This window comes from Syngnathoides biaculeatus, chromosome 2 (genome assembly GCF_019802595.1).
Source record: "Syngnathoides biaculeatus isolate LvHL_M chromosome 2, ASM1980259v1, whole genome shotgun sequence".
In the NCBI taxonomy this organism is placed as follows: domain Eukaryota; kingdom Metazoa; phylum Chordata; class Actinopteri; order Syngnathiformes; family Syngnathidae; genus Syngnathoides; species Syngnathoides biaculeatus.
Window position 1 is genome coordinate 36,100,185 of NC_084641.1, and position 144,179 is coordinate 36,244,363.

Here is a 144,179-nt window from a genome sequence, read left to right on the forward strand (position 1 = left end):
GCACCAGAACTCACGGCGGGGCAGCGAGTGTGGCTCTCCACTAAGGATCTCCCACTGCAGATGGAATCCCGCAAACTTGCTCCCAGGTTGGCTGGTCCGTTCCCGATCACAAAATCATTAACCCAGTCGCCGTATCACTTAGACTACCCAGGTCGATGAGGGTGCACCCTACCTTCCTCGTCGGCAGACTACCCCCGGATCGTCCTTCGCCGCTGGCTCCTCCGGCCAATACCCCCCACCCACACCCCTGCGTGGTGGACGGCGGGCCGGTGTACACAGGGCACCAGTTGCTGTCTACCTGCCGCAGAGGTTGGGGGTTCCAGTACCTGGTGGATTGGGAGGGATACGGACCGTTGATCTCTCTTTGATCCCCTCGCGCTTCATTGTGGACCCCTCCCTCATCTCTGTTTCGGCTGATTCCACCAGATACTTATAGGACACAGGGGACAACTGGTCCTCCACAGATCGTTGATTCTCATGCCTCGTTCCCGCACTCCCGTATACCTGACCTACTGTGTACCGACCCTCGCCTGTTCCCTGACCATCCTAGTAAGCCTCCCTCTTCTGATACTGCTGCTTTTCCTGACTGACTCATTGATCATTGACCACGGACCGAATAAAGGCTTTCTGTACACTACCTGCTTGCCTCTGGAGTCGTGCATTTGGGTCCACCCTCGAGCCTCGTTCGTGACACCCACCACATTTCAGTTGTATTGCCGTGGTCATGATCCTTGTCTTGCATACTTCTGTTGTTGTCCTGTCCTATCTTGTTGTGTCCTCCCTCCAGCACAACACCCACTTTGCATTTTAATAACAATTCCCTATTAATGTATGTTTTTGGGATGTGGGAGGAAACCAGAGCGGTTGGAGAAAACCCACACAGGCACGGGGACAACAGACAAATTCCACACTGGCAGGGCCGGGATTTGGCCAACGATCTAACCAAATGCGGCACCGTGCCACCCGAAAAACAGAAAAGTGATTTTCATAATAATGCATTCAATGGATTGATTTCTACAGTGATTAAGAGGGGTTGATGCCCACTGTTGAAATAAATCAGCCACTACACGTGTCCAAGGAGCTTGTGTGTCTGTCTGCCTGCTTGTACACCGATCAGACTTGGACATGGTACAAGCAGGAATAAGTTTAGACTTTCGGACACCAAAATGTCACTTCAGCAAGCGCATCTAGAACGGCGCATCTGCAGATCCAGATCGGCGGTGTCAGTGCAAAGAGGCCTGTGCTTGTATGAAAGTCAATACATGGCATTGAAAATATTGCCCTTTGACACCAAAGGACAAACCTCGTTACGTCAGTATATAGCCAGCTTGGCGTGGTCTAGTCCACAGAATTGGCAAACGCAATGAGAGCCTTACGCTGGCACGAAAATTAAGATGCACCACCATTTGCGGTCCAGTGCATATTTTGCAGTCTACAACCTTAGAGCTCAGAGTCTTACAATAATAATTCAGAAATATTGTTGGAAACACATTTTTGCTTTGTTTGATGCTTCTTCAGGGACTCCACACTCAAACATCAAAACACACATTTTGAGACCCTTGTCTTTCCTCCTCTCTTTATCAGTGAAGCAGGAACAAGAATGCATAGACACAGTGATGTACTGTAACAGCGTTATGTGGCATACTGATAATGCCTCAGTTTGCATCAGCTGGAGAAGAAACAACCTCCATAATTGGAAAAAGCTGTTTCCACCGTGTAAGTCTCCCCACCCCGCCAGGTTAAAGATCCTCTCACCAATTGCATCACACTCTAATGCATCATCATATCAATATGGCATAATGCACGAACGTGTCTGAAGGAAGTGTACGCACTGTGTGAGGGAGTGTCTAGAGAAGCGCTACTTAGCCTCTAGCATGTCCCCTGCGGGTCAGCCCAGTAAAAAGGAGTCGTGAACTTTCTACATCTACATCTTGGAGACAGTGAAAGACAGTGATGACCATTACTGGAATAATCCATGACAACCACATAGCACAAGGCCATGATCGCCAAAAGGCAGCTGTAATTCTATGTAGCTATATACTGTGGTATTGTGATGGTAATGAGCTCCTTTTCATACATATCATCTCTCGGAGAGTCTTTTCTCGTGAACACTTGAGATCAAAAGATAATTTTATACAGGTCAATCCGATAATTTTGGCAAGGGTTAAAATGGTGTTTTGATGCTACATTGTCACATTGCTCTGAAGGAAGAATGAGAGTGAGGAATGAATCTTTGCCGTCATTAAATCTGCCATCGCATGAAAAAATCCATCCATCCAGCCATCAATTTTCTGAGCTACTTATCCTCACAAGTGTCTGGAGCCTATCCCAGCTGTCAATGGGCAGGAGGTGTGGTACACCCTGAACTGGTTGCCAGCCAATCGCAGGGCACATAGAGACAAACTGCCACACTTATAATCACATCTACGGGTAATTTAGAGTGTCCAATTAATGTTGCATGTTTTTGGGATGTGAGAAGAAACTGGATGCAGCGGAGAAGACCCTCGCAGGCACGGGGAGAACATGCAAACCGTACACAGGGTGGGCTGGGATTGAACCTGGGTCCTCAGAACTGTGAGTCCAAAGATTTCCAGTTGCCCCACCGTGCCGCCGCATTAAAAAAGTAATCATCCAAATTGTAGGGATTGTGGCCATTACACCTAAAGAAAAAATACCTCTAAATGAACAGTTGCTTGGCCCCAACCTTTGCAGTTAAAACAATATTTCCTTTTCTTGTCTTTTACTGGAATTTTTTTTTCTAGCAGATTTGGGAGTCTCTTTGGTTCTTTTGGTCAATTATTCGATAATAATTTTGGTAAAGTTGAAGTCCACTGATGTTGAATGGATGTGCCAAGATCACCTCTGTTTTTGTTAAGGTGTTTAATGGGGTTGAGTTCAGGGCTTTCAAGTTCCACATTCATATTCATCCAAGCATATTTTTGTTGGCCTTGCTTTGTGCACTCGCACACGGTCATGATGGAACACAAACTGCCCTCCTCCAAATGGTCCCACAGAGTGGAATGCATGGCATTATTCAAAATCTCTTGGGAACACAAATAAGATACAGTGAGAAGAAATGGCGAGGAGATGTATTTGAATGCAACATGACTCGGAATTTTCCTGGTGAGAATCAGTGGGCTTTCCTGGTGGTTTGTTGGCTTTTTCAGAATACTATTGGTTCATTGTGATTCAGAATGCTAAATTTTGAACATGGTTTTCATGAACTCCGGTAGCCCACAAACGTTCCATTGCTATCTTAAGGTGCGTTAACTCGTGCCTTCACATCGCATTGACTCTGTGTGAATAACATGTTGATCAAAACTGCAGGCCTCTCTTAGCCACACAATTCTCACATTATTATTTTTTTTTAACCACAATTGAGGATCAACAGTTTGAAGAACATTTTTGAGGAAGTCACACATCCTCCAGCTGGCTGAACTTATTTTGCCAGTGGGTCACAAGTTGCTTCCAAATTACATGGATGAGATGTATTCAGAGGCACAGTAAATAAACTGTAAAGTCTTTTTCTCAGCTCTAATATATCACAACCTCATTTTTTAAAATCAATTTTAGAAATATCAACGAAATACAGGTCCATGACTTCAACTCAGGTCATCTGATTTATGTAAATTGTTTGAATTATTATGTGTTGTGAATATTTGAAGTGTTTTTTAACCATCCTTTCTCCATGCAGAACATCCGTGGGGTCACTAAAACCCATTGTGGCGGGTTAGTTGAAATCTGTCTCCACTAACTGTGTGATGAAGTGGCATCAGTTAATTTTAAAGTTAGGGCATGAATTAGTGTTGTATGGTACAAAAAGAATAACGGAATGGCAATAAGGAAGCCCAAAGAAGCTTTTGCTTGTACTAAACTGATTATCACGATTGTCAGAGATAATCACGTTGTATTGTTTTAACTATCAATATATATATTGATTCCCTTTTCACAGAAATAACAAGGGTTGAGTGTTAGTCTAAGACTTCTTTTGAAAACTGTTCTTGTGGATTTGCAGCACTCCCAGAATGATTCACCTTTATTAATATGTGTTTATCTTATCAGGGTCTTTACTCTCTCTCTCAAACATTTTATTGCTTCATGTCACTGTAATCATAACAATTTACGACTGGTACAACTTACGGAGGCTCAGTGTTGTAGTTAACAACCATTATTTATTCCAACAAACAAATAATAAAAACACTGACAAACAAAATAACCCCGAAAATAGTTACGAGAACAAAAAGGATATTACAGTGAAGAAAATAAGTATTTGAACGCCCTGCGACATTGCAAGTTCTCCCACTGGGAAATCATGGAGGGGTCTGAAATTTTCATCTTAGGTGCATGTCCACTGTGAGAGAGATAATCTAAAAAGAAAATCCAGAAATCACAATCTATCTCCACCTTTTTCATTCACGCACATATATTTTGTTTTACTTTGGCTAATCTTCATTCCTCTCCTTTCCAGTGGATGACTCCATCTTTCTAATTGTTCCTCTGCATGCTCCCTGCTTTCACTGCAAATCACAATCTGCGAACATGTTGGTTCAAGGGGATTCCAGTCTAACCTCATCTGTCAGCCTATCCATTACCGCTGCAAACAGGAAGGGGCTCAGAGCTGATCCCTGATGCAGTCCCACCTCCACCTTAAATTCTTCTCTCACACCTAAGGCATATCTCACCATTGTTCGGCTGGCATCATACATGCCCTGTACAATTTTAACATACTCTGCCACACCAGACTTACGCATGCAGTACCACAGTTCCTCTTTTGGTACTCTGTCATAGGCTTTCTCTAGATCCACAAAGACACAATGTAGCTCCTTCTGACTTTCTCTGTACTTTTCCACTAACACCCTCAAGGCAAATAATGCATCTGTGGTACTATTTCTAGGCATGAAACCATACTGTTGCTCGCAGATACTTACTTCTGTCCTGAGTCTAGCCTCCACATTGTGTGGCTCATCAACTTTATTCCTCTATAATTCTCACAGCTCTGAACATCGCCTTTGTTCTTAAAAATGGGAACTAGAACACTTTTCCTCCATTCTTTAGGCAGCTTTTCGCCCACTAATATTCTGTTGAATAAGTTGGTCAAAAACTCCACAGCCATCTCTCCAAATTGCTTCCATACCTCCACCGGTATGTCATCAGGACCAACTGCCTTTCCATTTTTCATCATTTGTAGTGCCTTTCTGACTTCCTCCTGACTGATCATTGCCACTTCTTGGTCCTTCACACTTGCGTCTTCAACTCTTCCTTCTCTCTCATTTTTTTTCATTCAACAACTTCTCAAACTATTCTTTCCATCTATTTAGCACACAACTGGCACCAGTCAACACATTTCCATCACTATCCCAAATCCTCCTTACCTGCTTCCCATCTCTATCCCTCTGTCTGGCCAACCTGTAGAGATCCTTTTCTCCTTCTTTTGTGTCCAACCTGGTGTACATGTCTTCATATGCCTCTTGTTTAGCATTTGCCACCTCTACCTTTTCCCTACATCACATCTTGATGTACTCCTTTCGCCTCTCCTCAGTCCTCTCAGTGTCCCACTTCTTCTTCGCTAATCTCTTTTTCTTTGGATGACTCCCTGTACTTTGGGGTTCCACCACTAAGTCTTTCTCCCCTTTCCTACCAGAAGACACACCAAGTACTCTCCTGCCTATCTCTCTGATTACCTATGCTGTCGTAGTCCAGTCTTCCGGGAGCTTCTGCTGTCGATCGAGAGCCTGTCTCACCTCTTTCCAAAAGGCCGCACAACATTCTTCCTTTCTCAGCTTCCACCACATGGTTCTCTCCTCTTCCTTTATCTTCTTAACCTCTGTCACGACCCATCTGAACGGGAGTAGGACCCAAATGCAGGACTCGGGCGATGCCAGGTTGTTCGGGGATAAACGTTTATTATTTCGTGGTCGGGGAGCAGGCAGGCAGTCAGGTGCAGCAGCGGTAGTTGGGACGTCGGGCGAAGAGAGCAGGTGAGCGGGCAGGCACGAGTCGGTACACGATCAACCCAGGCAGAAGTGTCAAAGGACTCAGGCTTACGGGGTTGGTCGGAGAACAGGCGAAGGTCAGTACACACGGGTTGTCGATCAGGGATACGGGACATCAAGCTCAACGATCTGCTGGAGGACAAGTCGTCCCCCGGGTCCTATATATACTGGGAGGCATCAGCCGGGACAAGGTGCAGGTGTGCGCAGATTAATTGGCTGGCCACGACCACCCTGGGCAGGAAGCCAGGAGCTTGACAATCTTCCTACCCACCGACAGAGTCATCCTGCGCACCACCATCCTATGCTGTCGAGCTACACTCTCCACTACCACTACTCATTAATCTCCTTCAGACTACATCGTCTACACAAAATAAAATCCACCTGTGTACTTCTACCTCCGCTCTTGTAGGTCACTATATGTTCTTCCCTCTTGTGGAAATAAATGTTCACTACAGCCATCTCCATCCTTTTTGCAAAGTCCACCACCATCTGTCCCTCAAAGTTCCTTTCCTGGATGCCATATTTACCTATCACTTCTTCATCGCCCCTGTTTCCTTTCCCAATATGTCCATTACAATCTGCACCAATCACAACTATCTCGCTGTCTGGGATGCTCAGAACTACTTCATCTAGTTCCTTCCAGAATTTCTCTTTCAACTCTAGGTCACATCCTTCCTGCGGGGCATAGCCTCTAACCACATTATACCGGGGCAATATTACACTATTGTTTCAAGCCCTCAGGGCAATATTACACTATTGTTTCGAGCCATATTCAGATGATATGTGATCACGGCCAAACCGCATCCCCGTCTGATCCACTTCCACGGCGGAGATGAGCCATCGCGGCTCATCACAGCAGGCCGGTGTGGCTTATGACAGAGCCGAGGGGTGCTGCTTCAGGGGGTGCTCACAGACGCCACAGTACTCAATGAACACAGTCGAGCCGGGGCGCTTTATGCGCGCACGCGACTGAGTAATGCATTCTCGGCTGGGTTCTTCAGAGCCGCCCCCGTTCCAAAGTCCGAGGCGCAGCCTTCGCTGAAGCTGTGACCGCTGAACGCACCCCCCCCCCTGAACCCCAGACTGGTGGCCATCCAGGCCACCAAACACGAGGCGTCTGGGTGGACAGGTCAGGAGGACGACCCGGACGCCAAGCACCAGGGTCCCCACGGGGCAATTCGGGCGGACGACCTCTGTGAGGAACCAAACGGCGAAGCAGGAACCAGAACGAGGCAGGCCACTGCTCCGGACGAGAACCTCCCACGCCGTCGTTGCAAGACGACCAACGAGCCCCGGTCATGAAGGGGCTGGGAGCCATCTGGAGCGAATAGGATGATGGAGAGATGGAGAGCAATGACCACCAACATCCCGTAGTCTCTCCAGCTCCACGGTGGCTCCACAGAACTCCCCAGCTACTCCTGGACAGGAACGTGAGAAGGCGGCGACCCAATCGCCCCCTCCTGGACAGGATCGTGAGAAGGCGGCGACCCCATCGCGCCCTCCTGGACAGGAACGTGAGAAGGCGGCGACGCCATCGCCCCCTCCTGGACAGCAACGTGAGAAGGCGGCGGCGCCAATACCGCCCCCTCCTGGACAGCAACGTGAGAAGGCGGCGCCAGTACCGCCCCCTCCTGGACAGCAACGTGAGGCGGCATCGGGTCGGTCCCCACTGCCACGTGAGCTTGCAGTGCATCCGTTGAAACAGCAACGTGGGCGTGGCGCGGTGGCGAATCCGTTTCCAGGGCAACGTGAACTTGAGTTGGCGGAGAGTCAGTCGAAACTGACATGTGGGCGTGTCTCGGGAGCGGGTCAGTTCCAACTGCCGCATGAGCTCTGCTCGGAACCGCCAAAACCTCGACGTGGGAATGGCGAAGAGGCGGGTCAGTCTCCACAGCTACGTGCACTTGGCGAGGTGGCGAGTCTGTTCCCACTGCAGCGTGCACTCGGCAAGGGGGCGGGTCGGTTTCCACGGCAACGTGAACCTGCGACAGCAGCGAGTCCGTCGCCGTTGCGACGTCAGCGTAGCTCGGCTGGTTCGCCAATCCTTGCCGGACCTGGGCCGTTAGAGCCGCCAATTCGGCGCTCTGCCGCTCTATCTCCGCCCGCATTTCGCGGCGGAACGCCTCGTGATTTGGCGACTCCTCCTCCCTCTGTGCTGGAAGCTTCGCCACCAGCTGCGGGTCTGCGGGTTTTGCCGTTGCCGGCGAGGAGTGGGAGGACCCTGTCTTAGTTGCCGCGCAGCGGGAGGCACAAGGGAGCGCCCGGCCGGGGCATCTCCTCTGACCGCCACGCGGAGGTCCCGGGTAGATGGCCAAGCGGGTTCCCTCGTACAGATTGGTGTACTTGGACCTACAGGGCGAAGTCGCTCGGGTGCTGGAAACGCGTGGAGGTGAAACAAACTGACTGGGATGAAAAGCCGGGCAAAGAGATTCAAAATCAAAGTCGTCGGAGTCGTACTCAGGTAGCCGGTCATACAAATCGCGGTCCTCCTCATATTCCGAAAAGTCAGAGTCCAGAAGAATATGAGGAGCCGGACGGGTCGTGTTCGGGACGAGTTCATACCTCGCTGGCGGAGCGTAAGACACGGAAGCGGATGACGTCAGGGAGCCTACCCGGCTTGGACAGTCTTGGTCCTCCGGCAGACGGTCTACCTTGCGTCGGTCCCGGCGACGCCGGGTCTTTCCTGCTGGGTCCTGTATTGGCCAGTTCGTTCTGTCACGTCCCATCGGAACGAGAGTAGGACCCAAATGCAGGACTCAGAAGATGCAAGGTAGTTCAAGGAGACACGTTTATTATATGCAGAGGTCGGGGATCGAGCAGGCAGTCCGGTGCAGCAGCGGTAGTTGGGACGACGGGCGAAGAGAGTATATGAGCGGACAGGCAGGAGTCGGTACACGGGAGACCAATCAACGCAGGCAGAAGTATCAAAGGAGTCAGGCTTACAAGGTTGGTCGGAGAACGGACGAAGGTCGGTACACACAGGTTCGATCAGGGATACCGGAGCACACGAATGGGACATGAAGATCATTACGAACTGGCGCTGGCCAGTTGTCATCACGGTCATATAAATCCATAGCATGATCAGGCTGCATGAGGCGCAGGTGTACACCTTCCAATCAGCGCACCTGCGCGGACACCCGCACAGCTCGTGCTGAAGCGGCAGGATCATGACAATTAGACTGTCACCGGCTTTTGTTCTTGCCTGTTTTCAAGGACTTGGTTCAGTGGATGATGAACTTTTGATGATGTAATTTTCCCAAAGTGAGCGAGCATCACTTGAAAAAGCTATTCAAGGCAACATTGATGACAATGTAATGGAAGACCTTTTAGAAATCTTTTCAAGAATGGGTTCACACTGCCTGTCCTCTCCAGATAACATACGAGCTGCCACTCTAAAAATTGCACATAAAGCACTTCTTCAAGAACCAAAGTACATAACTGACTCTTTCTATTCCAGTACAGACAAACCTGTGACAACATTGCTAACCAAAGAAAACATAATGAACCTTTCGGAATCCAAGAGGCCAACAAACAAGAAAGTGGCCTAGATGATAAAACCATCAATTGAAACCCTAAATCCACGAGAGCAGACAGCTCTTAACCATTTGCTACACTATGTGAGAAGCATCGACCAACGAAAACTTGAAATTTTCTTGCGCTTTTGCACAGGAGCCACTGTGCTATGCAAGGGAAAAATTTAAAGCACATTTAATAGACTGTATGGTTGAAGTCGAAGATCTGTAGCACACACCTGTGGATCAGTACTTGAATTACCTTGCACCTACAACTCATACCCTGAGTTTCGCCAAGAGTTTGACAATGTCCTGTCTGGTGATTGCTACACGATGGATATTTTGTAATGAATGCCACGGATCCATATCATATGAAGTTGTTATGGTTGTTACTCGAAGCACTTTGTTCATTTATATGTGACAACGGTTTTTGTTTTCAAACTGTTTACATTGTTAACTACGCATGTTGTTGTGTTCCTACACGATAGATATTTTGTAATGAATGCAAGAGATACATATCAAGAAGTTCTTATGGTTGTTACTCAAAGCACTTTGTTCATTCATATGGGACAACGGTTTTTGTTTTCAAATTGTTTACATTAACTTTGTTACAACAGAGTACTGTAATTGACGATTTGCTCAGGTTCAAAAGAAGGTGAAAGGCTTTCAAAAAGTGATGTTAACTTCTTTCAAGCACCATTTGCACATTTAGCATGTTTTTATTCCTCATTTTATTCAATTGTTCACTTGGTTTAAAGGCAGTAAAAATAAATGTTTGATACATGTACAATGGCAGCTTTTTTTTTTTTTCAAAAATGCTATTGATAGCTGTTTTTTTTTGTTACTCTCACAGATGCTCGCCGAATGGAATACTGGCTTGGGTCATTAGATGTTTAGAAAATCAGAAGAACCCAGTTGTTTCAATGAAACATTTCGTGGGTTATCCTGACTGGATGCACGAGAATCTACATAGACATGAAGCAAAAACAATTGTTGGGCTAGTATATATATTTTAAAATAGGTATAATAGATTACTGGGGATTCACAATGAAAATGGTGTTTTGAGAAGAAACTACAACCACAGTGTGGCCTGCAACAACAACAAAAAAAGTTTACACCCCTGCAATAAACCATAGTGGATTGTGTATACCTGTTCAAACAAATGTTCAGTTAAGGAGTCCAAAGGTATTTAGGTCTCAAATTAGAGGGCAGTTATCATCTCATGCCTCAAATGGAGGTATAGATCCAATGCCTGATAGGGATCAGCTGTAAGATGCATCTATGACTCCACCATCAGAATATTGCAGATGTTGTAGATGTCTGTGTCACATGGGACTGCTGTACGAAATTCTCTAGTCACTCCAACACAACTCTACATCTGTTTTGTCAACTGGGGATATGCAGTCACAAGTTGAGTAGAGTTCTGGGAACGTGTACATGATTTGGGGACGGCCACCGGGTACCCTGGGATTCTTCGACGGTTTGATTATGTGTGCATCCCACACACGGATGGTCTCATCTAATTAATCGTGGGGAAGGGTATTGATACAGCATTATAGATAGTAAGAGAACAGTTTACTATTCATGTTATGCATTTTGGTGAATAATAATTTTAAAAGTTGCTGATTTATTAAGCAAATAGAGGGGGGGGGGGGATAACATGAAATAAAATGTCCAAGAGCAGAGAAATAGATGCATAGCTTTAGATGTGTCACTACCGTGTAGCGCTCTGGACCTGATGTTAAAACAACTATTGGGGCAAAAATATTGCTGGCCAAAAGTCACTAAACCCTTTAGTTAGGTAATACAGAAGGTCATAATCATTGAATCAATTGTAAGTGCATCAGATTTACTACTCTACTTTAAATGAATATATCCACTCATAGTTAAATACAAGAGCAACTACTTTGTTCATGTAACTTTCTGCTGTGGATCCGGGATGAATGGGTAAGCATTTTCATTGTTTGAAAATTGAACATTAAATTACACACCTTACCTGAATTATTCCCAGGGAGCAGAACTGAATGAGATTTCTGTCCAAGTATGTCCCATCCAACAAACCACGGTCTTTCAGGTCAGTAAAGAGAGAGATGTAGAATTCAATTGATTCCCTTCTGAGGAAGCCCCACCAACTCTCTGCGCTGATTAGCTGTGCTTGCGCCTTCGATGTAACTATCAATACTGGTGCCATCGTGAATGTTGCGACAGAGATATCGCTGAAAGTGTCTGACTTTCACGTTCTCTGTGCCGCGGTCGCCTCTTGCAATCCTTGGAGTGCCACCTAATCTGTGGACTGCCTCCATGTAGTAACCTCCAACGATTTTTGGGTCACTGCTGGTTGTGAACGCATTCATCCAGATGATTTTCCGGGAAAACCCATCAATGCAGCCTTTAATAAATATCCCAAATGGTTTCAGTTTATCGTATGAGTCAAAATGCCAAATGTAATTGGGACCTTTTGGATGATGGAGTCTCCTCCATCTGAGTTCAACATTTCTTGGATCAAGTTCTTTTAAAATTAAGCGCACCTGTTCTTTCTTGACATGTAATCCATCATCCTTGCATTTTGTGTACATCCACCTGTACCGACAGAGCTGACCAGAAGTTTGTAAACGTTCTTGGATAAAATGAACTACACGATCCAAAGTGGTGTATTCTTTGCACCGAACCAGACTAAAAGACTTCAAAATTCTTTTTTAGTGTCTCTCAGACACAACATAATGGTGACGACTTACAAGTAAAGTAGCAAAGTCTTTATAATAAAGTCCTAGATGAAAATACTACTGAACTAACTCCTCTATTGTCATTGTTGCCTAGAAACGTAAACTGAAGTGAAAAAGTGTCTTTTATACATGCACACATGCAATGGACCAGTTACTCATTGTAATGAGTAAGTTACTGAATGAGAAACGTACTCATTGCAATTAGTAGGTTACTCATTACAATGAGAAAACCAAAAACGTACTCATTACAATGAGAAAAACAAAAACTTAATCATTACAATGAGAAACTTACTCATTGTAATGAGTAACTTACTCATTGTTACTTATTGTAATGAGTAAGTTACTCATCACAATGAGGAAAACAGTAAGTTTTTTATTTCAATATTTTTTTTTTTTCAAGGTCCCTTTAGAGGCTCCGTACACACTGGACATGCACCTATGATGAAAATTTTAGACCCCTCCATGATTTCTAAGTGGGAGAACTTGCAATATAGCAAGGTGTTTAAATACTTATTTACTTCACTCCATAAAAAAAGGAATAAAACAAAGTTAAAGCCACAGTACTCGGTGAAAAAGGGCTTGACGACAAAAAAGAGAAGGCAAGGAAAAACAGTACATTGCTAACAGCCATTGAAAAGCGGAGTAAGGACGCCAGGCACAACCTGAATCAAAAAGACAGGGGCCACATTTCATTTCTCTACTGGCATCCTAGTCAGTCCTCGAGCCTTGTTCCTTTTTTTTCATATTAGCCTCTTCACCAGAGATCTCATGAAGGAGACAAAGAAAACAATAGAGAAGTGATGAGGTAGGAAGGACATATATTTAGAGAAATGAGATGGTTCCTAGATGGTATCCTTTCATGGGGACTGCAGTTAAAGATTGCAACCAGGCCTTGGCGCATCACAAATCATTCCTGTCACCACGTTAGGCTTTGTTTCATTGAGATTACATTAAAGTAAAAAATGATCAACACCGTTACTCTTCACAACTCGACACATGCAGAGGTAATCATAAGGGGGCTTTCACAACGACTCCTGTTGATGTGTTTATTTTGTACTTTGTGGAATGCTAAAACAGTGAAGAAATATCAAAACAAAATTACATCCAGTGCCAATCCGTAGGAACAGTGACTCTGTGGAACTAAATAATTTTAGTATTAAATATTGACTAAAACAGAATAGAAAGTCATCAAAATTTGTTTTTTTTTTTCAACGTAATGAAGGAATGGCAAAAAGAGAAGAGCAACTATTTACTTTGAAGTCCTGCTCTGTTTACGATGCAGCTTGTACTGGCCTATTTTTACATCACTGTTGAGGAACTAAAAGAATTCGTATTTGGTTGATCAGAGCTACTTGAACCTCTTTGATGCCCGATCCTTACGTCTTGAAACACATTAAAAAGAATAGACATATCCCTGCCCATGGTGGTGTTAGAATGACTTCCTTCCTTTCCAAGTGTCAAGGAACGACGAACTACAAAAATTCAAATGAGATTCAGCAAAGGTGTTAAACAGAAAGTTAAATTGCAATAGAGTGGTGGTGGTGGTGGTGGGGGGGGGGCAGATGCGGGCAGGATGCAGAGTAGCAAACATCAGTATTAAAAGGAACGCTGTGGCAATCTTGTAGTGTATTGGTGAATGGTATTCACACTCTCAGTTTGTAGAGGGAGGGTGAACAGCATTAACGTGTGCCTCGTTGTTCCACTCTCCACTGGCAACAATGCCACCAAGAGGACACAAAAACACAGGGAACAGAGAAAAAAACCCCTCAAGTTTAACATGACTATCACAGTTTGAATTAGTGTTTTTCTGAGGTGAAGCATTTTTAAAGAAATGATTCACGTTTCGCCTGCGTTTATCCCTGAAGAACATGTCACCTTGCAAACTTTGCCACCTGCATTTTATCTTTTGAAAAATTGTCAAAAACTAATTAAAATGCTAATTGGCAGGGGTGTACTGGAATACGATGGGCGATATGAAAATGACTGTCCTCTTTTCAAAAAGGGCAGCCATGCTGAGAATAAAACCATTTAAAAGTTGATATAACTTGAAAATAACATTTTAGAGATGGCTCCCCACTTAGCTGGTATTCACTGCTGCATTTTTATTTCTTTCATTCTTTCTATTTTTTTTAAATTACTAATTCATATCAATGTGCACAAATTGACCCTTAGCTGTGCTCTAGCACTTGGCCTGGAGCCCTTTTTTTCCACTTCATTCATCATTATTTAAAAGGAAAAAAAAATCTGTCAATAACTCCCGTACCCAAAAATTTCAGAAACTAATGGCCATTTGAGCTCTCATGGGGTACTGAGTACCAGACACCAGGTCAAACAGGTCTCAACATCACAGATGGGTAATGACAGTGTCTGAGCAATCCCTTGCATTGATAGGTGGAAATATTAACCACAATATTTAACATTATAGCACTGCTGAAAATATTATTCGGCTTCTGGCCCAGCATTAAAAAAGAAAAAAGAAATAAAACATGTCTGTGTGTGTGCCTGAGAGAGAGAGAGGAAGAGAGAGCAAGAGAGAGAGGGAGAGAGAGTGTGTGAGAGAGTGTGTGTGAGAGAGAGAGAGAAGGACAGAGAGAGAGAGAGAGAGAGAGAGAGAAACACTTGCTTTTTTATTCAAAATAGCCAAAACAGCATCAATGTATGATGCATAGCCTACAACTTTTGCCCTGATACAGTCGGCATTATGTCTTTTTGAGCCGGTGTCAATCCATCCATTTTCTTAGCCGCTTATCCTGTAATAGGCGGGAGGAGGAACCTGAACTGGTTGCCAGCCAATCGCAGGGCACACAGAGACAGACAACAACCCCACTCACGATCACACCTAGGGGCAATTTTGAGTGTCCAATTAATGTAGTATGTTTTGGGAATGTGGGAGGAAACCACAGTGCCCAGAGAAAACCCATGCAGGCACGGGGAGAACATGCAAACTCCACACAGGCGGGTTCGGGATCAAACCCGGGTCCTCAGAACAGTGAGGCCAGCACTTTACCAACTGATCCACTATGCCGCCTGGGTAATAGTGTATTCATCTTAAATAAAGAGTGAAATGGAGAGAGATACACACCAATAACTTTTAAACTTTTACTGTATTACAAATTTTTCAAATACACTTTTTTTAAATTTCATGTGAAATCTTATTTTGATGGGGAACCCTCCATAAAAAGAGCATTATCAAATATTTAGCTTTAGGATGTCAAGCTGCTCTCACGATATAGTAGTGGAAATAGAAATATCTATCAATCCATCCATTTTCTGAGGCGCTTAATTCTCACAAGGGTTGCGGTCACGCTGGAGCCTATCCCAGCTGATTCTGGGTGCGAGGTGGGATACACCCTGAGCTAGTCACTAGGCAATCACAGAACACATAGGAGCAGACAACCATTCACACTCCCATACTAAATGTATTTTGGAGTCTTCAATCAACCTCCTACACATTTATGCCATGTGGAAAGAGTTCCCAAAGAAAACCCATGCAGTCACAAGGAGAACATGCAAAAGCCACACAGACAGGGCCATGATTTGAATACCAGTTCTCAAATCTGTGTGGCATATGTTCTAGCCAGTCATCCAGCGTTTCTGATGAAATAGAACCAAAGTACTTGTTCTACCTTTATAATAATTTTTGAGCCTCCTGGCCAAAACGGTGCGTGCTCTGACAGTGGGTAATCATCACCTGACCTGGGATGTTATTGTTACACATTGGCGCATTGGATATTAAGTCTTTTTTAAAATAAGTCTACTTCTTCAAAATATCCAGGGATACCTGCCATGGGGTTGTTATATCAAACTGTAGCGCCAAATAAAAGGAGTCGGAGGGTTGAACACAGGAGCAAACCTCGTTTTGAATACAGACATCAACAGAGTGAACCCATTACAGCGGGAACTCTTGAACAAACTAACACCGGAAGTGCCACAACCCAACTCGAGGTCCCGCAGGTGAATTATGTAAACACCACACAAGCTCCCCCAGAATTCACCCATAGTCCGTGGAGGGACGACAACCCAACCCTGGCGGGTGTGCACTGCAGGGGCCGAGGGGAGCAGGGCCGCACTGTCCATTGAGTCAAGCGACAAGCGCCCTGGCGCGATTGAGGGCACCCCGGCAGGTGCAAGGGCACAGGGCAAAGGGGGACGACCCCGGGGCAGTGGTAGGGCCAACCCCAAAGGCTGGGTAATGTCCCGGTGAGCGGGTTTGACCGTGTCCACGGAAACAGTCTCAGGTCTACCGCCAATGTCCATGAGCAGGCTTTTATCCCCGCACTCCAGGACCCTGAACGGCCCGTCCTATGGGGGGTGCAGGGGTCCACGGTGGGTGTCATGTTGAATGAACACAAAATCCGCCAAGCGCAGGCAACGGGGCAGCCGGGGTGCCATGTTGCTATGTGGGAACCGGCGCGAACCCTTTGGCAGCCTCCACCAGGGAGGACCGTTGCCTGGTTGCAGACCAGGGCGCCGTGGCGTCCGGGATGAATTCTCCAGGGACCGCAGCGGCTGGCCGTAGATGAGCTCGGCGAATGAGGACATCAAGTCCTCCTTGGGGACGCACCTGAGGCCAAGCATGACCCACAGGAGCTTATCCACCCAGTTGCCGTCCGTCAAGCCGGCACGCAGGGCTGCTGTCATGGAGTGGTGGAACCGCTCGCAGAGACCGTTTGCCTGGGGGTGCCGCAGACGTCTCTCAAAACTCCGGCAATTTGAGGATGGCGGTTGCCATGTTCGGTTCAGTCTCGGAAACGCCGGGACTGACGTCTGGGTCACCAGTGTAGCGCCAAACAAAAGGAGTCGGAGGAAGAGTGTTGAACACAGGAGCAAACCTTGTTTTTAATCCAGACATCAACAGAGTGAACCCATTACGGCGGGAACTCTCTAACACGCTAACACCGAACTGTCACAACAAAAACAGTCCGTGTGTAACCCCACAACCCAACTCGAGGTCCCGCAGATGAATTATGTAAACACCACAACACCACTTAAAAATACCATTGCTGATTATAAACATAAGACAATGTTGTTCAAAGGCAATTTAAAAAAAACTGCTGTAAATACCCTCTGAGTGACACATGGCACATTGAAATTTTAATTTCATACTTTGGCACTCAACCATGGCGCTTGTAATTGTGAATTACATCGCAGCTGTGGGTAATCCGTTGTATTGTATTGAGTGGAGGAAACTTGCCAATACAATAACTCCTCAAATACACATGACAGCTGACATTGTTATGCTGTGGTAGCTATGTTTTGGTTGTTGAAGAATGAATAGGTGTCACCTTAAGAAGCTCCCTTTGGGATCATGAAAATCTCCTCTTGGTGTAGTATGCATAACCTTGCAGTGCCTTATTAGGATACCAAATTTATCATACATGACGTCACACGATAGACATGAGTTCTCATACAGCAGTGAGCATGACAGACATCCTTGCCAATGTATATGTATGCTATATACAGTACTGAAGACTATTTTACTTGTATTGCACTTTCATTATTTTCTTAAATATGACCTTATACATTTACTCAACAGATAAAGCGTTGTCCATTTGCTAATCAGATAAGGATGTGTTGTGGAGGCGGTGGTTGTCCTTGATCTTTGTACGCAGAAAACCGGCTGGTGCCATACTTCTCTCCCAGGCGTTGCCATGGAGATGAACGACACCAGATAAGGAGCGGAAAGTTACCATCCCGGCCCAGGATCTGACTGCGGGGGCAGCCACTTCTACCATGGACCCATACATATAAAAACCTCGTGTTACTGGGCAGCTTTTGTCTTCTTCTTTGGCTATCCTGTACGGCAGATACCTAGATAAGACCCGGACATGTGTACTACACATTCCTTTGTAATAAATTCATTTGCTGTTAACTTTTTCTAATCATTGGTCATATCTTCCGCGACTCATGAACACGCGTAGGGTCCAAACTCGCAAATCCCTACAGTACTTAAAATATATGCAAAATGTATGGAATACGTAGTTTAGCATGCCTTTGTTTACTTCCTTTTTTAAAGAATTCTGGGTCAAGCTCATGACAGTTATAAAGTACATCCTAGGCACTCCTCCTGTTACAATGTCCTCGACCTACAACATTTTGTCCGCCATTTTTTCCCCAGCACAATCGTGTTTCCGCTTAGCAAGTTCATTTTACTTATCTGTGTTTGTGCGCTGGGAGTATTTTTGCTTTTTTCGGCCACCTTTTTACACATAATGGCCCAAAAGAAGAAAGAGGTTTCATTTTTAGCAATGCAGTTACAGCGAACAGAAAAGCAATTACAATGGAAACAGGCTTAACATCATAAAAAATCTGACAAAGGAGTAACACCGATGAACATCAGTAAAGACTTGGGCTTCAGGTGGTCGATTGTGGCGATTATTTTTAAGGAACAAGCCCATATTTTAGCGCATGTGAAGGGTTTTGCGCCACTTAGGCATACAGTGATCACAAAGCAACTTTTTACGTAAAGAAAAAACGAGGCAATGTTCTTTGATCGTTGCCGAGATGGAAAGGTTGCTTCCTGTAGGGAATGAAGATCATAGTCAATTTACAGTGCGTTGTGAAAGTATTCAGCCCCCTTGAACTTTTCAACCTCTTGCCACATTTCAGGCTTCAAACATAAAGATATAATTTTTTTTTTTTGTCAAGAAACAACAAGTGGGACACAATTGTGAACTGCAACGAAATGTATTTGATATTTACAAACAAATAAAAACCTGTAAAGTGGGGTGTGCAAAATAATTCGGCCCTATGGCATTAATACTTTGTAGCGCCACCTTTTGCTGCAATTATAGTTGCAAGTATTTGGGGTGTGTCTGTATCAGTTTTGCACATCGAGAGACTGAAATTCTTGCCCATTCTTCCTTGCAAAACAACCGGAGCTCAGTAAGGTTGAATGGAGAGCGTTTGTGAACAGCAGTCTCCAGCTCTGCTCAAAGATTCTCAGTACTCTCCCACCTCAGCTGTAGATCTCTGCAGTTCATTAGAAGTGATCACGAGCCTCTTGGCTGCATCTCTGATCAGTCTTCTCCTTGTTCAAGGTGAAAGTTTAGAGGGATGGCCGGGTCTTGTTAGATTTGTCGTGGTCTCATACTCCTTCCATTTCAATATGATTGCTTGCACAGTGCTCTTTGAGATGTTTAAAGCTTGGGAAATCTTTTTGAATGCAAATCCAGCTTTAAACTTCTCAACAACAGTATCTCGGACCTGCCTGGTGTATTCCTTGGTCTTCATGATGCTCTCTGCACTTTTAACAGAACCCTGAGACTATCACAGAGCAGGTGCATTTATATGGAGGCTTAATTACACACAGGTGGATTCTATTTATCATCATCAGTTAACATTGGATAATTTAGAGATCCTCACTGAACTACTGGAGTGAGTTTGCTGCACTAAAAGTAAAGTGGCCGAATAATATTGCACGCCCCACTTTTCAGTTTTTTATTGGTTAAAAAACTATAAAATATCCAATAAATTTCGTTAGACTTCACGATTGTGTCCCACTTGTTTTTGACAAAAAAATTAATTTTATATTTTTATGTTTGAAGCCTGAAATGTGGCAAAAGGTTGAAAAGTTCAAGGGGGCTGAATACTTACAAGGCACTGTAGGCTTAATATCATCCTAATGTTCATTAAATGAAAAAGCATGCTTTATTTTACTAACTTTGAAACAGCAGAAAGTCAAGGACGCTGAGGAGGAATTTACCGCTAGCAACGGCTACCTGCAAAAGCTTCCTTAACAATAGCTAAGCACAGCGTCCCCTCCTTCTTCACCATCCACCTCTCGCAGTAATGGTAAGTACAACTTTTTTTTTTTATTTTAATGTATTTTAGTTTTTCATTCAGTATTTTGATGTAAATTTTTACTTTAACGGTGAGAATCTACTTACAAAGAAATTTGGGTTATATTGCCAGCATAGGAATGGATGCTGTTCGTAAATCAAGGACTCCCTGCACATAAATCGAATGACATCTTTGAATATGACAATCAGTCATCTTAAGCAAACCGCAGTGGGAGATCTTCGTTTCTGTGACACAAACAACGTGAGACAACACACACACTTTAACACCATTGAAGTGAAGTTAATTAACCTGTCCAGTGAGCTTAAACACTGGTGCTAACAACATAAATCATGTCTTGGCTGATCCACTTATAGCCTATAATAGATGAAACCAGATGACTGAGACAAGGACACAAATTTATCAGCTTACATTGCAAAGCGCGCAATTGTCACAAGCATGAAATATGGAGTAGGACCCAAATGCAGGACTCCTAAGGCAGTGACATGGTTTTCAATGGAGGTTTCATACCAGGCTCAGGGCATACACAGTTAAGCAGTCCACATCGATAAAGGAGCAAAAACTTGTGGCAGATAGAAAGATCTAAAAAAGAGATCAGATAACTACAAGGCAAAAAACTTGGAACTTGGAGCGGTTACTAGTAAGCCGCAGAAACAAGCGCAAGAGGCAGTGGGGGCTCTAAGTCGTGCGCTGCTGCCAAGACCAGGGCGCCGGCCATAGGTTTGGCATGGCTGAAGCCTGACCAGGACACAGCCACAGGTTGAACGCTGCTGCTGGAGAGTATAAGCGAAGGCTACTCGGGTCCCAACGAAACAGCAACGAGAGGTGAATACCACAGGCTAACCATCACCGGAACAAAAACAAGAGGCCGCGACCAGTCGATCAGTTTCGTTTCTATGAGGGAGCACCATGGGGACCACAAACCGGGAGGCTCAGGTTGCCTGCTGCACTCGAAGGTGGAGACGCAAGAGGCTAGCACACAGCCTTTGAATGACTTCCTTCTCCAAGCCAAAGTCCGCAGGGTCCATCTCTTGCAAGTTCGTTCTTCACGAGCACAGGACATGGGGTCGGACCCAAATGCAGGGCTCTGGGGCGTGGACATGGTTTTTAAGGCTGGTTCAATTGCAGGCAGAGGTCATACACAGTTAAGCAGTCCAAACAATCAAAAGCACAAAAACGTGTGGTAAAAAGGCATGGTCCAAAAATCATGAAATGAGCTTGGATAACTAAAAGGCAAAAACTTGGAACATGAACAAAAGAAGACTTGACTTGACTATGGTGGCACAGGCCAAATGGGACGTGGTAACAAGGCAAATCACTCACAAGAAGTCTGTAAAATCATGCAACGAACTGGCCACTAGTGACACCAAACATGAGGCTTATAAACGTGGCATAATTAGCACCAATGAGCCGCAGGTGAGGGGTTGCTTCCAGGACCAGCCTCTGACAACAATAAAGATTAAAATTGTGAAGCAGGTACTTTGAAGTCTAATTTTTACATATAGTATTTGTGTTCTGCCCCAAGTGTTTAATATGTTAAGAAGATCGATTTTATTAGAAAAAGATCTGTTTGTGTTGTTAATTTTGAGAGTGCATTGCTGAGCTTTCATTTTGAAACTGTAGAATACAGGAAGTAGGAAGCGCTGAGCAAAACGGTAAAAAAGCATGTCAACTGTTGAAAGATGTAGCACGTTGAAATCAGCTTATTCCTGTGCATGAATTCGTCAGAAAGCAATGGCTGTGAGTAATTTCCTCCAGAAGTGACCTCCAGGTGCACCAAGGTCTGCGGCGAAGGTCTCCCACCAAGGTCCTGCGCCAAGATATGTTTAGTCCGGGTTTTTCCCCAAGGACAGCGAGAATGCTCAATCAAGATGTATGCCATCCTCGACGACCAGAGCAACAGATCACTGGCCAGGTCTGAGTTTTTTAAGCTGTTAGACATCCAAGGGGACCATACACCTTACCTGATGAGGACCTGTGCTGGAACCACGGAAATGACTGGGAGAAAGGCTGTTGGTTTTCAGATCGAAGCATTGAATGGTGAAGTGTGTTTGGACTTGCCTCCGCTCATTGAATGTAATGAAGTTACGAGCGACAGATCGGAAATCCCTTCTCCAGAGATCGCTCACTCCAATGCTCACTTGAGATCCATGGCACCTCACATCCCAAAGATCGATCCTAAAGCACAGATCTTAATCCTACTGGGGAGAGACCTCATACAAGTTCACAAGGTGAGAGATCAAATCAATGGACCCCACAACGCTCCCTTTGCCCAGCGTATGGATTTAGGATGGGTTAAAGTAGGGGAGGTTTGCATCGATAACACATACAAGTCCACTGTATCAGTTCTTAAAACCCATGTCTTACAGAATGGCCCTGCGTCACGGCTCACAGACACTATGTGGTTTACAGGGCCAGAATTCCTTCACAAACCACACCAACCAGAAACACCCAGATCCTTTGAGCTGGTGGATCCTGAGGAAGACGTGGATGTGAGGCCTCAGCTGACCACTCTCGCTACTTCGCTCAGAGAAAGTGAACTCACCTCAGAACGATTCCAACGGTTCTCGACCTGGGAGTCTTTGCTGAGAGCAGTTTCCTTCTTGATCCATCAGATTCACTCACACAGGACAAACTCAACAGTTACATGTAAAGGATGGCATCAGTGCAACCAACCTCGCACTCCAGAAGAGTTAGAAGCGGCAAAGATCGTCATAATCAAAGCTGCCCAGAGAGATGCTTATCCAGAAGAGTGTGTCGCACTACTAGAGAACAGGGCCATACCAAAATCCAGCACGATTCTGAATCTCGACCCTTTCGTGTGTGATGGTCTCCTGCGAATAGGAGGACGTCTGAGACATGCTTCAGTCAATCCTGAGGTCAAAAACCCAATAATTCTCCCGAAACAAAGTCACGTCACAAGATTGCTTGTGAGTCATCACCATGCGAAGGTGAAACACCAAGGACGGCAGTTCACAGAGGGAGCAATCAGGGCTGCTGGTCTGTGGATTGTTGCTGGCAAAAGATTAATAGGCTCAGTTCTTCATCGCTGTGTCACATGCTGCAAGCTCAGAGGAAAACTTGAGACACAAAAGATGGCTGACCTCCCTTCAGAACGTCTGAGCTCATCTCCACTATTCACGTATGTAGGGTTAGATGTTTTTGGACCCTGGAATGTGATCAGTCGATGCACAAGAGGCGGAATGGCTCAAAGTAAGCGATGGGCTATACTTTTTACATGTATGAGCACCAGGGCTGTACATGTGGAAGTTATAGAGTCCATGGATACTGCCAGTTGTATCAATGCCCTGCGAAGGTTCTTCGCCTTAAGAGGGCCAGCTAAGCAGCTGAGATCGGACAGAGGCACGAACTTTGTGGGAGCCAGCTCTGAGCTGTGTATGGAACGAGCTGATCCAGGTCAAGCCTCCACTCTTAAGTTCCTCCACAAGAATGGTTGTACCTGGGAATTCAATCCCCCACACGCATCCCACATGGGAGGAGTCTGGGAGCGCATGATCGGCATAACCCGAAGAATTCTTGACTCCATGTTGCTGCAAACCAGACATACTCACCTGACCCATGAAGTGCTTTGCACCCTCTTGGTAGAGGTATCTGCTATCATCAACGCAAGGCCTTTGATCCCAGTCTCTTCTGATCCCACTTCTCCAATGATGTTGACCCCTGCTATGCTCTTGACCCAAAAACCGGGGATACCTGCTCCACCTGGAGGCTTCAATGAAAAAGATCTCTTCAAGTGTCAGTGGAAACAAGTGCAAGCATTGGCAAACGAATTCTGGTCTCGATGGAGGGATGAATATCTCCACACCCTTCAGCCAAGACGCAAATGGCACACACCACGTCGTAACCAGCAGGTTGGAGACATAGTGCTGCTGAAGCAGAGCCAGACATATCGCAACGAGTGGCCGATGGGGCTTGTCGTCTCCACCTTCCCAAGCAGTGATGGACAGGTCCGCAAAATTGAAGTCAGGATGTCGCAATATAAAATAAAGACTTTCTTGAGGCCTATCTCTGATGTTGTCTTGCTCCTGGCAAAAGAAAATCAACGCAAAGTACAGATGCTTTAGTGGCATTAGTGGCAGACGGGGAGTGTTCTGCCCCAAGTGTTTAATATGTTAAGAAGATCGATTTTATTAGAAAAAGATCTGTTTGTGTTGTTAATTTGTGTTGTTAATTTTGAGAGTGCATTGCTGAGCTTTTATTTTGAAACTGTAGAATACAGGAAGTAGGAAGCGCTGAGCAAAACTGTAAAACGCATGTCAAGCACGTTGAAATCAGCTTATTCTTGTGCATGAATCCGTCAGAAAGCAATGACTGTGAGCAATTTATGTTCTTTACATGTTTCAGAAGTATTGTTAGTAACTTTAACAGTATCTTCGTGCATATTTGTGAGCTGCACTGATTTAGTAACTTTACATGTTGTGTTCATTCTCATGAGATAGCTAGCCAGCTGCTACTCACTTCACTAGAATGCTGTTGCTGGTTGTGCTTAGACTTACTGAATGTGAATGTTTAATTCATATAACTAATGGAAGATGTTTATACTCCATACTAATTTGACATTGCAGTCTATTTAGTATGTTTTGTATTTCTTTTTCTAGTTTCACTCCATTTTCATTGTGTCACCCGACTTGACCTGTTAAGAAGTCATTAAAGGAGCAAGCACGCTCACTTCCTGGCTCTTGAAAAGGAGTTTGGCTGGCTGTTTATTCATGTTAGCACTTTGGGAGTAAAACACATGAAGAGAACAGTACAATTTGAGTTATTCCTTTGCAACGATATATGTTCAGCTTTTTCGGACAGAAAACGGGATCCTCAAGATCAAATAACAGTGAGTGGAAAGCATCATGTGCCAATTCTTCTGCTCGCTATTGACCTCAGGTGATAAAGTCCGAGTTGTCTCACATTCCAGAGTGTCTAACTGCAATGATGAGACTGACTTCAGAGAAAACATCCCCCGAGGTTTTTGCAGTATGCAAGCTACAACTGATTGACAGCAACTGTCTACGAGGACATCGTTTCAATGCCAGACTGATTCAAATGTCTTAAAGTGAGGAAAAAGCTTGCAGCAAATAAACGTTGGATGTGTGCAATCGTATTCGTGATCCCTCCAGGAGGGTTTGGGGACCAGCTCTGTTCCATAATCTCTGACGTTTCAAAGAGATTCGATCTGTAGAGATTTAGTTCCCTCTTCTAACTTTCTGAGGGTGATGCATGACTCATAATAAGTTTCCAATAAAGTTTGAGGAGGCTCAGGCTCTGTTCTCAAGTACTGGCTAAAAATAGCTTGGAGGGGAATGGACCAGAAAGGAACGTGCTGCATGTGAAAAGGCTTGGAAGTGAAAGAACACTGGACTTATAGTAATGTGTTACTGCATTATTTTTTTTGAGTGTAAAATGATGCAGCATATACATTTAGAATGCAATGGAACACAATGAAATGGATAAGATACACACATGGACAAGATTGGTGCCCTTCCATTAAAGAAAAAACTCGTCATTCGAATGACTTCATCCAGAACTTCTGGTTCAACAGTGCTTGTTTCAAAATAAAAGAATGAGTTCCAGAATATAGGGAAATTTAGTTTGGATGGATTATTGTGTCCATAAGCAACAACACTCTTATAATGCAGAAGTGGACTGTCCATTTTTTCCATTATGAGCGGCAAACCATTGGTCCATATTCAATATTCAAAGTGGATTGAACAAATCTGAATATTTTATGAAATCAGCCCAACCTCTATAAAATCTAAAATAGGAGCCTCATGGCCCATATTTTACAAAGATATTGTGCTGAACCAATCCAGATACTGTATTGGACAAAAGTGGCTCCAACCCTTTCCTATGAGGTCTGGTTATCGCCCAAGCAAGTTGACACAATCTCATTGTTTCATCTGAAATGTACAGCTAAGAGTGTACTGCAATTTAGTAAAACTAAAAGAAGTCGTGGTGAAATGGGAGCTGAGTCAAAAAGAGAAGTTCTCAAATTACTGGTCCATCTATGGTCCGTTGTGGTTGGAGCAGGTGAAACTCTAATGGGAGGCTCGCAGCCTCGTTTTACCATCCTGACAGCAGGCTCAAAGCTCCTGCCAAAACCATGAACAATTAAGTCCCGTTCTGTCCTTGGACACGTCATAAAATAAACCCCAGTTGAAAAAAAGAGCCTAAAAGGGCTTTGTGCATGATTCACCAAGTCAGAAGCAGTTCTGTGTTTTGTCCACAATGTTGGACAAGATCTGATTACAACGTGCACATACATACACGAGTGGTCGAAACTGTGGAGACTTCCATTCATTGCAGCTGACAATGAATATTATTGCAACAACTAACAGCAAACAATATGCTAATGAGGTGACCTGATTCACAACGAGGCCGGCCAATGTGTGTAAGTGCAGGTGCGCGGGAAGTTTTCATCAGGCACAAATTAGTATTGCTTTTGAGATATGGTGGGTGGTTAGAAAATGCACATGATGGCCTCTGTGAGGGAGTGGCATGCGCTTTCACAGAGCTACGATGCAGATAAGAGCACAAAACTGCGGGCGTTGTGGGCGTCACATTTATGTCATCATTCCTTTACAGGCCAAGACTTGCTTAAATGTGCAACTGTAAGACATGCATGAAGTTTCAGGTGAGCAATGCCATCAGAAATAGAAATGATTTTTATTTCTCCCCAGAAGTGCCATCCAACCTATTCTTGATGCACAATGAATCCCTTAGAGTTTTCAAAATGAGTAGGAAGTAAACAGGGTGCATGCTGTTGTAAAACAAACTATCCAAAACGAACAGCTTGTGTAGTACAAGTGTTGCTTGAGTTTAACAGTTGACTTGGGTTTACTTTTATGTATTTTTTGAGTGGGTATAAATTTTTAATATGTCCCAGATTCCCCCCTGTTCCCCCCAAAAAACTGCCAGATATGTGGAAGTACCTCTACACAAATTCCGATTTCTGTGTGTCAGTTCATGCTTGTTCGGCTCCACACAGTACAGGCCTATGGGTGAAGAATGACTTAATTGTTTTGACTTGTAACATCAAGAGTACAAAATCAGAAATGTACAAGGCCCAGAGCAAAGACTCATATGAATCTTTTGTGTGAATGTCAAATTTCATTTATATGTATACCCCAATTTAAAATATTGCATTCAAAAACTTCCAAAAAATAAGGAATGGAGGTACAGTAGTTTTTCTTTCTGATCATTATCCATCCATTTTCCATACCGCTTATCCTCACTAGGGTCGTGGGCGTGTTCAAATCTATCCGAGCTATTATCGGCAAGAGGCGGGGGTACACCGTAAACTGGTTGCCAGTCAATACCTGGGGACATAAAACAAACGAGCCTTTGCGTTCCCATTTACACCTACACCTAATTTAGAGTCTTCAATTAACCTACCATGCATGGTTTTGGGATATGGGAGGAAACCGGAGTACTTGGTGGAGACCCACGCAGGCACGGGGAGAACATGCAAACTCCACACAGATGAGGCCCGATTTAAACCTGGGTTCTCAGAACTTTGAGGCAGATGTGTTAAGCAGTCGGCCACTGTAGATTATGATTCATTCAAGGAAAAATCAAAAAGAAGAAAGACCACCCTTGTTTTAATAGATTCCATACCCCCCGTCCCTTAAATCTGTTTTCTTTTTCTCTGAGACCAATCTGCTTCTCCATAATCCCTAAGATTAAGCACTAGCCATAATTCCATTTAAGCGATTTCTGAATTTAGTGATTCCACCAAAGGAGGCCCCTAAACCCAAAACCCACGCTGTGAGTGGATCTCTAAGACTGAGAGAACTCTAGACATGTGGGACGTGACCTGTGAGTCACATCTGTTAGGTCATGTGCAAACCTGGACATCTGTTGCTGTTTGCCACACCAAGCAGAAAATGCAGAAACTAGTAGATTATGTCCCGTTCTGCAAATTAACATTTTTTATCTATTTAACCTTTGCGTATACTAGTAGGGCCATTGAGAAGATTCTTCTTTAGAATAGGGCAACATGCCTGGAGAAGAAAAAAAAAACCTCCATACTGTACCAAAAGAGCATTTTCCAGAGATGTGCACATGACATTGTTGAGCGCTCTCTCCAGTTAGTGGGTTCTTCATGCTATCTGTGACAGTTGTGGCACAACCCAGAAATACATCCCAGTCTCTACCTTTTGATTTCGCCAGGATACAACAGGAACAATTTTTGAACTGAGAGAAACAGTGGCTTAAGTGAGATTTGAGCACTATTTTTGGATACCATTTTCTGTCCATTTCATCTCTAAAATTGAAAATCCATTGCACATAATGTTTGTACTTTTAAAAATGAAATGGAAGATTGCTAGTTTCACTTTTAACTTTTGAGTTGCAAAAGCTCCTCCATGAATGTGCAGCTACTGTAGTTTGAATGTTTCTTCTTAACACTCTAAGTCACTTTGTCTTTGCTTGATTGCCATCGGTGTTGTCAGCTTGCACACAGAATTTATGTCAGAACAATCGCAACACATCATGCAAGCGCATGCTAGTGTAGCAACTGTTTGATTTCAGTTCCTGTACGGCTTCCGTCCTTGTCATCATTTTATATTGTGCTACAGGCCAATGTCGCTATTTTGTCAATGTGTTTCTTCTGTGTCCAGAAGGCGTAAATGTGCAGTTTGTGAGACGACATCAGTAAAGAAAATTAGAGCACTGTCACCCGTGGCCCTTGAGAACTATTGTCATAAAGAACATGTCACTTCTGACACGTAATTTCAACACACATTTACTGTGCCCTAGTCCAAACTCCATTTTATTTGGGGATTTTAAAAATGGGGTTTTATGACTGTAGCTTTACAACTATGTGACTGTAACTTTGTTGTGTTGGCTGGGGTTTGAAATAAATTATCTTGAGGCTTTTTAATGATTTGTGCAAGATAAATATGGCAAATATTGGAATGCAGCTGTGTGTATTTTAATCTCAAACAATCTGTCATGGTAGCCATTTTTTATCATCTTCCCAGTGGATTTATAGCATTCCTTTTGATCACTGACAATCACTTTTACAATCGTGCTACAGAACAAAGTAGACTTGAGTTTATTGAAGCCACCCTCTACACTGAGATTCACAGATTTTTTTGAAGCAAAAAAAAAAAAAAGCAGCTTCTTCAGTTTACTGCAATAACTGATCTGACTCAGCTCTACTTTTAGAATGACAGGAGAAAGTATAAGACAAAGATACAGTTTGGAAGAAGGCAGGACTACAGAAGAAGCAAGGCTTTGTGTGTTTCAAAGACATATCTTTGAATGAAATTGGCACACTAGAAGTGAGTACGGAGTGCAGCTGTCTAATTTATGTTGCCACAGAATTAAAATTTGTAATAATGCTATCTTCCAGTGCTGGAATGAGTGGTGGCTTACACTGTTGCCTTGTGTCATTTAAAAACCATAAAAGACCATCAGTAACCATACTCAATGGTCCTAGGGGGCCAAACTGTATTAAACTAAAACGGGTCATTGTCTTGTAATATTTATAGAAATACTTAAAAAAAAAAATTCGACAGTACAAATATAAAATATTTGTTTCGATGTCGATAGTGAAAGCAGCTTTCGGAAGCCTCTCATTTCACTGCCATTGAAGAGCGTATCTCCAAACTGTTCCCAGAAACTTGGAAAAGTCCAAAATACTGTATTAGGCCCTGACAGTGAAAGAATTTTGGATAGCCAAACAGTTTGGGGATTATTCTTTGCTGTTTGGGTTAAATTGGAGTTCACATTGGACCAGGTCTTTTTGTCCAATATCATTGTGACCTCACAAATATCCTCCTGAATGAAAGGGTAAAAATTCCCATAAATTCACTCCTAATCCTTGTTGAAAACCTTTCTGCAAAAGTTGAAGCTGTTGCAGCTGCAAAGTATAGAAAAACATCCTATAAAAAACTCTCAAAACTCTCTCAAATCAGTTGGATTAAGTGGCACTGTTGAGGGCACAGCAATTTTAGGACATTTATGGCAGTCTTTTTGAACGCACTCGTGAGCTCACTTGCATGTACCCGTAGGCAAACACCCCAAGGTTTCTTTCACTGGGTGTGGAGCTACTCACCTATTGCAACAAATACCTCATATATACATGAAGTACTTATGTATCACCCCACTTATATTTTCATTCTATAGAATTCTCATAGTCAGTCCTACCATATTCAATTTGTATAGCCTGTTCAGAATTGTTGTCTAACATGCTTATCCTCCTGTCCTTGTCCAGTCCTTTCTTGTCCTGCTCTTCCTTCACAGGGTGTTGCCCACAGCCTCATGCAACATCCATATTTAATGCTTCTTTGTTGTAGATATGGAATAATTTGCATTTCTGGTTCTGTTAACAGTTAGGGCTTCGCCTTTGTCTTTTTTCTTTCACCCCTCAAGAAATTACGTAATGTTCAACTGATCAACTCTGATCCTCTCTGCTGCTCTTCTCTCTCTACCCACACTACTGCAGCTAAACACACCCGGCTGTCAAACTCCTCAAGTTTGCAGACGACACCACAGTCATCAGCCTCATCTAAGATGGTGGTGAGCCTGCAGATCGACAGGAAGTGGAGGAGTTGGAGCTGTGGTGCAGCCAACACAACCTAGAGCTGAGTTCACTCCAGATTGTGGAGATTATCGTGGAGGATGCAGGAGGCATCTCTTCCGAAGGCATCTTTTGCCACAGCTGCCCATTACGCTGTTGCACTGTTCTGTGTCAACCATTGAGACCTTTAAGTTTCTAGGAATTATATTCCCTCAGGACCTTAACTGGGATATCAACATTAACTCCATCCTCAAAGAGGGTCAGCAGAGCTTGCTGCAGCTCCTGAGGAAGCACGGCATGCCACAGGTCACTACGTCTTCCAGCTCCTCCCTCAGATAGAATAGAATACAATAGAAACTAAAACAGGCAGATATTCTATTAGCTTCATTCCTCTTGCCTTTAACATCTTAAACACTTAACTTACAATTAGATTACAACAATTTTTGACAATTTTTGTCTTGAGATTTTTGTCATATCTCTTCCGGCAATTCATACATTACTCGTGCACTCACTGTAGCAGTCCCACCACTTTGCACTATCTGCATCTGTCATCTAGCAATGTAGCCACTCGTGCTTAAGTAACATCTGCACCACTTGCACAATCAACCGTTTAGTATCTTCACAATTTGCACAATTGACATTGTCTGTGATTTTCACACTACTAAGTACTTTAAATTCCATACATTTCCTGAAGTCTCTGCCCTTTCCACAATGGTCATTGCACTGGACTATTGTTCTATTCGTCACGTCAAACTGCTGTAATTGAGAAAGAGGACTCTCCATCTTTTAGCACAGCTGTAAAAAAAAAAACAAGCAAACAAACGGTAATCCTACCACCATATTACTGTCAACATGTTATTTCCGAGTGACTGTTTTGTTCAATGTCTTTACGTCTCAAAAGTATTCTCTGTCATTCGACTGCCAGATGTCGCACTAGACCAGCTCCAACTACTGGAGACAAATTCATTGTGTGTTTTTGAAATACTTGGCAAATAAAGATGATTTTTATTCTGATACTGAAAATTTTATTCGCCTGTATGCTTCTACTTCCACTGCTGTAGGTCTGTCGATGTTCATGCCTCTTCTGGAAGAAAGTATTCACTTGAAGTCATTTCCATTCTTTAAGTAAAAATCTACCACCATCTGTCCCTCCAAGTTGGTTTTCTGGATTCCAAATTTACCCATCACTTCTTTATAACCCCTGTTTCCTTCACCTACATGTCCATAACAATCTCCACCACTCACAACAGTCTCTCAGTCCGGGATGCTCAGAACTACAGTATTTCGTCTTTCTCCTTCCAGAATTTCTCTTTCATCACTTAGGCAAATCCTATCTGTGGCGAATAGCCACTGATTACATTAAACATCTATCCATGCATTTTCTTAGCTGCTTATCCTCACAAGGGTCCCGGGAGTCCTGGAGCCTATCCAGCCTATCCTATGCACGGAATACACGGAATCCATAATGAAAACTCTTGTCAAATACCATCCATCCATCCATCCATCCATCCATTTTTCTCAGCCGCTTATCTTCACAAGGGTCGTGGAAGTGCTGGAGTCTACCCAAGCAATCAACGGGCAGGAGGCGGGGTACACCCTAAACTGGTTACCAGTCAATCACAGGGCACATAGAGACAAACAGCCACAATAGCACTTAGGGGCAATTTAGAGTGTCCAATTATTGTTGCATGTTTTTGGGATGTGGGAGGAAACCGGAGAGACCCACGCAGGCACAGGGAAAACAAACCCCACACAGGGAGGGCTGAGATTGAGCCCAGGTCCTCAGAATTGTGAGGCCATCACTTTTCCAACTGTGCCACTGTGCCGACAGCAACGGTAACTCTCCCTTTAAAATAAACCCTACTCCATTTTTCTTCCCATCTACACAATGGTAAAAATATTGAATCCTGCCCCTGATCGTCTAGACCTTCCCTTCTGCTCTCTTGGATGAATAATATATTGAAAACCCTGGCTTTTCCCGTCATTGACAGAATATGGAGAGCCCACATACTTGGTTTTATTTGGTAGTGGAGTAATCCAAATGTAAATGCAAGTAATCAAGTCACATTATTTTAATCTTTCGGTACTTTATTGATATTACTGACTATAGATTTTAACAAATATCCAATTACTTTATCAGAATAAATCTTTAATGTAATCCTACCACCTGTGGGAACAACTCAATACATAAGACAGGTACACAACAGTAAATTGGGAAGGAAATAGATGGAAGCAATGAAAAAATAACCTGCAATACTCGGGCTCTGTTCTTCTGCAACAGCAGTGCTTCTATCCCAGCTGTGTTGCCTGAAACTCTGCCCACCAACATAAGATGTAAAGAGTGAGGAAACAGACAGAAAGAGAACCAGGAAAGTGACAGCATGGTGAATAATGTTATCTTTGCTCTCAACAAAAAGAGCCTGAATATTCAAAATTAATTCACAGAATGGACTTTTTGGTTATATCTGTTATTATCCATTCATGGCTTCTTTCATTACAAAAAATTATACTGTATAGTACATCCCATGAATGAACATTTTTGATGTCGTGAGGCAAACTGGGTCACCAGGTTGATGTCCCAACTGCTTTCCAAGCAAACAACAGTATAGGGGTGCATTTTGTGAGCTACTATAGCAAGCTGCGAAGACTGGCAAACCAACCATCAAGAGATGGCAGAGGAAGAAGGGGCGTATGTGAAGCGGCACCAAATTGCAAAAAATAAATTGACACAATCAATTTCAAATATGAAAAGTGGAAGAGTAAATATTCCATTCTAGGCACATTCAATGATTAAAAAAATATCTTTTTCAACTTTGGAGTACTTTGCAATGCTGACTTGAACTATGTTTTTTTTTTATGGAACAACAACAACATGAATGTCATGTACAATAAGCATCTCTTGTATTTCTCCCTGCATTCAACAATATGTTGCACAAGTGGTGAAACATTCAATTAGGCAATCTATACTTCTGGTGCTTGAGGGCAAATGTATATACGAAAATAAGTATTTGAATATCCTGCCAAGTTCTCTGAAGTTCTGAACCCGGGTCCTTAGAACTGTGAGGCCACCGCTTTCCAGGTGCTCCACCGTGCCGCCCTGTCAAATACCAGTATTTTTAATTACTTTTAGACAAAAATGACTACTACTCTACTAAGCATTTATGTTTTCTGTTATCCTGTATCCTGTCATGTCGCAATATATATTCCAATGTAAATTTTCTAATATCCCACAGCCCGATAAGTGTGTTATACTTATAATTTCAGTTGAATGTTATTGTTGTTTTTTTTGTGTAGGACTTAGTCACCTAAAGCTATGTTTAAATGTGAATGAACTTGACTTACACATACCACCATGATGATGTAAATGTAATGAATATGCTTCACATTTGAAGTTGTGAAATCAGGCTCAACACTGCACTGTATGAGTAAGTATTAAAGCAGGACGGACTGCATTCAGACATGTTTATTTCAAAGTCATTTTTGGGGTAATTGGACATTTTTTAGTTTATTTGTACCAGTATTTCCACAACATTTTCTTCACTATTTATCATTTATTGTTCTGAAAACTTAGCTCCTGTCATGACCAAGGCTAGACCACGGCCAAGAGGGGCGTGGCCTGGTCACCACTGCGAGCGGTTTCATGTCTGACAGCTGTCGCCGGTCACAGCTGTGTCACATGAGGCCCTGTGTATTTAAGTTGGAGTTTTCTCACTGGAATTCGCCAGTTTGTTGAGTATGCTTTCCTGCATCCAGAGTTACTCCGCCACTGTGCCATTACAGCCCAGTCACGCTTTTGGTTATGCTCTTCAGTTGACTCATAGCTATTGGACATTGTTTCTTATGTTTTGGATCCTGCCTTCTTGGACTGTGTTGTAGTGCACAACTTTCATTTTTAATAAAACCCACTGAACATCATGTCCTCGTCTAGGAGTCCTGCATTTGGGTCCGCCTGCACACCGTTGGTTTGTGACCATTCCCTTTTAAAAAACACAACATATAAAATATATACATTTGGCAGATATTGTCTAGCATATATTTGTATGTTTATGTATGGGTCCATGGCCTATTGTAAATGTATTTGACCTCAACATTTTTTAAATTATAATTTTATTACTTCAACAGCTCTGTTAATGTTCATGCAGCAACATATCTGCACACTTTTCAGCACTGCCTATTTGAAAAAAAAAGGACAAAAACTGAAAATATACTTTAACCAATCCTTTGATGATTAAAATCCTCCCATGCGCTATACAGAACATTATATGTGAGAAGAGCCAATAAGATATATTGGATGCATCATTCAATTTCAATAGATGCATTATGATATTGATTGATATGAAACTTCAGAAACTACACTACAGTCAGCCTTGAAAGAAAGGTACTACTTTTCTTGGGTAATATTTCTCACCTCTTTACTTCAATGATATTAAAAATATATATTTTTCATACAGCACCATTAAAAACATCTTCACAAAGTGCTTTGATGGAAAGAGAAAAATACATCAATGTTAAAACTTAAAATACCATGAATGCCAGTCTATAAAAGTACCTTTTAACTGATTTTAAAAAATACAACATATTTTGCATGCGTCTACTCCTCAGGCAAAGTATTCCAAAGCTGAGCCGCTCTCATAGAGAACATTAGATCACCTTTACCTTTGAGCTTCAACAATCAGTAGACCCTCACTTGAGGAATGTGAGTTTCCACATTTTCAAGTAACACGCTGAAACCCGTCAAATGTGGAACACTGAGCCACTGGAGACTGAGAGAGTCATCTGATGATGATATTGTCTATAGCATCTGCATGGAAATCTTCAGTAACCTAAAGCCAAAAGAAGCCTGCATGATAAAGTGCTTCTATAGGCCTATTCAGATCGCACTTCAGGAATCACCAGCGTCAGTCTTTGACCAAAAATCACATAAAATGGTAGGGCACATACAATCCTCCCAACACACACACATACACACACGCGCACACACACACGCACACCCACAAACTCCGACACCTTCTGCAGAGACCCAAAAAATTTGAATACCATGAAAAAGTTGATTTATTTTCATAATTCCATGAAAAAAAGTTAATCTATAGATTCAGGGCGCACAATTTATAGTAAATAATCATGCATTTTAATCAGGAATTTAAAAATTCAAATACTATGAAAAAAAAATCACAATTTACTTCTCAGTTTTTGCACTGATGGTGTAGTGGTACACACGCCTGACTTTGGTACAGGCAGCGTGGGATTGTTTCCCGCCCAATGATGGTATTGATACTTGATGGATATTATATTATTATAATGATAATAGTAGTAGTGGAGGCTAAACTCAGGACAGAAGTAAGTATCTGCGAGCAACAGTATGGTTTCATGCCTTGAAAAAGAGTACCACAGATGCATTATTTGCCCTGAGGATGCTCGTGGAAAAGTACAGAGAAGGTCAGAAGGAGTTACATTGTGTCTTTGTAGACTTAGAGAAAGTCTATGACAAAGTACCAAGAGAGGAACTGTGGTACTGCATCCGCAAGTCTGGTGTGGGGGAGAAATATGTTAGAATAGTACAGGACATGTAGGTATCACGACCCATCGAGACGGAGGGAGGACCCAAATGCAGGACTCAGGAGACGCAGAGGTAATTCGGGAAAAACATTTCTTGTTCCAAGGTCGGGGATCAGGCAGACAGTCAGGTGCAGCAGCGGTAGTCAGGATGTCGGGTGTAGAGAGCAGATCTGCAGGCAGGCAGGGGTCGGTACACGGGAGATCGATCAAAGATAACAGGAATGTCAAAAGCGTCAGGCTTACGGGGTCGGTCGGAGAACAGGCGGAGGTCGGTACACACGGGTTCACAATCAGAGATACGGGAGTGCAGGAATGGGGCATGAATTGCAATGATCTGGCGAAGGACCAGTCGTCCCCAGGGTCCTATATATACCGGGTTCAATCAGTCATGATGAGGCGCAGGTGTGCGCCTCCTGATTAGCTGGCCACTCCCAGCCCGGGCTGGAAGGCAGGGGCATGACCGTAGGGGGCAGCAGAACAGCGGTGAGGTGTGCCATTGTTGTGTCAGAAGAATTTAAGGTTGATGTAGGACTGCATCAGGGATCAGCGCTGAACCCCTTCCTGTTTGTGGTACTAATCGATAGGCTGACAGATGAGGTTAGACTGGAATCCCCTTGGACTATGATGTTCGCAGATAATAGTGTGATCTGCAGTGAAAGCAGGGAGCAGGCGGAGGAACAAACAAGAGTTAGCAGACTTAGATGGTTTGGACATTTTCAGAGACGAGAGAGTGAGTATATTCGTAGAAGGGTGCTGAGTAGGGATCGCAAAAAAACACTTACTTTCATAATCGGTTTTAACCGAACACCTGTAGCAAAAAAAAGATTAACCGGTTTTAAAATTGGTACCATTGGGTGTTTACATAATTCACCCGCGGGACGTCGAGTTGGGGTGCGGGGTTCCGCACGGACTGTTTTTGTTGTTGCTCTTCCGGTGTGACGAGTTCACAGAGTTCCCGCCGTTATGCGAGTAGTGTTTTGATGTTTGCCAATAAAACAAGTTTTGTTCCTGTGTCTGACGCCTCCGACTCCTTTTCTCCAGCGCTACACTATCGATGTTCTTTTGAGTTCAACTTTATTCGAACAGCAAAACTTGAAAAAAGTGGAAATGATATTGAAAAAATAGCGCAATGTGGAATACTGGAACCAGAAGAAATTATTGGAAATTTTAACCGATTTCGAAAGTCCCATTACGGTTTCAGTTTTAAACAATCGAAAACCGGTTATAACCGATTAATTGTAACCGTTTGCGATCCCTAGTAGTGAGGATGGAGCTGCCAGGCAAAAGAGGAAGACCAAAGCAAAGGTTGATGGATGTTGTGAGGGAGGACATGAGGACAGTGGGTGTTAGAGAAGAAGATACACAAGGTAGGCTTAAATGGAAAAAGATGACACGCTGTGGCGACCCCTAACGAGACAAGCTAAAAGGAAAAGAAGAAGATTGATACTGTGACTGACTGGCAACCAGTTCAGGGTATACCCTGCCTCCTGCCTGTTGATAGCTGGGTTGGTTCCAGCTTTCCCATGACCCCCTTCTGTAGAAAAATGAAAAAAATCAATCAAATGAAAATATTCATCAATACTTGGGAATTCCTTTTCTTTAATCACTGCTTTGATGTGCCGTGGTGTTGAAGTAATCGGGCTGTAACATTTCCTTGGAGTTATGGAAGACCAGATTTCCTTGATGTCTACTGTTAGTTCTTCTTTGTTTTTGGGTCTGGTGACCCTCATTTTCCTATTGGTAATACCTCTTTGATTTCCAGTGGGCTTCAGATCTAGTGAGTTAGCTGGCTAGTCAACTATTGTGATGGCATAGGCATCAAACCAGGTTTTGGTACTGGATGATGAAATCTGCATTTGTAAAAATCTGCATCTGCAGAAGAATTTATGAAGTCCGCTAACATTTTGGCAGACTGTTGCAGTGACCTTGGATTTAAGAAAGCAGAGTTTACCAACACCTGCACTGGACATTGCAACCCAAATCATTACTATCTGTGGATAGTTCACAAAGAACCTCAAGCAATTTGGGTTCTGTTCTTCACCCATCTTCCCCCAAACCCTTGCCTGAAAGGTACACTTTACCTTTCTCGGAAAATAGGACCTTGGCCAACAGTCCAGTCCTTCTTCTCCTTGGCCCAGTTGAGACACTTCTTACGTTGGCTCAAACTCAGATTTGACTTCACTCAAGGAACCTGACAGTTCTTGTAGCCCATCTCTAAGTTGTGTCTCTTATGTGGTGGTTTTTGAAGCAGTGACTCCCGCCTCATTCTACTCAGTCCAGATTTCTGCTAGATTCTTAAATCTTCTGTTTGATAATCTACTGAAGGCCACGGCCATCCTTTTTAGTTGTGCATCTTTTCCTGTCATATATATATATGATATATATTGTCATCCTTCTGCTGGACTTTCCAATGATCTGCTGGACACACGACTCTGTGAACAGCCAGCCTCCTGAGGTATGAGTTTTCTTGTCTTTTCCATCCAATGGAGGCTATCAATGATGGTCTCCTGGTCAGACATCAATTCTGCATTCTTCCCCATATCCATCCAAACATTTTCTGAGCCACTTATCCTCACAAGGCTCGCTGGAGTGACAGATCCAATCCCAGCTGTCATTGAGTAGGAAGGTTTTACACCCTGAACTGGTTGCGAGTCAGTCGCAGGGCAAAAGAGACAGACAACAGTGAGATGGGGAATTTAGAGACTCCAGTTTTTGCATTTGTTTGGGATGTGGGAGGAAACTAGAAAATGTATGGATGGATGATTATTTGCTGAAAACAATAAAGTTCATCAGTATGAATATTAAATATCTCGTCTTTGTCATGTATTCAATTAAATATAGGATCTTGCATGCAGCCAAAACCACCTCCCCACCCAATCTGCCTCCGCAGCAGCGACTGACGTCGCCCCCCCAACTATTATTTTTTAATAGCTCTATACACACTTACCTGTCATTTAGAACCCACAAAGCTCTCGTTCTTTGCACCTGTCGTGTCATCACCATACAAATTAGATATTATAATGAAAAGTACATATAACATTATTCAGTTCAATGTCTATACGAAAAAATAAATATGAGCATCATCCATGCGCAAAGTTGAGGAAGTTTTATTTGACATCCAAGTGGTCGGCATATTGGCTGCATCTTCTGTCCGTGAGGTCACACTGGGACATTCGGCATTGAAAACATGCTGTGCCACCTACTATGGGAAACGAACGCCCCTTCTCCTTTCAAAGAAGAGAACATCTCACAATCGATTGAAGTGACCGGGGCAATATTACTCTATTGTTTCGAACCATATTTAGATGATATGCATGGGGCCAAACCACCTCCGTGCCCGATCCACGTCCGCGCGGCAGTGATAAAAACAATGCCACCCGCGAGTGATGACAATGCCACCGCCAAATCGCCTCCCAGTCTGATCCAACATCCATGCGGCGATGATAAAAACGCCGCCCGCGAGCAACGACGACTCGCGGCCAAACCGCCTCCGCGTCCGATCCACCTCTGCAGCCCAGTGCCGCGATGAGCCACCCCAGCGGCGCAGCATCCACCGATCACGGCTTGGACCAGGGTGGCACATCGACACATATTAGCACCCCTGATTTACGGATTACTTCCCTCCCAACTATTATTTTTTTTTAGAAGCTGTATACACACCTACCTGTCATTTGGAACCCACGAAGCTCTCGTCCTTTGCACGAGTGTAATCCATTTTTCATGATGAAGCAGGTCTTTTGGAAAAGACTGAAGAGCGAATCTATCCTCCTGAGTGTTCAAGCAATATCCAGCAATACAACGAGCCGGCATTTTGGTTAACACGAAGGAACAACGAGCTACCTTCTAACATGTAAAACTAGTGTAAACAGACGAAACCGCTTGAGTGCACTGCCCGGTACGTCACTTCCTGCTTCTTCTTGAAAACAAATCCCTCGAGAGGATTTTCATGGCGGGAGTTGCAAAAAGCAATATACGTCAAAATCATGTTTTGGGGGAAAAACAGATGGGTCCATACTGGCTTCCATTTATTTATTTTTATTAATAACATACTAAAAATCATGCATTTCATGACAGTGACTTGACATGACTTCAAAGTGATTTGGTTAATTATGAACAGAGCCACTATCACCAGTTAGGTTACTCACAGTTGTGTTAGCACATTAGCTTATTTTTCTCACCTCCCCTTTTGAAAAGAATATGTAAGTATTTTTTGTGTTGTTTAAGTGGTGGAATGGTGGGTGACTGGTTAGCACATATGCCTTACAGTTGTGAGGACCTGGGTTCTAATCCCAGCACCACCTGTGTGGAGGTGGCACATTCTCTCCATACCTGTGTGGGCTTACTCCGGCTAGTCCAGTTTTCTCCCACATTCCAGAAAGATGTGGTAGGTTGATTGAAGATGAAATTGCCTGTACTTGTGAACGTTACTGGGAATGGTTGTTTGGCTGGAGACCAGTTCAGGCTTTATTCCGCTTCTCGCCCGGAGATAGTTGGTATAGGCTCCAGCATGGCCGGGATCCCAGTCAGGATAAGCAATACAGAAAATGGATTGATGGAACAAAACTTGGAACAAGGGTGTGCAGACTTATCAAATTCACTCTAATTTCCCTATGAAGAGTAGCCTAGTAGTTTTTTAAAGTCCCAGATAATTTCCATCAATTCCATTACATTCCCCTTTTATTCTCAGTAATTTTGCAAATTATTGTGAATGTCCAATGAAACTTCCACACTTTTCAATTCCCAGAATTTTGCTAGCCTTGAGGCTAATTCTACTTCAGCACACAGGATGCGGTTTAGCTGTGATGGAAAACAAACACAGACAAATGGCAACAGCATGTGACTAATATGTTGTCCTTGCTCACTAGTTTGTAACACGTCAGAAAAAAAAAAAACGATCCCGTGCACTTATTGTATTCTTTTTCTAAGTTAGCTCCAGCAATGCTAAAGAACTTGAAAAATAAATATTTTCCACATAAAGTCACTGCATGTAATTACCATGCAATCATTACGTATAGGTGCTGCCTTGACATGTTGCCTGTATCAGCACGAGCTTTCCATCAAGTAAGCTTAAAAGCAATAGTTAGCTCTGATGGACCACCATTTTTTTTTAATTCTGCACTCTTCTTCGGTGTGGGGGCCAACAAATTAACAGGCTACTTTTGCTCAATCTAAAAAAAAAAGTAATAAAAAAATAGATTTATTTTCTCTAAGTATTTCAAGATGAGGGGGAAGTTATCATGTACAATATGTCAATATAATTTAACATTGACAAAAAACATCAACAAACAGCATGTCCTTTTTTTTATACCTTTGTAGAAAGTAAAATGAAATCCTACACTTGCACCAGCAAAGGACTTTTCCAGCAATATTTACATGGGCCAAGTTGGACTACCAATTGGATTCATTCCTATAATTTCTCCCTTATAAATGATTTAGTCCACCCCAAAATGGAAAGCAATGCATTAATAGCCATTTTTTCTATGTCCTTCATGCATATTGTCTAATATCTTAGCATCTGTGGCACTGTATTGGATCCTCCTTGATGCTTGAGCTGTATACGTACGTCGTTTTCATCCACCAGCCCCCCACCCCATGTGAGGTTGCATGCTCTGCTCCCACAAGGAGCTTCTGCAGCATCAATTGTTATGAAAACTGTGCTGGCGAGCTACAACCCCCCACAGCCATTGTTGTGTCATTAAGGACTAGATTTGAGCCTTTACGCAGTACGCAAGGGTAGAACAGCAGGGAGATAAGCAAATTAGTATTTGCACAAATATGAGCCTGGAAAGAAGGAAGCTGATTGGCAGGGAATAAGAAGGGGGGATCAAGAAAGCAAAGAATGAGATTTCCATTCTCAATACTTAAACACACATTAACACGTCCATATTTATGTTTTATTCTTTATTTTTCTATTCATTAGTCACAACTTCTTTTTATGGTCTGTACAGCATGGAAGGCGCACAGAACCAAAATATAGAATGCAACATGACTATTTACAAGTTGTACAGAATAAATAATTAAATCAAGTAAAGTAAAAAAGCTACAGAGTGTGTGCTTATATGGAATCCTGAATAATGTCCAAGTTTAGAATGTCAGTCACTGACTGTCTTTTGCTTGTAAGAGTCAGAAAAGGGAAACTCATTCTTTTGCAACATTCCAGTCCAGTTTGCAACATTGGTTCAAATTAGGCAAATTGTGACTGGATTTTTTTTTGGAGCAGATGAAGAACAAATTAAAATAAAACAAAATCAGAAGGATTCAGTTGATTGTCATGCACTATCTTGTGGCATCTGATTAGTGCAATGTTTTTTTTTTTTTTTTTAACAATAGTACTGTATAACAGATTGTATTTCCAAGTGCTCTATTTGTTTATTTAGACAACGAACCCCTACTCTATGTGACCTATCCACACATTTGTATAAAAATAAATTCTGTGATACGTCTTCAGTGTATAGGACAGGAGCGTTGACAAGGGAAGACATTATAACCATACTTCTTTATTTCTGATGTACACTTATGTTGCTGACCCGAAAAATCCACCACCAAAGATACACTCCCTGGCTCATGGCACAATGAGCATTCTGGTTCGAGCAATCCAGCTGGCTTATGCTGACAGAGGGTGTAATCAGGTCAGACCCGGAGTGAGGATAGACTGATTAAAAAGAAATTCTAGGTCAAATGGTGATTCAAATTCACTGTTTTCTAACATCTGCTTTATCCTGAATGGATGGTCTGGATGAGGGCAGAGTCTTTGCTGATCGATTCATCTGCGAGCCGTGGATACTGCATGGGTTAAGAAAATAGTCTATTTATGTTATATTTGGCCCAAAAAGTACACCTTCCACAGGCTACATCACGTGGCTGTAAATGAAAAATAAAATATCTGCGCAGTTACATTCTGTGCTACAGTTTGACTTAAAGTGACATGCCTGTGACAGATAATTTCACACTGTGGAAAATAGAAGAGGGCAAAGAAGGCAAGGCACTTGCTTCAAAACGTCACACTTGGTCTCCGATGGAGCTCAGTTATATGCCGGTTGGTGCTCTACAATCTCCAAGTAGTCTGGCTCAGTATGTAAATTGGCCTTGAGTTCAAAGTACTCATTCTTAGTTTGCTCAACCATGACCTTACGCGGCCGGGAGTACATAATTGTCTCCATTAACTTTAACTCCTCCTGGTTCCCTGGGACCTGTCTTTCTACAGCAGGCTGAAGATGGGCCATATTTTTTCGAAGGTACTCCGTTATTCCAAGCTGCTGCAGCTCTTTCTCTCGCTCTAGGATATTCCTATACAAGGAGTTGGGGTCTCCAAGCGTAACAAACTCAGCAGGGCATTCCGCTGCCATGTGTTTGAACTTGGAGCTCGGGTTTCCTGTAAGTGGGGAAGTGTTCTCTTTCTCCATGATACTCCGGCAGACAAGATTCTTGGAGCTGGATTGGTCCAGGCCATAATCCAGATCTGTATCGCGATCTTTGTGCTGAGAGCAGTAGGTGGGGTTGCGACATATCTGCACAACGGGACTGTGCGATCGCTCCTCATACAGTGTGGCAGAACCAGGTCTTTGTGTCAGAGTGTGATGTGTAGTTTTCTGTCCATACATGCTATAATGTAAGTGGATCGGGCTACTGCTGCTGTTTTCTCTTGGATGATCTCCTACTACTTTTCTTTTCGTTCTGCGGCGCCTCCTGTGCACCACAAACACAACCAGCCCGGCTGAGCAGAATATAATCATTAGGACTAAAACAAGAAGGCTTAGGATGAGCACAGAGAGCGGGACAGTATCTGTGATAGAGTTGAGCAAGCCGGTGCCACTGCCTTCAGGGCCCAGCGTGGCAGTCACGCTTTCCTCTCCATCTGGAACCAAAGAGTGGGTGCCCAAACCGGGGCACAGCACTTCATGACGAAGGTTTCTAAGATCAGCGTGCATCACTTTCTTTGGGGTGTGACACAAAATGGAGCCCACTACTGTGTCTTTTCTCAGTTTTTCCACCCACTGTTTCAAGCTAAACAAGTCACAGCTGCAGTCCCAAGGGTTGTCCTCTAAATAAATCAGTTCTAATGAGTCGAGTTGATCAAGCACGTTGCTCACTGGCAGGTGCATAAACAGATTTTTCCTCAGATTTAATTTAGTGAGGGGTGCGTTGCGAAATATCTGTGCAGGAAGCGAGCTGAGCAGGTTGTTGTTTAATGACAACAGATTAAGGTTGGGCAGGGGATTAAATGTGCCTGGAGCGATGTCCTTGATAAGGTTATATTCCAGATACAGGTATTCGAGATTGTGGAGACCCACAAACATTGTCGAGTGCAGTTTTTCAATGCGGTTGCCATTCAAATGCAATTTCCTTAAACTGCTTAAACTAAGGAAAGTCTCATTGTCAATATAATCAATTCTATTGTTTGCCAAGTTGAGCAGTTCCAAGCCATCATGTGTAACAAAATCATACCTGTAGAGTTTCTGAATCATATTTCCTGTCATTACCAATTTAGTCGGGCTTTGAGGAGGCACTCCGATATCTGAAACCTTTTCAATTCCTCTGTCTTGACAATGCATCAAAAACCCTGCCACTGGGTAATTGTGACATGAACAATGGTCTACACAAGGACTACCTGGAATGTGAGACGGTGTTGGTAGCTTGGCGTCATCTTTGGCATCAGTCAGTTTGGGAATCTGTGCCCCTCTGGATGATGGTGTGACAACCATATCCAGTGACTTAGAGGGCTCCTCTAAATTGATATCTATGTGGGATGGACAGAGAGTTTCTCGCTTGACTTTAGCTAAGATGGTCCCCTTGAAGTTGTCTGGTGTGCTGCAAACCACTTCCCCAATAGCAGATTGGCCCCTCATATTTTCCATCCAGATTTTTAGATGCAAAATATCACAGTCACACACCCAGTCATTGTCCTCCAAGAGTAGTTCCATAATCCGTCCAATATGTTCTAAAAATCCAACATAAGGCAGTGTCTGGAGTTTATTGCCACGCAGGTCCAGGTGGGTGAGAGGCACAAAACGAAAAATGTTGTTTGGTAAAAACTCAATGGAATTATCATTGAGGATTAGGACCTTGAGGCGGATCAGTTTGTTGAAGGCCCCTGGTTCGATGACCCGAATGAAATTTGTGTCCGCTTGGAGAAACTCCAGATTCCCCAGGCCTTGAAAAGTGTCCTCTTTGAGTGTGATGAGGAAATTTCTATTGATGTGGAGTTTTTTCAGTGAACCAAGAGTACTAAAGACCCCTGGTTCTAACTCTTGTATACTATTACCGCCGACGTGTAGAGAAAGGGCATTCTTGAGCGCAATCATTTCTTCTGTACGAAGCTCAACCAAGTCATTTTTGTAAAGATTCAAATGGAAAGGGACATTTGACAGAACTTTTATTTGGGAGATTGTACTGATGTTTCTCTGCTCGCAGTTAATATAGAAGATACCCTCCTTTACCTCGCAAGAGCACAAGGAGTCACAAGACTCGCTAATGAAGGTTGACGGCTGTAAGGGATGGGAATCTTGGGAATGGACCACCCTTAAAAGCGAGATGATGAAAATGACGCAGGAAAACATGATGGTCTGCGACACCTGTGAAAACAAAAAGTGGATGGGGAGCGTAAAGGGGAACAAAACTGTTAGTTTTCATGTTTTAAAATCTTACAACAAAACTTAATTTCAAGGTTTCATTATACTGTACAGCGTAGATAAAATGTCTACAAAGGTTTACGACAGGAAAATGTCGCAGCTAATGGTAACACAAATAACAGACTGTTACAGATGGTAAATACCAGTTTCAAAGGCTGAAAGACAACACAGTGATGCCATCTCTCTTATGACTCACAGTTGGATAATGGTGCGCTTGAAAACATGCCTCTTCTTTGACTCAGTGTTTGGCCCTGCCTATGCTATGCATCTATATGACTCATATAGAGCTACTCTGTCCAAATGTCATCTCATCTCTAACTCAAGAACACATAAGAACTTTTCAACCAGTTATCTCTCAACCGTACAGAATACATATCAACACAAATGATGGCATTAGCATTAGTCATACTTCAACATAATGTATCCATTAATTTAATTAAAATGACAACAGACCACAGATCAAAAGCTGAATACTTTTCATTAACTGTGTGACATGTTGAATCATGTGTACTGTAAATAATGATGGGAATGCCTTCTTTCCAGACTCAACATCTGGAATGCCTCATGGAACAACACTAAGAAACTGTATTATTCGTCAATCAAAGCCTACAATCCTTTCATAAATAATATTGGGTTTTACATGAGGAGGATGTTTGGTGACGATCGCAGATCAGCAAGGCTGAACACGATGATAACGAATCACTGATCCGATCACAAGATGGAGCAATGTGTTGATGTAAATGACCTGTTCATTTACTGTATACACTTGTGTACTTATTTGCTCAAAATAATTCAATAAATTCAAAGTATCTTTGTTCATCTATTTATGCCAGTGAGACATAGTGACAAGCAGAACAAATTAACAGTCTTCTGTTAGATGGCAGCAAGTACATTCAGCAATTCTATGTGACATTTTTGTTTGTTGTTGTGCAATGAGATCTTTCAATTCTAAAGTATGTGCCTTGGGTCCAAAAAGGTTACGTGTCGTCTTAGCTCTCCTATTGCAGATTCCTAACCATATATTTACAGTACTATGTCAGAAGACAAAGAATAAAATACTATATAAATACTATTATGTAAAAATAAACTGGCTTTTAGATTCAGATATACTGTGCACCATGGTGACGCAGATTAAATGCCTGTTTTGGAGCCTGTCAATAATGGTGAATAGTGACATTAAAACCGATCGGAAAAAATTGTCAGTTATCGGCCGATTCCGATCAGGCCGATAAAATAGGAGTAAAATATAATTGATATTGTTCTTTCCTACTTCCTTACTAATTACAGTTCTGAGGACTGGGTTTCAAATCATTGCCCAACCTGTGTGGAGTTTGCATGTTTTCCCTGTCCCTGAGTGAGTTTTGTCAGGGTACTCAGGTTTCCTCCCACATCCCAAAAACATGCAATAATTGGAGATTCTAAATTGCCTATAGGCATGATTGTTACTGTTGAATGATTGTTTGTTTCTATGTGCTCTGTGATTGGCTGGCAAAAAGTTCAGGGTGTACCCCACCTCTTGCTCGAAGATAGCTGGGATAGGCTCCAACACTCCCGCGACCCTTGTGAGGATAAGTGGCTCAGATAATGGATGGATGATATCATTTCATTCAGCGAATGTTGCTTTGCTTAATGCTACTACTTAATGTGAAACGCAATAGGTCAGCTAACTTTTGCATTAATTTTACCCTAATCACAAACTTTTAAACAACTATCTGTACTACAATAACACACACATACACACACAAACAGAGCAGACAACAAGACTCACAGTCATAAATTATTTTTGCTCTGTAGGAACTACTATTAGTTGGAGACCTTCTCTGTCCTTTTTGCTTGCTCTTTTTTACATGCCACGTCACTTCCAGTGGACCTCAGTGTGTCTTTGCATGTTGGAGCACATCTCTCAGTTCAGACTCTGTTAAAAAAAAAAAAAAAAAAAAAAAAAAACATCTAAACCCATCAGTTAAAAATGTACGATATACAATAGTTGTGGCCGCAAAGGATACACTGCAAATCTCCACCCTTTCCAGCATTTAAGATGTTCTAAGAATAGTTCTGCTTTCTCTCTCATTGTTTAACACAATGTCTTACAATGTGAACATCCTTGCCACAATTGACGTAATTCCAAGGTCACTTTCCAGACACAACACAGACACTGAAGCTTTGCAAAAGTGTGAAGCACAGTTATTACAGAGGACATTTTCAGATTAATATGAATGAAACACCAAAGCCAGGAATCATACATGACTCCTCTTAACAAAAACAGACAACTAAATAAATAACATTGTTAGTTAAATATTTTTCAAGACAGATCTAAACATATTCATGAGATTACATCTTTCGTACTTCAGACAGTCTAAAAATCAGTTTCCACTTAAAGGACAATCGATGAACACAGTACTGAAAAACTGACCCCGTATATTATTGACAAATCTCAACACAAGAGTTTGTACTAAGCTTCCTCGTCTCCTTACTTTTGTAATGGGAGTACATCTTACTTATTTCTTAGTAACACAAATTTGAATCCTTAATTAGGTAACTGCAATATTAATTATAGACCCTGGTCTACTTTGTAGCTTTGAGGTGCCTTTTTTTGTGGCACATGGAATGGCTAAGGCCAAGATAAAGTAACAAAGGATGTAAGAATGCAAAAATTAAATTAAAACAGGAGAAGAGCAGAACTAATCTGACCCATCTCTGACACGTTGTGTATCAACACACCAGCAAACATTTTGGGAATGGAGATTTGCCACTGATTTGTTTACGCTCGCAGCAGTGTCACATGCTAACGAAACAAATGGATATTTTACAAGTTTTCCACTTTCCAGTCCAAGAATCTTATATTTGCATCACTGTTGAAAACCCTGTTACTGTGTTTGCTTTAATGTCAAGTTTAGGAATATAATTTTATATTTAATCCAAAAACCTAAATTGAAAAAAGTTCAAAGATGGATTCCAATTCTCAGATTCACCTTTGCAAGTTTTGCCATTACTAAAACGCCATTTGCTTTGATCTGAAACTGGTTAGGGATGTTGTGTTTTGAGTGCATGTTTTTAAAACCAAAATTATGTTAATCTAAATCCTGAAAAGAGTGACCTGTAAAAAGAATAGGATGTGAATGAGGTTAAAGGTTGATATTGGGTATTTAGTCTAGGCATTATTAAAACCCCTGTCCTCAAAACTGTGCTAACCAAGCGTCCACCATGCTGCCAACAATATACACAGTATATCAAATTTGATTCCAACATATAGGCTGCGTGTTTCAAAATCAGTTTCATAAAGGAGCGAAGACGGAAAATAGTTGGTTCAAACAAAAAACACAACAGTCAAACATCAAAGCAGTAAGGCAATTTCTTTTTAATATTGGATCAGTATTTTTGTCTGTGGTCCTTATACCCAAGATCTTCACTTTCACACAAAATTTAAAAAAACAATTACAATCCAGGCAGCACGGTGGAGCAGCTGTAACACGATGGCCTCACAGTTCTGAGGACCGTGGTTCAAATCCCAGCCCTGCCTGTGTGGAGTTTTCTCCGGGCACTCCGGTTTCTTCCCACATCCCAAAAACATGCATTAATTAGAGACTCTGAATTGCCCCTAGGTGTGATTGTGAGTGCAACTCTTGTCTGTCTCCATGTGGCCTGACAACCACTTCAGGTTGTACCCTGCCTCCTGCCCGATGACAGCTGGGATTGGCTGCAGCACACCCGCGACCCTCTTGAGGATAAGCATCTCATAAAATGGATGGACGGATTATAATCCAGTGTTATTTGATGGTGAATAATATCGCAGCAGGAATCAAATATACAGGGACATTACACTCAAACTGTCACACATTTTGGTCTGCATTTCAAACAGTTTGTCAAAATTCTTTGTCCTCCCAAGATGATCAAAGTTGTATGTGACACCATGTCACAGCCGCGTGAGAGAAAACATCTTTCAGTCCTAGTGTTCCAACTCCTCATTCAATATTCAAATATGCATCACTTTGCTGTTCAGACGATTCAATTTTTGGCTCTGCCAAAGCCCAGAGAGAGCTCCCCTCATGCGTCTTTGCAAAGACACTTTATTCTTAACCGTCCTCACCATCACAGTGTATTTTACTTATCAGCAATAATATTTTGACCCCTATTTGCTTGTTCAAGCATTCTGAGAACACAATGTGTCGTTAAAACCTTGTCGGAAGACCACAGTTTACCAACTTTTGTGCAAAGCTCACATTAACTAACCTCTGCAACACACAACTGCTCATTGTTACATTACAAAGGGAGCATCGCAAATCATGTGATCTCTACTGACGGCATAAAACCCTTGTTTTCTATTTTTTTTTGTATGCCTTGTGCACAGAATGCCCCATGTGTTGCTGTTATTTTTATCCTCAGATTGTCACACTTTGCAGGGAAATCAACTCGTTACAGAAATGTGAATTCAGACAGTGCAGAGTTGTGAGCATTCAGAATACTCCAATTACAATTGTCATCATGCAGTTTGCACACAGCAAATATTACGGTCATCATATAAAATACAGCACACTGTGAAAACCATTTCAATTTCCCAAGTGTAAATCGCCTGTGAGCCAGAATCTTTGGATTCCATATGAAATCATCAATTATTTTGAGAACAAAGTACAGCCACGATTTTGGAAGTTGTTTGATTTTCAGTTCATCTCCAAAATCTGCACAGTCATTTCTTCACATTTTATTCATGAGCTTCGCCTTCATTAACAAGCTACTGTACCTGCATTCAGGTGATTTATTGATCTTGACAGCAGCTACATTGAGGGAGTATACTTTATTTGCAAAAATTCTCAAATAGAACGGAATCCTATATATAGCAATGCAGAATTTTAAGAACTTCAATGAAGGAATGATGCCATCCTAGGAAATTTTCTCACTTAATTACCATTTGCATATACAGTTGTCTTCTGATAGATTAGCTTCTTACTGCAAACACGCATGAAAACATTAATAATACTTCAAAATAGTGTGAAGTTCCGCCCCTCGATGCAATATTCTGCAGGAGGGTCCTCCATCCCTTCAGGCTTCATGTGTTCTTCTCTACTTGAATTGCTCAATTGAACACCGCAACCACAGTCAGTGAGAAAGGCCACACGGTACTAGCAATGATCATCTTATGATTCCCTCCATAAATACAAAAGATGTTGCTGCTGCATGAGATTCAAACTCTCTGTTGAGCAGAGCAACACCTGCATACAGGAATGGATACGTAAACTATGCAGATGTATGTATTTGAGGATTAGAACAGAATTTGACAATGAAAAAGATGTAAGTTACTATACAATCTTCTATAAAATCTTCCAGTCTTTTGTTTTAGGTTGAAGCATCTTCTGAAGTTCTTCCACACCAAACTACTCCAACATGGCTTGATTGACTTGCTACAACCACTGGGTGGCAGTCATGATGGAATAGAAAATGACCTCTCATAATGAAATGTAGTGGTAAAAATACTAAAAACATTCAAATTAAATTGATAATTTGGGGGTTTAGCCCCGGAGATTGACGGGTTAGCACATCTGCCTCACAGTTCTGAGAACCGGGATTCAAATCCCGGCCTCCCACTGTAAAGAGTTTGCATGTTCTCACCGTGCTGTGTGGGTTTTCTCCGGGTACTCCGATTTCCTCTCACATCCCAAAACATATCTGATTGATTGAATAAAGACCAAATTGTACATAGGAGTTATATATGCGCTGTGACTAGTTGGCGATAAGTTCAGGGTGTACCCTTTTCACCCAAAAATAGCTGGGATGGGCTCCAGGACCCCTTTGACTCGAGTGAGGAGAAATATTACAGAAAATGCATGGATTTAACCCCATTTTTGATCAATAATTGATTACGTGTAGAACATTTGTTAATACTTTTGCTGTCCAATGACCACCATGTGTACCAGATGGAGCCATATAAACTATTTTACAGCAAACTATTTTAACTAAACACACCACAAATAATCATTTAATGTCAAGTTTAGGAATATAATTTTATATTTAATCCAAAAACCTAAATTGAAAAAAGTTCAAAGATGGATTCCAATTCTCAGGTTCACCTTTGCAAGTTTTGCCATTACTAAAACGCCATTTGCTTTGATCTGAAACTGGTTAGGGATGTTGTGTTTGATGTATTTGGTCTAGTGCTACCAGAGATTTGGCACACAGTAGAAAATAAATATGACTTTGGCGCCCTCAATGTCAGCCCTCCATATTGGAAATACAATTTTTTCAGTCCGCCGTTAGTCATGAGCCCTTAGATTCTACAAACCCCCATCCTACTTGCGTTTTGTGACATGATAGTCACTTTTTGTTGTATCAAGTAGAGTAGATGATTTATTTCCTTGCAAACTCCATTCTCACCAAAAATAGATTATTAATTTCATAATTCATTGATTCATGGATGTTTCACAAACCAACTTAGAAGTTTAATCACAAATAAAAACAAATACTGTAGTTTTTGGGGGAAAAACACACATTCAGTCTGTAAATGTGAATAACTAAAAATATACAATTACAATAATGCAGTGAATGAAATTATAATCACACCCAAAAGTGCTTACATTTGGTCGTGGTGATGGTGTCAGTGGAAATAGTTTGAGCCATTGTGGTGAATAAAGCAGCAGCAGCATTAATGTAGATTAGTAAGAGGGCCGTTTATGCTTAGCCCCCTAAAGCAATGGTGGAATTAACTATATGATGAGACTCATATACAGCAGACTGTTCCAGACCAATTTAACAAGAATATCGTTTAAAAATGTCTGCAACCCATGTTAAGGCATGTCACGAGAACAAAGCCATGTCAAATCCATCCATCCATCCATTTTCTTTGCCGCTTATCCTCACAAGAGTCGCGGGGCATGCCGGAGCCTATCCCACCTGTCAACGGGCAGGAGGCTGGATACACCCTGAACTGGTTGCCAGCCAGTCGCAGTCACAATCACACCTAAGGGAATTTAGAGTCTCAAATTAATGTTGCAGATTTTTTAGGATGTGGGAGGAAACCAGAGTGCCCGGAGGAAACCCATGCAGACAATGGGAGAACATACAAACTCCACACAAGTGGGTCCAGGATCAAACCCGGGACCTCAGAACTGTGAGGCCAACGCTTTCCACCTGATCCACCGTGCCATCCAAGGTCAAATAAATGAAAAGAAAACTCCCAATGCTCTTCTTTCATGCTTTTGAATGGCCTAACAATTAAGAACTTCACAATAATGCAAGAGCACATGTATTAGCTTTCAACAGCATCTCAAGTGTGTGGATATCCAAAGGAGGGACTCCGAGGAGGGAGTGTGAACAAATTATTAATAATTGTTATTTTGGTTAAAAAATGCATACTCTTCTGCAGAAAGCTCATCATTCCTCTGTATACTCCCCACGGAATTGCATATACTGTATTTACAGTGCGCAGCAAGAGGCCCTTCAACCTCACTGCACACCACACATATAGTTGTGTTGCTTTGAAATAACCTCTTTCTTAAGTGTAGGGAAAAATAAGTTTAATATTAATGTAAAGGTTGTTTCGTGAATGCAGACATCCCATTCAGTGCCCAAGGCACTGAGCAGCTTCTTGATTTGTCTTTTTCATTCTATCTTTGCTATATCTCTCTCTCTCAATGTTTGCCAGGTACACAGACACGCATTGCTACAAAACATGACCTGCCCCAGGAGTTGTCATTCTGGGGTATCCTGATCAGATCTTAGTAAAAATAAATAAATAAATAAAATTGACTGGATCTAAAGACTCCGATTTTACCACTTATATGAACATTCCATTCCATGCTCCCCTTCTATCAAGCAGCTAATTCAGCATGCAGAGTCCACGTGACAGATTGCTAAAGCGCTAACATATAAAGGAGTTAGAGTAAATGTTGCTTGCTTAAAGTCCACTATTAAACTAAAAAGATTTGACAAAAGAATTCTATCTACTGAATGTTCAAATGCATCAGACACTGTTTTTGTCGATTTTGTTCATCAAATTCACTGGCTCAAAAACTATCAGACAATGAATGAAAAACACCATTGACAAGCTAATGAAAATTAGCACTTAACTTCCTGCACTTACAGCTCTCAAAATAATAAATATAGGTACACAAATGGTATACAACCACATACAAACAGTGAACACAGTATAGTACATATTCAAACTCTGTGAAAATCGAGATCGTATATTAACAATTTTTGTCCATTTCATGTCCATTTTTCTCATTCCTACTGCTTCTCAGTTTGAGCAATCTGAATTCATAAACCCTTTTCCAATACCACAAAATAAGGAAAGTATATTGATTATAGCTGACATCAGATCTGACTGATTTCGGCATTGGTCAAAACTCAAAGCTGGAATAGTGATATTGGGTAACAGGTGAAAAAGTTGGATCCGGACATCCCCAGTATCATCCCTCAACCAAGTCGATTGGAGGTCAAACGCCGATTGTCACGTGCGGCCAAGACATCAACTGCTTTTTTTCGCAGGCGCCAAAGAGAAGGGAGTCAAAGACTTGTTGCATGTAGCTAGGCGCTCTTTCATTTCAGTCACACACACACACACACACACACACACACAACACACACACACACACACACACACACACATAGTCCTCCTCTGCTCTATTGCCTGCCTGTGCAGAAATGTGAGTGCATTTTTATGCCTTTTTTATGCACACATGCACACTCTCATCGTTGCATGCCACAGCACCGTGCAGTGATCCCGAGAGCCAATTACTGAGGGAGTGAGGGTCCCTTTTTCATCCATAGTAATGGAAGTGATGTGGCTCACCCTACATGGGTCAACATCACTACTATGCCCTCGAACATGCAAGAGCAAGAGAGATTCACTCCAACGCAATCCTGACTTAATGGTACTTCTGACAAGCGAGGTACATAGTTTTCCCTTTGCCTTGCAGCACTTTTTCGTGAAGCCAATTCATCTTTCTTACTATGGCAACCACTGCGACGCTATTTGATATTCCAATGTAAACTTTAAGGGATGTATGTCTTATGTGGTTAATTGTTCATGATGTTCATGCTATGAAACCTTAAAAAATAGAACAACGCTAAAATAACCGCAATGATCCGGCACGTTGAAGTGCTGCGGAGTTTCCTCCATCATTAGGTTTATTCAAGAACCTAATGAGAAATTCTACAACTACAATGGCAGAAGTCTCCAAAGGATCACCAGCACCAAATTCTAGATTTATAGAGAGCCACTCATGGCGTATGTCTGAAAATTGAAAAATCAAGTAATGAGAAATTGATGCTTCGTCTCTGGAATGCCTGCCGATCCATTGGGTGTGAAATCAAACAACCAAGTTATATTTTGTTTGTTTTTTTAGCTGCCCATTTCAGAAAACATTTTTTTTTATCAGCGTTGCATCACGAGTTGGAAAATCTACATAATACTACCCCCACGGCAGGTTTCTCCACTCATGACTTGGCAGCCAAGACCTCCCATTTGCTTTACTTCTTTCCAGAATATTTGAAAACACATCGTGTCAAAGCCAAACGCTAATCACGGTAGCATTTGACACGTTAGCATTAATTTACAGCAATATCAGTCTTGGCTTCAAACAACCAACATGCTGAATTTTACAAATGGTAGTTACTGTAGTTAGAGGATTTTTTTTATTATTATTAATGCTTCTACTACCAATAGGAACTTTTGATTTTTTTTCTTCAAACTTGGGGCTTCAGCAAGCAGCTTGTCAAATAACTACTGTACATTCAAATTAGTAAACCTTGTAATTTGGAAAGGGGGCCGGGTGAAGAGGGACTCTTTTGTACAAGACAAAACAACAACACTGTAAGAAGCGGTTGAACTGTCAATTCTTGATGTTTGATGAAAGCTTGATAAAATGGTAGAAGGACACCTGTGAGACATTAAAATTTATGAGTGCAAGGGTTTTCTTTAAAATCCATGCATCAAGAGTCATACAATTTCAGAAATACCTATGATTTTTTTTTTTTTTTTTTTTCGAGCCACATATCTGCTTCAGAGTTGCAAAGTTGAAGCGTGTCTTCTGACAAAAGGCAGGCCACACAGTGGACACATCGCCAGATTTGTGATTCATATAATTCTGGACACTCACACAACAGCAAACTATCCAGCCATCCATTTTCTATACTGCTTCTCCTTATTTGGTCCGCGGATGAGCTGGATTCTGTCCCAGATGGATTTCCCAGCCAGTCGCAGGCCACGTAGACAAACACCTATTCACACTCAATTTCACACCTCTACAATTTAGCTCTTCAATAACCTGAACATGCAGGTTAATGGAAAGTGGGAGGAAGCTCCAGTACTCAGCAAAAATCCATGCAAGCACAGAGAGAATACTGTATGCAAACGCCACAAAGAGGGGCTGAGATACGAACCCATAATTTTTGAAGTGAGAGGCAGCTGTCAGGTGTCCTAACCAGGAACTATCCTGGGCCAATTAACTGATTCTGAAAATCATAATCAAGTCATGTTCAGGACAGCGTAGCACCCATAAACTGCATCTACACTACAAAGAAGAGAGTAGCATTATGAAATCGGTGTCAAATGGGTTCAATAAAGTCTGGTATTTTGGAGGTGGAATTAATTTTGACATGGCCTAAAGACTCATCTGCTTTCAGATTGATCTACATAGGTGAGAGTACCTGAGAAGCCTCAGGTTAAAGCAAATACTAACACGCCTATAATACAAAGTGAACAGAGAAAAAGCGAGAAATGAATTTGTGTATGTTACTGTGAGACTAAAGGCAGTGAAAGGGCACAATATTTAATTTCAATTATTGTACATCCAGGTGGGTTCAAGGTTAGCTGTCAAGTTCATGCTTTTTTTTTTCAACAAATAGAAATGGAAAAACCGTGTCTATTTTTATTATAAAATGGTCTCAATTCGATGTTGTAGCAGGTGTAACGTTTGATGCGAGTCCATCCCGTAGTAGCTGCTATGGATACACAGTAAATTAGATTTACAAACGTTCATTTCGCTGACCATAAATACTGAATGTAATGTGTGGTGGGTGGGGTGTCATGACAATAAACGCTTACCAACACAAAAAAAGTGGTTTTGGAAGAAGCTATTCCAACTGACACCGCGCTGAGTCCATCAGTGGGCAGAAGCGAATCTGCCCGCGGCTGCAGGTGAACTTCTTCGGGTCTCCCGGTGGTCTTGGCAGGTCAGGTCTCCGCTTGTCCGGTTACTGACAGGTTATCAAACACGCGTGAAACAATGTTCTCTTACGATGAACGACACTTTTCCTCCGTCACCTTTCCCCAAATAAATGTGTCGAAAGTTCCCCCGCGTCAATGTAATACAAAAATGAGTACAGTGTCGGGAAACAAAACTGGTGTTAATTTGCTTTTTCTTTTTTTCCCCCTCTTCACAAGCGCACACCATAATAACCAAAAGGTGTGCCCCGTAACGTTGAGCTCTCCCGGCGCAGTTCGTTGTAAAGCGTTAACAACTCTGCGACGCCTTCTTGGCGCTGCTTCTTCATTTGCATGCAGTTGAGGAAGGCAACAAACCACACGCGTCCAAGTGAAAGGAAACGAAACTTCCGGTAAAGCTTAAAAAAATAAGAGCAATTTACAGCATAACTGGTGTGCAGAAACAGTAAGGGTAACGGCTCTCGTCGACCACGTGTGATTATTAATGAACACGTTTGGATAGTAGATATGAATAGAAGGAAGTTATGTACAATTCATACAAAAACATCCAAACTTCGGGTGATTAAAACGATCAACTTCCGGTATTTACCAATTTAAAAGTGAGGTCTAATCATAACATGGGGGTGTCAGACCCAACTCCCTCCTCTTGGAGTATCTTACATTACAGAGGGGGGAATGAATTCAAGTGCTTTAAATAGCTCAGCTGCTAAGGGTTGCTGTTACATAATAGACAGGTAGCAAGAATAAACATATTCTATGATCCAGTGGAGGGTGGCAAAAGCAATGAGAGGGAGATAAACTAAAAGTGTAGAATGCAAAAAAGGTTAGTCAAGAGTGTGCTCGTTTGTTCAGCTCAGAAGTCATCCTGTCAGTCTGAGACAACCTTTGACCCCTCCATTGTTGCATGCAGCCCCTTTTTCCAGATCATGACCGTTACAAAGCCTGAAGGGCAACTGATTCATCCCCCCATCTAAATTCTCTGCAGCCTTTACAGGCTGATCGCTTTCAGATGGGCGCTGATATGGCTTTACACAGCTTGGAGCCACACTTGGTTTGTCACCAGATTTAGGGTGAATTACGTTCCCATCTGGAGCATCAGCAAGTTTTTTTTGTTTTTTTTTGCAGAGCTTCACTTGTGACCCAATCTGAGCAGAGAATCAGCATGTTAATATTTCCAAATTAAAATTGAAAAGTGGTTTTGCTTCTTCAGTCCTTGTTCCAATTGTTGCCACTGAATAAAGAATTGGTCTTTAAAATGACTTTGGAGAGCTGCTCTTTAAATAACTTGCAGACACGACCCTTTTAGAATAAATATACTGTATTCGATCCTCTTAGTGGCGCCTGGTTCAAGAGAGTTTTACAGCGTCATCATTTCGTATGGTAATGAAAGCAGTAAAGCTGTGTGTTGGTCTAGAATTTCATGAGGTCAGCTGGCTTGAGTGATGTTTTGAACATACTTGATGATGATTGATTTTATTGATGCAAGTTAATTCTTCTATGGTGTGGCTTTTTCACAGAGATGTTATCTTATAATAGGTAACAAAAAGCATATGTCTTTTTATTGTAGAATTTACCAGTTGATATATGATATGATTCTCACCTATGGTCATGAGCTGTAGGTCAAGAGCAAGATTTCAGATACAAGTGGCCAAAATGAGTTTCCTCTAGAGGGTGTCGGGGCTTTCCCTTAGAGATAGGGTGAGAAGCTTGGTCATCCGGGAGGGGCTCAGTGTCGAGCAGCTGCCTCTCCAGATTCTGAGGAGCCAAATGCGATGACTGGAGTGTCTGATTCGTATGCCTCCCAGATGCCTCCCCGGTGAGGTGTTCCGGGCACGTACCACCAGAAAGAGACTGCGGGGACGACCCAGGACATGCTGGAGAGACTGTCTCTCAGCTGCCCTGGGAATGGCTCGAGATCCCCCAGGAAGAGGTGGATAAAGTGGCTGGGGAGACCAAATTCTTGGTGTTCCTGCTAAAGTTACTTCCCCTGCAACCTGACCTTGAATAAACAGTAGAAAACGGATGGATGAATGAATAAGCTGCTCCCTGATCCCAGAAAGTGGATGAATGTATGTTATTTGCAGTTTAGAGAAGAAGAAAGAAAGAATAAATTTAGGCTAATAAGGCCAACTCATTAACTAAGGCTGAAGCTGACCACATGCTGTGGCACAAGGTGAGTGTAGTTTTAGGACCCAAGTGCACCAAACCAAACCAACTAAGAATTGAAAGTGACTCATCAGCATTTGAGATCACAGTTCAGATGGTGACACTTTGAATATTGGGAATTTATCTTTTTTGCAAAGTCATATAATGCTACGTAATCCACCGATAGGAAGCCAGAGATTCTTACACTTCCTTGTTGTCTTAATCCCCAATTTACAAGAGCAGCCAGAGAAATTTTTACTTTGTTGTCTTTGTTGCACAATCTCAAACAGCCATGGGGGCAAACAAACGCACTAAGGCAGAACTCGTGGTTGGAGTAGAAGGCTGGGAAAATATTCACAAGAACAGGCAAACATGATATGGCAAAACTGGTGGTCCAAGGTGGAAGACAGGAGATTCATGGGATGGTGTAGTGTCTCACGTAGATTCGTGTTGAACAACCTGACAATGAGTAAGTCATCAACAAACACTTGAATAGGTGGGGTGGGTGTGGCTGACTGGCAGAAGTGGGTGTGAGTTTCCGTGGCTGAGAGACTGTGGCATACACGTAAGCTTTACTTTACTTACTTTTTTTCATTACATTTTGGAATTGCTGTGTGCGTCATGTGGATTGTGTTTGATAGTCTCCAACCAAGATGTGGGCAGCTCTTAGGTCATCAATCAATTTTTTTTTTTCATTTTCACAGGCCTGGCATGAGCTGCGTTTTGTTAATTTTTTGTTTTAACATGTAATTAGTACAGATTCTTTTCAATGCAGCCCTATGGGGGCACAAACCAATGCAATCTGTAGGCCGGTCCCAAGCCCGGATAAATGCAGAGGGTTGCGTCAGGAAGGGCATCCGGCGTAAAAACTGTGCCAAACAAATATGAGCGTTCATGTATAATGTGGTTAGCGGCTATGCCCCACAGGTAGGATGTGACCTAGAGTTGAAAGAAAAATTCTGGAAGGAACTAGATGAAGTAGTTCTGAGCATCCCAGACAGTGAGAGAGTTGTGATTGGTGCAGATTGTAATGGACATATTGGTAAAGGAAACAGGGGCGATGAAGAAATGAGGGGTAAGTACGGCATCCAGGAAAGGAACTTTGAAGGGCAGATGGTGGTGGACTTTGCAAAAAGGATGGAGATGGCTGTAGTGAACACTTATTTCCAGAAGAGGGAGGAACATATGGTGACCTACAAGAGTGGAGGTAATGCAGCCCTATGGGGGCACAAACCAGTGCAATCTGTAGGCCGGTCCCAAGCCCGGATAAATGCAGAGGGTTGCGTCAGGAAGGGCATCCGGCGTAAAAACTGTGCCAAAAAAATATGAGCGTTCATCTAAAGAATCCCATACCGGATCAGTCGTGGCCCGGGTTAACAACGCCCGCCCCCAGCACTGCGAACCTGCAGGGCGTCGGTGGAAATTCAGCTACTGTGGGTCGAAGACAAAGAAGAGGAGGAAACCGGATCCAGCGTCAGAAGAAAAAGAGGGAATGCACAGAGCCTACAACTGAGTGTAGGGACTTTGAATGTTGGGACTATGACAGGAAAAGCTCAGGAGTTGGTTGACATGTTGATTAGGAGAACGGTTGATATTCTGTGCATCCAAGAGAGCAGGTGGAAAGGTAGTAAGGCTAGAAGTTTGGGAGCAGGGTTTAAATTATTCTACCACGGAGTAGATGGGAAGAGAAATGGAGTAGGGGTTATTTTAAAGGAAGAGCTGGCTAAGAATGTCTTGGAGGTGAAAAGAGTATCAGATCGAGTGATGAGACTAAAATTTGAAATTGAGGGTGTTATGTATAATGTGGTTAGCGGCTATGCGCCACAGGTAGGATGTGACCTAGAGTTGAAAGAGAAATTCTGGAAGGAACTAGATGAAGTAGTTCTGAGCATCCCAGACAGCGAGAGAGTTGTGATTGGTGCAGATTGTAATGGACATATTGGTAAAGGAAACAGGGGCGATGAAGAAGTGATGGGTAAGTACGGCATCCAGGAAAGGAACTTTGAAGGGCAGATGGTGGTGGACTTTGCAAAAAGGATGGAGATGGCTGTAGTGAACACTTATTTCCAGAAGAGGGAGGAACATATAGTGACCTACAAGAGCGGAAATAGAACCACGCAGGTAGATTATATTTTGTGCAGACGATGTAATCTGAAGGAGGTTACTGACTGTAAAGTAGTGGTAGGGGAGAGTGTAGCTCGACAGCATAGGATGGTAGTATGTAGGATGATTTTGGTGGTGGGTAGGAAGATTAAGAAGACAAAGTTAGAGCAGAGAACCATGTGGTGGAAACTGAGAAAGGAAGAATGTTGTGCGGCCTTCCGGAAAGAGGTGAGACAGGCTCTCGATGGACAACCGAAGCTCCCGGAAGACTGTACGACGACAGCCAAGGTGATCAGAGAGACAGGCAGGAGAGTACTTGGTGTGTCATCTGGTAGGAAAGGGGAGAAGGAGACTTGGTGGTGGAACCCCAAAATACAGGGAGTCATACAAGGAAAGAGATTAGCGAAGAAGAAGTGGGATACTGAGAGGACTGAGGAGAGGCGAAAGGAGTACATCGAGATGCGACGTAGGGCAAAGGTAGAGGTGGCAAAGGCTAAACAAGAGGCATATGAAGACATGTACACCAGGTTGGACACGAAAGAAGGAGAAAAGGATCTCTACAGGTTGGCCAGACAGAGGGATAGAGATGGGAAGGATGTGCAGAAGGTTAGGGTGATTAAGGATAGAGATGGAAATGTGTTGACTGGTGCCGGTAGTGTGCTAAATAGATGGAAAGAATACTTTGAGAAGTTGATGAATGAAGAAAATGAGAGAGAAGGAAGAGTTGAAGAGGCAAGAGTGAAGGACCAGGAAGTGGAAATGATTACTAAGGGGGAAGTCAGAAAGGCACTACAAAGGATGAAAAATGGAAAGGCAGTTGGTCCTGATGACATACCGGTAGAGGTATGGAAGCAATTTGGAGAGATGGCTGTGGAGTTTTTGACCAACTTATTCAACAGAATACTAGCGGGCGAAAAGATGCCTGAAGAATGGAGGAAAAGTGTTCTAGTTCCCATTTTTAAGAACAAAGGGGATGTTCAGAGCTGTGGGAACTATAGAGGAATAAAGTTGGTGAGCCACACAATGAAGTTATGGGAAAGAGTAGTGGAGGCTAGACTCAGGACAAAAGTATCTGCGAGCAACAGTATGGTTTCATGCCTACAAAGAGTACCACAGATGCATTATTTGCCTTGAGGATGCTCGTGGAAAAGTACAGAGAAGGTCAGAAGGAGCTACATTGTGTCTTTGTGGATCTAGAGAAAGCCTATGACAGAGTACCAAGAGAGGAACTGTGGTACTGGATGCGTAAGTCTGGTGTGGCAGAGAAGTATGTTAAAATAGTACAGGACATGTATGATGGCAGCAGAACAATGGTGAGGTGTGCCTTAGGTGTGACAGAGTAATTTAAGGTGGAGGTGGGACTGCATCAGGGATCAGCTCTGAGCCCCTTCCTGTTTGCAGTGGTAATGGATAGGCTGACAGATGAGGTTAGACTGGAACCCCCTTGGACCATGATGTTTGCAGATGATATTGTGATATGCAGTGAAAGCAGGGAGCATGCAGAGGAATAATTAGAAAGATGGAGACATGCACTGGAAAGGAGAGGAATGAAGATTAGCCGAAGTAAAACAGAATATATGTGCGTGAATGAGAAAAGTGGAGGGGGAAGAGTGAGGCTACAGGGAGAAGAGATAGTGAGGGTGGATGACTTCAAATACTTGGGTTCAACAATACACAGCAATGGAGAGTGTGGTCAGGAAGTGAAGAAACGGGTCCAAGCAGGTTGGAACAGCTGGCGAAAGGTGTCTGGTGTGTTATGTGACAGAAGAGTCTCTGCTAGGATGAAGGGCAAAGTTTACAAAACAGTGGTGAGGCCGGCCATGATGTACGGATTAGAGACGGTGGCACTGAAGAAACAACAGGAAGCAGAACTGGAGGTAGCAGAAATGAAGATGTTGAGGTTCTCGCTCGGAGTGAGCAGGTTAGATAGGATTACAAATGAGCTCATTAGAGGGACAGCCAAAGCTGGATGTTTTGGAGACAAGATTCGAGAGACCAGACTTCGATGGTTTGGACATGTTCAGAGGCGAGAGAGTGAGTATATTGGTAGAAGGATGCTGAGGATGGAGCTCCCAGGCAAACGAGCGAGAGGAAGACCAAAGAGAAGGTTTATGGATGTGGTGAGGGAAGACATGAGGGCAGTTGGGGTTAGAGAGGAAGATGCAGGAGATAGGCTAAGATGGCAAAAGATGACACGCTGTGGCAACCCCTAATGGGACAAGCCGAAAGGAAAAGAAGAAGAAGAAGAAGTACAGATTCTTTTCAGTTTTCTATGTTGAGAATATGTTCCACCGGTTCTCGTCATTCCTGCTCCCGTTATGTATCAGCCTATCATTTCTGTCATTCCTTTGTGTCTCGTGCAGGTGTGTCTGTGTTTTGTCAGTTTACATATAATTCTCTCTTTCCATGTTCTCTTCCTGGGAGCCTTGCCAGATGCCTGTGTTGTGTCATGTTGTCTGTTATATTTGCAGGTGTCTATTCCTTGTGTTTTGTTGTTACTTTGAATGTAGATTTTATTCAATGTTACAGTGACTTGTGAAAGTATTCGGTCCCCTTGAACTTGTCAACCTTCCGCCACATTTCAGGCTTCAAACATAAAGATATAAAATTTATTTTTTTTGTCAAGTATTGACAACAAGTGGGACACAATCGTGAAGTGGAATGAAATTTATTGGATATTTTATACTTTGTTGACAAATAAAAAACTGAAAAGTAGGGTGTCCAATATTATTTGGCCCCTTTACTTTCAGCGCAGCAAACTCACTCCAGAAGTTAATTGAGGATCTGTGAATGATCCAATGTTGACTGATGATCATAAATAGAATCCACCTGTGTATAATCAAGTATTCGTAAAAATGCACCTGCTCTGTGATACTCTCAGGGTTCTGTTTAAAGTGCAGAGAGCGTCATGAAGACCAAGGAACACACCAGGCAGGTCCGAGATACTGTTGTGGAGAAGTTTAATGCCAGATTTGGATGCAAAAAGATTTCCCAAGCTTTAAACATCTGAAGGAGCACTGTGCAAGCAATTGAAATGGAAGGAGTACCAGACCACTGCAAATCTACCAAGACCTGGCCCTCCCTCTAAACTCACCTCGAACAAGAAGAAGACTGATCTGAGATGCAGCCAAAAGGCCCATGATCACTCTGGATGAACTGCAGAGATCTACAGCTGAGATGGGAGAGTCTGTCCATAGTTGTTTGGCGTAAAGGTAACACAGCTCATCGCCCTGAACACACCACCCCCACTGTCAAACATGGTGGTGACAGCCTCATGGTTTGGGCCTGCTTTTCTTCAGCAGGGACAGGGAAGATGGTTAAAATTGATGGGAAGATGAATGGAGCCAAATACAGGACCATTCTGGAAGAAAACCTGTTGGAGTCGGCAAAAGACTCGAGACTGGGACAGAGATTTATCTTCCAACAGGACAATGATCTAAAACATAAAATCAAATCTAAAATGGAATGGTTCACAAATAAACATATCCAGGTGTTACAATAGCCAAGTCAAAGTCCAGACCTGAATCCAATTGAGAATCTGTGGGGAGAGCTGAAGACTGCTGTTCACAAACACTCTTCATCCAACCACACTGTGCTCGAGCTGTTTTGCAAGGAAGAATGGGAAAGAATTTCAGTCTCTCGGTGTGCAAAACTAATAGAGACATATCCCAAGCTACTTGCAGCTGTAATTGCAGCAAAAGGTGGTGGTACAAAGTATTAATGCAAGGGGGCTGAATAATATTGCGCGCCCCACTTTTCAGGTTTTTATTTGTTAAAAAAGTTTAAATTAAAACATTCATTCCACCTCACTATTGTGTCACACTTGTTGTCAATACTTGAAAAAAATATATATATCTTTATGTTTGAAGCCTGAAATGTGCCGAAAGGTTGAAAAGTTCAAGGTGGCCAAATACAGTGATGCCTCGGTTCTCGACCACAATCCGTTCCAGAAAATTGTTCGAGAAGTGATTTGTTCAAAAACCGAATTGATGTTTCCCATTACAGTGAATGGAAAAAGAAATAATGCGTTCCAAGCCTAAAAAATTTGGCTTTTAAAAGCATTTTTTTAGCTTTTACTGATAATAAACTTCATAGTGGAAATATGTGTTTAGTTTAAATACTGGAGATAATAAAATAATTTAAGAAATATATCATATATTTTTTGCTTAAAATGTATGCTTTAGAAGTAAAGTACGCAAGGCTGGTAGTCCGTTGCCATGTCTGTAGCAACTCTGCCCCCAGCCTTGTAAACTTTTTTTATTAATAAAAGTGCACAATAACTTTAAAAAAGCAACTTGCCTTCGTTGGTGCCATGATTCGGGGTTAATACGATAGTCCTCGATAAGAAGAAAAACAACAGTCACTACAGGGACACGTCTGTGTACAGAGGCTGCGTTATACAGAATAATAAAAGAGCGCTGGTTGCGCCACGCGCGTTATGTCATTTACAGCTTTTTTTTCGTGGGCATTCAAATTGACAATAACAAAACACGTCGTGGGTGGGTCAACTGCTAGCGTCTTCCGGATTAGGTTATATCTGGGTTTTTTCAGCAGCGTGGGAATTCACAACAAAGCGCGTTGTGGGTCAGCTGGTCTGGCCGCGCGCAATATGTTATTTTCCGGTTCGGGGGCGAATGAGTAGCGATTTTCGTCCGAAAACAGAAGCAAAAAAAATTTTGAAATTTTCATTCGAAAACCGATTTGTTTGAAAAGAGGGGCATTTGAGAACCAAGGCTTTACTGTACTTTCACAAGGCATTGTATTTATCCTGCATTACATTTTGTTTTTGCAAATACATTGTTTTGTGATTCCCCTGAACTCCTGCTTTCTTTGCCTGTGTCCCTACGCCTGGGTCCACCTCATGCCCGCTCACTACCACAATTAACAGCCCCAAACATGACAGAGCTATTTACACAGGACTGATATGTTAAGCAGAAATTTTTATTTGAGCCCATTTAAACAATACAAAAGTACAAATATGTCATAACTAAAATTGTAGACTTCAAGGTGATTCTAGATATCTGCGTGTAATGCTTCAGCATGGTGCAAGTGTGCCCTTTCCACACCAGTTCTGTCCAATCGTAATATTATTGAGTGGACAGAAAACAGAATATGTCGTGTCAATGATAAAGAATAATGCAACAGTTTATAACCGTACCCAACGATAAACAGTTGGTTCAAAGGTTTATATTTTCATACTCACAAAATCATCGATTCAGCTAATTTTTTAAACTCTTCTCTTTCAAGATGAATTTAGAAGCGGCTGTCCCAAAAGAGCCCAAATTCCCATCACTGATTCTCTCAGTTTAGTGTGAGTGATCAGGTCCTCAGAGTCTATGAGGAAGTCTTCAGCGATGTTGGTCGCAACCAAATGGGTCAACAGGATCTTGAAGTTGTCGAGTTTCTCTGATATTTTTAATAAACACCAGATTGCATCCAAACTAGTTAATTATTCATTCAATACATGTAACTACCACACACTACATCCTGTATTAAATACTCAAAACAAATATACTAGTTTTAACCCTGAACCAAAAATAATAAAAGGATTTAATCTTGGCTCTGTGAATTTTTGTATGCTGTCCCCATGCCTGCATGGACCTTCTCCGACTGCCTCCCACATCAGAAAAACAAGTGTTAGGTTCATTGAAAACTCTAAACTGAATAAGTCTGAATGTGAGCATGAATGATTGATTGTCAATAAGTGCTCTACGATTGACCTACATCTAGTCCAGTGTGTACTGTACTGTGTTCCATCTCAAAGTCAACAGGAATGATCCCCAAATCAATTGTAATGAAGACAACCAATGTAGAAAATGGATGGATGGAAATTCTGTTGACGGAATATAAGTATTGAGCTTTTTTGTTCACTTTGTGCTTTTTCTACTTGTGTTTCTTTCCTACAATAAGGTTGGCAGGCTTTCTTCTTGTTCAAATTTGTATGTGTAAAATGTTTTTGGTTATGAACGAGTGCTTCATGTTATTTATTGGGTGCGCCTTATGTTCTGTGCACTTAATAAGCACACATTTGACAATTTTGCGATCATATTTAGTCTAACACAAATGAAGTACAATGTCTTATTTTATTTTCCTTTTAAGGTTATCCTTTGATTTTAGCAAAAGTCACGCTCCACATGCAATCTTGGCTTTGTTTGAACCCCAAGGCGTTGTCTTCCTCTTCATTTTCTGCTTCTCATACAGCGCTGCATCCGCCATGCTCTTACTTTCCCTACCTCTAACGTCACTATAAGTCATCTTCATGGGAGCAGCTTAGTACCTAAGGACCCAAAGGAGTAATACACAGCTGCATGATGGGATGTATAAGACAAGGCAGCTATTGGTCGTCGACAAAATGCATTGCTTCCTTTTTTGCATCACTATCTTTTTTTTCTTATCAGTTTCAGACTCCACGAGTGAACTGGGGAAGTCATTTCAGGTTAACAGATGAGGGGCTGTCTTACGCATTGGACGATAAAATACATTAGGACATGACGACAACATCAGTTTCTTTCCAGCAAGTTACGATGAATTCTGCTGAAGAAGTTCTATATATTTCCATTACATGAGACATTGGATAGACATGAGATAGAAGGTGATGTGTCCGCCTCACACCCCTGAGGTTCTAGGTTCAAATCTTGTCTTCAATCTTTCAGGGTGGCAAGAATTTCAAAAACGTGAATGGTAACTGATGGCTCAGGTTTTCCACCCGTGTAACTATGAGTGTGAACATTTTTCTTAGTGCTACATACCGGGTTTAAATGTTGTCTTTTTTTTAATTCTGATTGAAATTATTTCAATTGAAGATCTTTGGTCAACTGTTTACATGTGATGTTATCTATTCCAATCTGGCAATGACATGTGCCACAATATTCAGTCAGAACTACCCTTTTATGGATGTGTTACATACAGATGTATGAAAAAAATCATGTGATTTATCAAAATGGAGGTCAGTCGTACGTTTACCACAGCAAGTGTAATTGCTTTTACACTTTTATCAAAGCAACCACATGATAAAAACAAGTCACAAGTACTGTTACATACATGTTGTCTGTTGCAGACCCAGGAGGTACTCCAGCAAGCAAAATGCTCATTATTGTAAATCCGATTTCTTTCTTGACTTCCCCTGAATTCAAAACCTGGTATCATCCACGTGCAGAACAGCTGATCCAATTCAGTAAAGTTTAACTTCGCTCATCTTGAGTCAAGCTCGTGCAAGGGCGCATCTAAAAAAACATCATCAATGGAGCCAAGACTTGGCTGTGGTGGCACAAAAACACTGGGATGTGGTAATGAGGCAAATAGACCAAGAAGAAGCTTGCATACTCACACAAGGAAGTGGCGCCTCGTGACAGCACACCCAAGGCTTCAATCTTCTTCTTTTCCTTTTGGCTTGTCCCGTTAGGGGTCGCCACAGCGTGCCATCTTTTGCCATCTTAGCCTATCTCCTGCATCTTCCTCTCTAACCCCAACTGCCCTCATGTCTTCCCTCACCACATCCATAAACCTTCTCTTTGGTCTTCCTCTCGCTCTTTTGCCTGGGAGCTCCATCCTCAGCATCCTTCTACCAATATACTCACTCTCTCGCCTCTGAACATGTCCAAACCATCGAAGTCTGCTCTCTCGAATCTTGTCTCCAAAACATCCAGCTTTGGCTGTCCCTCTAATGAGCTCATTTCTAATCCTATCCAACCTGGTCACTCCGAGCGAGAACCTCAACATCTTCATTTCTGCCACCTCCAGTTCAGATTCCTGTTGTTTCTTCAGTGCCACTGTCTCTAATCCGTACATCATGGCCGGCCTCACCACTGTTTTGTAAACTTTGCCCTTCATCCTAGCAGACACTCTTCTGTCACATAACACACCAGACACCTTTCGCCAGCTGTTCCAACCTGCTTGGACCCGTTTCTTCACTTCCTGACCACACTCTCCATTGCTCTGTATTGTTGACCCCAAGTATGTGAAGTCGTCGACCCTCGCTATCTCTTCTCCCTGTAGCCTCACTCTTCCCCCTCCACTTTTCTCATTCACGCACATATATTCTGTTTTACTTCGGCTAATCTTCATTCCTCTCCTTTCCAGTGCATGTCTCCATCTTTCCAATTGTTCCTCTGCATGCTCCCTGCTTTCACTGCATATGACAATATCATCTGCGAACATCATGGTCCAAGGACATTCCAGTCTAACCTCATCTGTCAGCCTATCCATTACCACTGCAAACAGGAAGGGGCTCAGAGCTGATCCCTGATGCAGTCCCACCTCCACCTTAAATTCCTCTGTCACACCTAAGGCACACCTCACCATTGTTCTGCTGCCATCATACATGTCCTGTACTATTTTAACATACTTCTCTGCCACACCAGACTTACGCATGCAGTACCACAGTTCCTCTCTTGGTACTCTGTCATAGGCTTTCTCTAGATCCACAAAGACGCAATGTAGCTCCTTCTGACCTTCTCTGTACTTTTCCACGAGCATCCTCAAGGCAAATAATGCATCTGTGGTACTCTTTCGAGGCATGAAACCATACTGTTGCTCGCAGATACTTACTTCTGTCCTGAGTCTAGCCTCCACTACTCTTTCCCATAACTTCATTGTGTGGCTCATCAACTTTATTCCTCTATAGTTCCCACAGCTCTGAACATCCCCTTTGTTCTTAAAAATGGGAACTAGAACACTTTTCCTCCATTCTTCAGGCATCTTTTCGCCCGCTAGTATTCTGTTGAATAAGTTGGTCAAAAACTCCACAGCCATCTCTCCAAATTGCTTCCATACCTCTACCGGTATGTCATCAGGACCAACTGCCCTTCCATTATTCATCCTTTGTAGTGCCTTTCTGACTTCCCCCTTAGTAATCATTTCCACTTCCTGGTCCTTCACTCTTGCCTCTTCAACTCTTCCTTCTCTCTCATTTTCTTCATTCATCAACTTCTCAAAGTATTCTTTCCATCTATTTAGTACACTACCGGCACCAGTCAACACATTTCCATCTCTATCCTTAATCACCCTGACCTGCTGCACATCCTTCCCATCTCTATCCCTCTGTCTGGCCAACCTGTAGAGATCCTTTTCTCCTTCTTTCGTGTCCAACCTGGTGTACATGTCTTCATATGCCTCTTGTTTAGCCTTTGCCACCTCTACCTTTGCCCTACGTCGCATCTCGATGTACTCCTTTCGCCTCTCCTCAGTCCTCTCAGTATCCCACTTCTTCTTCGCTAATCTCTTTCCTTGTATGACTCCCTGTATTTTGGGGTTCCACCACCAAGTCTCCTTCTCCCCTTTCCTACCAGATGACACACCAAGTACTCTCCTGCCTGTCTCTCTGATCACCTTGGCTGTCGTCGTCCAGTCTTCCGGGAGCTTCGGTTGGCCATCGAGAGCCTGTCTCACCTCTTTCCGGAAGGCTGCACAACATTCTTCCTTTTTCAGCTTCCACCACATGGTTCTCTGCTCTACCTTTGTCTTCTTAATCTTCCTACCCACCACCAGAATCATCCTACATACTACCATCCTATGCTGTCGAGCTACACTCTCCCCTACCACTACTTTACAGTCAGTAACCTCCTTCAGATTACATCGTCTGCACAAAATATAATCTACCTGCGTGGTTCTACCTCCGCTCTTGTAGGTCACTATATGTTCCTCCCTCTTCTGGAAATAAGTGTTCACTACAGCCATCTCCATCCTTTTTGCAAAGTCCACCACCATCTGTCCCTCAAAGTTCCTTTCCTGGATGCCGTACTTACCCATCACTTCTTCATCGCCCCTGTTTCCTTTATCAATATGTCCATTACAATCTGCACCAATCACAACTCCTTCGCTGTCTGGTATGCTCAGAACTACTTCATCTAGTTCCTTCCAGAATTTCTCTTTCAACTCTAGGTCACAACCTACCTGTGGGGCATAGCCGCTAACCACATTATACATAACACCCTCAATTTCAAATTTTAGTCTCATCACTCGATCTGATACTCTTTTCACCTCCAAGACATTCTTAGCCAGCTCTTCCTTTAAAATAATCCCTACTCCATTTCTCTTCCCATCTACTCCGTGGTAGAATAATTTAAACCCTGGTCCCAAACTTCTAGCCTTACTACCTTTCCACCTGCTCTCTTGGATGCACAGAATATCAACCTATCTCCTAATCATCATGTCAACCAACTCCTGTGCTTTTCCTGTCATAGTCCCAACATTCAAAGTCCCTACACTCAGTTGTAGGCTCTGTGCATTCCTCTTTTTCTTCTGACGCTGGATCCGGTTTCCTCCTCTTCTTTGTCTTCGACCCACAGTAGCTGAATTTCCACCGACGCCCTGCAGGTTAGCAGTGCCGGGGGCGGGCGTTGTTAACCCGGGCCACGACCGATCCGGTATGGGATTCTTTAGATGAACGCTCATATTTGTTTGGCACAGTTTTTACGCCGGATGCCCTTCCTGACGCAACCCTCTGCATTTATCCGGGCTTGGGACCGGCCTACAGATTGCACTGGTTTGTGCCCCCATAGGGCTGCATTACACCCAAGGCTTCAATACATGACATAATTAGTACCAATGAGGTGCACGTAAGGAGCTGCTGCCAGGAGCAGCCATGCATACGACAGTGGCATGGCCACGCCCAAAAGACATTTTAACATTTTGTGCAGGAACATCCATCCATCCATTGTTTGAGCCACTTATCCACACGGGGGTCGCAGGAATGCTGGAACCAATCCCAGCTGTCATCGGGCAAGGGACAGCGCACACCCTGAACTGGTTTCCAGCCAATCGCAGGGCACACGAAGACAGACAACAGTCGCACTCACAACTACACTTAAGGGTAATTTAGAGTCTCCAATTAATTCATGTCTTTGGGATGTGGAAGGAAACCGGAGTGTCTGGAGAAATTCCATGCAGGCACGGGGAGAACATGCAAACTCCACACAGGCAGAGGTGGGATTTGAATCCCGGTTCTCAGAACTGTGAGGCCAACACTTTACAGCTGCACCACCTTGTTGGCTCCAGTTGGTATAAATGCCCAATTGACGTAATTGCTGCTTTGGTTTGCTCAAAGTCTCCTGTAAACCACAGTTGTTGATGTAATATTGATGTATTATTTCACATGTAGAGACATGCCAGACTACACTTGCAGCTTGGGGCACCTGTGCACGTTAAAGTGCGTGCACTCAACAGTAATCTTAAAACAACACACTGTACTACACAAATGTGAAAATCCCTCAAAACACATTGTGAAAATCATGTCACTGTCAAGGGAACCAAACCTTTAGCTCTGAGAGTACAACATCTCTTTTAAGCCATTGCATTCCTTAATGTACAAAAATGCACTTATTTTTTTGCAGGGTTCAACTTTCAGTGGGAGAGCTTGTCAAAAATTAGGTCATCTACTTTACCATTTTGTTGTGGAGACTTACAGACTCCAAAGTGTCACCACTCATATAGAGAGAGTATTCTTTGTCAATACACTGCAGCCTTTTTTTTTTTTTGACAAATACGCGATGAGGCAGCACTTTGTGATGAAAGAAGCATGCTAATTTCCCTCACTGACTCACGTCCAGGCTTGTATAGCATGCTTCTCCACCAAACTCTGGCAACTAACCTGCTAAAAGTTGTAACACAGTCCAAGATACACATATCTTGCGTTGTTTACATTCCATGTGCACCTCGTGGAAACTGAGATTTTGTGTTTTTGTAATCAAAGAGGGGTCTGTCACATTGATCCCAAGTGTGATGAAGGAAAAAAATATTTATGGTTTGAAGTTTTGACTGGCACCACAAGCCACGGCATGCTCTTTTTTTAGGGGTTGTTAGAGGTTTGTTTTCGCCCATGTTGATCTTTCATGGCAATCAATTACAGCTTGTAATGAGAAACTTTGAGGTCTGCGTGCAAACAGCGAGGGGAAAGAAAAATATGATTATAGCAATACTGCATGGCATTTGGGCACAGAGAAGTACTACAGCTTCTTCTGACATTGGGGAAAAAGACAAAAAAAAACCCCTCTTCTTAGGTCAATTGAAGACTCAATTGTTGATAGGTGTGAATGCGTCCCTTTCGATACACGGAGTCCTCGATCGCCGAATGAGACCCATTCCTAGAATTCCATAACCCGAATTTCCACTTAAGTCGGATTTCACTGTTAAAGTCAAACTTTACGATGACACCTGGGTTTGGCTTCAGTACATCCGCAACCCTCATGAGGATAAGCGGCTCAGAAAATGGATAGGGAAGGGTACTTCGTATAAAAAACTACAATACCTTAAAGTGCCACTGTCATGAAATGCATTATTTTTTGAATGTTATTAATGGAAAAAAAAGGCAGCCAGAATGGACCTATCCGAATTTTGAACAGGCAGCATGATTTTGACGTATATGGCTTTTTGTCACTCCTGCCGTTAAATTACTCTCGAAGGATTTGTTTTCGAGAAGAAGCAGGATGTGACGTTAGTAGCAGATGCCCACTCAAGTGGTCTCGTATGTTTCTACTAGTTTTACCTGCTGGAAGGTAGCTCTTTGTTCCCTTGTGTTAGCCAAAAGGCCGGCGCATTGTATTGCTGGATATTGTTTGAACACTCAGCAGGTTGGATTCATTTTTCAGACTTTTCAAAAAGACCCAGTTCGTTGTGAAAAAATGGGTGCAAAGGACCAGAGCTTCGTGGGTTCCAAATGACAGGTAGGTGCGTATACAGCTACTAAAAAAATAATAATAATTTTGGGAGGCATCGGAAAATACACTGTGCCTCTTCCTTTAATGAACATTAGCCTGATATTAAGCCTACGTTAATTCTGATGCGCAATCCATAACGTAAGTAATATTTCCATCTCTGCATTTTTTTTTCTTCATGAAAAAAGTTGCTTCATGATCACTGTATCCCTCATTAGGGGAAAACCCTTCACGTGCGCTAAAGTACGGACTTTGTCCTTAATAATGATCGCCACGGTCAACCGACTGAAGCCCAGGTCTTTACCGTTGTTTGTTAGTGTTACTCCTTTCTTTGATCTTTTTATGATGTTGCAGGGTTCACACGCGGCTCTAAAAGTCCCTAAAAACCCCTAAATTTTCGAAGGTGCATTTAGGGGCTCCTAAAAGTCCTTAAAATCCACGAAAACCGGTCAAGCCCCTAAAAAAGCCTTAAATTGAAAAAAAAAACAAAGGGAGGACCTCTCCCGCCAAAATTCTCCCTAAAAAATAAATTAACCTTTTATTTAAAAAAAAATAGCGATCCGCCTTTCGTCCAAATCAGCCGGAAATTGTCAACGGAAGTCACCGTGTTGACAACTAGTCGCCATCTTGTCGATATTCCATTGTTTGTTTCGGTGAAGAGGCATTTCACTTCGTCTTCGTTACGACGTAGCGTAGTTCTTTCATCGATCCAACTTGTATCACGGGGAAGTGCATTTTTCAAGAAGCTTGGGTTGAAAGTAAGGAGTTTGGGAGCTGGGTTCGTCGAGATCCAAAAGATCGGCACATGTTTTACTGCCATCTGTGCAAGCAGAGTTACCAGCTTGAAAAGATGGACGTCAAAGCGCTGGAGTCGCACCGGAAAAACAGGAGACACGCTGATTTGGCGAAGACTCTCTCATCTTCTGTTGGTAGGAATCTGTTTCTAAAATATCAAGATAGTGAAGCATCAACTTCAGGCAGTGGTACTAGCAGTGCATGCGCACTAGGGATCGCAAAAAAACACTTACTTTCATAACCGGTTTTAACCGAACAGCTGTAGCAAAAAAACGGTACCATAGTGTTTACATAATTCACCCGCGGGACCTCGAGTTGGGGTGCGTGGTTCCGCATGGACTGTTTTTGTTGTTGCTCTTCCGGAGTGATGAGTTCACAGAGTTCCCCCCGTTATGCGAGTAGTGTTTTGATGTCTGCCAATAAAACAAGTTTACTCCCATACTTTGGAGCGTTTCCTCGATCCCATGTTTGATGTTTCTTTGATTTAACTGAATGTTCTTTTGTAGTCCAACTTTACTCTAACAGCGAAACTTGAAAAAAGTGGAAATGATGTTGAAAAAATAGCGCAATGTGGAGTACCGGAACCGGAAGAAATTATTGGAAATTTTAACGGATTTCGAAAGTCCGATTACGGTTTTGGTTTTTTAAAAAAACGAAAACCGGTTATAACCGGTTATTTCTAACCGGTTGCGATCCCTAATGCGCACCTACAGTTGTCCAGCCAGAAGTCAGGCTTTATGAACGTACTTCAATACACGAAGACGGACTCGTTAAAGGCAGAGATCGTGTGGACTTTAAAAGTGATCTGCAGCCATTACAGTTACAAATCTTGTGAAAATAATTCGAAAGTGTTTGCAGTCATGTTCCCAGACATTGACATTGCTAAAAACTACCACTGTGGGGAAAGGAAAACTTCGTACCTGGCTACATTTGGCATCGCTGCCCACTTTTCATCTCTACTGCCTCAAAGCCAAAAAAGCCAGAATAGAGACTGACATATCTACGCTTATTGAGAAGGCTGACAGGCTGTGTGAGGAGGCAGAAGAAAAGAGGAATCTGAGGTTTATCACCGAGGCCAATGCACTCAGAGGCAGAGCAAAGGACAAGAGAGCCACTTTGGCACCTCTGCAGCAACAAATAGAGGAGGCACTGGGTAGGCTCAAGGAGCTAGAGTAGGGTTTTTTAAACAGACATCAGTAGAAGACATTTGTGTATATAGTTGCAATTGTAGTTAGAATCTGTTTTTCTGTATACTGTTATGTGAAGACGTTGACAATGGTCATATCAATGAGAACTATCACAAGGGGCGACAGGTGATCACTGTCACAGGTACTGAGGTACTGGAACATTTGATGAACCAAGAACAGTTGATGGCACTATTGGGTGAGTCTTTTTTCCTTACTCTTGATTTCCCACGATGGCCCTAAATTTTTCGTGTCGGCCGTAAATTTTTTCCGTGTCAGCCCTAAACTTTTCGTGTCAACCCCTAAGAATGCCCCTAAAAAGCCCTTAAAATGTTTTGGTCAGACTGAGTATGAATCCTGTGTTAAGCTTCAGTTCCATGGTAATTGCTTTTCTTTTGGCAGTACCAGCATTGCTTAAAAAAAACAGCTTTATTCTTTTGGGCAATAATGTGCAAAAAGGTGGGCGAAAAAGGTGCAAATACTCCTGGCGCACAAACACAGATAAGTAATATGCATTAACTAAGCAGAACCACGATGCTGCTGGGGAAAAAATGGCGGACGAGACACTGGCATCTGAAGTCGAAATGTCATAGGTCGAGGACGTTGTAACAAGAGGACTCTATATATTGAAAAAGAGACATCGCTCTCAATGAGTTTTACTTTGTGGTTAAATATTGATTGATTGATTAATTGGTTGATTGATTGATTGATTGATTAATGGATTGATTGATTGATTGATTGATTGATTGATTGGTTGATTGATTGATTGATTGATTGATTGATTGATTGATTGATTGATTGATTGATTGATTGATTGATTGATTGATTGATCCTTGCCTGTCAAGGGTGGACCCTGCCTCTCACACTCAGCTAGGATAGGCTGCAGATCCCATGTAACCCTGATGAAAAGTGATACCAAATATGAATGGATGCATGCTATTCAATGCATTCAGCACAAAATCCATTGGCATTGCATGTGTTCAAATGCTAATGCTACTCACGTCTTATATGATAAATGTAAGCCTCACCTTGAATAAACAATTAGGGAGAGGTTTGTCAAATGCATGGCAGCCAGATGCAAATGTCTCAGCAGGACAGAAAGCATGGCAGGTGTGTGATTGGAGTGAGACACTTCACATGGCAGGAGGGGCATGAAACAGGTGGTAGTGACCTGATTGATTTGAGGGGAAAGTAAATCTGTTATGTTACCAGTTGTGGTGCATTAGAACCCAATGCTGCTGCTCTGTTGACGAAGAATGTTGACTCATCCGTACCCTTACTGTAAAAAGTACATTTAGAGCATTTAACCTCTTCCGGCAGTTTGTTGGCAGATTCATATCTCCTGGCACTACCTTAGTTCAGGAAACTAGCTTTTAACTAAGCCAAAATAAAATAAAAATAAGATAAAATAAAATAGAATTTTTGAAATAAACCTCGATTACTCAGGCATGGTGGGAGAGTACTGTACAATGCTCAATGAAAGGTGCTATGATTCTGCCTTGTACCTCCCTGAGCCCCTAGCTTTGAGGGCTTTTTGAGTGGTGTTTGAATCCTCTCTCCCATACCTGTGTAGGCTCCCGGGATACCTAAACATGTATGCTGGGTATATTTTCAGCCAGCTCTATTGTCCAATGTGTTGACAATGGGATTCAAACAATCTGGGCACAACACAGCCACACTTTGGTCCTCACTTATGGGTTAAATGCAGAGAACAGGGATTTAAACCGAAAGTCATTCGTTCCACTCCAAAAAGGAGTGGGCAAGTGGGCAAGTGGACATGTTTACACAATGGTAGGTTAATTGAAGACCCTAAATTGTGTTTAGTTGTGATTGTGAGCGCAAATGTTTGTGTATATGTGCCCCGCGATTGGCTGGCAACCAGTTCAGGGTGTACCCCACCTCCTGCCCGAAGATAGCTGGGATGGGCTCTCGCACTCCTGCGAAACTTGTGAAGATAAATGTCTCAGATAATGGATACATACCGTTTATGTTGACTAGGGTCGCGGGCATGCTGGCATCTATTTCAGGTTACTCTGGGCGAGAGGTGGGGTGTACAACCCGAACTGGTCACTATCCAATTGTGGGGCACATATAAATGAGCAATCATTCACTCGCATTCACACTTGTGTTCACTTTATAATCTTTATAGTCTTGGGTGCCCTTAGAAAACCCACACAGGCACCGGAAGAGCATCCAAACTCCACACAGGCGGGGCCTGATTTTTGTTTTTTGAAACCAGATACACAGATCCGTGAAAGTTTTGTTTTTATTTCTTTTTTTTCAACTTATTTTGTTTCTTCTTCTACACTGAGGTCCCATCGCTCAAGCCATGTGGGAGTGGCTCTGTAACAGGTACCCTGATCTATGCCAAAAGATTAAGATTTGACCATCAGATAAGAGCGAGTAAACGAGTACACTGTACTACCTTGTCCACAGATCCCAGATACTCATCTGGCAAATGCATCACTCATGTTGCCTGGAGCACATTGATCCATTTTTGAGCCTAAATCTTATTAGCCATCTATTCATTGCACAGCGCCCTTCCCCTCGGCACCATATCTTTTCCCAATGGGAGTCAATAAGTGTCATATGAACATTGCTGATAATGTGTCCTTCGTCATTTTCCATCCCATGAACACCTGTCTGTGTCCTGGGAGAGGTGTTCATCTGACACCACTCTAGTTTATCTCATGAGACCTCTCACCCCTCAACACAACAAAAGAAGGCAATATCCTGTTTGTTGTTCACTTCTAATTAAAGCCCAACATTACTTTTGTGTTTCAAACAATGCACTTGGAGGGCACCTTTGCTTTTTGTTGACACCCTTTATTGACTGTTGGTCTGAGTCACTTCCATGTAACAGTAAAAGGTGTCCTTCCAAAGTGTCCAAATTAAAAAAAAAAAAAAAAGTCTGGTGACAGCTGGTGAACAGTCGTGCTCTAGTAAAAGAGAGACATTGAGGTGCAAGCATTCCTGTTGCATGGTCACACAGCCCATTGTGCTCTAATTCAGGTTTTATTTCACACTTGGTTGTATTTGTTCTCCACTTATTCCCTGCTGTTTTTCCCCCTACAGTTTTGCAGTACAGCTGTTATTTTTTCTGGTGCACATTAAATTACATTACAAATAATCAAAAACTGGAGAGAAACCCTCAGTGGTGGTCAAACACAAAAAAAAATGTCATTTGGTGCGCACTATTATTGGTGGATTCCAATGTGTAACGTCTTGACTACTTTTCTAACTCTTTCCCATAGAAAAGCAAATTATAAACTAAAAATAAAATTACAATATTTCTCAATCTTGATATCCATGGTTGGGTTCACTGGTACTTTTGTCTCTACATTTGGAAAATAACAAAACCACTCAATGTCACTCATCTGTTTGGATGGACGGTGTGTGTAATTGTTAGTTTAGGCTACCACCTTGTGGTGATGGAATGTAACAGAAACTCTATAAAAGTGCTTTAAAATGACAGCTTTTGTGGTTAAAATGTAAGCAGGATTTCAAATGGGGAAAAAAGAACGAAAGTGGGAGAAAAAAAACAAACAAAATTGTAATTTGACCATGTTCATGGATACCACCTCCTGCATATGGCATGCAAGTTTTCATGGGTCACTGGTATTGGACCGTTCACAACTGTGCTACATGCAGTAACCAGGATCTATTCCTACTCTGACACCATTGCTGCGGAAGTGAGTGATTGCCTGTGTTCATGTGAGTCCTGCAATTTACTGGCAGTTTGTAGTCTGACATTGTCCACAGTCAATTGGGATTGTTTTCAATCGTACTTTGGAACCCTGAACTGGATTTGTGGCATTGAACATGGATGGATGGCAAAAGTGTTTAAAAAAAAAAAAGCACTCGGGGGAAAAAAAATCCTGCCCAAACCGGTCAATCTTCCATCACACACATGCATTTTTTTCAGGGATGAAGGCAATAACTTAACTGACTTTTCTTGAATTTCTGTTCATCAGTAGTGGTGTGCTGAGTATCTGTCTTTTGGTATATCAATCATGTGTCATCAATTATCTTTAGCCAGAGCTAAATGATAAATGTGATCGATGCGCAATATATTTGAAGTATAAGCCAAGCGAGCAAAAGCAACTGCCCTGGATGTCACACATTCCTCCAATCTTTGGGCCTTTTCCAATCTTTGCAGGTTGCCCTCCACTGGCAATTACTTTCATCCACAGACTGTGACCAGGAACTGTTCCCCTTGGGGTTGTTACACACATTTGCCCACCCCTAGCTTGCTGAATGCTAATTCTGGGATCAAGCCACTGCAGCTTTGGTCTGAGCTCCTAATCCCTTCCTGTATGGCGGCAGGGAATCCTCCTAAATGTGCCCTGATGGTTGTGTGCTCACCAGTCCATGCCCATCCATGGTCAAACACGTGGAAGACACACTAGTGAGACCCATAACAGCGTGTGCACAATGAAAACATGCTGTTGGCCAAGCTTTTTAGCATCACTGAATAGGCAATGATGCATTTATACACAGGGAAGTAGGAAGCCACTCATCCACTCCAGTAAAACTGCAATGGGGATATTAACCTGCACGAGCTTGGTGTCTCCAAGACGATTATAGAGAAAGCAAACAGTGAGTGAGGAGGAGAGGGGATTAGGGTGACAGCGTTTGGTTTAGAGGATTAATGTATGGTAACAAGGGGATGGGTCACTCCCCAAACAGAATGAGAGCTAAGCAGGGATAAGAGGAGATATTTAGTTACTGTCAGGTAGATCTAAATAAAATGGTAACGCTACATGTGTAGAGCATTAGAATTTGTTATGCTTGCGATATTTTTTTTTGACAAAATAAGACAGCACTCACATGATGGTTTAGAACACAGGGCACAGTTAAAGTTGACCAGTTCCAGCCCTACTCCCTCCTTACTTTGTTCCCCACTGGTCCACCCTCATACTAAGCTGCATTCACTTAATATCACAACACTGCATTATGACAAGTTTATTACTTTCCTGACTTGTTGGTTTATTGTGAATCATTCTATGTATTACAATTGTGCAAGGAGGTGGTTATAATTAATAAGTGGAAGGAACAGCATTTTCTTAGATTATGCCACAGATTCAGCCTGGGTGCTCAACATGGCCTCTTGCATCAACAGTCTTGCCATAACCTCCTCGACAATTTGTGGTGACAAAATTCCATCTAAGGCTAAATACGGGCAAAAGACAGATAGTCGACAAGTACTTTAAGGGAAAGTTGAAAAGAATTTTGCAGAGAGTTCAATAGGGCGTGAAATTGTTTGGGGTCCCATGCAGTTAGTGCAGGAGACAGGCGTCCTCCTCAGAGGAGGCCCACTCTTCGTGTGTGCACAACCCCCGGTGCAGTGTCAGTCGTGACCAGCTCCGGGTCGGCATGGAAATTTCCGGGACAATGGTGGCACATGGCTGGGGCCTCCGATCGCACGCGCTACAGTGCTCCCCCATCCTGAGGTCACCAATTCCCCGGGGACTTACGCTTACACGGAAATAAAGATCTAAAATTTTTTGCACTCCGCCGCAGTTGTGACATCTCCGAAAATAGATCCCCATACTTGTCGAGGCTCCCACAGCCCTGAATGAATTGGCAAGTGTCACTGTGCCCTGAATTGTTTGAGACTGGAGTTTTTGGGAAACCTTGTGAAGTGAAAAACCACAAAATGTGTCCACAAGAGAAAGTTTGTCTTGCGTCTGCTATTCAGATTTAACTTCAGACACAAAGTCAATGACACCACCACTCCCCCACCCCAGACATCCCACTCACACAAGCAGCTTTGAACTTCATTCCCTTTGCATGTTTGTACACAAGACTTCAAATTAAATGTCTTCTTTTTTTTCTTACAGCTTGCAACACCTGCCGACGAGCATGCCTGCTGGCCCCCCATCATGATCCTACGCAAGAGGCCCATTGTGTTGCAGATAGCCAGCCTTGTTTAGCACCAGGGACAAGGTCGTTTAAGTGATAATTAAGTCGTCTCATTAACGTAATGAGACACATTTTTAATGAAGGTGATTTGGGGGGGAAATGTGCATACACGATGAGGAAAACACGCAAGCTAACAGATGTAATGAGTGTGCAAGTACACATCTTTACAGCAAAATATATTCTTCAAAAGTTGCAAGAGCTTAATTCAGTGAGCATCAAAAGATTAACCCACTATGTCTGTTTGGCTTTTTAGTGACACTTGATCAAATTGGAAACAAAAGCCCAGACCGTTCCTACCACTGTAAATCTGAAATGTGCTCCTTTGAGCTTGTGCCAAGTACAGCAATCCCTATATCTCCTTCAAGCAAAAGTACCTCTTGAAATGCTGTTCATTCATTCAGTCTCCGTCAAAAGTTCACTTTATTCACTTGCTTCTCTATTGCAGGCTAAATACAAATTAATTATTTTAATACATCAGGAGTAACAGGGCTTGTTTACTTTGGTCATTAGGGCACAAGTGATTCTCTCCTGGCAAGCATAGCAGCCAATCAGATAATGCAGTACCTCTTGGTAAAAGCAAAACATACTCTGCCACTTAATACTGTTTGAATAGTCTCCAAAGTCCACAGTATTCAAGGAAGAGACACAGTAAACACGGAACCACAATGTACCACATCTAGCAATTTGTGTTCTTTAATTTAAGCTAGTGGCTTTTTATTGCAAAATACTAATGACATTAGGACATTAAAACATAAATTAAAAGTACAATACAATGATTCACAAGTCCTTTTCAATCTATATTTAAATGAATGCACTACAAATATATATAATAGAAAAATGATGAACCAGTTTTTTTTTGGCAAATATTTATTAATTTTGAATTTGATGCCTGCAGCACGTTCCAAAAAAGCTGACAAAATGGTATGTTTTTGATTCTGTTACATCACCTTTCCTTTTAACAAAACTCAATAGCTTTTGCGAACTGAGGACGTTAATTGTTGAAGCTTTGAAGGTAGAAATCTTTCAAGTCTTGGTTGATGAACAACTTCAGTCGCTCGACAATCTCTGTTGTTGTATCTTGCATTTCATAATACACCACACATTTTCAGAGAGACAGGGTCCAGACTGCTGGCACGGTAGTCTAGTACTCCCACTTCTTTACTACGAAACCATGCAGGTTTAAAACGTGCAGTATGTGATGTGGTATTGTTTTCATAAAATAAGCATGGACAATGTGCTTGGATGTTGCTGCAAAATCTCTGTAACTTTTATCAGAAGGTGCTTTCACATATGTGCAATTTACCTGTGCCATGGAAACTTACCAGAATCAGAATCAGCTTTACTGGCCAACTGAGTTAAAACACACAAGCAATTTTTCTTTGGCAGTTGGGCATTCAAAACAAAGAACAAAGAACAACAAAGCAACAAGAACAAAGAACAAGACATCACACCCCCATACGCCACTGACGGTAGCTGTTGAACTTTGCACTAACAACAAATCTCATGGTCGTTTTCCTCTTTGCACAGAAAGAGATAGTTGGGTTAGGCTTCAGCACTCTTGTGAGCTTTGTGAGGATAAGCAGCTATGAAAAAAGGATGGATGGATGGATGGATGGATGGATGGATGGATGGACATGACGTAAATGATTTTCCAAAACAATTTGAAATGTGGATTTGTGAGACCACAGCCCATTTGTCCTACTTGCCATCTGTGCATTTCAGGTGAGCTTGGGCCCAGATAAGACAGCCTTTCTGCGCGTTGTAATTTTGTATACAGCTTTTGCTCTGCATTGCAGAGTTTTATCCTGCATATGATAAGTAACAAGCTGTGTTTACTGTTAATAGTTTTCAAAAGTGTTAATGACCCAAGATGGCAATATTCTTTATAAAATGATGCCATTTTCTAATGCTGGGCCACCTGAGGGATTGAAGGTGACGGGCATTCAATGGTGGGTTTCGATCTTACTGCAGAGATTTCCCCAGATTCTCAGAATCTTTCAATAATATTATGGAGTGTAGACAATGAAATCCCTAAAATCCTTGTAAATGTATGTTGAGAAAAGTTCTTACACAGATGGACTATTTGTTCACGTAGTTCTTCACTGTGTGGTGAACAAGTAGTAAACAAGTAGTAACCCTTGCTTTTGAATAACTAAGCCTTTTAGGGATGCTCATTTTAGACCCAATCATGACATCCCCTCTTTCCAAATAACCTGTTCCTCCATTGAATGTCCCAAACGGGTGTTTTTGAAGCATTCCTTGGAATTGGGTTTGTACAAGGAGATTGTTTTTCAGTCTGTCTAGCAGCAGCCTTTTGGTTCTGGAGCTCCATAGTTGCATGGTGGGGGCGGTAGTGGGTTTGGGGGGGGGGGCACCTCCATTGCTCACAGGCTGTCATAAAGCCTGCCAATGGGACATCCGTCTCCAATAGCCACTATTAGCTTGTCAAGCGTGGTTAATAGACTCGTCTTTGAGGAGACATTTCTCTCAACAGCTGGGAAGTAGTTGTCCATTTTGTTGGAAAGCATGAATACAGAGAGAATGTCTTGTACCTGTCAACGAGCCGACAGTCCACACATGGCTGAAAGTGGGTCCAAGCATATTCCTGAAGTATATTTGGAATTATGCATGCCTATAAACGGACATTTGAGTGGTATGTTCGTCATTGAATGCCTTTGCTCAACATTTATTGATCTCTGCTTGTTTGTCCTCGACTTTGCGTGTGTTTTCCTGCATCCCACCATTTTCCAATTTACACACTGAGAGTCTCCCACCGTCCATACCAATTAGCAGCAGTTAACTGGCCAAGCCACTGGGCTGCGGATGACTACATTTCCCACAGCGCAAGGAGGGAGTTCACCTCCCATTATTAATGACACTGCCAGGGAAGCGACAGATGCTGAGCGATTTTCAGTGAACCTGCCTTTGGATTTGTTCCATCTCCCCGCAACCTATACTTCACTTGCAAAAGGTTGACTCTTCATTTGCAGGGACGATTTCATCCACTTGCTCCCTGTTTGATCTAGCAGTTTATTTATTTGCCCCTCTTGCCTCTGTGTGAAACTTGAAGCGATTGTCTGCGTATTATCATGCATCTACTCACACACACACCTTTGCAAAACAGGATGATGGGACAGAGATGAAGAGAAGGTGAGCCAGGGTTGACTGATCAATCTTGACGTTGTGTTAATAGTTTTCATGGGGGAAGGCATCACTTCCTGTTTTCCTGACTGTGTGTGCGGGTATGTCTCTCAAAGCATTATTGATCAAGTGCCAGGAGGGTGGGTTAATGCACAGTCTTTTCGAGTGCTAAGGGCACATGGCAACCAAAGTCATTTCAGGAAAAAGGGCCACTGGCGACAGATCTGTGAGTTTAATCGTTAAATCATGAGGAAGGGATAAAATGTTGCCCGTCTCCTTTCTAAAGTGACTCTCAGTGGCCTCAAGCGCTCATCTCAGGGTCAGCTGGTGGATCCCACATTTAAATTTAATAAATTTAACATGTCGTAAGCTTCCCTTTCACAAAAGTTTCAATCACTACTCTAGTACACTGGCCTGTGATAGGGAATTCGTTTTACACTGCTATCTCAGTCACCTTCAGTTAGTGTTTAGTGTAATCATTATTTTGGTATTTCAGTGGCTTTATCTATTGAATCATAAGCACATATACATATATTCATTTTTGTTTTCTTTAATTTATAGACTTTCCCGTTCTCTATGTTTGATTCCAATGAATTACACACATTATTCACTTTAAATGTGCAGAGCTCATTTGTATGTTTAGTTTTGACCTAAAATTGGTACACATATTTTTTCGTCATCTGGCCATCTTACTGTCTTAATGTATCAAAATGCAGTTCTTTACATCATGAGGATTTAACTTTCATTTTATTTAGTATTGCATTCTAAGATTGTTCAATTTAATAACAGCTGTGACTACTAGTGTTTTTTACAGGCCACTGGTGCTGATCAATAACCTCATTAATGATATATCAAGGAAAATTTGTGAAACAGGACACAAAACTAATTTAGTGGCCCTGAAAAAAATAGTGGAAATACGAGTTTAGCGATCCATGCCTTCAGTTCATGGTCACAAGATATATATCTTTCGAGTCTCTTGTAGGCCTCTCGGAAGATGCCTAATGCAAATCTCAATCAGCAGGATTGCTGGCAGCATACACTTCCATTTCACGATGGTCATAAAATTAACAATGGCCATAAAAGACACACTAGCAAAGTATGCTTGTAATGACATCTGGAAGCCCGCAGGTCATTGGCACAGGGCATTATACAGTAAAATATTCTGAAAGCATCACAGGATCAGAGCTTTTGTTTACTTCAGATTGATCTTTTTCTCTGTAATTGTCAGATGACCTAAAAATCTAATGATCATCATTAAGTTCCCCCTTCAGACACAAAAAAAATCACCCATGTGTAAGCAGTAGTTTCTTTATGGCTCTTGTGTCACACTATGGCAGGTCATATAATTTTTCCTTTTATGTGATGTAAAAACTGCAGTGATCCCTGTAAGATCATTATTTTACATGTGTGAAGATCTGTGCTTGCCTGGAAGCAGCCCATCAAAGTGCCAGTTGCCAAGGCAATCACTGGTATTTTGTGCGTGTACAGCAGTGTGGAAGTATACAAATAAATATGGGTCATATCATTAGACATCTCAACAATAAATTAACATGCCAGCGGGATATCTTTTTGTGCAAAAGCAGAAATCACTGTTGACCCTGTCAGTCAATTATTTGGGGGGCATTGAGAAAACTAAATTTGAACAAGTTACCGAATGCTCACAGTAGTAGTAGTTTCTTTCAGCTTGTCCCTTTTGGGGTCGCCACAGCGTGTCATCTCAGATGAACGCAAATATTTTTTTGGCACATTTTTTTTTTTTACGCCGGATTCCCTTCCTGTCACAAATGGTAATAAATAATGAGAAAACACTAAAATCAAACGATCTCAATAAGTGTTTCTGCATCAATAACTAATTTACATGATTGATTATTATGAAAGAATCTAAAGGTGCCTGAAGCCCAGGACAAAACAAATCAGGGCTCAGGATAAACGATAGGTCTCGGTCAAAGGTAAGTGGGTGTCTCAAAGCAACAAAAGAGAATACTTCAAATCATGTGGTTGTATAATAATTTTCAAGGCAAGCTTTTGGGGTGCATCCAATAAAATGACCAGCAGAGGATCCGTTATTTGAAACTACAGTCTACAATCTGACAGCAAGAGGGCGATAAAAGCTTGTTGCACATTTTGTAGGTAACATGTCTCCAAGGGATGGTTATGTCATTCTGTCTGTGTTGAGCTGCAGGAGGCGGAATCCCAAACAGTATTTAAAGAGAGAAACAACAGCCTGAATTATTTGAATGTTTTTCTCCCCAATATGTATATTTTTAATTGCAACCGCTTCTATCCTTGCCCTCCTACACTACTAACATTGCAATCAGGGCTTAAAAGACCACCAGGGAGTAAATTTAATGCACCAGCCTCCACCTCGAGTAGAACGGATACAGTAAAATGCTGCCCAATGCTGAGAATATAAAGGAGATTCAAACATGATTATGAATGTATAAGAAATGAGGAGGGTAAAACAGGAAGTGAATAAATAAATCACCTATAAACAAGAATGGGAGCATGTGCTGCTTTCGTTCATGACATAAAAGCAGTGTCAATCGATTGTGGTGGATGAAGGCAAGAGTTTTTTGTTGCTCACAGTCAGAACTACACAATGCTAGAATCTCAATCTATCATTTTAGAAGTGTTGCCACACATCACTGGAAGTGCAAGGGCATTTTATTCTCCTGATGAAGATTCCCCCCCACCCCCCAGCCCCCCAGGTGAGGATTTAAAGAGCACCACTGTAATCACTTTTTCTGAAGAACAAGGTTATTTATAACACTTGTTGCAGACTTAACACCCTCAACTGTGTTTTCTAGAGGACACTGGACGTTTGTCAAGTCACTGTGCTGCTCCTCATCACAAAACTTAGTCATACTACTCTGTTCAGATTTTTTTCTTTCTTTCTTTCTTTCTTTCTTTGTTTATTTATTGTGAGAGGGGGGTATAACATAGTTCCTTTAGAGGGGATGATTTACCTTGCATTGTCTGTAGTCGCAACCTTTGCTAAATGTCCAGTGTTGAGTGGTAAATACTGTCCAGGATACGGGTGACATTTTGCCATAGTTCAGCGTACACCAAGGGTCACCAAATCATTTAAAACTTCTTATGCTTCTTTTTGGGTGGATTAATTCGAAAGACAACCAGTATGATAGCTACAATAACAAAATTTGCTCAAACTACCTTGAATTATGTTTTTAATAGGCAGCAAGGTGGATGACTGGTGAGCACATTCACCTGAGCTCTGAGGTTGTTTGTTCAAATCTGAGCTCTGGCTTTCCTAGCTGGGATTTGTATATTCTTCCTGTGCTTGCTCGAGATTACTCCAGTTATTCTTCCAAAAACATACCTTATAGATTGATTTAAGACTTTAATTTGTCTGTCAGTGGGAATGTGAATAGTTTACAGTGAAGCCAGATAATTACATATACTATATTATAAGACCGTTTTTTTCTCACTGACATTAAATCAGACTAAAGACTTTCTCTTTTAGGTCAATTATGATTAACAAAAGGATCTCTATTTGCTAAATGCCAGAAAAATTATTAATTTTGTGGGCAATTTTTCAGTAATTTCTTCAATCTTACATTGGCATAAATTTCATCAATATTTGGAACTATTGCCTTAAACTGTTGTGATTTGGGTCAATCGCTTGGCTACCATTCCACAAGCTTTTCACAATAGATGACAGTAATTTTGGTCTGTTCTCTCTGAACTAACTGGTTTAACTGAGCCGAAATTGTAGGCCATTTTGCTCGCACAAGCCATGACAGGTGTATCTAAAACCAATTTAACAGGGTGAGCTCAGGGCTTTGTGATATACACTCCAAAATATTGATTTTGATGTCCTTAAGTAACTTTGCTAGCAGTTTGGCATTATGCTTCGTGTCATTTTGAACACCCATTTTCTCTCAAGCTTGACTGAAGTCTAGAGATGTTGTTACAGTATTTTCACACAATGTTCTGCTGAAGTCCCTAGTCTAGAACAACCACCCAACAACGTAATGCTGCCACCACATTTCAAAGTTGGGAGGGTGTTCTCAAAAATCTTTCTTCCTTTTTCTCCAAATGTAACAAAGCTCATTATGGCCAAACAATTGCATTTGAGTTTCATCAAATAACACGACATGTCTCCACAAATGAAGTCCATTGTTCTTGTGTGCATTTGCTAATTATAATCTGCCCTTTTGGTGTTCCTTTTGAAGTAATGGTGTCATGATCATTGATCTACAAGTTCTCTTTTGGAGATTGAATGGCTCTTTCCACCCTTCCTATCCTCCCCCTCCTCTCTCTCTCTCTCTCTCTCTCTCTCTCTCTCTCTCTCTCTCTCTCTCTCTCTCTCTCTCTCTCTCCCCGCCCCCCAGCTATTATCATCCTCTTGACTGTGCACCTGTTTCCAATCAGCACTCATCACTCCCTGTATTTAAACCTGCCTGAGTCAGGGATTCAAGCAAAAATATTCACACTTTTTTTGTTGTATGCATTGTCGACTCCTGTGTAAATTACCATGACCCACACCTGTACTTACCCACTTGTGTTCTCTTCCACTTCCAGTGGTCCACCCACATCTCCTGCTTCGCTGTCCACTTCAACCACAGTGTCAAGGTCATCCACCTCTTCACATTCCCTTGTTCCAATGGACCACTAGTAAGCCTTGAATGTAGGAACTCTCAGCCACTTCAAAATAAACCATAACATTTCTCATCTACTCCCTCCACCTCAGTCTGGTTTTGGGTCCAGTACCATAGGATACGATTACATATTATAACAGAATACTCTGGGAAACATGGACCCAGTGACACGGGAAACATTTGAGGGAAACACTCACACACCAGGGTACTTACATAGGCAGACAGGACAAAGCGCTCTGCGAAATAATTGAGTCATTAAATACCTTCACAAAACAAGTATTTCTCCTGTTCTCCCAAATGCACTCCAGCAACACACACCTCAGCGAACCTCCTGTGAGTGTTCCTCCTCACTCCACAGCCTCTGACCAACCCTTCTCCCATACAAAGAGCCTGACGTCCCTCTTCTAAACCTTACTCAGGGGACCTGTATTCATGTCAATTTTTATGAACATATTCACTAATATTCGATTTGCACCTGCTGAGTTATCCCACGGACAAATCCAAACTCACTTTCATTATTAACCTGTGCAGAAGAGCAGCCAAATGGACTACTGGATTTTGGCAAAATTCCTCCCCAGGAATTGCATCATTCCATTCATTTTCAAACTGGCTTAAGAATGTCTTCAACCAACCCATCAAGGATAGACAAGCCACTCAGTGCCTTCTAGCCCTCGTGCAGTGTTTGAGTTCTGTGGCTTCATATTCAATCGACTTTAGTATACTTATGAGTGAATGTAGTAAGGATAATTCCGCTTTGAAAAGATTTTTTAAAAGATTATCTGAGTAGCTAAAAGATAAGTGTACAACAGAGCAGGAGGAGGGAAGGATGAGGTCCTGTTACCCTGATATGTAGGGGTGTGAATCAATACGAGAGAGGGCATCCGGTTTGCTGAAATGAGAATCAAGGCGGAAGAAGAGGCTCAGACTGAATCACAACGTGATTCAATTCTAAATCAACATGTGGTCTTCCACCTGCTTTCTTGCCATGTGGAAGATGGAACATTATGTGAAGAAGGCTCAGGGAACCCAACCCTATCCCAAGACTTGAACACCCAACCATCTCTTTGTGCCCAATTGTGTCCGCTCAGAAGTCCTCCAGTTGGCCCATAACTCCAAACAAACCTGTCATCCCAGAATCACTCAAAATTATTCAATTCATTCAACAACACATCTGGTGGCCCAGTTTGGCTTAAGACACATGGGAGTTCATCCTAAACTACTCAATTTCTGCCCAAGGTAAAGCTTTGCACCAAACTCCCAACTGGTCTGCTATGCCCCTTACCCATTTAGAGATGCCCTTGGTCCCTGGACTTCATTATAGGCTTACCCCCCTCTGAAGGTAACACTATCATCCTTACCATCATTGATCGTTTCTCCTAGTATGTCCATTATGTACCCCTTCCCAAGTTGCCCTCTGCTCTTGAGACTGCTCACCTCCTACTTCTGTATTAGGACTTTACAATATCCCAATATCACATTGTCTCTGACCCCAGGTCCTCAGTTCTCCTCACAGGTTTGGAAGGAGTTCAGAAACACAGTAGGCCGAGGAGCCATTTTGTCTTCCAGCTACCATGCCCAATCAAAACCTGGAGTCCACATTTTGCTGCGTTGCTGCATGCAATCCCACCTCCTGGAGCACTTTTCTCCCATGATTGGACGGGTGCAAAGGACGACCACAACAACCTCACTTGCTCCACCACAGGTACCGTATGGCTCTCTTCATGGCATGCTTCGATTGCCAACTGCCTTTGTTTAAGAAAAGGAGCATGCGATGGTGGTTCCCGCGGTGAGGGAGCAGTTTTGAAGTGTCCAATCTATGTAGAAGAATATCAGGGCGGCTTTTATTTGTTCAGCAGAGGAAAAACAAGTGACTGACAGATCTTCATTGTTCTCCCACACCAGAATATTAAGTGGTTCAAAGGGTTTGTCTGTCTTCATGTGAACCCTCTCTTCAAACTGAATCCCATAAGCACTTTCCATGCTTCACTGGTCCCTTTAATTTCACTAATCCATCAATACCACATCAGTACAGTTAAAATTTCCTCTGTCTTGCCAGACCCATTCGACATTTCATTTTTCTCTGCTTAAGTTGGTCTCCACAAGTACTCTTAGCCCTCCAGCCAGAATAACCCTCCACCATACCATCGACAACCATCCTGCCTTCATGGCATCACACATACTTGATGTGTGGCACTGGGGTTGGAGTTTTCAATTCTTGGTGGATTGGGAGTGGTATAGCCTGGAAGAATATTCCTAGATCTCACTCAAGCTTATTTTAGACAATTTGCTCAATAGGGACTTTCATGCAGCCCATCCTGAGAAATCTTGCAGGACGCCAGGAGGAGTCTGTTGATGGGAGGGACACTGGGGGTACTGTCTTGATCTATGCCCCGCAGTTCCTCTCTCTCTCCACAGCAATTACCATCCCCTCGTATGTGCACCTATTCCCAATCAGCAATCATCATTACCTGTATTTAAACCTGCCTGACCCAGGGATTTAACGCCAGAATATACACACTTGCTTGTGGTACGAAGGTCGACTCTCGCGTGTAAGTTATTCTCCAATGGCCTGCTCCTGCACTTACCCCCTTGAGTTCTCTTCCACCTTAAGTGGTCCTCCGGTGTCTCCCACTTCACTGCATGTTCCAACCACACTATCTACTCCCTCTGCCTAATTCTGCTCTTTGGTCCAGTCCAATTTGATAAAATTATGTGTCGTAACAGATGGCTTCTTCCTGGCAGACTGCCCTTTGAGCCCATCTTGGTACAGTACTTGTTTCACGGTTGACAATGACTCACTCAGACAAGCTTCAGCCAGCATTCTCACAACGTCTTTTCGTTTTGTTCTTTGGTTTATATTCACATAAAACAAAGTACGTTTATCTCTGGGACACAGAACCTTTTCCTTCTTGAATGATAGCTGGATATTCCCATGGTGTTTATACTTTCACATAATTGTTTGAACAAATGAATGTGGCATTTTGACGGATCTGAGTATTGCACCCAAGTATGAACCTGACGTTTTCATGTCCACAGTTCTCTTCTTCGATTTCTTTTGATTTCTGCATGATGTTGCACTATGAAATAGTGTGTTTCAGGGGGTCAAAGTTCAAATACATCTTCAGGTATGTCATTAAACCAAATTATGTAATCTGGGATTTCCTAAATTGTTTAAAGACACACTACTCTTAGAGGATGTAAACTTCTCACTTCGCCAAAAGTAATAAAAAAAAAATACCCATTAAAATTCTTATTATTCTGCCAGTTGCCAAATTCACCCATCCATTTTCTGAGCGACTTATTCTCACAGGGATCACAAAAGTGCCAGAGCTTACTCAAGCTAACTTCAGGCAATCAGCAGACTACACCCTGAATTGGTTGCCAATCAGTCACAGGGCACATACTGTATAGACACCATCACTAAGGAACTGAGCGGTTCTGGGTTTCCTTCCACATCCCAAAAACACACATAAATTGGACACTCTAAACTATTCCTAGTTATGTTTGTGGGTACGACTGTTGTCTGTCGTCACGTGCCCTCCGTTTGGCTGACAACCAGGTCAGGTTGTACCCTGCCTCCAGCCCGACGACAGCTCGGATTGTCTCCAGCGTTCCCGTGACCCTCGTGAGGTTAAGCGGCTCAGAATATGGATGGATGGATTTAAGTCATTGTTATGATATATCGAAAGTTGATTTTTAGAACAAACTCGAGGTTGACTTATGGTCCTTCTGGGCAACTGGGTGCCCACAGGCACCATACCCAGGTTTACATTTACATTACTTTTTTTCTTTCAAATTGAATGTCTCAGGTCAGTTATTTACATGTCACATACCTTATTCTGATCTGGCATTTCTACCTGCAACTACATTTAACCAGAAGAGCCGTTGCACAGAGGTGGGATGTGCAGGTCTGTGTAAACATCACATATTTTATATAAATTGGAAATCAGTCGCAATTGTTTTTACACTTTATTTAAGCAACAGCTTCCTATAAATGGGCTCCTCCTGGAAGCATTGAAGAGACGAAGGCATTTACTTTGACGTTTTGGTCTCTCCAGATTCGCAGATTTTTTTGTGAATTTTTTTAAAATGATTTAATAGTCCTTTTAGTTTTGCTACTTTCTAAGCATACTGTAATGTTTAATTCTTTGAAAGTTTAAATGGAAAAAAACTTTCTCAATATCAGAGCACTACATTCTATTCTGTGTTTGGAAGGAGCTATATTTTCAAATGTGTCAACGATTATATATATTACTGTGCATTCACATCGTGACTGAGCATGTGCAGACAGAACACAGCATAACACCATTCCAAGTCTTTGTTTACTTGGCAGTTTGGGGAAAGGAATATTCTACTTCTGTGAAACCAAAGTCATTTCCATTTGGTTTCAGGCCATTTGTTCTAATTGGGGTACAGTATTTAAAGTGCGGGTGACATCCCTATAAATATTCTAAAATAGATATTGTAATGAAAAATACATGTAACAGCATTCACTTCAATGTCTATATGAAAAAAAAGTGAACGGAGAGCGCGTCATCCATGCACAAATTTGTGCAATTGATTGTCCCTTGACATCCAAGTGGTCGCCATATTAGTCGCGTGATTAGTCCTTGACGTCATCGTCACAATGCCTGCTACTATGGAAGCCGAACAACAGAGGTATTGGGATTTTTCCAACGCCCCTTCTGACATGGAAGCTCTTTTCGAAAAGGACAACTCCACACAACCGAGTGAAGTTACCGGGGCAATATTACACTATTGTTTCGACCCATATTCAGATGATATACCATCACGGCCAAACCGCATCCCGTCCGATCCACTTCCGCGGCGGAGATGAGCCATCGCGGCTCATCGCAGCCGGCCGGTGTGGGCTATGACGGAGCCGAGTGTTCACAGTCGAGCCGGCGCACTTCATGCTCGCACGCGACTGAGTAACGCATTCTCGGCTGGGTTCTTCAGAGCCGCCCCTGTCGCAAAGCCCGGCGCGCAGCCTTCGCGGAAGATGTGACCGCCGAACGCGGCGCCTCAGCCGGTGTGGCTGGGGGTGGAGCCGAGCTATGTTGCAGGCTGAGTGAGACATTGTTGGCTGGGCAACGTGCACATCGACACATTTCAGAGACCGATCTTTTGTTACATTAAGAGAGAGACCGATTACGTGGTCCACCCCAAACTATTATTTTTTTTAGTAGCTGTATGCGCACATCAACACATTTCATCCGCGGATCTTTTGCTACGTTATGAGAGAGACCGATTACATGGTCCGCCCCAAACTATTTTTTTTTTTTAGTAGCAGCATACACACCTACCTGTTATTTGGAACCCACGAAGTTCTCATCCTTTGCACCCGTGCAATCATTTTTTCATATCAAACATGGTCTCTTTCAAACTTATGAAGGGTAATTCCATTCTCCCTAGTGTTCGACCAATGTCCAGCAATGCAATGAGCCGGCATTTTGGCTAACACGAAGGAACAACGAGCTACCTTCGCGGAGGTAAAATTAATGGAAACAAACGAGGCACCACTGTCCTTTACGTCACTTCCTGCTTCTTCTCGACAACAAATTCCTGAGAGGATTTTCATGGCGGGAGTTACAAAAAGCTGCATACGTCAAAATCATGTTTTGTGGTGAAAAAAAAAAACACATGGGACCATATTGGCTGTGGGTTTTTTCATTCATCATATACCAAAAATCATCCGTTTGAGGACACTTGAGCTTTAAAGACCACATTTATTTCATTTTGGCTTCTATCCTGAATTTCATCAGAATAATCAGCCCCATATACAAAAACAATTCATTTGACTGAATCAAGCATTTGGAGGCCCTGTAGCTCAGTGGTTAGAGCACTGGTTTGATAAACCAGGGGTTGTGGGTTCGTATCCCACTGGGGCCTCCACTCCCTGAGAAGGGTTGTGTCAGGAAGGGCATCCGGTGTAAAAATTGTGCCAAACATATGTGCGTTCATCTGAGATGACACGCTGTGGCGACCCCGAAAGGGACAAGCCCAAAGAAACTTTGACTGAATAAAGCATACCTCTGTCATCAGATCCATCTTCCGGCTGATGTTTTCATGGAGGCAAAAGGTGGACCAAAATGCAGTCAAGCCTGGAGGCAAAGCGGGAGTGCAGAAATTAAAAAAAGAAAAGATTTATTTTCGAAAACAAAAGGATAAAAATGACTACTGTTATATCAAAAATATTAAATTAACAAAGTCCCGAAAGTAAGGTTGAAAGTAACCAGGAAACACTCAATGTAATTTCATCACAACCAAAAACCATAACATGACAAGTGAACCATGATTTACAGCATTATCAATGAAATGACACAGACGAAAATAAACCCTGGGAAGTAAATACAAATAGTCAAGATCATGACAATGATTGGCTGACCGAAGAGGAGATGTGACAAGAACGATTGGAAAACCAAATATGCAGACAAGACATTAACATGGTACATAGGATAACATGACAAAACATGAAACAATCTAAGTCTAAATAAATATTAACTCAACAAAAACAAAAGCAACATCAGTAAAACTCTCCCATCTGATTTCAATCAAACCACATTATTTTTTATGAAGGCAAAATTTAAAACATTTATTGTATAAAATATCTTCAGATCGTGTAGGTTTATTAATGTCATGGCCACTAACTATATGTACACAGAAAAAATTAATTAAACTAAGAGCTAAAAATAATCATAATAATCTTAAATTGCAATGGAGACTGAACACGTAGTTAAATTATCCTGAAGAGTGTTTTAATGAAAGCAACAAGGCATTAATGAAAGGTTGAACTCTCCCAAAGAGTTACATAAATTTCTGAGACAGACTGTTGCAAAGGCCCATTTATTTAATTGAGACACAATTAATTATCTGAAGACCATCCTAAAGGCATCAATTACTGTGGCATAATGTGAACACCCCTAATCTACTGCATCCAGAAATGTGTACAATAGAATACCACCATTTAATATAGTCACACAATGCCTGATTTGTGTGTGCTGACACTGTGCCTGTCAAAAATGCACCATGAAGAAAATCCTCATCCTCCAGTAAAGCACCTCCCAATCTTGACACATGAAAAGTCATCTGATGAAAATGCACATCCAATAAAAACCTGAAAACTTAAATCTTCTTATCCATAAATGCTACTAATCAGCTCATGGTTCGTCAACATTTTAGTAAAAAAGTCTATTCATGTTTTTAAATGAAAATTAGTACCCATACATCCATCCATCCATCCATTTTCTTCACCGCTTATCCTCACGAGGTCGCGGGGAGTGCTGGAGCCTATCCCAGCTGTCAATGAGCAGGAGGCGGAGTATGCCCTGAACTGGTTGCCTGCCAATCGCAGGGCACATTGAGACTAACAGCCGCACTCACAATCACACCTAGGGGCAATTTAGAGTGTCCAATTATTGTTGCATGTTTTTGGGATGTAGGAGGAAACCGGAGTGCCCGGAGGAAACCCACGCAGGCACAGGGAGAACATGCTAACTCCACACAGGCGGGTCCGGGATTGAATCTGGGACCTCAGAACTGTGAGGCCAACGCTTTACCAGCTGATCGAGTGTGCCAGCAACTTGGTACCCATTTCTTGAAAAAGGTACCAATAAAATTGGCTTAACAGCATTACATAATCCTATTACATGTAAAGTCCATGTTTGTCAGTCATCTTGTATAAAAAATAGACACAGCAATTTTGGCAAGTGAGTCTAACATTAGCCCCTTTGTGCAGTGCTTTCAAGGCAAATTGGGGCATCAAAGGTGGCCTTTTCAGACAAAACTCTCAGAAGCATGACATTGCTTTGTGTGTGTGTGCATGTGTGTGTGTGTTCACACAGTTGCTGTGGCTTCGCACTCTTGGGAAATTTAAAATGTGGCATTGTCAGTGCCAGCAACTTCAAGAGCAACAATTGCTTTCAGCACAGAGGACATTGAGGCTTGAATATTAGACTTCAAACTATACTCACAGCACTTAACACATGGTGTGTGTGTGCATGTGTGTGTGTGTGTGTGTGGAGGTGTGGGGCCTGTGTTACGCCTTTGAGAAAAAAGTTGAAAGCTGGCAAATTTGTGATTCTACTGATACCTAAGGGGCAACACGGCTGAGACATCACCGTAACTGCCAAGACTGATCAGTTGCGGTGGAACCAGGACTCAGGAGACCAATATATTGATTGCACTCTCACCAGGAAGATGTCTGGGATTACATCTCCAAACAACATCACAACCAGTTCACCTGGTAGTTACTCACAAAGGCTATTATTCACTAGATATAATCATCCATCCATTTTCTTAGACGCTTGTCCTCACAAGGGTCGCGTGACCACCGCAGCCTTTCCCAGCAGTCAACGGGCAGGAGGCAGGGTACACCCTAAAATAGTTGCCAGTCAATTGCGGGGCACATGGAGACAAACAACAGTCGCACTCACAATCACACCTAGGGGCAGTTTAGAGTGTCCAATTAATGTTGCATGTTTTGGGGATGTGAGAGGAAACTGGAGTGCCCGGAGAAAACTTACACAGGAACGGGGAGAACATGGAAACTCCACACAGGTGGAGCTAAAAATTCATCTAAAAAGAAAAATCTAGAAATCACAATGTATGATTTTTTTCAACAATGTATTTGTTTGATACAGCTGCAAATAAGTATTTGAACACCTGTCTATCAGCTAGAATTCTGACCCTCAAAGACCTGTTAGTCCGCTTTTAAAAGTTCACCTCCATTCCATGTATTATCCGAAATCAGATGCACCTGTGTGAGGTCGTTAGCTGCAAAAAGACACCTGTCCACCCCATACAATCAGTAAGACTCAAACTTGTAACATGGCCAAGACCAAAGAGCTGGCAAAAGACACCAGAGACAAAATTGTACAACTCCACACGGCTGGAAAGGGTTACGGACAAATTGCCGAGCAGTTTGGTGAAAAAAGGTCCACGGTTGGAGCAATCATTCGAAAATGGAAGAAGCTAAACATGACGTCAATCTCAATCGGAGTGGAGCCCCATGCAAGATATCATCTCGTGGGTTCTGAATTTTGAGGGGACCGTCTGGTAGTCTTTCTGTTAAATGGGAGAAATTAATGGTTAGTTGCCTGAGCCCAGGTGGACCTGGAACGTCACCTACAGCCAGTGGAGCTGTGGGTGCAGGAAACGGTCTGTTGGTATGACACTCGAATGGAGTCCACCCTTTAGAAGAATTTAATGACATCCGTATGTTCATCAATGCCAATGGAAGAGCTTGCAACCAATTGAGTCTGGATGAAGCTAACGCCTTAGCCATCTTTTCCTTAATGTTCCTGTTCATGCGCTCAACCTGACCTTGCGATTGTGGATGACACACAGAACCAAAATGATGTATAACATTTTTTTCTACAGCCTGGAGATGTTTGTTTTTGAAATGAGTTCCATTGTCTGATCTAATTTTCCTAGGGAACCCGTGTGTTGGAATGTAATGATTAACCAAATGTTTTACCACAACGCTCGCTGTTTCAGATTTGCAGGGATATGCTTCTGGCCATCCTGAAAAAGAATCTACTATAACTAGCAAATACCAATAACCTGACACTGTTTTAATCATGTCAGTAAAATCCATTGAAATCACCTGACTGGGAGTGTCCACGTCCGGATCGTGGACTCCCTGCGGTGGTTTTGTTGTAGGCATACTGTTATACCTACTGCAAACGCTGCAGTCCTGCAGTTCACCTTTAACAATTTGGCTCATAAAAGGATGCCACCAGGAGTGGAGTCGTCTCAATGTTTCATCCACACCTACATGGCATGTTCTATGGGCTTCAGAAATTTGATTTTTCACTTGTGTCTGAGATGGAATGCATTTACCTTCTTTTCGCCATATGCCATCCTCATCTTTGACACCCCCTTTCGACTTCCACATACTCTTTTCTTCTGGACTTGCCTTTTCCTGCCACACCTTAACTGTTTCTACCGTCACCTCCTGTTGATTTTCACATTCAGACTCACTTACATTTAGTTGGAGTGTTGGTCGGTACCCTGCAGCCTTTTTTGCTGCTTGATCTGCTGATTCGTTACCTGCTGATACAAAATCATTAGTTCGAGAGTGACCTTTGCAATTTATTATTGCTCCCGCTGTTGGGAGCAGTAACGCATCTCGCAATTTGAGAATGTCGTCCTGATGTTTAATGGGTATACCGGTTGGAGTTTGGAAATATCTGCTGCCATTCTTTTAATGCAACATGAACTGTCATGTATGCATATGCTGAATCTGTGTAAATGTTTACTGAGTGGTTTTCTGCTAACCTGAGAGCTGCTGTCAATGCCAAAATTTCTGCTCTTTGTGCTGACTGTGAGCCTAAAATTCTTACAGCTTGGACTTCTTCAAAACCTGTTTCTATTGGTTGGGTTACTGCAAATCCAGATTGAAGGGCATCGTTGCCCTTGAAGCAACATCCATCTGTGAAAAGAATGAAGTCCGGGTTCTCAAGCGGTGTCTCATAAGAGTTCAGTCCGAAGTGAGTCTTCTTCCTGAGTTCTTCGTACACAACAATGTGATTCTCCTTCAAACAGACCTTCAGTCATATTTACTCCTTCATGAATAAAGAGAATATGTGGTTGTGTTAAAATTGCCTCAATTTTCCTCTGTCTTCTTCCGGTCATGGTAAAAGCTTGACTTGTGACGTACTGGACTGTACTGTGTGATGTTCGCACAGTCAGTGGGTGATGGAGAACAATGTGAGATGTTTTCTGAATCACTCTGGCTAGAGCAGATGCGAAAGCAGCACATATTGGATGTCTTTGCTCATATTTTTCCAATGGAGTGGATGCATACAGACAGACTTGTCGACTTCCTCCTTCCCCTTCTGATAAAGGGCAGCAGACAAACTGCTGACCTTTTCAGATTCGTCTAGATAAAACATGCGGTTGTAATCAGGAATTGCAAGAGCCGCAGCAGCGGGAAGATGCTGTTTCAAGGAAATGAAGGAAGTATCTGCTTCGGTGGTCCAACAAAGAATATTAGAAAGGTTCCGCATACCCTGGTCATTTACCATCTGTCGGAGCGGGTAAGTAAGTTCAGCAAAGTCTGGAACATGATGTCTGGAGTAGTTGCAAAGAGCAAGAAAGGCCAGCATGGTTTTGACATTCATTGGTTTTGGGTAATGAAGGATGTCATCTTTGTGAGAGGGAGACATTCCTGTGCCAAGGCGTGAGATCAATCGTCCGAGAAAGGAAACCTGTGGTCGGGCAATCTGAAGTTTGGACTTGGAACACTTCAGGCCAACAGAGGCCAAATGAGAGAGCAAAGACCTGGTGGCTTCAAGACAAGAAGTTTCAGATGGAGCAAGGACAAACTTGAGCCATTCCAAGTGAAAGCAAAACATTGCCTCATTGAAGGATGGAGAGGAATGCAAAAGAAAGCATTAGCCAAGTCAATGCAAGTGAAATGAGTGTGGGCTGATGTAATTTGGGACAGAGTCGAGTGAGGGTTCGGGACTGGCAAAGTGGGAGTTAAAACAGCCGCATTAATTGCTCGCAGGTCATGGACCATGCGAAACTTTCCAGTGTCTTTCTTTTCAATGGGTAAAATTGGTGTGTTATAGTTAGATTCAGGAATTTCACATAACACCCTTGCTTTGAGCAGGCCATCAATTGTGTCCGAAATGCCAACCATCCCAGCCTCTTTTACAGAGTATTGGGGAACATATATTCATCCTGGTTTCATCAGAAACGCAACAGGTGAGACAGTGCAGATACCAACATCAGTGGGATTCGTAGACCACAGCGACGCAGGAAGGGAATCAAGAAGTTGACCAGCAAAGTCACTGTCGGTTGTTTCACGTCCTTGGTGCCTATCCAGAAACTGGTGCTCCAAAACAGAAGTTGTCAAAAATGTGTTAGACTGAATCCAATAAGCATCAAGGGATGAGGAATAGAGTAATTGAGAGTGAAATGAATTTTGCCAATCTGTCGCCTGTGTGCATGTCAGGACAAACAGACCAAGATCCTTCGCTGTGTGCTGAGGCGAAACCATCAAGGAGACATGTGAGTGACAAGGAGGGATAGAAGGATCTGGAGGATCCGCCATCTTATACCATTCGAGTTGTTCAGGAGTCAAAAACACCGAAAGGCAACACCTGGTTTGCCCACAAACAAATCACCCATGTTCAATTCCCATATGTTGTTATCAATGTCCTGAAATGCCTCGCTATATATCTCTTCTCGTTATCTGTCATAGTACAGAGTGCAATGCATACAATCAGTTACCATATAATAAGATCTGAGATTACGGACCTAAGGTGACCAGAGATTCCAAAAGTGCTCAGCCTCGAGCCAACCACTGGAGTCGATATCCACTCTTGCCCAATAGATGTCAGCAGTGGCGTATGCCACAGACCGTTGTTAAACAAGCGGAAACTGGGATGTGGCACCAGAGGCAGAGGCGGCAGAGCAGCAGTACGTGTTACCATCCGGAAATTCCAGGATAAGTCCATCAGGGCTGCATTTGATGAGAGGGCACGTGGCGATGAGATCTCTGCCCAAAAGATTGACCTTGAATCCAACAAGTGAGATGGTTTTCCTGGTAAGAGACGTATCAGGTGGCAGGGCTGTAATAGTAGAATGCCGAGCTCCATCATTGCGGAAACTGTCCACCAGAGGGCGGTAGATAGTACTGGTTTGGCACTGAGGGATATCCCTGTTACTGCTGCTGGTGCTGTGTAAGATGTCCTCCCTCTCGGGATTGGTTGTAACCTCGTCGATTGTAGCCACGTGCAGGTTGTTGGCCTCTGCCTCTCCATCCGGACACTTGAGGTCGCTGTCTGCAAGCGCGGGCCCAATGACCAGGCCGTCCACAATTGAAGCACATGTCACGGCCACCAGGGCATGCACCTGGACCTATGAATGAACCTGCTTGATACATCATGCACTCGGAACTGACAGAGGGAGATGAGATCACAGCATGAGTGGCTTCTTCCTGATTTTTCAGATATTGCAACTGCAACATAGCAAGTTGTGTTTCTGTACTTTTGTGTTTATCTACCTTAGATTCTTTCTCTTTAGCATATCTCCTCAAATGATGTTTAAGATGTGACAAACTCTGGTCAACCTCACCACCAGGAAGGTCTGGATTGGCCTCCATGGCCTGCGCCACAGACTTGGGAACGCCCTTCAAAATAGCTGCTCGGAACACTTGCGAATGCAAGGCGGAGGCCGTAGGAGCGTGTCCTGTTTTCAGAGAATAATCAGTGAGGGCACGGTCAACAAAAGCCGTGGCCTCCTCATCTGCTTTGGGAGCAAACACCATATCTGAGATAACACACTCGGGAAGTGGAAACAAAGCGTCCAGTGCTGTAGACAAATAATTTTCTCGTGTAAGAGCCTGATGATCGGGGAGAGAAGAAAAATCTGAATTTTGCATCAGAATATTCAAATGTGAAAGTGGGCATGATTATGTAAGAAGGACATGGATATCACCTGCTGTTAACATTTGTCCCGTAACCGCTCTCTGCACTGCTTGAAGCCAATTTAGACCACCAGATCATATAGGTGGAAGTTTCTGCATCAGCACACTCACATCAGCGGGAGAGAAAGGTTTGTAAAACAGAGTTACCAGTAGCCGGATCAACTTTGGCCAACATGGGAGCCTGTAAGATTTGGGAACGTGTCACAGGACGATGAGGAGAAGCTGGACCTTCGGAAGATTTCTCGGGGTCTTCAGGACTTCCGGTTTGATCCAGAACAGAGTCGTGGTGAGAACCTGAAAGATTCTGGACATGACACTTTATTTCTGTTATTTGGTTCTGTAACTGATCAATGTACAACCTGTTTTCCACTTCCCCACTTCAAGGGCCTCTACCAGCTTAGACAGCAAATTCCTGTTCTCTCTTCAGTCGGGCTGCTTCTTGTTCTGTGCGGAGGGCACGTTTCTGCTCCTCCACTTCAGCGTTTGCTCTGTTTTCATGTTCAGTGGTGATCTCTAATATTTTGTGGAACCTCTTGATGTCTATTTAATTCCGCCTTGTACATTCCTAGCCGATTCAAATGTGTAAATGGGTCAGCTCTCAAATCTACAACTTTGTCCAATTTTCCTTCTAATTCTTTAATGGCAGCGGTCACTCCAGCAGCCAGAGTTACTGCAACCGTATTCATGTTTGATGTTTGTTGTGAATGAGTGAGAGGCGTTTGATCATCTACATCTACTTCAAGTCGACCGACAGTTACATTCAACACTGGAGCCTGAAATTTCCTGGCGTCATGGTAAGGTGGTACACATGGGTCATTTGGAGACAACGACAAAAGATGTTTCTCCTCCAAGTAACGAGGCGGCGCAGAGGGCACTTTGGGTGTTGAAGGTACCAGACCAACACTCTCTTCCTTGACAGCCAAACGGGACAACTTTAACGCACATCCCATTGCCATCATCCTTGCTCTCGCTTTCATTTCCACAACTTAAGGCAACCTGTTAGTTTTTTCCACTTCCAATTTGCCGCTCTTTTAGCACAAGCTTTTTCTGTTTCCCTCATTAATGTCACCAAACACGCAGTTGAAGACATTGGAGGAAACATCCATTCTCACATTTCCCTCATCCATTCTTTCAATTGTTCTTTGTCATTCTCTCGTTCTTTTTCAGGCATGCTTTGATGCCTTGATGCCACAATATGCCACGTATGCCATCAGAACTATATACAAAAGAAAACAAATACTCATTAAATTCATATTACACAAATAAATGACAAAACACAGATAACATACAGAATGGTTTAGTATTTGCCACAAATCGAACCATTCACTTTCCCTATGAAACTCTTCTCTTAATTCAAATTGTCTTTTATCAAAAGTGGTCGAACCTCTTTGATTTTTTTTTCTTCTCAAAAGTACTCTTAAAATCTTATTTGAGGAATTCTAGTTTCTAGGATTCTTGAAAGAACGAAACAACCTCTCCTAAAATAAAATTACAATTGCGCAATTCACTGTTCATCCGGGTATCTCTTTTCAACTTCTGTTCATCCGGGTATCTCTTCTTTTTATAGTGCACACTTTGTCCTTTGATTTCGAATGAGGAATTCTAGTCTCTAGGATTCTCTGAAAAGAACGAGACAACCTCTCGGTTCACAAAGTTTTGTCCTGGCTTCAACCTATTGGTGTCTGCCAGTCACGGGATTTACAACCTCTTTGTGTCGGCACAACCTCCGATCACAGGGCACTTCTAAACCCTTTTTAGAGTGGTACGCCCACACACTCTATGGCTTTTCAACCATTTAGGTGGGACGCACCGGTCCCACCAGGGCCTCTAACCCAGGACTATACCACCCACAGTTTTCCCACTGTTCAACCAGCCAGAAATTAATTTCACACTGACACAAATTCAAACGTGACATGGACCTCAACACCAGTTAACAAACAGAAGATCACTTTTGGAGGATAAATGTCCTCTCACCTTGTCAATTGTCAACCAACACCTCAGTCCGAAATCACGTCGGGGTCTCCAATTGTTGGAGGACGCTTTTTTCCTCCCCGTGTGTTCGTTTAGTTTCGGGTCGTGAGAATGTTGGTTATCCAAATACAGGCTGGAGATGATGAACAGTTTCTTCGAAGCTTTTACTTACAGAACATTCTGGGCACAAATGAGTGACAGACAATGGCTGTAGCAGATCAGAAGTGCAAAGATACAAAGGACTTGCAGCATTCTTATACTATCAGAAGGGTCCGCATCACAAAAGTATGAAAGGAAAACAAAGAGCATCACATGAGAATCGCATCATAAAGCAAAGAGCATCACAAAATATCGGCAATCATAATGACTAAACCAAATCTATCTGGTAATAACGGGCATATTCCTACCTCCTGGTCTCTAGTAAACATTTCAGCAAGATTCAGTTAAGGTTACCTGATGAGTTGCCATGCTGCAAACATGAGTTATACAGTCATGACTAAATATGAACAGAAGACACACTTCACCTCCTGTTGTCATTTGCGAGAATTACCAAGTTCTTCATATACGATCCATAGTAAACGGTGTGTCATAAGACGAGGCCTTCTGGAGGCGCACTGCTTTGATCTGACACGCTGGCTCTCTGCTGGGGCCCTCAGCATGACTCACTTGCCTGTAGGAGTGTGCCTTTTATGTGTGTGTGACAGATTAGACCGGTGCATGTCACCAAGCCCAAAGTAAGAGCGGAATATGGCTCACGGAGGACTGTCACCGCAAGGGAAGCAGCAATAGCTGCTCGACTGCCACACGCCATCTCAGATATGCTCCTGTGTGTTGTGCAGCCTTAATAACTACTGCTTGGATCCTACTCATACATCGAAGTTATGGTACAATTCAACGGTCACCTTTCAGTTAGTTTGGGATAGCCTTAGATGAGCGAACCAAGCAATGCACACTTTTCTCTTTACTGTCAGACAAGTTGGCTTATACTTTTCTCTCCTTGTCTAGCAGGGTTGAGGTTAACTAGTCTTAAATTGCTCTAAACAAGTTTTGCAACTACCTGACAAATATGTTTTTTTTTCATTGATATTGTTATTATTTGCTTTTTTGTACCCTACCACTCGCTCAAAGATAGCTGGGATAGGCACACTATCTTACCCAGGATTGTCTGTTTGTCTGTATCCCCATTATTTACACACTTTTTAGCGGGTCCGACTACAGTGTGACACTGGACACACTCCAGACAGTTGATTGGTCACAAATGGAAAGGGAGTATGGCAAAAAATCTCTCTTTGAAGGAGTAGGAAAGGTTATAGATACAAGTCGGCCAAACAATAATTACTAGATGTTAGTGGAGTTTGAGACCACTCATTTCCTTCCCCATCTTATACAGTACCGCGAAACAACATGCTGGTATCAGTGATCCATCTGATACCAATACTTTTTGCAAATACACCAAATGTGTCTGTGAAATCTAAAAAAAGGAGTGCATTTCATATGAATGATTTATTAATAAAATACAGCACTAGGGTAATTGTATTTATTACTTTTATATATATATATATATATATATATATATATAAGCACATTGATGTAGCAGTTAGACACCTTCATTTTGTCATAAAGGGTTGAAAGTTAAAGTTGAAATTGCAAGTAAATATTTAATCAGATACCATGCCCAGATTTTTAGTCATTTACCATTAAAATTAAATTAATTTGAGTGTATAAAACTAGAGCTAAAATCTTAATCTCTACCCATCTTTTTGAGTTTTTTTTTAAAGAAAAGGTTGATGGATATTGTGAGGGAGAACACAAAAAAAGTGGGTGTTAGAGAGCAGGATGCACGAGATAGGCTTGTATGGAAAGAGATGACATGCTGTGGTGACCCCAAACGGGACAAGCCAAAAGAAAAAGAAGATTTTAAGTTTACCATGGCTGTTTTATCGCAGCTATAATTGAATCAATGCTATTCTGTGTAATCCAATTCTTATGATCAATTCTTTACGAAATTTCACTCGAATACATCTAGCTGTTTAGCCTATGTGAGATTATCTCAGTGATACACACATGTCCGAAGCATGGAAGGACCATCACTGTCCACTCCTTTTTTGTCTGCTGATTATTAAAGGGACTGTGGAATTTTCAAACTGTGAGCAAGAATTGAACGTACAGTGAAGAGGTATTTGAACATCCTGCTATATTGCAAGTTCTCCTACTTAGAAATCATGGAGGTGTCTGAAATTTTCATTGTAGGTGTATGTCCACTGTGAGAGAGATAATCTAAAAAGAAAATCCAGCAATCACAATTTATGATTTTTTAACAACTTATTTGTGTGATACAACTGCAAATAAGTATTTGAACACCCAAGAAAACCAACGTTAATATTTCGTACAGTAGCCTTTATTTGCAATTACTGAGGTCAAAGTTTTCTGTAGTTGTTCACCAGGTTTGCACACACTGCAGGAGGGATTTTGGCCCACTCCTCCACACAGATGTTCTCTAGATCAGACAGGCTTCTGGGCTGTCACTGAGAAACATGGAGTTTCAGCTCCCTCAAAAGATTTTCTGATGGGATTAAGGTCTGGAGACTGTCCAGGCCATGCCAGAACCTTGATATGCATCTTACGGAGCCACTCCTTGGTTTTCCTGGCTGTGTGTTTCGGGTCAATGTCATGTTGAAAGACCCAGCCACAAGCCATCTTCAATGCTCTAACTGAGGCAAAGAGGTTGCTCCCCAAAATCTCACAATACACGGCCGCGGTCATCCTCTCCTTTATAAAGTGCAGTTGTCCTGCCCATGTGCAGAAAAGCACCCCCAAAGCATGATGCTACCACCCTAATGCTTAATGGTAGGGATGGTGTTCTTGGGATGGAACTCATCATTTGTCTTCCTCCAAACACGGTTAGTAGAATTATTACCAAAATGTACCATTTAGGTCTCATATGACTACAAAACTTTCTCCCATGACTCCTCTCTATCATCCAAATGGTCATTGGCAAACTTAAGACAGGCCTTGACATGTTCTGGTTTAAGCAGGGGAACCTTCCGTGCCATGCATAATTTCAAACCATGATATCTTAGTGTATTACCAACAGTCACCTTGGAAACAGTGGTCCCAGCTCTTTTCAGGTCATTGACCAAGTCCTGTCGTGTAGTCCTGGGCTGATTCCTCACCTTTCTAAGGATCATTGAGACCCCGCGAGGTGATATCTTGCGTGGGGCTAGACTCCGATTGAGACTGAACGTCATGTTTAGCTTCTTCCATTTTCTAATGATTGCTCCAACGGTGGACCTTTTTTCACCAAGCTGCTTGGCAATTTGTCCGCAACCTTTCCAGCCGTGTGGAGCTGTACAATTTTGTCTCTGGTGTCTTTGGACAGCTCTTTGGTCTTGGCCATGTTACAAGTTTGATTCTTACTGATTGTATGGTATGGACAGGTGTCTTTTTGCAGCTAAGGACCTCACACAGGTGCATCTGATTCAAGATAATACATGGAGTGGAGCTGGACTTTTAAAGGCGGACTAACAGGTCTTTGAGGGTCAGAATTTTAGCTGATGGACAAGTGTTCAAATACTTATTTGCAGCTGTATCACACAAATAAATTCTTAAAAAAAAATCATACATTGTGATTTCTAGATTTTTCTTTTTAGATGAGCTCTCTCACAGTGCACCTACGATGAAAATTTCAGACCCCTCCATGATGTCTCAGTAGGAGAACTTGCAATATAGCTGGGTGTTCAAATACTTCTTCTCTTCACTCTAGCTTCATTTCAGTACCGTGCCATGCTTGCTCACGCCTTCGCCCAAACAAGCTCACTAAATAGCAACGACCTAACAATAAAGACTTGGTGAGAACAGTGATGTGACCTACGCGCTGGTTTTCTCAGATCAGTCATGCAGCCGTGTACATATAGGGCATACACCGCCATCATACCCTTTATTTGAAGTAGAGAACTGTCCAAATTCCTTTTTGTTTTTTACTTTTGTTGTTAACCGAAGTAAAATCATCCTCCCAATGAACTATAATCGTCTGGCCTAGCCACTGAAGTATGTCTTATGCCCATATTTAGTCTCCATAATTTCCTCATGACCTCAGTGGAGCTTTGTTCTGTAGCCAGATGTGTCCTTGATCACATCTCTGCACGTAGGCTAATCTTGATGAACTGCATACTGGACACTTTGTAATAATCCATTGCCAGCTAGAACCGGTTGAGACAGAAACCCTTTGCCTAAGTGGAATGCCCCGATCCCATGCCACAGGTTTGATACCATCCATAGTCCGCTCTTCTGACAAGTTAAAGTATGAGTACTTTCTCTGTATCTTCACATCTATGATCTTCTCTCTACAGCCATTGTCTGTAACTCATAAGTGCCCGAAATATTGTGTAAATAAATTATTCGAAGAAACTGTTCATCATCTCCAGCCTTTATTTGGATAACCAACATTATCACTACCTGAAATTAAATGAACACATGGAGGAAAAACGTGTCCTCCAACACCACCCACACCATGGCAGTGGTGATGTCTCACTATTTATGTAGTTGATGCAGCTGACACTATCCTGCATACACCATGCAGTGGAGACACAAGCCAGATCAGGGTTGATTGTTCTTGTCCACTAAGTGAACTGAGTTTCATAGCAAGGTGAAAATGTGACAATAATGTGATCTTTTATTGCTCTGAAATAACAAATATGACTGTTTATGAATGTCAGATGATTCTCAAGACACATGCAAACCAGCTCCAAACGATTGTTTCAAGGGATAAATGGTCTAATGTATTTACAAGCAACATATTTGTAAAGTGTAATCCAATGGTAGGTGTTAATGACCTATTTGCAAGATTGGCATCATTTCTCGTTCTACTCTGACCTGGGCTAAAAGTACACCGTAAATAGGGGTGTGAAATATTGTAGTTCTCCCAGATGGCCGGCTCAGACTGCACCCAGTAAATGTTGATGGATAAAGCCTTGAAAGCCATCCTTGCTTGTGATGAAGAGTCGAGGTGATATGCGATATCACAGGACACCACTTTGAGTATTGCTCCCAAATAAGCTTCATGTCATCGTGCTGCTCGCCCACCATGAACCAGACGTCAGACTATGAGAGACAGAAAGTCAGTCTCTCATAGTGTCAGCACAGTTCATCTTCCCTTGACTGTCAGCAGAGGGTCAAATTACAAAACCCAGGGTAAACTTGCAAATTGTATTTTCATAATGACTTCCAAATTATGTAGATTTGAGTGTTTTAAATGAAACCCACTTCCCCACCAGTCCCTTTATGACACTGGCCTGTGTTCAGATCTTAATGCCAAACTGAAAATACATGTATGAATTGGCAATCTGTATAATTCTGATGTAGATAAAAAGCCACCCGGAATTTGTATAAATCCCACCTTTTTGAAGATTAACGCATGATGGGCCAAGCTGTAAAACCATTTTTTTAGGCCATGAGATCAATAATATGAAATACAAATGAAACAATATGTGCCGCAAAAACAACAACAAGCGTGTTCTAATGTCCACTACGACGCTGTTGTTTTGACACAGATACAGAGCTGATCTGTTATTGAACAAATAAGTTATGTAAATTGAGTCAAACTGTTACATGGTGATAAGGTACACAATTTATGATGCATTACTTGCTCACGTAAACGTTTAGGGATCTTGTGGATTCTGAAGTGAGTTGGTGATTATCATGAAAAGTCCATTGACTGGGAGGCGTCTGACCCCATAGTCCAGCCCTTTCATATTAAAAATGTTGAGCATTTTGATAAAATGTGTCATAAAGCAAACCCCCACCCCCCACGCCCCCCACACACATGGTTAAGATCAGGTTGAGCATTTTAGGTGACACCCATGTGAGGGAGCACAAAAAGCTACAGTGAAAATAAAAAAATAACACTAAAACCTGACCTCTTTTCCAGTTATTTCTTGCATCTCTACAGCAGGCGCCCCTTAAACCCATTCCTGTTCAGTTCCATAGTTGATATTTTTAGCATTTTAGCACAATATCCAATGTGCAGCTGTTGAGGGGGCTCACTGTACAGGGTCATATATGAAGTATCAAATTCCCAAGTTGATGTAAGTGACCTATTTCTTTAATTTGCAGTGTGCTAAATACATTGTAGAGGCAAGAGGCATCACTGGTAAGCCCCAGTGGAATGTTATATAATAATTCTGATTTTGAAGCATGCATGCCATTGTATTCCCTTTCAATTCATAGATCAATGATAACGATGCAGTCTGTTCCATCTGTTTGGATGCCAAATTATAATTGCAACAGGGACAAGGTCTCAAGTGTAAGTGCGACACCTAGCATCTTGTCTATAATTGCAACCTTATGAAAACTTGTCAACTCGCGAGAATCATTTGGGAAGCACTTCCTAATTTCATCAAGAGGAGGGATTTCCAATGCAATTACAACTACAAATGCAGCGTGAATCAATAGTGCAATTTTGAGGGTTTTTATAGTATCTCATCAATTCATCTGGTCTGTCTACTTCGTATTCTATTGTAGCTGGGAGACTCAATTTGTTCTCATGATGAGACAGAAAGAAAATTTTTGCCAACTTGATGCATGGGTACAATATATCAGGTACCTAAAATTTCCACGTAGTTTTTATGGAAGTAAATAAGTGCCACCAGGATTTGAATTTGAAATGCCACAGAAAACAAGATTTGAATTTGAAATGTAAAGTGATCACATTTTCAATAGTTGCTACAATGCGCTTTCTGAAATTCAACTGGCTGCAATTCGCTGTCTGAAATTTGCTGTCTTAAATTGACCGTCTGTGCCACCAGGCAGGGTTACTTCAGGTCAGAACCAAACACTCAGCCAATCGTAGTTACGCTTTCTTAGTCACGTGACGTCACATACTAAGAAAGCGTAACTGGAATAACCCTGGTAACCCTGCCTGGTGGCACAGACGGTGAATTTGAGACAGCGAATTATAGCCAGTTGTATTTCAGACAACAAATTGTTGCCGGTTGAATTTCAGACAGCGAACTGTAGTCAGCTGAATTGTTAACATTGAAAAGTTAACCTGAAATACAACTATTGAAAATGTGACCACTTTACATTTCAAATTCAAATCCTGGTGGTGCATATTTACTTTCATAAGTTTTCCATTGGTACAGGAAATTAGCCACATCATTTTGCTGGACCAATATTTTCATGTAGAAACTGCTACAACAGTGATATCTGCGACCTGCCACATCAAACATGGTGAGGGAGTTGTCACGTGGGCACATTAGACCTTCTATATTCTGGAGTTTTGGAACCCACAGGGAACAACATAATTGAATAGTCTATGTCAAAATCTCCCCCACTCCACCAAAACCTCCCAGGGACAGGCTAACATTAATTATCTCCCATTGCAATGTGGCCTAGTTTTATAATTACTGGTCCTTCCAAATATATTACAAGGTACACACCCTCTTACCAGTCTTATTAATTTCGTGTGTGACATCAATAGATGTGCTCTGTGCAATGTGCTGACTTACTGTACAATTTGAGGCTGGGTAACAATATTTTATATGAAGTTGTGACTGAGTCGAGTGTCACATTCAGACATGTGAATGGAACTTATACTGTATGTGTACATGTTACAGTGGATGCGCCAACAGTTGTATTGTTTTAACTAGACAGAAATGGATCTTACATTAATCAACTTGGCCTGAGCTTTTCCAAAGTAAACACCATATGAGTGTTTATTTTTGCACTGGGAAAGGCGCTCGCAAAATTTGGTTAATATGATACATAATGGAAGCTATTAATATGCAAAAGTAGGTTGAAATATTCGGTATCTCATCTCATTTTGGAAAGCAGCAATGGTGTCATGGTGACCAAAAACACTCTTTTATTTTTTATTTTCTCTTCTGTATTTCTTATGTCGTGGAACAAAGCTCGCTCCTGGCAGCATACTACCCTACTCCGAGTTCACGTTTTCACGTTCAAAACATTAAGCACATTTCTTTTACACAGTACATCTTCTAAAAGACTGCTATTTTCTTCTGACTCTCTATATGTGCTTATTTCTTTTGTTTCCCATAATAAATGAAATTGTAGTTTAGTGCATAATAGAGTAGAACAAATGGAAATTAACTGTCCAGGCAATCTGGATCTAAAACTGGTCAACTTTAAGACTATTCAGTTTGTGATAATACTCTAAACATATTAAGGCCAAGGAAATGTAGTTATGATTTTGATATGTTTATATCACATCCATTGATGTAGACAACAGGACACAAATAAGTTTGCATACCAACAGCAAAATGGTTTGCATGTAATGCGGTGTATGTATTATACCAGGCAGACACTCCACGTGATCCTGTGAGTACTGAGGCCCAGCAAGCTAAATCTGCATGTTCACCAAATACAATTTTTACATAAGACATTGTTCTTTTCATATTTTAGCTGAGGTCGCAGATGAAATTGACTCCTATTCATTTTTTGTCTTGAATTATTTTTTCAGCTGCTTCTCAATTTTGAAGTGATTGATGCTCCATTTCAAAGCTCACCCAAGATGAGCAAATGGGCTTAAAGGTCAAGTGTCATCACTATAAACATTCTAAAATAGATATTGTAAATAAAAATACATATAACATTTTTCAATGTCTATACAAAAAAATAAATGTGAGCGGAGAGTGCGTCATTCATGTGTAAAATTGCAGAAGTGTCATTATACAACATCCAAGTGGTTGCCATATTGGCTGCATTCTCTGTCTGTGACGTCACCCGGACATTCGCCAATGAAAACACGCAGTGCACCCTACTATGGGAGACGAACACGCCCCTTCTGACATGGAAGCTCTTTTCGAAAAGGAGAACACCACACAATCGAGTGAAGTTATCAAGGCAATATTACAGTATTGTTTCGAGCCATATTCAGATGATATGCGATCATGACCAAACAGCCTCGCCGTCCGATCCACTTCCGTGGCGAAGATGAGACATTGCGGCTCATCGCAGCCGGCCGGTGTGGCTCATTTTCGGCGTCGAGGTGGCTTATCACGGAGCCGAGGGGGTTGTTCATAGCCAGTGCAGTACGCGATGAAGAACACCGTCAAGCTGGGACGTTTTACTGTGTTGACGCGCAGCGTTCGTCTAAGCCGCGGCGCCTCAGCCGGTGTGGCTCATTTTCGGCGCCGTGGTGGCTGATAATGGCGCCGTACTTTACTGCGCACACGTGGCTGAGTGAGGCATTGTTGGCTGGGTTCTTCAGAGGCGCCGCCGTCCTCGAGCCCAAAACGCAGCCTTCGGTGGTGAAGCGACGCAGAAGCCCGAAACCGTCCGATGCACACATTGACATATTTCGTACGGGGATCTTTTGTTATATTATGAGAGACCGATTACGTGGTCCACCCCTATTATTTTTTTTATTAGCTCTATACACACCTTCCTGTCATTTGGAACCCACAAAGTTCTCATCCTCTGCACCCGTGCAATCCATTTTTCACGACGAACCGAGTCTCTTGCAAACTTACGGAGGGTAAATCCATTCTCCCGAGTGTTCAAGCAATGTCCAGCAATACAACGAGATGGCACTTTGGCTAACACGGAGGAAAAAAACGTTACTTTTTCCCCAGTAAAATTGGTAGTGCCGGCATTTTGGCTAACACAAAGGATCAACAAGCTACCTTTCCCGAGGTAAAACTAATGGAAACAAATGAGTCCACTTGGGGGACTCTGTCCTTTACTTCACTTCCTGCTTTTTCTCGAAAAACAATCCCCCGAGAGGATTTTCATGGCGGGAGTTACAAAAAGCTGTATCATGTTTCGTGGTGAAAAAAACACATGGGCTCATATTGGCTGCCGTTTTTTTCATTATTAACATATGAAAAATCATCCATTTCATGACAGTAGCCCTTTAAGAAAATGTCCTTTCTTTTATCTTTTACTTACGCACTCTAACAGTTGCAGTACGGCCTTCACAAGGTCACCACTCTGTGACCTTCAGTACCAGTACTTATTTGATTATTTACTATCTGACACAGTTGTCTCAAGTGTTTTGATTATTAGAGTTAAGATGGCTCCCATCCTAAAACTGTTACCTTTCATTTTCTATCTACATGCTTTGCATTTATGGCTGGCAAGTGAAATCTTTTATAGCTCCATTTACTGAGTGCTGTTCTAAAATTAATTGTACCAATTAAAAGACACATCACTTACCCAAATTATATAATTGACTAAAAGGTTAACATCAAGCGCAAGCAAAGGAAGTTCATTGGCAAGCAAGTTACAGGAAGCATAACTCCACTTGGGTCTCATTTCTCCTAATGCACATAGTCTCCCAATGCTTGGCTAACATGGTAGGGGTAGCATATATCCAGCTAACTCTCTCCCAAGAATTTATTGCACCGATGCCCCAAGCCCCCAAGCAATGATCTATATCAATCAGACCCTTCTCACTTCCATCAATGTAAAAACCTAATAACGCAAATCATAATATCCATGTAATGCTAATTTTAATAACAATTTTGTGTAAGGGGCGGGGGGGGGGGGGGTTGAGTGGCTGTTCAGAAAACAAATAAACAGACTTCCTCGAAGGTAAAAACCCCAATCTTCCCTAATATTCGTGTCGGCATCTGAAACTATCATAAACGCAGCCTTATTGAAGCTGACAAACAATAGAAAATGTCCACAGGCTGGCCACTTGTACTATATAATATGTCAATTGTATTAAGACTTTTGCCTCTCCAGCCAAACAGATGCTCACCGCCACAAACACAGACAAAACATGCAAACGCCATACTCTGAGGGTGATTTCATCGGATATCTCAGAAATGTCCAATTACCGCAAATGTACTGATATCATTATCATTAATAACAGTGGTGTGTTGGTTTGTATTGGTTTATAGTGATCTTGAATTTAATAAAGGAATGCTCTGCGGCTGGTTTGTGCGCCCCTCGTGTACAGTAGTGTTCAAAATAATCGCAGTCCAATGTGACTAACCAGATTAATCCACGTTTTCAGGATATTTTTTTATTGTTACATATCAAACAATTGTAGGGATTTGCGAGTTTGGACCCTACGCGTGTTCATGAATCGAGGAAGATATGACCAATGATTAGAAAAAGTGCAAATGGATTAATTACAAAGAAATGTGCAGTAAAGACGTCCGGGTCTTATCTAGGTGTCTGCCGCACACGGGACGTGTGTCTTCTGGCAGGATAGCCAAAGAAGAAGAGAAAATCTGCCCAGTAACACGAAGTTTTCATATGTAATGCTCCATGGTAGAAGTGGCTAAAGAGAAACTATTAGTAGTATGATGTGCGTCACTATTTTGCGTGTACAAGGGTCGTTTATTACTGCACCAAAACACACAGATGATGATAACGTAGTCCACAGTCTAAGTAAGTATATTGTCACGAATAAGAATTTCAATTCACAAAATCCGTTTAAAATGGTGTCAAGTTAATTTGAGGGCAATAGCTGGTCTTAACTTCCTTCACCATCAATGTAATTTCGCGTGCTAAACTGATGCCATAACCAGACAGTACCCAGACCAGTCCAAACCCCATTTTGGTCAAAAAATTTCCAAGAGGTCATGGGCAAAACCGCAAACGTTTTTTTTTTTAATGAAAATAGTAAACCAATGTCTTGTGGTTTTGTTTGGGCACTAAATGCTTAATATACAAAAGCAAAAGGGGTGAATGGTTCTGTTTACTGGATTGATCTGGGTGTTTGATCATGTAGAAGTTTGTGAATCTGAACAGATTTGTATTTATTATATTCACAGGTGTGTATGTAAATGCTGCATTCCTATACAAACAACAGAAGAGAGTTTGTGTTGCCATGAGAGTCAACATATTCACCAGAAAATGGCAGATTATCCAGACCAATTACAGTCCATGATGGAGCACCCAGGATTTATTGCCAGTCTGAACCCGTGGGTACTGGAGGTTGCCTACTTACAGTTCCAGGAACAGTATCGGCAGTGAATGAATTTTCCACAACACGAATAAGAGCTATTTTTGAAAAAAATAATATTTCTCCTAATCAAACCAACTTTTTTCCACTGACATTCATCCACCCATTTTCTTCATTGCTTATCCTCACAAGGGTCATGGGAGTGCTGGAACCTACCCCAGCTGTCATCAAGCAACAGGAAGTGAAGGAAGACATCCCGTGGAAAACGCATGTAGGCACAGGGAGAACATTTAAACTCCACACAGGTGGGGCCCGAATTGAATCCAGGTCCTAATGAGTGATTATTAAATTTACAGCTGCTCCTCCGTGTCGCCCTACTAAAAGCAGCATTTGTCCGATCAATGCGTGTTCAAACAAAGTCCCATTCTGGGAAATTGTCACATTTTCTTATTTTCAGGTTAATTGGACATACTGCTCATAAATAGCTTGTGAGATAGTGTAGGGAAATTTTTGGCAGAAATAACTGTGTGCCACTTCCATCCTGCTGTGTGTCAAAGATTTATGACACCTTTACTGATTGAAAGGGCCAAGAGTATAGAAGATTTAAATGGTCTACATCTGATTTTTTTCCCCCTTTGTTTAAATGTTGATGTAGATGTTTATATATGAAGTAGAATCATAGCTTTTTTTTTATTGAAATGTATGCTTATATTTTGTATAAATATGTTACATAACATTAGCACAGAATTATTATTTGGTCTTTCAATAACAGTACTTTGAGAACACCTAAGGTTGAAATACATGGTGCAGTATTCTCTCTGCTGTCAGAAAGATGTGTTCCGTCATGAATAGACACTCCATCAGTCTGGCAACTTTTGGAATGGACCAAAGATGGAGATTCAGCAACATCTGTAATTAAAAGAAAAATAAGGTTCAAAGTTTATAAAATAAGAAAAAAATGTATTGATAAAACCTGTGATTGCCTGGCAACCAGTTCAGGGTGTACCCTGCCTCCTGCCCGTTGACAACTGGGAAAGGCTCCAGCACTCCCTGCGACCCTTGTGAGGATAAGCGGCAAAGAAAATGGATGGATGGATGTATTGATAAAACGGTGGCTTACCTTGTAAAGCGTTGGCCTCACAGTTCTGAGATCCCTGGTTCAATCCCGGACCTGCCTGTGTTGAGTTTCCATGTTCTCCCCATGCCTGTGTTGGTTTCCTCCAGGCACTCCGGTTTCCTTCCATATCCCATAAACATTTATTAATTGGTGACTCTAAATTGCCCCTAAGTGTGATTGTGAGTGCGACTGCTGTCTGTCTCCATGTGCCCTCAGATTAGCTGTCGACCAGTTGAGGGTGTACCCCACCTCCTGCCTGCTGACAGCTGGGATAGACTCCAGCACTCCCCACAACTCTTGTGAGGATAAGTGGCAAAGAAAATGGATGGATGGATATTTTCTTATAATAAAAAACAACCTGCAACAAAATTAATAAATAAAAAAACAAAAGGTTTGTATCCATTATCCATTTTTTTAGCCACTTATTCTCCCAGGGGTCACGGGAGTGCTGGAGCCAATCCCAGCTTTCAACGGGCAAGAGGTAGGATACACCCGGAGCTGGTTGCCAACAAATTACAGGGTACATCAAGACAAACAGCCGCTCTCAAAATCACATATAGGGGCAATTTAGAGTCTCCAATTAATGTTTTTGGGAAGTGGGAGGAAGCCCATGCAGGCATGGAGAGAACATGCAAACTCCTCACATGGAGGGATGGGATTGAACATGGGTTCTCAGTACTGTAAGTGCAACGCTTTCCAGCTGCTCCAATGTGCCGCCATTTGTACACATTATATTATTTTTCTAGTTGGGAATGGTCAAAGTATTTGTGGTAATAAAATATTTTTTGCAAATTACAACATGTGCTTCTATCATTGAAAAATGTAAACAGTGTTCAACGTTTTCAGGAAATAAAAGATTATCAACATACGTCATACTTGTCTTTTAACAAAAGCTCTTTGCAGTTTTGGTCCTTTGTGTGTGTGTGTGCGTGTGTGTGGGAAGGGGGGGGGGTGGCTAAGCTTGTCGAAGCGTGTCCAGGTTCAGGGGAAAAGTTCACTGCATGTGACAGTGTTGACCGGGTTTGGAAAAATTACCCCTCTTCGTTTTCAAAAAGCTTACCCATTGTCTTCTGAGGCTTGGGTCTTTTGGAAAATAATGCACACTGTGACCAGAATTATTCAAATTGCAATAAAACTGAACCACACACATGTTCACCATTGTTATGGTTTGGTTTTTGCTTACAATCACTGAGGAATTCTCGAAATCAGCGAGTCTCTGTGCTCATGTAAGTCGCACAAAAACAGGTCCGCCCTGAGTGACATTAGAGGCTCTGCTCCCGAAATGAGTTGTTTTTCAGGTGATGGAAACTAAGTCAAAGTTCGCGACTTTAATTCAAAAACATCTTTTTTTGAAAAAAACATCTAACACAATACATATTTTATGGTACAGTTGAACATATACTTTCATCTAGATAAGATAATTTGCTTGTTCGCAGATGATATTGTGATCTGCAGTGAAAGCAGAGAGCAGGCGGTGGAACAATTGGAAAGATGGAGGCATGCACTGGAAAGGAGAGGAATGAAGATTAGCCTAAGTAAAACAGAATGTATGTGCATGAATGTGAGGGGTGGTGGAGGAGGAGTGAAGCTCCAGGGAGAAGAGATTGCGAGGGTGGATGACTTCAAATACTTGGGATCAACAATACAGACCAATGGAGAGTGTGGTAAAGAAGTGAAGAAACAGGTCTAAGCGGGGTGGAACAGTTGGCGGAAGGTGTTTGGTTTTCTTATGTGACAGAAGAGTCTCCGCTAGGATGAAGGGCAAAGTTTATAAAACAGTGGTGAGGATTAGAGACGGTGGCACAAAAGAAACAACAGGAAGCAGAACTGGAGGTGGCAGAAATGAAGATGCTGAGGTTCTCGCTTGGAGTGAGCAGGTTGGATAGGATGAGAAGTGAGTTTATTAGAAGGACAGCCAAAGTTGGATTTTTTGGAAACAAGGTTGGAGAGAGCAGACTTAGATGGTTTGGACATGTCCAGAGGCAAGAGAGTGAGTATATTGGTCGAAGGGTTCTGAGGATGGTGATGCCAGGCAAAAGAGCGAGAGGAAGACCAAAGAAAAGGTTGATGGATGTTGTGAGGGAGGACATGAGGACAGTGGGTGTTAGAGAGGAGGATGCACGAGATAGGCTTAGATGGAAAAATATGACACGCTGTGGCGACCCCTAATGAGACAAGCCAAAAGGAAAAAAAGAAGATAAGATAATTTGCATTAGAAATTACACATTACAATCACTTAAAGACAGTACGATTGTACAATTTGTTGAAAGGGATGTGTTAAAAAAAAAAGCAGTGTGGCATTCAATCAGGGTCATCATCAATTTTGTGAAAAACAGGTGTGAATCAGGTGGCCCCTACTTAAAGGTCAACTGTCGTCAAACTGATTATTTTTGGTATATTATGGATGAAAAACGCACAGCCAATATGGTCCCATGTGTTTTTTAACCACGAAACATTATTTTGATGTAAACAGCTTTTTGTAGTCTGCGCGCTCAGCCAAGTATTCCAGTACGCGGCTCCGGAACGCAAGGCGGCGTTCTCACTCATGACAATTCGCCAAGGCCATCGCCGCGTGTCAGACTATGCTATTGAATTCCGGATCCGGGCCGCCGAGAGCCGGTGGAACTAGGAAGCTCTTCACAACGCCTTCTACCAGGGACTTTCGCCACAGATCCGTGGCCACCTCATTGCCATGGATCTTCCGCCTTTGCTGGATGCTCTCATTGCACTGGCCCTCAAGGTGGATCAGCGCTTGGCCATGCAGGGGCAGATGGACGGCATGACCGAGGAGGAGACAGAGAGGCTCAGCCCGGTTGCTTCCCAGCTGCCCTCTCTCCTTACTACGTTGGAACCCATGCAAGTGGAGGGGCTCGGCAGCTCAGCGGAGGAGTGCTTACGCCGCCGATAAGAAGGTGGTTGCCCGGTTCCACCGAAGCGCTCCGACCTTAAGATCTCTACGCCGGTGAGTGTGCGGTATACTGTCGCTGAGTCAGGGCGGTCGCTTTTGCACCTCACCGTAGGAACAGACTCTCACTCGTGCTTAGTGACCGCGTTCATTGACTCCGGTTCAGACGCTAACCTCATTAATCCCCGTGTGGTCGAAGCGTTGCGTGCAGCAACCTTCCCACACAGCGTCATCGTATTGCTTACGCCGCTAACGGCAAGTTCTTCTGCTGGGTTACACACCGCACACAAACCTTACGTATGGACTTTCCGGACACGCACACAGAGCGCATTAGTTTCCATGTTCTTAACTCTAGCAGCAGTGATACAATCCTGGGGAGCCCGTGGCTCAAGAGACACAACCCCCACATTGACTGGGTCACGGGTCGGATAATGGCATGGGGTGAGGACTGTCACAAGCAGTGTCTCGCTGCTGTGGACGGAGGGATTCAAGTTGCTGAACTGAGTACCACCTCTGAATTAGCCACAGTGCCCTCTTGTTACCATGATTTAAGGAGGAGGTTTTTTCTGAGTCCAAGGCAAAATCTCTGCCGCTGCATCGGCCTTATGACTGTGCTATCGAACTCCTCCCAGGCACCTCACCTCCCAGAGGGGGACTGTTCTCTTTGACAGGACCGGAGTACCAGGCAATGAGGGGTTACGTCGAGGAGTCTCTGGCAACCGGACTCACTCGCCCGTCCTCCTCACCAGCCGGTGCAGGGGTTTTTTTTTGTTAAGAAGAAGGACTCCACTTTACGACCCTGCATCGACTACCGAGGCTTGAATGACATCACGATCAAGAACAGGTACCCCTTGCCCTTAATCGTGACGGCATTTGAACTCCTTCAATGTGCCCGGATCTTCACCAAACTGGACTTGCGCAGCGCATATCATCTGGTGCGGATCCGGGAGGGCGGCAAATGGAAGACGGCTTTCAACACTCCCACTGGGCATTACGAGTATCTGGTGATGCCCTTCGGACTGACCAATGCCCCGGCCGTCTTCCAAAACTTTATTAATGACTTGCTTCGGCAGTTCTTGAACAAAAACAGATTTGTATACCTTGACGACATTCTCATCTTCTCAGCAGACTTGACCTCCCATATCCAACAGGTTAGAGAGGTGCTCCAGCATCTCTTGCAGCACCAACTGTTTGTGAAATGGGAAAAGTGTGAGGTCCACCAAGCATCCGTGGCCTTTCTGGGCTTCATCCTAGCAGAAGGGGAGATACGGATGGATCCCGGGAAGATCGATGCGATGCTTCGGTGGCCCACCCCCGCCAGCAGGAGGGACGTGCAGAGGTTCATTGGCTTCGCAAATTTCTACAGAAATTTCATTCGGAACTTCAGCGCCGTGGCCGCCCCTCTGCACGCTCTCACCTCTCCGCACAACGTTTTCGAATGGTCCCAGACCTGCCAGGAGGCCTTCAATAAACAAGTTTCACCACGGCACCCATCCACATTATCCCGGATCCGGATCGTCAGTTCATGGTGGATGTGGACGCATCGGACTCGGGAATTGGAGCCATCTTGTCGCAGCGGAGTCCCAAAGACGGAAGGTTCCACCCGTGTGCGTTCCTGTCTAGGAAGCTAACCCCAACAGAGAGAAACTACGACGTGGGGGATCGTGAACTGCTGGGGGTCAAGACGGCTATGGAGGAGTGGCGGCACTGGCTGGAGGGCTCACAAGTACCGTTCGTGGTCCTCACCGACCACAAAAATCTAGAGTACCTGAGGACCGCGAAGCGGTTGAACGCCAGGTGGGGTCTCTTCTTCACCCGCTTCTGCTTCACTCTGTCCTTCCACCCAGGTTCCAAGAACGGCAAGCCGGACGCCGTCTCACGGATCCATGAGGGGGACCGCATGGAGTCAGTAGCAGCTCCTATCCTGCCAGAGGCGTGCTTTGTGTCTGGCTTCACCTGGGCGGTCGAGTCGCGGGTGAAGGAGGCCCTGGGAGAGACGCCGCCACCCACAGATTGTCCGTCTGATCACCTGTTCGTGGTTCCATCACTTCGGGGAGATGTCATCAACTGGGCCAATTCGAATAAAACGGTCTGCCACCCCGGTATGGCAAAAACTCGTTCTGTGGTCCAACAGAGATTCTGGTGGCGCAACCTCAGCAAAGACGTGAAGGAATTCATCAATGCCTGCCCGGTGCGGGCAATAAGACGTCCCGTTTACGGCCGTTGGGTGAGTTGCGGCCTCTGTTCATCCCTTTCCGCCCGTGGTCACACATCGCGTTGAACTTCGTCACCGGCCTACCACCCTCTCTGTCTGTAGTGGACCGATTCTCCAAGATGGTTCACTCCGTGCCACTTCCGAAGATCATGTCAGCCAACCAGACAGCCCAGCTGGTGTTGGACGAGGTCGTCCACTAACACGGGTTACCCCAGGACATCGTCTCGGACAGAGGTCCGCAATTCAGCGCCCGCTTCTGGAAGGAATTCTGCACCCTCATCGGCGCTTCGGCAAGTCTAAATCCGGGCCATCATCCGGAGTCTAACGGCCAAACAGAGAGGGTAAATCAGGAATTAGAGACAGGACTACGATGCTTAGCTTCTAGGAACCAGAGCACATGGAGCCAGCACCTCAAATGGGTTGAGTACTCCCACAACTACCTACCCTCTGCCTCAACAGGTATGGCTCCACTCCACGTTGTGCACGGCTATCCTCCCTCTCTGTTTCCCTCCTTGGCCACAGACTCCGCGGTTCCGTCGGCCCTGGCAGTGGTACGGCGCTGCAAACGGACCTGGGAGGCAGCCCGGAGGACGCTGCTGCACATGGGGAACATCTACAAGTTTGCAGCGGACCGCAAGAGGAGAGCCGCACCAGAACTCAGGGTGGGGCAGTGAGTGTGGCTCTCCACCAAGGATCTCCCGCTGCAGATGGAATCCCTCAAACTTGCTCCCAGGTTCGTTGGTCTGTTCCCAATCACCAAAATCATTAACCTGGTCACCGTATCACTCAGACTGCCCAGGTCCATGAGGGTGCACTCTACATTCCACGTCGGCAGACTACGCCCGGATCGTCCTTCGCCCCTGGCCCCTCTGGCCAACCCCCCCCCCCGCCCCTCCGCATGGTTAACGGCGGGCCAGTGTACACAGTGCGCCGGTTGCTGTCTTCCCGCCGCAGAGGAAGAGGGTTCCAGTACCTGGTGGATTGGGAGGGATACGGACTGGAGGAGCGCTCTTGGATCCCCTCGCACTTCATTGAGGACCCCTCCCTCATTGAGGACTTCTACGCGGCCCATCCAGACGTTCCTGGGCCGTCGGGAGCCGGCCGTTGGGGGGGGGGTACTGTCATGCCCCTGGCATCCTCCCCAGGCTGGGCGTGGTCAGCCAATTAGTCGGCACACACCTGCTCCCCTTTTCGGCTGATTACACCCGGTACTTATAGGACACGGGGGACGACTAGTCCTCCGCCAGATCGTTGATTCCCATACCTCGTTCCCGCAATCCCGTACACCTGACCTACCGTGTACCGACCCTCGCCTGTTCCCTGACCATCCTAGTAAGCCTGCCTCTTCTGATTCTTCTGCTTTTCCTGACTGACTCTCTGATCATTGACCACGGACTGAATAAAGGCTTTCTGTGCACTACCTGCTTGCCTCTGGAGTCGTGCATTTGGGTCCGCCCTCGAGCCTCGTTCGTGACAATAGCAATAACACTGCCTTTTGGTTTGATTTAAAACAAGCATGATAATATGAATAAGCACAACATATATGGTCGCTGTGCATCACATCACCTTTCAAAGCAGCAAAGCAGCTGTCCTCCTATCTGTACAGTCGCTTGGGATTGTTCTGAAGAAATGTCACAAAAATACTTCAGATGTTGCACCTTTAATTGGTCTGGTCTTAAAAAAGCAACAATGTGATGTTGAATAAAAGGAAAACATTCATCTAACATGACGGGCAGTAATAAGGTGTAAAATTCATCGAACTTGTCACAAATTGTTTGCTTTGCCATTTAGCCACTCTACTCTCATCATTAGCAGCGTGCTATTTCATTGAACTCACTACATTATCATTATGCCTGTGCGCTGAACTCCTCAAGCACCCCTTTTTAACGACTCCCAGCTCATTCAATTTTCATCAGTCAGGACTTGTTAATTAAAATGCTGAATGGGTGCACTTTAGGGTGCAGAACACCAAATTTTTTGTTTGACCTTTTCTGGTCGCCAATGTGGGGTAATATGGTGTATGACGTGGAGATGAATGGATCATGTGCTATCCCATCTGGCAGACCTCTTTGGGAAAATTAATGGCAACATGAAAAAGTGACAGATTGCAAGATTGAAAAAGGTGGGAAATTTCTCACTAGTTTCTAGTACCCGAATTAGCCTTGATGGCTTATGTTGCTAGCAGAGCGTGTAACTGGTTAATTGAGGAAATGTAATTTATAATGCAATGTAAGAAAATGGGGCGGTGAGATAGGTAGACATTGATATAACCTTCATGCAAGTCACCAACTGCTAATGTTTTTTTTTTTTTGCATCCTGTTTCTTCTGCTGAATCAGAAACTCAGGATTGCATTATGCAAATTGTAGCACAAAAGATATGAAAGGATATTTCCCTCCAAGGTCTTCAAAATGTGTAGACTGCTAAACCAAAACAGTGTAAGAGGAATGTGCCTTGTTCTTCTCTGTCATTGAATATTACCAAACACCACAAAATCTATTAACTTATGCAAATTAGTCAAGCCTTCTTGGCTTTATCTCATGAGTCATTACTGAAAAGGTGCAGATGCATCTCTCATAGATTAAGATGTCTTCATGAAATGTAATAAATGGTCCTTTGCTTCAATGATGGCCACATGCAAAGGCAGATGATTTCCCAATGGAAATTAGAGGATGTTTTGTAAACACATCAGTGTTGTTTTCCCATCTTAATTTTGATTTTTTTTTTTCTAAATGAGACTGATTGTAATAAGTGGTCAAGATTATGGTGGACTTGACAATGAGTTGGCGATGTATGACTAGCGCTATTTTAGTTCAGGTTAGAAGTGTCATAACAGTTCTCGAGACCACATTTTAAAGGTCTTTGTCTCGTCCCTTTATTTTCTGTTAAAACCAGTCTTGACTCGTGCTGATCTGCTGTTCTTCAAATGCATTCAAATAATCATAAGGAAAAGCTCTTGGTTAAACAATTACTATCTTCAATTCATATGACTAACCCCCCTTGAGTAACGTTATGACTGTAACCTTCACAGGTTTCATGCAAACCAAAGGACTTTCCTGGTGTGAATATACCCAGGAATACACATACCACATACAGTGGGGAAAAAAAGGTTAAGATTCGAGATGTATACATGTTGTTCTTTGAAAAAGGTACTGACTTGTGTTTGGTTGAAAAATGTATGTGAACAAAATTTAAAATTAAATAGAGAGCGCGGTTCAACTGTTCAACTTTGTCATGGGTTTTAAATTCGATTTTTTTATGGGCCTGGTCTTTTTTCAGTCTTGCCTTGTCTCTGTCTTGACTGGGTCTTTAATCCCAAATGTCTTGGTTCATCCGTGAGCGCTAGTCTCTGACAAGATTGCGTGGTCTTGAGCACCACGCTACAAGGTACACAATGAAGGTGAATTGCTCATGGTTATTAGCTGTTCGTAGCATGATCCAAGACTGTATCATCCAATTGTCACTTTTTAATTTAAGTTTTTAGAGTAGCATGCTCAAAGGTGGGTGGTGGTCACTTTTTAGAGCGTATGCCTGACAGTTCTGAGGACCAGGGGTTAAATCCCGGCCCCGCCTGAGTAGAGTTTGGATCTTCCCCACGTGCCTGCGTGGGTTTTCTCCGAGCACTCCAGTTTACTCTCCCACATTCTAAAAACATGCATTAACTGGAGACTCTGGCTTGCCCTTAGGTGTGATCGTGAATGCAACTGTTGTTTGTCTCTATGTGCCCTGCGAATGGCTAGGAACTGGTTCAGGGTTCAAGGGTCCAGCACTCCCCCAACCATTGTGAGGATAAGCAGCTCAGATAATGGGTGGATTTTAAAAGGATTATGTTAATTGATTGAATTGTTTCAATTTTCAAGAGTACTGCCACACAAACACACTTTTATGCTTGAGTTCTCCCATTATATTGTTAAAATTCTCTTATAAGCATGTCAAGAAACATTACATTTTGTTGAGAATCTGAATACATTGGCATTTATAATTAATTATATTTAGTTTTGTCTGCGACAGTCCACTTGAATGTAGGCTCCCTGAGGCAGCTTAAGCCGAATGAAACAGTAGTAGCTTTACTCGTCAGATTTTAGGTTTGTCCAGCCTTGGTGGAGGTGTGCACATGTTTCCTTTTACCCAGATGAAACTCTGCAGGATATTGATGAAACCCACTGGTACCTATTAAAATCCTCAATCACAACCATTATTTTATTTCTAAGGCAAGCTTTAGTTATTCTGAAAAGAAGAGTCTGCCTCTCTTTAGGCTACTGCATCAGGATGGCCATTTCTTTCCATGCACTTTCCTTTCGTCTGATTTTCCTATATAGGACACTGCATGTGAAAGTCTGGAGGAGGAGGAGGTTTGTTCAAATACTGCTGCACCCTGCTTTTTCCTTTTGACAAGCTGCACTATTCAAATGTATTCGCTCGCCTGCTTGTATGAAGCAGTGAATAATGCTTATCTTGCGGTGTGACGAAGACAGGGAGAGCATACAGTATATGGAAGATGTAGGGATGAGCTAGTTGTTTTAGGCACTGCAACAAAAATTCTGTTCCATAATTTTAAATGGCCAGTTCAAGAGTACATAGTCTTTCGAGAATTACAGAGCCTGCAGCTATTGTTTGGCTTCTCAACAAACCAAACAAGAATGAGGCCAGTTCCTTTGAAAATATTCTCCCAACTACTAATCAAACAGGTCACTGTTTATTTACAAGAGGATGACAGATATGGTTTGCATCAGGAGCATCTGCAAAATGCTGCTGATATTGTTAAAAGATGGTAGAACTATGGGGGTGTATAGGGATTCCACATTTATCAAGTAGTAAACTTTTTTTTTTCACAGTCAAAATTTATCCTGCTTTGATTCCACAATTTATGTTGTGCTCAAAATTAGGCCTGTTATAAAACAATGTAATTAATCTCTGCAGCTAAACAATTGGAGTCTGTTTTTGTTCGCTATTTATTTATTTTTTGTGGGTTACTCAGCTGTTTGGGGTGTGAAGCATTGGTCATGGCCAAATGGTAGATTTGAGATGATTTAGGGAATTAGCTGTTGGTACAATTTGCAATATACTGGATTAGTGTTTCAATATTTTAATCCTGATTTCCCGCTCATGCCTCCATTTTAAACAACCACATCATATTCTCATGAACAAAATTCAGCATTAGCATTGAAATGTTTTTCTAAGCGTCGATAATCCAGTGTTTTTTGGTTTTTTTTTTACGTTGAAACGCAGATAACTCACAAAGCTTACTTAGAATGATTTTTATTGTAGTACATGAGAAACACGTGGTGTCTATCCTTCCCTTCCTTACATTTGTCCTCTGCTGTCCTTATCTCTGGTGTTAAGTCTTTGTCTTGCACCATGTTCATTAGTGTCGCCCTTAATGTCCATGACATCCTACTGGCAGATGGGTTGGTAACCACTTCCAATTTAGACCTTTTTTAAATATCTTACAGTTGGTGCAAAACGACCTCCACAAGGCCATGGCAAGCGGTGCGACTTACGCAACATTTGTCGGGGAACTCAAGTTGTGTAAACATCATGCACTTACATTGCATTTACAGCAAGTGAAAATGAGAGAAAAATGTTTCAATCATTTCCACTCTTCTAGTCTGTCACGTCCCATCGGAACGAGAGGTAGGACCCAAATGCAGGAACTCGGAAGACGCAAGGTAGTTCAAGAAGAGACACGTTTATTGTGTGCAGAGGTCGGGGATCGAGCAGGCAGTCCGCTGCAGCAGCAGTGGTTGTGACGTCGGGCGAAGACAACAGATGAGCGGACAGGCAGGAGTCGGTACACGGGGAAACAATCAGCGCAGGCAGAAGTATCGAATGAGTCAGGCTTACAAGGTTGGTCTGAGAACGGACGAAGGTTGGTACACACAGATTCGAACGGGGATACGAGAATGCTGGAACGGCGCATGAAGCTCAACGAACTGGCGGAGGACCAGTCGTCACCGGGTCCTATATATACGGGGATGATCAGGCCGCATGAGGCACAGGTGTGTGCCTCCCAATTAGCACGCCCCCCCCCCCCCGAACCCCAGACTGGTGGCCATCCAGGCCACCAAACACGAGGCGTCCGGGTGGACAGGTCAGGAGGATGACCCGGACGCCAAGCACCAGGGTCCCCACGGGGCGATTCGGGCGGACGACCTCTGTGAGGAACCAAACGGCGAGGCAGTAACCAGAACGAGGCAGGCCACTGCTCCAGACGAGAACCTCCCACGCCGTCGTTGCAAGACGACCAGGGATTGGTCGCCAATGAGGCCAGGTCCTGAAGCGGCTGGGCGAACTCAGGAGTGAAGAAGATGATGGAGAGCAGGACCAGAGCCATGACCGCCACCCCGAAGTCTCTCCAGCTCCTGGGTGGCTCCAGAGAACTCCCCAGCTCCTGCTGGACAGGGACGTGAGAAGGCGGCGGCGCCAGTACCGCCTCCTGCTGGACAGCAACTTGAGAAGGCGGCGCCAGTACCGCCCCCTCCTGGACAGCAACTTGAGAAGGCGGCGCCAGTACCGCCCCCTCCTGGACAGCAACTTGAGAAGACAGTGACCCCGTCGCCGCCCTGGACAGGAACGTGAGAAGGCAGCGACCCCGTCGCCGCCTCCTGGACAGGAACAAGAGAAGGCGGCAGCAGCATCACCAACTCCACCTCCACCTCCTCCTGGACGGGAGCGTGAGGCGGCTGGGGAACTGTCGCCACCTCCTGGACAGGAACGTGAGGGCGTGCCTGTCGCCGACAGAGCAGGAACGGGGAGTGACCGCGGGCCGGTCGCTGACAGAGCAGGAACGGGGAGCGGCCGCGGGCCGGTCGCCGACAGAGCAGGAGTGTGGAGCGTCCGCGGGGTGGTCGCCACTGGTACTCCAGAGCACGGACGAGAAGTGGCTGTGGAGACGTCGCCACCTCCTGGACAACAGCGTGAGGCGGCATCGGGTCGGTCCCCACTGCCACGTGAGCTTGCAGTGCATCCGTTGAAACAGCAACGTGGGCGTGGCGCGGTGGCGACTCCGTTTCCAGGGCAACGTGAACCTGAGTAGGCGGAGAGTCAGTCGAAACTGACACGTGGGCGTGTCTCGGGAGCGGGTCAGTTCCGACTGCCGCGTGAGCTCTGCTCGGAACCGCCAAGACTGCGACGTGCACTTGAGGTGGCGAGTCTGTTCCCACTGTGGCGTGCACTTGGCAAGGGGGCGGGTCGGTTTCCACAGCTACGTGCACTTGGCGAGGTGGCGACTCTGTTTCCACGGCAACGTGAACCTGAGTCAGCAGCGAGTCCGTCGCCGTTGCGACGTCAGCGTAGCTCGGCTGGTTCGCCAATCCTTGCCGGACCTGGACCGTGAGAGCTGCCAATTCCGCGCTCTGCCGCTCTATCTCTGCCCGCATTTCGCGGCGGAACGCCTCGTGATTTGGCGGCACCTCCTCCCTCTGGGCTGGAAGCTTCGCCACCAGCTGCGGGTCTGCCGGTCTCACCGTTACCGGCGAGGAGTGGGAGGACGGTGTCTTCGTTGCCGCGCAGCGAGAGACACCAGGGAGCGCCCGGCCGGGGCGTCTCCTCTGGCCGCCACGCGGAGGTCCCGGGTAGATGGCCAAGCGGGTTCCCTCGTACCGATAGGTGCACTTGGATCTACCGGGCGAAGTTGCTCGGGTGCTGGAAACGCCGGAAGGCGGGGCGAACTGACTGGGATCAAAAGCCGGGCAAAGAGACTCAAAATCAAAGTCGTCGGAGTCGTACTCAGGCAGCCGGTCAAACAAATCGTGGTCCTCCTCATATTCCGAAAAGTCAGAGTCCAGAAGAATATGAGGAGCCGGACGGGTCGTGTTCGGGACGTATTCGTACCTCGCTGGCGGAGCGTAAGACATGGAAGTGGAGGACGTCAGGGAGCCTACCCGGATTGGACAGGCTTGGTCCTCCGGCAGACGGTCTACCTTGCGTCGGTCCCGGCGACGCCGGGTCTTTACTGCTGGGTCCTGTGATGGCCAGTTCGTTCTGTCACGTCCCATCGGAACGAGAGGTGGTACCCAAATGCAGGAACTCGGAAGACGCAAGGTAGTTCAAGAAGAGACACGTTTATTGTGTGCAGAGGTCGGGGATCGAGCAGGCAGTCCGGTGCAGCAGCAGTGGTTGTGACGTCGGGCGAAGACAACAGATGAGCGGACAGGCAGGAATCGGTATACGGGGAAACAATCAGCGCATGCAGAAGTATCGAAGGAGTCAGGCTTACAAGGTTGGTCTGAGAATGGACACACAGGTTCGAACGGGGATACGAGAATGCTGGAACGGGGCATGAAGCTCAACGAACTGGCGGAGGACCAGTCGTCACCGGGTCCTATATATACGGGGGATGATCAGGCCGCATGAGGCACAGGTGTGTGCCTCCCAATTAGCGCAGCCGCACGGGCACCCGCACAGCTCGTGCTGAAGGGGCAGGATCATGACAGTGTCATGCTTTGTAAAAACTAATTGCATTTCGTCACTTGGAAGTTTTTTTCCATTCATTCAGAATGACGTAGAAGTCACTGATTTTGGTACTCAGAAAGGGTTTATCCCAAAAATGTCTTTTTGGCTTGAGATCAGGGCTCTGTGCAAGTGTGTCCACACCAAAGTCATGGAAACACACTTTTATGGACCTTTCCTTGTCCACTTTAATGTTTAAACCTCTTTAGAAAATATGACACGATCACTATACAGAATAAATGAAATTCATTTTATATACTTCATTTATACTTTATAATCATTCAGGGAACCCAAGCCACATGATTTACATTGATGTACATATGAATATAAAAAGAATGAAATTCAAAGGAACATTATCGTGCTATTAATTTTTAATTCGGGGAATAATAGCTCAGTTGTTTCTGTGTCCCTAAATCACAAAATTCAGTAGTCTATAACATCGGTGGAGCAGCCTGTCATGTTACTGTGTTAGATGTAATATTGATGAGAACTGACAATGGTATCATTGCACATAATCTCCTGCGATGCCTAAACTGGGCTAAGTCTTTTTCAGTTTTGAAAAATTCCGTCATTCTATGAATGCTGTTAACGGGGCTTGCTCAAACTACCCATCACAGACGTTCGTCAACTTTGTAAATCCTCCTCCAAAGCATTGAGCATGAGTTTCCAAGGCCTTAATATATGATCCTCCTTGCATTTACAGATATGAAGGTACATGTCAATATTCTTTCTAATTTTTTGCTTATGTTCATTATAGGTCATCAATATTGTAATACTGTAAACAATTCCAGTTCATGATATGGAATATGACAATGTACTGTATTAATGATAATGTACGGTGTTAATATTGTTTAGAACTTTTTGAGTTATCTAACTGCATGTAATATAATTTTGACATGATGGCAGTGTCAGTTTGATTTGTAATAGTAGAGGTAGACAAATAAGAAAAAGAAGATCTCATTATTCTAGCTTTTACACTACATAGTTGGAACAATTCTGTTTTAGGACAATTGAACCGAACACGTGATTCAAGATCTAAATAAAGGTACAGCACAGTGCATGTCCAAAGTTTCAATTTATTGGATGGATGGTGCATGAAAAAAGAAGCTTCTGTTCCCAGATAATTGTTCTCATTATTTTTCAACATTCACTCACTATTTATGGTCATCAAGTTATTAGATATTTTTTTCCTTCCTGTTCTGTGTCTGTATTTGTTTTACGAATTAAAACAAATAATGCTGCTGAAACATTTAATGTCATATTAGGTTGTTCAGTGCCAACTAAGTGTCAACCATTGATGACTCACTGGTAAAAATTAGTGGCTATATAAGTAAAAAGGATCATTTCAATCAGGAGCAAAATTCACAGTTTGGACAAGAGACAACAACAACAAAAAACAGTAAAAAACACGGACCCACTCTTTCCACATTTACTGCAACCACAGGATGACCTTAGCGATGCTGCCATGGAAACAAAGATTACCACTTGATACTTGAGCAGTAATGTAAATGGTAACAACAAGAAAAAAAAAAAGTCTGTCAAGATATTTTTTGCTGTGATATATTGTTCTAATTTGAGATGATGTTTAGCTTGTACATCGGATTTCAGTTACCTTTTGCTGCTCCATTACACTGGAAAAAAACATCTTATGTATTTCCAGCACTGACTACAGGAACAATTACTCACATGTGTGTAGGTCATAGAATACTACTATGTATGCTCTGATTTTTCCAGCCACAGGTCACATTGTTTGCCTGATTGAGTGGGCTGTTTTATTGTGAATGAAATCGTCGGATGTTGTCAAATCAATAAAGTTGTCTGCACATGTACTGTACATTGAGGACCGAGTCCTAAAAACGTGTAGCTGTTAGGCAAAATAAGAATGGAATTGTCTTTATACCCAAAAACTATTGTCCATCTGTCTGTTTGTTGATCTATCTTAAAATAAACAACAGAATCGGACTGAAACTGAGATTTTTATCATATTCAGGTTTTGACATATCGCTTTCTTCAACAGTCTCAAAGGTTCAATCGTGCTGGTGAAGAGCTTGTTTGTGTACAATACAAATCAATTGTAGATGGCACATCTCCATCCTCTACCTTGCCGTAATCACAAATGTTATCATCAAACGTCCATGTTACAGATTTCCCTCTGCCCTATGAATCAATCCATCAGGATTGCAGCATCCTCTCTCATCCCTTTCTTTCTCCTTTTTATCATTGCTCTGAAGCATTTATTTTTAAGTGTGACCACCAGATAAGATGAGAAATGTGGGATCACAACCTAAACTGAGATTTAATTTGTGAGGGAATTTCAAAGCGTGTCGTGTGACGGCATAGAGGTACCAATCAGGGGAGGTGGCAAGCTCGCCATCTGAGCAATCAATTACACTCCGCTTTTGCAAACAATTTCTAATAAACATCTTTGTGATTAACTGGGATCTGAATCGGACCCTCAGGTGTGTCAGGTAGACACTACATGATGCAAGATGCAGAGAGGTAAGAGTCAACGGGTAACTACAGTATGTTTTCTGTTTTCACTTTTTTTTTACATCTAAAGCTTTGAAATTATTTCAATAATAAAATACATAATTTGACACAGAGCCATTATAACATCCCAAATACTACAAAAAGTTGTCCTGATAAAATGTGGGACCTTTAATGTAGCTCTGTAATGCTATCAACACCGAAGCACTGTTACAGGTCACGTCATTTTTTCCCCGACATTCTTTGATATCCTGGATGTTGATATTGTAGCAGACATGGCTCCACAAACTGAGGTGACAAACTCCTCACAACTCCATGAATTGCATTCTTTGATGGTGCCCTGCTGTGAGACAGTTTTCATGGGTCCTAAACAATTAACATCTACCCTCAAAGTCTGGACTCCCAAAGGTGCCACCAATCAGGACCAAGCAAAAGACTGACCTCAACCTAAATCGCAGTTTCCCATCAAAACTTGATTCCCGGAGCATGGATCCAAGGCGTCACTCACTGGCGTTGAGAGGAACTGCTCACTTGCTGGTGATCCATGATAATGGAAGAGACATTTTTTTTATTTCATAAACGCTGAAGAAATACTCTAAATATATGCCTTGATCTCTGTCATCGCAAGCTTTTTCAAAATGTTCAGAATAACTGAGCTTTTTAGAATTGTGCCTTAATTTGACCTAAAGCAGCATCAAATGTGACTTTGAACAGTAAGCAACTCATCTGCCACGGCAGAGTTAAACTATTTTTCTTTATGTGAGAGAAACACTGATGGGAATGTGTTATTTTTTCATTTTAAATGGCAATACAGGGTTCCTTCATTACTTCTCACTTCGATTTTTGTGACTTCAGTGCTTCGCGGGTTTTTTTATTAATCCACCCCCAAAAAAGAAAGAAGAATACAGCTAGATAGGCATATTGCGGAAAGACACATTGATACACAGTTGTACTGTTCTTTCTACATGTTAACGTGCTCAGTGTAAAACGCGGAATTAACAGCCAACCAAACTCTGTTCAAGAGCCGGGAGATGATCGTTCCGTAGCTCCTTTATTGAACAATCGAAGCAGTGAAATTGTAAACAGTGAAAAGAAATATACAGCACTTGGTGAGTTGTCCATTAAGCCTGTCTGTACATCAATAAAATGTATGAAAATACGAACCCAAACTAACAGTGTTAACCATTTGAAAATCCTATCCACTTTGAACAGGAATTACAAAAGGTAGGTTAACATAAAAATCCATACTAATACCTAAACAGCCAGCCTGACATCTGACATCTGACATGCAGGCAATGCACAAAATCAAAGTGAATATATTTGCATTCCCATAGAACACACCAACATAAACATCAAAGATTGGGCTAGTGCATCACAACAAACTTACAGCCAATACTAGCTAAAGGCTAGCTGAAGGCTAGCATACACGAAATGATGGACAAAACAACGATGAACTTCATTGTCCGTTCGCGTTTTGCTTTATACACAAAGGAAGTTCGATCTTTTCTGTAAATGTACTAGGCACAAACGAAGGAGTGCTGCCACCCATAGGTCAGATGCGTAATTACACTAAAGCATGAAATTAACAAGGCTGTTTACAAGTGTAACTGAATAACAAGTGAAAAGGATAATAAAATATGCAAAACAGAAGAATACTTCATGACATTTGACAATGGTGCATGATTGGTTTCTGGCGCGACATTGACCAATGAGAGAACGAGTGGCTTTATCCCTTGAGTTGATTTGTCGCCCATCATCGAAGCCTCACACAGCAACCTACCTTGTCCCAGACATTTGCTTTCTGTGCTCATTGTCTCGTCCATGCTGTTGACCTTCTCGCATATATACAGTATCTTAGTGTTGTGTTTGTGATGCAATAAAACCAAGATGTGGTGACTCTGTGTGCACATTTATCCTTTAAGGGATCCAGCAGGGGGAATGGGCTCCCATTTGGTAGCACTTTTATACATTATGGGATCCAACGGGAGGAATCAACCACTTTGTGCAGCAAATGGCATGGCCACTGTGGTACCTACTGGGTTGTCCTCCAGAGCTCCAGAGAGGGCACTTTTCACCTTGTTGGAAGTTTTTAACATGGATGAAATGGGGCGGGGGGTCTGCTGGAGGGCTCAGTACACAGGTGGAGACAGCCTTCAGCACCAAGACATGGAAGGTTGGGTGGATCATAAGACATGGATGAAGCTTCAACTGGATAGATGTAGGGTTGATGATCTTGGTAATTTGAAATGGGCCAGTGATCTCATGGGATACAGTTTGGAGTGGAAGGTCATGAAAAGAGAGCCAGACTGACTGGCCCACTTTGTAGTCGGGTCGTTAAGGAGCAATGACGGTCCCCGAGCTTTTTATTGCAAGTCGGAGACTGGTTCAACATCTCTTGGACGTCTTTCCATACGGCTTGTACCCCCTGGAGATGATGATATTGAACAACAGGGACTGCCACCACCTGCTCCTGCTCCCTGAGCAATTGGGGCTGGTAAGCATAGCAAGCCATGAATGAGGACATACCGGTTGTATATCTGGTCAGGGAATTGTGGACATACTCAATCAATTGAATGAATGAACTCCACAATGTGGGGTGGTTGGTGGTTGCAATGCAGCAGAGAACTAATTTGAGAGTCTGACTCGACCGCTCCATCCGGCCATTGTTTTGCTGGTGATAACACAATGACCAACTGGTTGCTGCACCCACCGCCTTGAAAATTTCTTTCTAGACTTTTGATGAGAATTGGGGACCTCGGTATATGACAATATCAATGGGAATCCCATATAGTCTGAACACATAACATTACACTTACTTTACTGTGATATTTTGTAATCCTCTGCAGTTGATAGACTTGGTGAGAGTAGTGGCTTTCTTTTTGACAAAGAATAATCTAGTCCGCACCAGTGACAAGGAGGGGCGTATAAGGCCAGTAGCCAGGGAGAGATGGATATAATATCACTTTCTTCTAGGGAGGGGTCAGATTGTGGAGTTGGCTGGATGCAAGTGACGTATCGATTGACAAGAGGTCAATGGTACAGTTGTACGGGCTGTGGGGGGTAGAGAGATTCCTAAATCCGTACTGAATACAGATGAGAGTTCATGATATTCTTGAGGAGCTTGTGGGAGGTCTACTTTGGCGGCAGCAGGTCTAGTCTCTTTGGAGAGTGTAACAGCAGAAAGCAGGCAGTGGGAATGAGAGTAAGAACTCCATTCAGTGATAGATAAATGAGTCCAATGTATTATGGGGTTGTGAATTTGGAGCCAATGAATACAAAGGACCAAGTGTATCTCAAGGAAAGGAATGCTAAAGAGGTGGTTTCAGGGTGATGAGAAGTGTGATAGGAACTGTTTGGTGGGTGACAGAGGAGATGACTCAGCCATCCAGGGCTGTGATGCTTTTCGGAGATGGGAGTATATGGAGGGGTATTTGGAATATGTGTATTAATTCATCATGAATTAAATTGTCATGGGTGCCAGAATCAATGAGAGCAGTAGTGGGGTTGGTAGATTTGAGTGGATAGAATGCAACCGGGAACAGTCATGCAGAAGTAGTGCACATGGGAACAGAAGTTGTTTTCACCATGATACTCTCGACACTCCCAGTGAGCCTAGAGTTTTGGGTCAGAGAGGGCACAAGGATCTAAAATGATTGGGTTCCCAGAAGACTGATCCAAGACACCGAGGTGATCAGAGAGACAGGCAGGAGATTACTTGCTGTTCCTCTGGCTGGAAAGGAGAGAAGTAGACTTGCTGGTGGAACCTCACTGACATAGGGCTAAGGTAGAGGTGGCAAAGACCAAACAATTGGCTAATGATAACATGTATGCCATGTTGGACCCTAAAGAAGGAGAAAACGATATATACAGGTTGGCCAGCGAGAAGGATAGCGGTGAGAAGGATGTGCAGCATGTAAGGAAGATTAAGGATGGAAATGGAAATGCATTAATTGGAGCCATTAATTTCCTGGACAAATGGAAAGAATATTTTAAGGAGTTGAAGGATGAGGAAAATTAGAGAGAAGGAAGAGAAGAAGGGGCAAGTGTGGCGGACCAAGAAGTGGCAACTATTATTGTGGGGGAAGTTAGAAATGTATCAAAGAGGACACAAAACGGAAAGGCAGTTGCTCCTGATGACATTCCTGTGGAGGATTGGAAGCATTAACACGTTTTGGCTGTGGAGTTTTTGACCAGCTTTTTGAAAAAAAATTCTAGTGGATGAGAAAGTGTCTGAGGAATAAAAGAAAAGTGTGCTGCTGTCCCTTTTTAAAGAACAAGGGTGATGTGCAGAACTGTGGGAATGATAGAGAAATAAACTTGATGAGCCACATCATGAAGTTATGGAGAAAATTATTGGAGGTTGACTCAGGAGAGAAGTGAGTATTTGGGAGCAACAGTCTGGTTTTATGCCTGGAAAGAGTACCACAGGTACATGATTTGCCATGATGATGTTGATGAAAAAGAAGAGAGAAGGTCATAACGAGTTACATTATATCTTTGTAGATCTGAAGAAAGCTTATGAAAGTACACAGACAGGAACTGTGGTACCGCTTGCGGAAGTCTGGAATAATGCAGGACATGTCCGAGGGAGGCATGGTGATGCAACTGCAGAGCATTGGCCACACAGGTCTGAGGACTGATGTTAAAATCGCGGCCCCACCTGTGTGGAGATTGCATGTCTCCCTGTTTCTTCTTTTGTTTTCACTGGGCACTCCGTTTTCCTCCCATTCATTCATCCATTATCCAACCCGCTAACTCTTGCAAATGTCACTGGAGAGCTGGACCCTATCCCAGCTAGCTTCAGGCAAAAAAGAACAACACGCTGAACTGGTCGTCGCAGGGCAGATATCGACAACATCACTAAGCGGGAATTTATCCCACGGTGCCCGCACCAAAGGTTTCCTCCCACATCCCAAAAAAAAAACATGCATTAATTGGAAAATCTCAATTGTCCCTAGGTGTGATTGTGAGTGCGACTGTTGTCTGTCTCCATTTGCCCTGCGACTGGCTGGCAACCTGGTACTCTGGTTCCCTTTCACATACAAAAACCATCAATGTTAGGTTAATTGAAGACTCTAAATTGCCTATAGATGGGAATGCCAGTGAGTCTTTTTTTTTTTTAATGTCCCCTGTGATTGGCGTCCTAGAGTGCTAGTCAAGGGAGGACATACTCAAAGCAAGGGACTCTGTGTTTACATCAATGTTGCCTGCTGGTATGACTCTGCCGTGGTTTCTAAACACTTTTCATTGTTCCTGGAGTTGATGATCATCAAGTGCTGGCCATTTTACCTGCCTAGGGAATTTACTGCTGTTCTGCAGCCAACCATTTACATCCCTCCCAGCTCAACCAACAACAGGAGCTAGGAACTGTACAAACTCCATCGGCAAATCAGTGAGCGGCAGACATTGCACCCATTCGGGCTGAAGATTTTAACCACGCAACCCCAAAACTGTGTTTCCACAACATCATGGACATGTTACATTTTCCACGAGAGGAGAGAACATCCTGGACAATGTTTTTACAACTCAAAAAGGAGCCTACAAAGACATCCATCTCCCCCATCTGGGAGCCTTAAACCACACTACTGTAATGCGTGCATACAGACCGCTGATTAATATGACAAAGCCAGTCAAGAAGATGACCTGGGTGTGGTCAGAATGGTCATCAGAGTCACTCAAGGACTGTTTTGCCACTACAGACTGGAGCATATTCCAACAGGTATTTCAGCTGAAGTATGTCTTATGCCCATATTTAGTCATGACTACATAATTTCCTCATGTCCTCAGCTGTATCCAGATGTGTTCTTCAGCGCATCTCTGCGCGTAGGCTAACCTTGATGAACTCCATACTGGACACTTTGTAATAATCCATTGCCAGCTAGAACTGGTTGAGACAGAAACCCTTTGTTTAAGTGGAAAGTCCCGATCTCACGCCACAGATTTGATACCACCCATAGTCCGCCCTCCTGACAAGATAAAGAATGTGTGCTTTTTCTGTACCTTCGAAGTTGTGATCTGGTCTCAACAGCCATTGTCTTCCCGGAATATTCTGGAAGTAAATTCTTTGAAGAAACTGTTCATCATCTCCAGCCTTTATTTGGATAACCAACATTTTCACTACCCGAAATTAAACGAACACACGGAGGAAAAAAAGTGGATCCAACACAGCGCACTCAACATGCCCCCAACCAGGTTATGGCGCCCCTGAGCCGGTGAGCCATCTTTTCTGGGAGTGCAGTGCTGCCGTAGACCTGTGGGTGACAACCAGCCAACTGCAATTCCCGGAATTACCACCAAGGGGGGTCCTAAACGATCAATTCATGCTCTATGGGGTGAGTCAGTCGAAGTTTACGAAGGAGTTCGAGAGGCACTGGCTCACCGTTGCCACTATCAAAGAGGCCATCCGGACCAACAGAAACTTGCTGGTAAGGAGGCACTTTTTCACTCATTGAAAAAAACCTCGATTGCACTAAGTAAACCTGCAAGGAGTCCTATGGCTTCAACAACAATTAAAGTTTTTGTAGTTATTGTTGAGTCACTCGAGGCACATAAGGATTGTCCTCAGAAGTGCTAGACTCACATGTGGGAGGGTCCTCAGTCTTTCAAACAGAAGAAAAAGTAGAAGAAGATGACAAGAGAATGTCTCTGGAGCAAAGGATTATGGGTTGATGGACATGGAGTTGGAGGGGGCACTCTGACCACCTTGTGCCACCAGAGCTCAAAGAACCCCAGCAGAAACAGCAAAAGAAGCCATGAAGTCCCTTTGAATATCAGGTCTGTCAGGAGCAGGTCCTGTAGAACCCCCGTTGGCAGGCAGTACATGTGATCGAAGCGAAGTCACAGGGAAAATGGCGCCTCCTACGGCGCGAGTCCGAGTGAAGTGACCAGGCTTCGTAAGGCTCCCCAGGAGGAGACCCCCTCTCGGGACACCACGGGAAGGTACCTGGTCTTTGTCCCGTCAAGTTGTTGCTTTTTCACATGGATATTGTCACAGTTATTCTGAGACACTTCACTTTAGTACAAGATAGTATTAGGAGCCCACTCCTTGCAAAAATATTGATATTCACAGGCCACACTGGCCACACTGATGAAGGGGAAACAATGCAAAGAAACATTGAATAGAACCAGTCTTCTTCTTCTTCTTTTCCTTTCGGCTTGTCCTGTTAGGGGTCGCCACAGCGTGTCATCTTTTGCCATCTTAGCCTATCTCCTGCATCTTTCTCTCTAACCCCAACTGCCCTCATGTCTTCCCTCACCACATCCATAAACCTTCTCTTTGGTCTTCCTCTCGCTCTTTTGCCTGGGAGCTCCATCCTCAGCATCCTTCTACCAATATACTCACTCTCTCGCCTCTGAACTTGTCCAAACCATCGAAGTCTGGTCTCTCGAATCTTGTCTCCAAAACATCCAACTTTGGCTGTCCCTCTAATGAGCTCATTTCTAATCCTATCCAACCTGGTCACTCTGAGCGAGAACCTCAACATCTTCATTTCTGCCAGCTCCATTTCTGCTTCCTGTTGTTTCTTCAGTGCCACCGTCTCTAATCCGTACAGGCCTCACCACTGTTTTGTAAACTTTGCCCTTCACCCTCGCAGAGACTCTTCTGTCACATAACACACCAGACACCTTCCGCCAGCTGTTCCAACCTGCTTGGTCCCGTTTCTTCACTTTCTAATCACACTCACCATTGCTCTGGATTGTTGACCCTAAATATTTGAAGTCCTCCACCCTCGCTATCTCTTCTCCCTGCAGGCTCACTCTTCCCCCTCCACCTTTCTCATTCACGCACATATATTCTGTTTTACTTCGGCTTATCTTCATTCCTCTCCTTTCCAGTCTATGTCTCCATCTTTCTAATTGTTCCTCTGCATGCTCACAATATCATCTGCGAACATCATGGTCCAAGGGGATTCCAGTCTAACCTTATCTGTCAGCCTATCCATTACCACTGCAAACAGGAAGGGGATCAAAGCTGATCCCTGATGCAGTCCCACCTCCACCTTAAATTACTCTGTCACACCTAAGGCACACCTCACCAATGTTCTGCTGCCATCATACATGTCCTGTACTATTTTAACATACTTCTCTGCCACACCAGACTTACGCATGCAGTACCACAGTTCCTCTCTTGGTACTCTGTCATAGGCTTTCTCTAGGTCCACAAAGACGCAATGTAGCTCCTTCTGACCTTCCCTGTACTTTTCCACTAGCATCCTCAAGGCAAATAATGCATCTGTGGAACTCTTTTTAGGCATGAAACCATACTGTTGCTCGCAGATACTTACGTCTGTCCTGAGTCTAGCCTCCACTACTCTTTCCCATAACTTCATTGTGTGGCTCATCAACTTTATTCCTCTATAGTTCCCACAGCTCTGAACATCCCCTTTGTTCTTAAAAATGGGAACTAGAACACTTTTCCTCCATTCTTCAGGCATCTTTTTGCCCGCTAGTATTCTGTTGGATAAGTTGGTCAAAAACTCCATAGCCATGTCTCCAAATTGCTTCCATACCTCTACCGGTATGTCATCAGGACCAACTGCCTTTCCATTTTTCATCCTTTGTAGTGCCTTTCTGACTTCCCCCTTAGTACTCATTTCCACTTCCTGGTCCTTCACTCTTGCCTCTTCAAGTCTTCCTTCTCTCTCATTTTCTTCATTCATCAACTTCTCAAAGTATTATTTCCATCTATTTAGCACACTACTGGCACCAGTGAACACATTTCCATCTCTATCCTTAATCACCCTAACCTGCTGCACATCCTCCCCATCTCTATCCCTCTGTCTGGCCAACCTGTAGAGATCCTTTTCTCCTTCTTTTGTGTCCAACCTGGTGTACATGTCTTCATATGCCTTGAATAGAACCAGTGGTATTGTAATTTATTTCAGTCGGGCAGATGCTGTGGCACAATGGCTAACTGGTTAGCATATCTGCCTCACTGCCTCGCCTGTGTGGAGTTTTCATGTGTTCTCATTGCCTGCATGGGTTTTCTCCAGGTACTCCTAAATCCCCAACATATGCACGGTAGGGCAATTGAAACCTTTAAATTGTTCTTGCGGAAATGTGCAAGGAAAACATCAATGACGTGAGCGATTGCCCAACTAGTTAACACATTTTCTTTTGAATAAATTTGGAATTTCATGGAATTTCGTCAACACTTCTTTTATTCTGGCTGATGGAAGAGTGGCTCCCTCCTCCTCAACGCCTCAAACTGCTCCTGCTTGGCTGTTGCATCTTCCCCAGCTCCTTTAGCGGCTTAATCGAAAGATCCTCATGGTGTTCCTGAACGTTGAAAGATGCTTGTGGTGCTCCTGAACCAAGTTTTCAATGTCCTCAGCCTTTCCCACCAAAACAATTTTCTTAACTTCAGGTTCAACCTCCACATCGAACCTTTCAAAATCCTGTGGAGCAGCAGCAGTGTTAAGCCACATGCACACACGTCTTTTTCAAAACTCTCAATGATTTCTTACGTTGTTTTGATGGACAAAACAACTCTCGTCTTCTTATTGGCACTGACTATCAATTTATTGGGGTCCAAGGGAGAGAAAAGATGAACACATCTGCAAAGAAGTTGTACAGTATGAGTGTGTGTGAGCGTATGACATTCAACCGATTCAATTGATTCGGTGACAAAAGATGCAGAAGGTTCATCACGGATTGAAGATTGAAGTCCCCCCCCCAAAAAAAAAAAAAAAAAAGATTGACGTTGCTCCTAGCCAATGTGAAGCCAGGAGGTATCACCTAGTGCTTTGGTGGCACCCAATGGAAGAGCAATTCTATCATGCCGTGTTCAAACCAAGATATAGTACGGGATGTTTACGTTCGGTGGAATCCATCCATCCATTCTCTTAGCCACTTTTCCTCACAAGTGTCGCGAGAGTGCTGGAGGCTCTCCCAGCTGTCAACGGGCAGGAGGGAGGGTACACGCTGAACCAGTTGGCAGCCAATTGCAGGGCACATGGAAACAGACAACAGTTGCACTCACATTCACACCTAGGGCCTATTTTGAGTGTCGAATTAATGTTACATGTTTTTGAGATATTTGAGGAAACCGGAGTGCCCGGAGATAACCGACACAGATAGGGGGAGAACATGCAAACTCCACACTGTTGGGGCAAGGATTCAACCCTGGACCTCAGAAGTGTGAGGTCAATGCTTTACAGCTGCACCACCTTAAATTCTTCTGGCACACCTCACCACTGTTCTGCCGCCCTCATACATGTCCTGTACTATTCTAATGTATTTCTCC

At 43.0% G+C, this 144,179-nt stretch overlaps 1 protein-coding gene, 1 long non-coding RNA gene and 1 other non-coding gene across 10 annotated transcripts; 2 read left to right on the forward strand and 1 right to left on the reverse strand.

Annotated features, from left to right (window-relative positions):
• Nucleotides 1-24,286: 24,286 nt before the first annotated feature.
• On the forward strand, nucleotides 24,287-25,658 carry LOC133495765 (uncharacterized). Its single transcript, XR_009793654.1, has 3 exons — nucleotides 24,287-24,362; nucleotides 24,648-24,877; nucleotides 24,959-25,658. It is a non-coding gene; the product is annotated as an uncharacterized LOC133495765 (long non-coding RNA).
• Nucleotides 25,659-42,023: 16,365 nt separating this feature from the next.
• slitrk6 (SLIT and NTRK-like family, member 6) lies at nucleotides 42,024-105,463 on the reverse strand. 8 transcript variants are annotated; one of them, XM_061802845.1, is made up of 5 exons: nucleotides 104,889-105,286; nucleotides 103,062-103,218; nucleotides 99,462-99,526; nucleotides 95,507-95,577; nucleotides 42,024-45,696 (listed from the first exon to the last, which is right to left on the reverse strand). In XM_061802845.1, the coding sequence occupies exons 4-5, from the start codon at nucleotides 95,522-95,524 to the stop codon at nucleotides 43,147-43,149; spliced, it is 2,568 nt and encodes an 855-aa protein (XP_061658829.1). In that variant the 5' UTR covers nucleotides 95,525-95,577; nucleotides 99,462-99,526; nucleotides 103,062-103,218; nucleotides 104,889-105,286; the 3' UTR covers nucleotides 42,024-43,146. The 8 variants fall into 8 exon arrangements, with proteins under 8 accessions (XP_061658829.1, XP_061658833.1, XP_061658849.1 ...); XM_061802849.1 differs by having other exon boundaries at nucleotides 99,462-99,529; XM_061802865.1 differs by lacking the exons at nucleotides 99,462-99,526; nucleotides 103,062-103,218; nucleotides 104,889-105,286 and adding an exon at nucleotides 105,339-105,463.
• Nucleotides 95,293-95,365, forward strand: trnai-gau (transfer RNA isoleucine (anticodon GAU)). Its single transcript has one exon. It is a non-coding gene; the product is annotated as a tRNA-Ile (tRNA).
• Nucleotides 105,464-144,179: the final 38,716 nt, after the last annotated feature.